Here is a 144,179-nt window from a genome sequence, read left to right as displayed (position 1 = left end):
CAAATTGCTTGGCCAACCAATTATTAGGCACTGATCTTAGTAGTCCTTTATGTTAATTCATCACTGTTAAGCATATAGCATGACTGTGACATGAAGAGCAAGATGGTTCTCGATATATCTCATGCAAGTTGCCTACGTAAATATGATTACAATTAGCTTAATTAGCTATAGATTGTATAAAATAATATTAATTCTTTCTAAATCTACCATATCTTGGTTAATTAAAGCTAGATATGTGTGACAAATACAAACAAAAAAGAGTCAAATATATTATCATTGGTCCAATTAAAGGGACAAATCTCACTATATCTGATATCATTGACTATCAATGCAAGGCCACACCTAATTCTAGGTTTGAAGTTAATAAGTTTCGATCTCTCTTTTCCTCTCACGATCATGATCAGTATCGATTAATTAGCATAAAATATGAAGCATTTATATTGCTCACGTTATGATTTGATCATTTTAAAAGAAGGGCGGTGCTACCCCTATAGTTGGAAGCTCCAGCCAGTTATTTATAGATTTTTTAAATATTTTTTTACATGTATTTTCTTAACACATTTAAATATTTTTTAAAAAATAAAAAAATTTAAAATATTATTAAAAACTATTTACTTAATCATTAATTAAAAAAAATCGTAATAAAAATATAAAAAATCCCAATAATAACTTTCAGCGGTAGCTACGAACAATAAGATTAGCATTTTCTTTAAAAGAAAGATATCCAGTATTCTTCAACTTAAGATTTGTTGTTTCCATTTACACATGCTTTAAGTAATTGTTATTTATGTAGTTGATATATGAAGTCACAAAAAGAAACGTGTTACTTCAATAAGTATGATTGAGATGACAAAATTTTTGTTCCCTCGAACACAAGATTGTTGTCAAGTTTCATCTTGAAAAATTATAAAAAATGTTTTTTTCATAATTGGTGAACAAAGAAATGTATGTTTTTTAATTCATCTTTTGTTGTATATATTTTTGTGGATTAGATTGCATGCACCCTTTTGCACTTTTGTTGCACATCATGATGTGGGTCAAGTGCATAAAAATTGGTTTATTAATGGATATTTAATCAAATTAGGGACCCCATTTCTGATTTGGGCAAGTAATGGATCTCCTTTTTCTTTAAGATGGAAAAAAAGGATAAAGATAATATTCGTCCACATCTTATTAATATATTTTTTATTGAAATCTTATTCCATGATATTCTTTAAAAGATTTAACCCTCGAATTATTTATTAATTCAATCTTGTATACATATCTAAACTCTCACACTCATAAATCTTGATATTGAAATTTTAAAAATCGAGAATTTAAAATTGAATTTAATTATATACAGTTATTTTTACGTATTTTTTTATATATTTTATTAATATGATTTATCAAAATAATTATTTTATATTAAAAAAATATGCAACCAATTATATTAATAAAATATATGAAAAATATATAAAATTGACTTTATATTAAATTTTTATTTAAAATTTATCTAATAATATCAATTTAAATGAAAAGAAGCTATAATAATTGAAAAATATTATAACCATGATTTGAATAAAAAAAAATATAGTGGAATTATTTATTGAATAAAATATCAATAATTTACAAGTAGGAAGATATTGAAATGTACGGGCATGTTTAATATTTAAAATGACGCGTGACACGTGTTCTATGACCACTTTGTTGAATTTTCAACCAGGAAATCTTGAAATAATTATTTAATTTAATTAAGAATAAAATTATTATTTATTTGAAGTAAGTAAAATTAAAATTACTCAAACTCAACCGACAGGGTTGTCATGATAAGAGCCTATACGGAGCAGACATCCAAGCATAGATATGATAGTAGATATATCAAACTGCTCCCTACTCTCCTAACACCACTCTCCAACTTGATCCATACACGTGTCCAGCAGATCTAAGTGCATGCCATGAATATATATATATATATATGTATATGTATATATATATATTAGACAGGTGTAATATTTGAAGTATTGTGCTTAATGTTGTCCTCAAGCCTCTATACCACTTATTATTCATGTGACGTAATGTGATTGATAGATTATGTTTAAATAGTAAAAATATTTTATTTTATTTTATTATTATAATTTTTTAAAAATTTTTATATAAAATATAATAAATAATTTAATTTTTAAAATTTTAAAATAATAATAATATTATTAAAAAATATTATTTTAATAATATTTTATTCAATTTTTAATTTTAATTTAAAACCATTTCATCTCACTATCTAAACTACACTTAAAAATATTATCACTTTTTGTTGTTGTTGTTATGACATTAATATTTGAAAATTATTTGTCATTTTTAACTAATTTACCGATACTCTAAACATTATTTCAAAATGATTTTAAAAATTAATAAATAATATTTATTTATTTATTTATGAAATTTGATATTATGTTTAAAAATAAAAATATAAATCTATGAAGAGATCTTATAAAATAAACTTATAATTTGATGTGATTTAATAAATTAATGTATAATGTCAAATTATAAAACTTTTTAAATTAATTTATAAACTAAATCTAGCATCTCACATTAATTAACAACTTCACTTTTACAAGATTTCCTGATTTCGGATAGAATTAACACTTATCTTAAAAAAAAAATACTAAAATGATAATAATTAACATTAATTTTTAGAATAATTCTATACACAATTTAAAAGCACTTTATTTAAAAAAATGAGATTTATTATAAAAATATTAATTATTTTTATTTGAATCCCAAAGTTTTTTTTTTTCTTAACTTTATATAAATAAAATATACGGATCTAAATCATTTTTCTTATTTATATTTATTAATGGATAATGCGCCAACCGCCAACGCACGAGCAGCTGAGAAAGCAATGTCCCGATAGCGAGCAGCTGAATGTAACTGTACCTTTCGCTCCCTATTTGGCACTCTCTGATAGGCTTGTTTTTTCATTATAATATAGTTTTTTTTTTTGACAGATAATATAGTATTTTATAAATCTTGGATTCCCTTTCACGCTCTTTCCTATTCTGTGCAACTTGTCGGCTCTAGTATTAACACGCTGTTTGGGAGGTAAGAAAAACCTCGAAAACTCTTGAAGCAGCATACGTACGGGAGACTTTTCATGAGAGTGAGGTATCTATAGGCAAGACAAAAATGAAAATATAATTGCTATTCGATGTAATAATAAATAATTTATTTTTTTTAGATTTTAAAATAAAATTAATATTAAAAATTATATTATAATAATATTTTATTTAATTTTTAATAAAATATTTTATCTCATCTTATTTGAACTGCATAAACAAAGACAATAATTATCATTTAAAAACTTATAAACGTTCCCATTCCAGACCACAATATTTGTGGTATGAAATATATTATATCATAGTTACAAATTTTCAAGATTCAAAAGTCTTAACATTTAAATTGATCGAGTAAACTTTAAGAATAAAAGTAAAATCGCACGTGAATATGAGGTGATGACCGTGATATGAGATCTTGTTCACTTGCAAAAGAATGAACCTTATCACAATCATGATTGTTGTTTATTCTACACATGTAGATTTCCTTTCATTATTATTTTTAAGAAAAAAAACTTGATACTTTGTTTTGATAATTTTTAAAAAATTGTAAATTTTTATTTGTTAAGTTATAAAATAAATAATAAAATATATATCTTTTCATCAGTTTAAGTTTTGTGACAAATAGTGAATCCACGTGATAATATCATAGTAGAAATTTTGAGTTCGAATCTTAACTCTACACTCTATCTCATTTAATTAAATATTTCACATGTTGGATCATCTATTGAGGGAGAGTCTAACCCACACATAAGTAAAATGTTAAGATATAAAATAAATAATAAAATTTAATTCTTTCCATCAACTTAAAATGTTGAGATAAGCGATAATTTCACATTATTAATCTTGTTACTACGATCGCAATAAAACGAAATTGACTCTACTAATATTAAAGAATGTAAGTTTGTTCATCTTTTGCCTTTTATGCTATGTTTTATTAACTTAATAAACATATTATTATTATTAAAATCCCTACCATATTTATGCAAAAACATGATTTTAACTAGAAATATAATTATATTTTAGAACGTTTTGAACTATAGCCAACAAGCTGGTTGCGAAATACAAAGTTTGAAAAAATAAGTTGATTTCGTAACAGAGAGTTGACAAAACAAAGTTCTACTCCCCTTTCAAATGTGCGAATCTATTTTCTTTTGTTCTTTTTTATTCAACGAAATCCCCCTTGTCGTTTAGCCAATAGCGACAATGTTTGCAAGCGTGGCCCACTCATCTAATAGTATTTACATTGGTTTATTTATATGTAAATATAAATATATATTTATATGATGAGTAATTATGTTATACATCACATTATTATCTTATTTATATTTTATTATATATGATGTGATATATTTATTATCACTTTTTTTTAAATGTGAATTTATTCATCATATCAAAATTACAAATATGACTTATCAATACAGAAAAAATCAGACTATAAGCTAACTTATGCATCTGCTCTGGAGCATATCTACACACTAAGTGACGGATATTGTTTAAATTTCTAAGACTTTCCGAAGAGAGAGCACTCTGTATAAAACAGAATGACCAACCACTCCGTCCTCCTAAGGAGGTGGAGTAAAGGACAATACTGCATTGGATATTGAATCTAAAAACTTGTTCCTAAAATATCACTAATAAAAATACACTACAAAAAAAAAACAAAAAAAAAAAAATCAAGCACTGGCAAGAGCTCAACAGCACACTTATTTCAAATGATAAATGTGTCACATTTTATTTAATATAATGCAAATAAAATAGTAATATGATGTATAAAATTTTCTTGATTGCATTGAATTATGTATATATAAAATTTTACATAAATATAAATAATATTTTGACAACGTGAAAGATGCGCCATTTACTCATTAAATACTATTTTATTAATTTTTTTTCTCCTCATACTCTTTTCTTTCACAACTCTTTTTTCTTCTCTCTTTCAATAACACAACAAATTTTTATCTTCATCTTTATTTTATTATTATAATATATTAGATATATTTTTATCATTTAAATATAATATATAAAAAATATTTATATTATTATTATATTTATATTATTAATGCCAAATGTATATAATAGATGCTAATTAAAAAAATATATAAAAGAGTTAATTTTAAGAAAAAAAATTTATAATAATAAAATATAATATTTTATTATTATTTTAACTTAAAAATGCATAATTTAATGTGATAATTTATCTTGAATGATAAAAATAATGTTCAAAATATGTTAATTTGTATTCGTCTACTGGAACCAAGGCTAATGCCCTAGCACGCTCCGTAAATGCGCGTGGACAACGTCCCGTCTAGGAAAATATCTACTCGCCGGGGCCGATGACCTGTCGCTTATAGATTATAAAAAGTGGAGCCACGTGGGTCCCATCCCGTGACCTAAGGAAAATATAAAAACCGTTCTGGATTGCCGCCACGTTATCTTGTGTTACTGTACGTGCGTCCTTTTTATATATTACGGTGCTGCCTCACCCATTTTTCACGGTTTCTCTAGGCAGAGACCATCCTCCTCCGTCCTCACACTCTTCAGTTCCATCTCAGAAATAGTATGCTTGCTCATGTTTATGGAATGGAGGCGAACAACGTCGTCGCGCCTTTCGTTATGAAGACTTATCAGATGATCAACGATCCGACGACGGATAGTTTGATCACTTGGGGAAGAGCCAACAATAGCTTCATCGTCATCGATCCCTTGGACTTCTCGCAGAGGATCTTACCTGCGTATTTCAAGCACAACAACTTCTCCAGTTTCGTCCGACAGCTCAACACCTATGTGAGTAAAAAAAACAAAAACAATACAAAACTGTAGTAAATCTTTGTCTCTTTTTGTTTTTGGTTTCTTACAAGACCGTGACGGAAAACTGTTCTCATGTGTTCTGTAAATGATCAGGGATTCAGAAAGGTGGATCCTGATAGATGGGAATTCGCGAATGAGTGGTTTCTCCGAGGCCAGAAGCACTTGTTGAGGAACATCGTGCGGAGGAGGCAGAGTCGCAATTCGAATACGCAAGGGTCGAAACACGAAGATGTAGATGATGAAGAGGAACTGGTTATGGAAATAGCGAGGTTGAAGGAGGAGCAGAAGGCGCTGGACGAAGAGCTTCGTGGCATGAACAGGCGTTTGGAGAAGACGGAGAGAAGGCCGGAGCAAATGATGGCGTTCTTGCACAAAGTCGTTGAAGACCCAGATATTGTCCCCCGCCTAATGCTTCAGAAAGAACGGACCAGGAGACTCATGAGCGATAAGAAGCGGCGGCTAATGATACCTTCGGCATCGTCGTCTTCTTCGATAAAGACTGAGGACGAAGAAGAGGGAACAACTCAAGGCGTAAATTCGTCGTCGCCGGAGACTGGTTTTGAAATTGATAATTTTCATGAACAAGCGTCGCCGGATAACCCGACGCCGGGATGGTTTAGCCAAAGGCAGGTGATGGGTCCTTATTCGATTGCCCAAGAACCTTTCGGTTGCGTCGCTATTGATAGCCCCTTTTTGTCGGCGTCAACGGCCACTACGACTGGAATTGGAAATATTGCGGCGGTGTCTCCGCCGGAAAGTATTATGTCGGGTTATGGAAATGGTAGCAGTGGCCAAGTAAGCCTTTTCACAGAAATGGCGGTTGGGGTGGAGGCGAGTCCGCCGCCGCCTTATCCTTTTTCTCTGTTCAGAGGTGGCTTTTAGATAGTTGCTTCACAATATTTCTCTTGGATTCTATCTAATCTATTAATTTCTATCCTTTTTTTTTTTTTTTTTTGGTTGTGGTTTTCCCAGACCAAAGAAAAGATTAAAATTATGTGCTTGATATATGTTAACTATTTCTCAAAAAATAAATAATAATAGAAGTCAATATCTAGTGATGTTTATAGACGCACGTTGAGATAAATTCAAAACACAAATAAATAACTCACTGTATAAAAACATTTTCACATATTTCTATCAAAGTTGAGAATCCATGAACAAGGCCACTTAAATAAAAACAAAGATGACAGCAATGGCATGTGTGTGGTTGCTCAAAATTATAGGAATTACAGGGATTTGGGGTCCATGCCAACGTGAATTGGTAGTCTCGATGCAGCTCCAGATATGTGTGTTTGGTAGGTTTTAGCGGAGTCTCGGATCGGTCCAAACAGTCCAAAAACCACAGTGCAAATACAGGTGTGGCTGCATCTAAAGATTACAGAGCCCACTTGAGCAATGACCCTTCGCCTCTGGGACGCCTCTCAAGATTTCAGGATGGGGAACTGCCCACGTAAAATAAAACAAACTGCCACTTCTTTTTATTTTTATTTTTTTCTTTATTACATATACGTTGGATATGTTTTTTTAATACACAATTCCATTATTTAAATAAAATAATGTAATAAATATTGAAGTGGAAATGGTGGGCCATCGTGTCCCCTCACCCCACTGGATTAACATGAATGATGGTCTAGTGGGGTCCACCAGAAAACTAATGCACTCTTTTTGGGGATTCACTAGACGCGTGTCGCGATGCGAGAGAAACCTAGCGAGGAAGTGGGGCCTGAGATGGCAATAATGGGAAAGTATAGAGGGCCCACCCCAATGTATGTGTGGGGTCAAAGGCATCTTTTTGGATGGTGACCAATCATGGGGGCTGCAGAGTGCACGTGGGATGGGACACGTGTTAATTTTCCAATGCATCGCTTTATATATATATATATATATATATTTTGACGTGGCCTTGTGTTTTGGCCTTTTTAAGCCGGATCACATGAGCATCAATATGGTGGTGCTTGGCACACATTATGATGGTGGGACGAGGAATCATATTATTAGGATTCACAATATATCATACGATTTGTTAATTCAATATGAATACGACATGATAATAGTAGGTTAAAATTTAATCTTAACGAGTTTGAATAAAAACAAGTTAATCTGTTAAGATACGATTGATTAATTGGTTGATAACAAGTCAATCCGTTTTAACCAATTATAACCCGCTATAACACATTAAGAAAGTTAAAATTATAATTATATCCTTATACCTAAAAGTAAAATTGTTAAAATTTTAATTTTGATATTTTTATTGTTTTGATTGTAATTTTAGACTTGTAGTTAATTTTATAATTATTATAGATATTGTGATTTTAACATTTATATAAAATTATATTAAATTTAATTAGGTTAAACAAGTTAATTTTTGATCCATTCAATCTATTTATATAAATATTTTGAAACGGGTCATATTGTGTTGTGTTAATTTATTTCATAATATTCACTAATGAGTTAAAACGAGTTGACACGACATAATTCATTATGTTAATAAATCGTGTTAAAATTTGTAATTTTGACACGATAAGTTTAACGGATCAAATTAAAATTCACCTATATAATATAATATGCATGCTTTAATACGATACGAACGCGATCCGTTAACATAATTTAACACCTCTACCATGACTCGAAGAGGCCCACCACGCCAGAAATCACACAGCTCAGGAATCATGCGATTTTTTTTTTTTTAATTTTTACTTGGGTGTATTTTAAGACTGTAGGACCTCCTCTACTCACCACTTCAGTGGATTATGTCATTGTTATGATGCTCTTCTCCATAATAATAATAATAAAAATAAAATATTATATAAAAATAAAGCAATATGCACTAATAATTATACTCCAATATTATAATTAGAGTGTCTGGTCCAGAGGGGGAAGGTCTTTGTCTAATGGGATTGGGGAAATCTGTCCCATGTATTTTAGGCTCCACTGTCGTTTTATTTTTATTTTTTAAAGTTTTTTTTTTTTTAGGTTTTTGATATGTTTCCTAGATGATTCACGATAGCATTTCGATCACGTTGATTAATAAAAAAAATATAATAAAACATCATGAGCTAGCACTCATCTTGCTCTCTCCCCAACTCTTCTTAACGTGATTTGAAGACTATATTGCTTAGATTTTTATAGATTTTGAGTTAGGATAGACTTAGATATATATAAACTTGATCTTGTAAATCATAATGTTTATTGGGTATCTTTATATATATTTGCTGAAAATACTATTTAAATAATTAATGTCGTGGATTAGGATCTGGTAATGTTTCTATCTGACTTTACACCTAAAATGAGGTAGAGATTAATACATGAATGACCCTACAATATTAAAGCAATTTTTTTAGACAATATTAAACACTATCATAAACCTGAAGGGATATTCAGGAATGTGTAATTTTTTTTTGTTTAGTTTATATACAGGCATTTGGTGAAAATTAATTTTACTCTCTATTTATCTTTCAAAGTATTTGTATGACATAATTTAATTTAAAAATTAATTTTTAAAATTTAAAATTTACGAATTAAATCTTATTATTTAAATGATGTAGATGTTGTACTCTATACACTGACTTAAGAATATAATAATTTAAAAAAAAAAAAAACTGAAAAACAAGAAGGAAGGAAAATGGTAATTTATAACGTGTATTTTTTCTTTCATATCCCAGTTAAATGCACAGTTCCATTTCTCTCCAGAGGGCTCTTATTTATGCTACATGGCTATTCGTGGATGGGATACCAACTCTTGATTCATGCATAAGGTTGCTACAACCTCTCCTTCCCAATCCCTGATGATAACACCAACTCCCATTTTCATATTAGTAGCATCTATGACTCCATCCCAATTAGTTTTAAAAATTCTATTATCTGACTTTTGCCATTTGATTGCTCTATCGATCGATCCTTTCAGTTGTCATAGTTTGATTTCTTAGCTGTCCTTGAGCCTGCTGATCAAATTCTCCCAAATCATCTTTTACACCATTTATGATTGATCTCAGACTATCAAACTTATGCTCAAAGATATATCTATTTCTTCTATTCCAGATTCTTCTCAATATAAAAGCAACTTCCTCCAATTCTTGTTTCTTTAATCTGTTCATCGGCCATTTCCTCCAAAATTCTTAAGAAGTCGTACTCTTTGCAGTTTCATTTTTTGACAGCAATAAGCTGAGATTCTACTCATGCATCAGTAGCAGTAACACAACTACATAAAGAATGACATAATGAATTATATATCAATAACTCTTCTCTTGAACAGATTCTTCTTGGCAGGAAGAACATCACTTACAGCTTTCTACATAAAAACTTCAACCCCATAATGTGACGCCTCCAACTCTCACGTACGGACACGTAGAAATTGAGACGTCGAGATGATGACAACATGGGTCACACATCCCATCTCTAAGTGCCAAGTACGTGTATATGCAATACGTATACAACAAAAATAATGCAGTGAATAATAAATGTCAGTCTACTAAGTATTAGAATTTTGTTTAAATACAAACTCGTTTAAAACAAACGTAACAAAATATTACAAGTTTCAATATCATCATAAAACCAAATACATAATTTAAAAACAGAGAAATAATTTTCCAATAAATAACCAAAAGCACCAAATCAATCATTCAGCGGAGCCGCCTTCTCAGACTTAGCCTCCTCATCATCTGCATCAAAATCTACAGTACCAAAAACGATACTGCAGGTAAGTAATAAACCAAACAAACCTTAAGATAAAAATACATTAAAGCAATAACAATATGTATGAACATGATGTCATATGTATGAGATCTGAAAATAACATTTTTAAAAAATAATCATTTTTCCAACGCACGCCAAAAATCCCATTTTTGGCTCACAATATTTCATTTAAAAATATTTTCTCGTCATTATCCCAGATAATGGCCCGAAAATTCAATCTCGCAATTTTTCCAGAAAATGGCCAAATAACCAACTATTAGAGCACTGTAGGTGAGAATCACAGACGAGACTCTACCACTATCCCTACGCATGCACTGTAGGCGGGAATCACAGGTGAGATTCTATCATCGTTCCTGCTTATCACCATCCCTACAGTGACTCTTTATCAAATAGTTTAATTAGTTCATTTCAAACACATCAAAAATCATTTCTCGTATAAAAATCTAGTTTTAAAAAATGCACATGAACATGCATGTAATTACACGAAAATCCATTTTTCCTTTTCCAACACATGTACATGCATGCACCATGCAATGCAAATGACAAGAAAAATTATCTAATAAATCCAACATCATCCAAAAATAACTCCATCCTCAAATCCATCCGACTTCTGACTCCTCGGATTTAGTCCGGCACAACCAACCAAATCACAATATATTGTTAAAATAAAAATATATTTAAATCTTAAAAGAAGTTTGAAAAATATTTACAGTGCTATAAAATGTTTTTCAATTTTTTGAAAGATCACGTAGATGCAAAAAGCGATGGCAAGGCAACATAACAATGCAAAATGCACTGTGGCTGTGGGTCACAAAATATCTACTTTTGAATGGGGACAAACTAAGACTTAGAATTGATAGAGAATGGTTTATAGGTGTTGGTGAAACTAATGGTAGTGGTGGTTGGCCGTGGGTGGCGGCGAAAACGGCGGTGGAAGTAAAAAATGATCAAAAAGGAGTTTAGCTCGTGGTGGTTGCTTCGACGATGGATCAGAGCTGGAAATGGGTGGGTTAAGTCGGCAAGAGGTCGATGATGAAGTGGTGAAAAAATAATGGTTGGAAGTGGAGCGACTACGATGAAACGGCTCAAAAGCAGTGTGGATTGGTGGGGCTCACAGCGGATAACAGTGGCACTAGGTGGTCTGAAAATGGAGGGGAGTGTTCACTGATTGGAGGGGAAGAGAATGAGAGGGGTGGTGAGAAGCATGGTGGCGAGTGGCGGTGGGTTGGAGGAGTGGAAAGAAACGACGGGAGAGGGGAGAGAGAGATAGTCGCACAGGGCTGGGGGAAAACAAGGGAGGAAAAGAAAAAGAAATAAAAGAAAGAAGAAAAAGAAAAAGGAGAAAAGAAAAAGACAAGAAAAGAAAAAAGGAAAAAAGAAAAAAAAAAGAAAAGAATTGAGGTCCAATCCTTACATCTTGGGTTAAGAAACTAATCTAACAAAAACTATTTTTAAAGTAACAAGTTATTTAAAATAATTCAAACGTAGTGATTAAATAAAATAAAATAATAAAATCTAAAAACACAATAATTTTTGCCCAAAAATAACTAATTTAAATTAAAAAGAAATTAAAATATAATATAATAATAAATAGCAAGAAAGCACGTTAAAATAATTTCACCACTTAAAACTCATAAAATAATATTGCAAAAATCACATGTAATTCAAAATAAGAAAATTACTAATTATAATAATTTAAATAAAATCACTCAATAAAAATACACATAATCTTAGGATATCAGACAAAATCCCCTCTGCTTCTTGATGACACTACAAAGAATATGCCCTGTTCCAGCTCTTGAATCCTTCGGAAATCACCCTATATTTCGCAGCTGATGGCCTGTACCAACAATTCTAGCTTCGTCGCATTTTGGATGCCTTAGTTTTGTTGCAACTGCTGGAACTCAGCTGATGTCGTGAATCGTTGGGAAAATAGATGTTTTCCATCGTTTTTACTGATGGGAAAAATAGAGGAAAGCCGGTGCAACTGCTATGGAGATTTCTGATTGTTATCGTTGCAGCTAAGTGTTTGGGTCGATTTACAATGTTGCAGTACAACAAAGATGCCGTTGCAATTTATCAGGTGCATCCTCGACTGAAATTTAAATCGCTATAACTTCTAACGTTACATCGGCAGTCCATCCACCACAAATACTCTGTTGTTCACTGATGCTGTCCTTTCTCAACGAGGTAGAAAACTAATGGGATATTGTTGTGTCTCGCTGGCAGAACCCAGCAATTTGCGGCTTTGGAAAATCGCTGCCATGCCTTCCTTCTCAAGGGAAAGAGCTCTGACGCATCAAGTGCCACTATTTTGCTATCATGTCTATTTCCCAGCTAGCATCCATATATTGCCGCTGCATTTAGCGGTAGTGCCAGTGACCTTACGTTTGAAGTTGCAGTATGTCCTACTTAAAGACCTTTTTTCGCCCTAGCTGTTGCATTAATTTATTTTACTGGATATTAGAGGCTTTTCCAGCAGATATTAGTTTTGTTGCATCGATTTATTTTACAAGATATGTGAATATGACAGTGGGCATTTTCTGCCATCGATCTAAACCATATCACCACTATTGGACGTTTGATTGCTATATTTTTGTGTACTACATTTCTCCCCACAGACTGTACAATATTGCATATTAACAGGCATTTACACGCTTTTGTAAGCTGCTACTTTAATTAATAAGTAGATCATAATATTACAACTCAACATATTCATTGTTAGTAGATCATTTTACAAGATAATATTAGTCATTAATTTGGTAACATACTAAGTAGATCATATATATACCAATATTATCATAAATATACATTTGGAATCTGAAATGTGTGTTCTTCATAAGGATTTAGAGAACTCACAGGTTAACTAATTTATCATTGCCAATATGTCAATAACTGTTTCTGGAAAAAGTACATGGACAAATGAAGATCACAACAATCTTATATATTTTATATATCCATATATATATATATATTTATTTATTCATCAGTTTTTTTCATTAATAAACAAGCAGATATATAGATTCCATGCTAATTGCACATATAGACCACCTAAACCCCCTGTTAAGTCATTCACTATGAAATTGCTATGTGGGTCTCATCCTCATGCAATTTATAGACTAAAAACTAGAATTTATAGAATGCAGTTGTCATATATGAAATCTGTAACCCCTTGCATAACAATTGAAGAAACTAATGAACCTTCTCAATTCAAAACATTTGCAACCCAAACAAAATATTGCCATCTAAAATCCACTGCTTCATTGATCATCAAGCTCTGAATAAAGTGCCATTGTACATACATAAATGGCCTGTGTTTCCAGAACATTTTTCTTACTTCCTTACAACTGCCCAGCCCCTACTAACTAGTCCAATCCCCACAATTGCCACATGTATTTAAACATTTTCACAAATCCATTTATATACACTGGTGCATTCGGTTAATTCACACATAGAAAGAGAGGAGAGACTGATTTCTTACAATAGATATATTGTAATTGAATGGTACTCAATTAACCTTCTGGTCCATGCCCTCTGAATTGTCATGGAGCACTGCAGCATAGCCCTACACATTTATGGCTGGAGTGGTAAGAACTTCTTAAGTTGGTCATATATAGCAGTACCGCAAAAATTCCCTAGCATGCCACCCATTAATACTGTATTAATGATTTCACATTAATTCCAACCACCTGCATTCCATAACCCATTTAACATCAATGGAGGTATACATGAATAGAAAGATATAGTTAATTTAATTTTTAATGGTATGCAAAAATCACTTTTCCGAAGTGCTTAACATGATTGCTTACATATTCATGTACCTGCCTAGTTGCAGTTGCTTCTGTCACTCACTTCCCATATATAACTACAGCAGTTATACGTCTCCCATTACGATTCCCTTATACTTGAAATAAATTCGGAATGTCAAAAGTGTGCTAGAAATCATATACTAGCAATGTCAATTAACCCAGTGTAAGTTCTCTCTAGATCAATTATTTGTATAATGATCAAAGCTGAGCATTATATATCAACAAAGTTAATTGTCCTATTTCTAGTTACTGAAGTTGCTCGTGGTTTCACAATAAACTTCTGGTCAAACCCTGAATATATTTCATGGATTTTGACTTCGTATCCAGCTAGTGTAAAAATAAACCCCAACCTAATTAGCAGTCATTCCAAGATCTCACTAAACCCAGCTATGATACAAATGTTCCTCTACTGGAATCTATGGTATATGTTGTGTTCCTTTTAAGTTAACACCTTTTGAATACACAAAACTCATCCAACTATTACTTACAGTCACAACTTGCTAGAAATCTTAGGTCTTTATGATCTTTAGTACCCTTATGATTCATCCAATTTTAAGGGTATCATATACTATAAACCACTCAGTTTCAACCTACAAGATAAGAAAATGAATGAACACCATAGTTTAGGACCATTTTGCTATCACTTTTTGAAGTAATACTCCCATTTCTACCTCCAACCTCTATCTCTAATCTGTGTAGCCCACTCCGTATATTCACATGTAGTTAAAATTTCTCGATGATATCAAGAGCTGCCCCATATCTGTAGAAGTCAACATGCATCAGTCTTCTACACTATTGGACTAAGCATATATGAATGCAATAAAGGATTGATAAACGGGAATGGCATGGTTATGACTAACTTTTGTAACTTAGTCATCTCTTTGGCATTTTCAACTTTTTCTTAAACTACAATGCATAACCAAAATGACAGCCAAAGTTTTTTCAATATAGACAAAAATTTTGTACACAGGCTAGTTTTGCACATCTAAGCATATCCCTTTATTTATCATAATCTATTGAAGCAGCCATTTCAAAAGCATGAATCAACAAACCAACTTATAAACATCACTACAACACAGTCATCTCAACAGAAACATTAACTTTTGTAATTTTCCTAACCTTGTCAAGGAAATGTAACATATTTCCAGACATCTGCAACCATTTTCATTACACTTGAACATTTCGTTTTGGGATTTGTTGGATATGTCGTCCCCCATATTGCTGTCTAGTTGTGACAGCCCAAAGGCAACCAATTCCATCACTGCCCTTTATGTTGTACCTGCATACCAACAATCCTGTCAATGTGAGTGTAATAATAGAGAGAGTGTGATTGGGTGAATTCACGAGTTCCTGTGAAAAATATATATACTTACATTTGGAATTTTTTACTAATTCTGCTTCAAATATGTAACCCATTGAACTTCTCCCCTAATATCCTAACTTACTAGCTTAAAACATCCATCTACTCTATTCATTAACCATGTCATATATGGCCAGCTAGAGAAATTGCTCCTCCCCCAACCATCCCACTGCATTTTGGCTTCCAAAAAAAAGGACCAGTTCGTACCGAAGGCATAGATAGACAGCATATTGCTACATATATATAGTTATATATTTATATGTTTTCCCCCAGCCACCCTCTCATCCTTTCCCAAAAAGCATGCAGTAGGCATGCACTATAATAACCCACAAAAAAGGCACCCAAAATCTGTCAAAAAATATCTAAAAGGTTTTTGCATGCAGCTTGGGGGTCATTGCCTCCCCCGAAGTGTATCTCCCTCGCGCGACTGAAATGAAGCCATGAAACTCCTCAACAGAGCGTCAGTTTCAATTTGAAGCTCCACAACCACTTGCATTTCTTCCCTCACAAGGTCTAGTTGACTCTTGTAGTCCTCCGCATCTTTCTTATGTTTTTCCACTAGCAGGGCATACTCTTTAGCTTGTAACATGTCCTTTTCTCTTGTAGACTCTGGTATTACCATTTCTCTGAGGCCTTGTGCATATCCTGGCCTATGCCCAAGTACCTCCCTAAAGACAGCCTTAGCTGCCTCATCAATGCGATTCTCAGGGGCTAAGTCATCCATCTTTCCAGCCATCTCCTTCTGCACATAGTGTAAAATCAGTTACAAATCACGTTTCTGTTATGAAACAATGGTACAGATTTTCACCATTTTTTTAACTATGACTTTTAGTCTATCTGGGCTGAAAGATTTGAGATGACTTATATAAATATCTTCACTGGCATCTGTGACAAATCTATCATTCTTCTTTGACCAACGGACTGCTTTGTAGAAGTCCACTAAGTTTGCTCCTTTGGATCGCTATTTGTTATTAAAATGACAATTTAGTTACATGGTTCAACAACCATAAATGAAAGGCAATACTATTTATAATCAACAACAAAATCTGCAGTGAATTCCCTAGTGTACAGCCACAGTTACAAAATCTAATTCCCCAGGTAGGATGTGCTTTGGATTTTTTTAAGTAACAAGACTTTGTGCTTTATCTATGATTCATCAGAGATGCAAAATATTAGGCAAGTTAATAATCTAGTGGCAAGTCTAACATCTTCATGTTTTTAACTATCACCTGCAACCATTTGTAGTTAAAAATTCTATCTTACCATAAGTGGTTGCACAGCTAATATAGACATCTATAAACTCTTCTGGAAAACAATGTTTTATTTTATCACCGTACATGCATCTTATAACAACACCTTTGATCTCTCCTCCCCACATTCCAACTTTCCGTGGCTTAACCCCTAACCTAACTTGTATATGGCCTGATATTTTTGCATGCAATCGTAATACACAAATATGCTAATCTCACTTATAATCATTTTTTGATAAATCTAATCTCATCATTATATGGCTGTCTATGAAAATTCTAAAAAGTATGGCAACAATGACTACATAATCCAGTTATATTTTAAAACAGAATTTTATAACATGCAAAAATATGGTGGTTTATAGTTAATGCAGCAACTTACAATTACTACCTCCAATCACTGATCGTAACAGAAGGCTGTATGTTTAAAAATTTTCTAGAAGAAATTGTGATTTGCAGCTTAAGATTACCATAATCAGCTTGAAATGATTTGAAGCAAACCAACCCAAGCCCTATACCTTTTCCTCTAGGATCCTCACAAACGATTTCCACCCTACAATGTGATTAATCTTCAGCTTCTTACGATTCTCCTTATTTATGTTTGAGATTTTCTGCCATCATGCAAGTAAACAATTTATTTTTCTGCCAACTATATGGACCTTTGTCAAGACTTGTCTATATTCTATATACAAAATGGTAGCCCAAAAAATCTCAGCTTTAACATACCTTGAAGTGATCACTTCCCCATAGGCCACATAGCTTAACCCATACCAAGGGCTCAACCAAGCTTGTCCCACCAGCCAATGCCTCCTCATGGCTCGCATATGCCAAATACTTCTTGTGAAGCTCATGGTGGAAGGTGTTAAATCTTTTACGCAGCTGCTTCCAAACTGCCAACTGATGGTTCTTAAGTTCCCAATCTAATTCAAAGTCACCCTACACAAAAAAAAAAAAAAAAAAAAAAAAAAACTATGGTCATCAAACCCATTGTTAAGTGGCCTTCCTTACAATTGTACCTACAGCTGTGTATATTGTCTTACCCTGACCCTGTCAATCAACTCATCCTTAATGGACTTGGGTACGTCTGTCCATCTTGCAAAGCTCATGTCCGCATGATGTTTTAAAATCCACGTTACTCGTGTTGTAAAGAATGAGGCATTCTTACAGCAAGGTGCTGTTTCCCCATCATTTATTCTCAAAAGTACTTTCCCGTGCCTCCTTAATTTATCAAACTCGGTACACTTAGCGGGCCCACGTCCATGTTTCTACTGTCCAACGTTTGTTATGGGAACTGTAGCTTCGTCCTCTGTCATTAAAATGTGAAAATAATGCAGCAATTATTTACTTCATTGTTAACGGTTCTAGCTAGCAACTAGCTAGCTAGTATGTACTACTCCATTTTGCATATGTGATTGGATGATCAATTCCTTTATTTATATTATTGGGTCCTTAATTAATTAATTAATTAGTTAATACGAATTCAACATAATTAGTACTTTATCAAATATTACATGTTGGCAATGGTACTACGTACTACATGAGCATATATTTAAAGTATTTTCCAGTGGCATAAAATTTGAGACAGGCTTGTGTGATAATGTAGAAGATTCGAATAATTATAAATCAAATATGAAAGCTGCAATTGCGGATAAATGCATGCCATGTACAGCAGCCGAGAGTTTAGCAAGCAACAATCGAGCTGATTTCACTCAGTCAAAAACAGAGTCATAGAACAGTTCATGCAAAGATGCATGCCATGTATAGCAGTCGAGAGTGTAGCAGACGTTAGAAATAGAGTCATGGGACAGCTCATGCAGCTAATTTCATTCGTGTAATTTGATAATTGTTTCCTTATAAAGCAGATGTATTTATTTATTTCCTTTGTAATACACAAACAACTGTATACATTCAATATAAATACAATTCACTCTCCCACGAATCATGTGTGGTGAGATTTCTCAACATTGGCTATTTCTCTCATTTTCTTCTTAGTATCAGCGACCCAGAGACACTGAGGGCTACCTTCTTCTACATCTTTTGCAATCATGTCTTCAGTATCTTTGAATGTGGTCAACTTTGTCACATGTCTTCAGCCAAGAACTTGTGGCTTATCTCACTAGTGAGGCAACAGCCCCTGAAGCTGTACTTCCACTTCAAGAGGGTTCAGATCGAGCAGTTGTTGCTAACCTAGAATTTCTCAAATGGCGAACGACCGATTGCTTATTGTGGGGATGGGTCATCGGTGCGCTCTCTGAGGAGGCACTTGACATTATAATTGGATTGGATACATCGGCACAAGTATGGGCTGGTCTCAAGGAAGCTTATGCACAATCATCTCAAGAATGCCAATTTCAGCTTACACAGCAGCTCAATCATATGAAAAAGGATCCATAAATGTCTGTCAATGACTATCTCCGTAAGTTCAAAGGGGTCTGTGACAGTCTCTCTGCTATTGGATTTCCTATTGATGATAAGACAAGGGTTTTTTCTCTATTAAATGGTCTGGGAGCACAATATGAGCCATTCACTACATCTATACTCAAGCCCCCAATGCCAAGCTATGCCAAAGTAGTGCCCCTCCTGCAGAGTTATGAAACTCATATTAGCCTCCATTCCCCTGACTTTGGAGCTTACCATGCTTTATATGGTCAGAAGAACAACTTCAAATCCAACAACAAAGAACCTCATCAATCAGGTAATTTTTCCTCAAAAGGTAAAGGCTTTTCTCCTGCTAACCAAGCTACTATTAAGCAGAATACTCAAGGACATTCATCTGCTCCTAACAACTTTACCCGAGAGAATAAGGGTGATCTTCTATGCCAAATATGCAACAAAAGAGGGCATACAACTATTCGTTGTTGGTACATGTTTGATCATTCAATTCAACTTGATAATGTTCCTAAAGCTTTTGCTGCACTAAATCTTGACTCAGCAAACAATAATGAGGAATGGGTGTCCGATATTGGAGCCTTCGCTCATATGACCTCTCATGAAGGTATTTTACAAAATTTAAAACCTTATGTTGGTTTAGATCATGTCTTGATTGGGAATAGAGATTTTTTAAAAATTACTCATACTGGGGATGCAATAATTGGGTCAGGATCTTCAAGAATTAAACTCACTAATGTTGTTTTAGTTCTTGACTTAGAGAAAAATTTGCTTTCAATTGGCCAATTAACTACTAATTATCTAGTAAATTGTGAGTTTTCTAATGACCATTTTATGATTAAGGACTGAGTGACACAAAGGGCCTCAAGTAGCATAATCTCTACACAATTAGAACCTCACCAGCTGCCATTTTCTCCTCAAGGTTTCCAACAGTTCCAAGGGACATTTGGCATCAAAGGCTCGGCCATCCTCATGCAGTTGTTGTTACTAAGCTACAAAGTCATGGTTTTATTCAAGTTGTGTCTAATAAAGTTGAAAAAAAATTGTGTGAAAGTTGTCAGGTAGGGAAAATGTCAAAACTCCATTTTCCAATTTCAGTATCTAGTACTCTTGCTTCATTTGAGAAACTTCATATTGATTTGTGGGGACCTGCTCCCGTTACGTCAATAAATAAATTTCTCTATTATGCTGCTATTGTGGATGATTTTACAAAGTTCATTTGGCTTATTCCCCTAAAAAATAAATTTGACTTCTTCAATCAGTTCATATTATTTGAGAAGTACGTTTTAAGGTAATTTGATAAGACTATTAAAGTGGTGCAAACCGATGGAAGAGGTGAATTCATGAATCTTTCCTTCATCAGTCACTTATGAAGATCTGGAATTTTGCATCAAGTTTCTTGTCCTTATACCCCCGAGTAGAATGGATTTGTAGAACGGAGACACAGAAATATCAAAGAGTTGGGTCTAACAATGATGTTGCATGCTAACGTTCCTAAATATTTTTGGGTTGAAGCCTTTATAACTGCTGTATTTTTGATTAATAGGCTTTATACAACTATTTTACATTGGGAGTCACCATTTCATATGTTGTATAATAAACAACCTGATTATGGATCACTTCGGGTTTTTGGTTATAGGTGTTACCCATATGTGCAGGATCAAAAAAACAATAAATTTGACCCTAAATCTCTCCCTTGTGTATTTTTGGGCTATAGTGATCGACACAAGGGCTACAGGTGCTACTATCAACCTACCAAATGGACATTTATATCACGGCGTGTAGCTTTTGATGAAGAGAATATGCACTTCAAAAATCAATACCCCAACAAGACCATTACAGATTGCATGGTGACCACTTTCACAAAATGGGATCCCTTAACAGTTTCTATACATACTCACTCAACACCATCACAAGAAAAATAAACTCCTGATGCACCTTTAAAAAAATCACTCACCCTCTTTGATTTAGTTTGTGATGTAGAATCCTAGACAAAAAACCATCTCTCAAGTCCTTTCGATGTTATAGCTCCCCCGACTCAACTGGAAGACTAGACAGCACCCAAAGTTCCTCCTCAATCCAATGATGCACAAGATCAATTTATACTCCTTGCACCTTCTCATAACATGCAGACAAGATCAAAATCAGGTGTCCATAAACCGAATCCCAAGTATGCTTTGCTTCATCAGTATGATGCTATACCAAAACCACCCAAAACAATTAAAGTTGCTATTCAACATCTGGGATGGAAACAAGCTATGGAAGAGCTACAAGCCTTAAATCAAAATGGTACTTGGTCACTTGTTCCTAGACAAGAAACAATGAATGTTGTTGGATCACGTTGGGTTTTAACACCCAAAATTAATCCTGATGGATCTCTTTAGCGCTTAAAAGTAAGGTTAGTAGCCAAATGCTACCATCAAGTTAATGGAATTGATTTTATTGAGACTTATTCTCCTGTGGTAAAGCCAGCCACAATCCGACTCATTTTGTTTGTATCTTGGATTAAAAGGTGGAACATACGCCAGCTAGATGTAAGGAATGTGTAACGCCCCCAAATTCCGTTTGGGATCGGATGAACATTTGAAGCGTCGAGATATGCAACACAAGATTACCTGCCCCCGTTCATGACATATAAGATGCAATATTCCTAACATGCATCTAACATTATGCGATATTCGTAGCGGATAAATTTTTTCTTTACCAATACTATGCACTAAACTGAAAATATCCCAAATACTTAAAACATACTTCATATATAAAGATCCATTGAATAACTAAGATCACAACACTAATCCAAAATAGTTATGATTCAAAAAGTACTTGAGATGTAACTCCATCGTATAAGTAGTAATTTAACTACTATATTAACATTAACGACGCACCGTTATTCAGTCGACTGTGTCTAGTTGGTTAGCTCCTAATCCTCCTTCTGGTTCTGTAACAAGATCTACCATTTGGGAGAATGGTAGTTGAGACTACCACAATGAGATTTGATTACAAATCTCAGTAAGTTAATAAAACAAACTTCCACACAGGCTAATGATGCATGGATGACAGTAAAAATATGAATGCATAATCAAATTCATAAGTAATTGAAGCATAACTTGACGTACAATATAGCATAATTGACATAACTTAAATTGAAAAGTGAACTGAACTTGATTTGACATGAACTTGATCTGAAACTTGACTTAACATGAAAAATACATACTCCACAGTTGTTGTGGCCCCATGTATTCTACGTGTCACAATTGTTGTGTCTCACGTAGTGTATAAGTCACAATTGTTGTGACCTCATACTTCGTGTATCACAGTTGTTGTGGACCCCATGAAACTGAATGTAACTCAAGATGAAACACGACTGGAATACGAAAGGACTAAAGCCCTGACGTAACATAATGTAACTTGAACATAACTTGAAAGACATGACCAACTTGAAATAGAAACATTTCGTAACATGACATATAATAGACAACATATTTAATATGACATACTTGCAATAGTGAATATTACATGACTTGACATACATGTAATAGATGGCATACTTAACATGACGTACTTGTAATGTATAGCAATACACAACAGAATATATTATGTAACAGTTTTCATATACATGACAGAATATATTATGTAACAGATAAAAATCGATGACAGAATAAATTCTATGTAACAGAAAATTATGTGATAACTTGGCATAGCATGACATATGTGATAACACACATATATATATACACTGTAGTTCCTTTACTTAGCACACATACACAGTAGACTGCTAGTAAGTTAAAAGCTAACTTACATCGATCTCCGCGTTTCTTATAAAACCTTAAGCGCGATCACGAGGAACTGTAATTAGTGATTCTAAAAATTAGCACTAAATCAATAATAAATTGAAATATGAAAAATAGTAACTTAAAGAGTAAAATTTCCATTTTATTCGCTGCATGTAGGAAAATGACCGTTTAATCCCATAACTTAAGGATTTTGTATACTAATTCTAAAAGTCACCAAAATTTACATGTTTCATGTAAATTTTATCTTCAACTCAAATATCAATTTAGAAACATTTAAAACTAATCACAACTATTAAAACTCCATAGGGCCGAAATTCTCATATGCTATTTCAATTGATTTTTGTTTCTAACTTATTTTGATTAACCTTTTGATCTATAACTTATAAAGATGTGATCTTCAAATCAAACCATCACATGATTTAAAAAAGATGTCCTAAAACATATATAAGCTTCTAATTCAAGATCACATGGTTAAAAATTAACCAAAACATAAATTTATCCAAGAACATCCACACTTTGGCTTATCTGAATATCTTTTTGCATAAAATTTCATATTTTTGAAACTAACATCAAATATTTTCAAAATAATAATATAACATGTATATAAGATGCTTAGGATCGTCCAATAAAATTATCAAAATCATTGGAATAGGTTTAGACCACCAAAGAGTTAAACTTTCTCAAAACAGAAATTGTTTTTCCTCTTCCAGTTTCTAAGTTTCTAAATCTAAGAAAATATTTCATCAAAACCTTTAATCATGCAAAAATACTCAACCAATAATCATATATACATGTTAACAATACTCCATAAAAATTTTAGATCAATATTTATCCATTAGCTTGGTCAAAAACTCCAAACTATAACATATTCTCCAGTTTATCTCCCAGAATGACATTTCTATAGTTTACATAATATTTTACTGACCAAATGATTTTCAAATGGGACAAATAAGATATCCACATAACCTAAACTAAAAAAGGAACAACTTATATGAAGGAGACTTTATGATAAAATACTTACAAAAACTTCGAAATGGGCGTGCAAAAGAACTCCTAAAAGCTGTCCGAGAGAGAGTGTTTGATATTCTTTTAATGGAAAGTGTGAATGAAGATAAGTTCGTGGGTGGTGGTTGGAGATACTTACGGAAGAGATATGGAAGAGGATAAGGCTGGAGTTGAGAGTTGAGTGTAGGTTTTTCCTACCCAAAATATCTATAAAAGATCATCTCAAGATATTTCTATCCATTAATATCTACAAAAATTAGCTTAAGATATTTTTATCTAATAATATCTATAAAAATCAACTCAAGATATTTTTACCCAATAATATTCACAAAAATTAGCTCAAGATATTTCTTTTTTTATCCAATAATATCCACAAAATCAGCTTAGGCTATTTTTCAAAAGTGGAGAGTAGACTTGGAAGAGTAAGGTGACTAAAATCTTTCCATGTGTCCAAATAAAAATTTCTAACAATCTCCAATAATCAAAAACATACTCCTGATACCACAGTGAGTAATAACATTAACTATACGATTAATAGATTTATGAAAACTTATAGGGTCTTCACGAGATTCCTAAAGTCAATAGAAATTTTACCGTTAAATTTCTAACGGGCTGTTACAAAATGCATTCCTTCATGTAATGTTATCTGAAAAAATTTTCATGGAGCAACCACCAGGCTTTGTCAGCAAAGAAAAGTCTGATCATGCCTTCCTTCTTCACAAAGCCATATATGGCTTAAAACAGGCCCCAAGGGCTTGGTTTGACAGATTTAGCTCTTTCCTTCTTGAAACAGGCTTTTTCTACAGCACAACTGATCCTAGTCTATTTATTAATCATTCGGCTCATGGTACTATCGTGCTACTTCTCTACGTGGACGATATCATCCTCATAGGCTCCTCAAAACAATTTTTGCTAAGTTGCACAAGGAATTCTCTATGAAGGATCTTGGCAAACTTAGTTATTTCTTGAGGATCGAAGTCAGTCATGTGGACAATGGACTGGTGCTACATCAATCTAAATATGCCATCGATCTCCTTGAAAGGTCATTCATGCAGAATTGTAAAACTATACATACTCCCATGATAGGAAAATTTAAAGTTGCCATCGACTCAACACCTTTTTGTGATCCTCACATGTATAGGTCACTTGTTGGTGCTTTGCAATATCTCAGAGTAACAAGACCTGATCTATCATTTAGTGTGAAGTATGTTTCTCAATTCATGCAAACTCCAACCCAAGATCATCTTACAATGGTAAAACGAATTCTGTGTTATGTGAAAGGAACGATGCATCAGGGGTTACATATCCAGCAATCAAGTTCCATGGAGCATGCATTTTTTGATGCTGACTGGGTTGGATGTCCAATTACAAGAAGGTCTACAACAGGCTATTATACGTACATTGGAAGTAACATCATCTCGTGGAGTGCAAAAAACAAATCAACTGTCTCTCGCTCAAGTTCAGAAGCGGAGTATTGTGCAATATCCTAAACGGCTGCAAGAATCGCTTGGATTACATTTATCCTTCGTGATCTACAAATTCCATTGAAGAATCCTCCACTATTATTCATGATAACATGAGCTTCTTATTTATAACTGTCAACCTTGTGTTTCATGCTTGAAGTAAACACATTAAGCTTGATTATCATTATATTCGAGAACGTGTCTCTCTTGGGTTGCTACAAACTCGTCACATTTCAACGTCATCCCAGATTGCAGATGTGTTTACCAAGCCGCAAACAAGACATGCCTTGACACAACTTAAACATAAACTATGCATGGTGACCCTGCCTAGTTGAGGGGGGATGATAATGTAGATGATTCGAATAATTATAAATCAACTGTGGAAGCTGCAATTGTGGATAGATGCATGCCATGTACAGCAGTCGAGAGTTTAGCAAGCAACGATCGAGCTGATTTCACTCAGTCAAAAACAGAGTCATGGGACAGCTCATGCAAAGATGCATGCCATGTATAGCAGTCGAGAGTTTAGCAAATGTTAGAAATAGAGTCATGGGACAGCTCATGCAACTAATTTCATTTGTGTAATTTGATAATTGTTTCCTTATAAAGCAAATGTATTTATTTATTTCCTTTGTAATACACAAACAGCTGTATACATTTAATATAAATACAATTCACTCTCCCACGAATGATGTGTGGTGAGATTTCTCAACATTGGGTATTTCTCTCATTTTCTTCTTCTTCATGTAGATCATCAGATCAAGTGGGAGAACGTATTAACGATTTCAAAGTAGAAATAGAATAATCTAGCTAGGTCCATCCATTGATCTGATCTTGTCTACATGTGTTGTTTAAATATACATATTTTTCAAATCTAGGTATCTTCAAATTGTATTGTTAGTTCTAATTTAAGAGTTTAGTTAAGTAACCAAGAGCTTGATAACCTGATAGCATGTAGCCCAGTTTTTCAAATAGAAAACTTGAATTCGAACCCCCTACCTCCTTATCAAAAATAAAAAAAGGGTCTAATTAAGTAGGAGAGAGATTTACACATAAGTGAGTCTTACATTATTTATTAAGCTTCACATTCTTATAGATTGTGTTACTAATTTACACGGATAACAGTAATAAATTATGTCTATCTCTTTTCAATTTGAGATGCTCAAATTCAGAGAAGTCTAAGAAATCGTATTTTACCGTACATGATTGGTAGCCCAGCTGCTCTGCCTAATACAGCTTCACAGCATAACTGTGTTTATTAATTTTGGTGAAGCCCGTAACAAAAAGAATTAAAAATGGGTCCGTACAGGCCCACTTTGTTGCTAACTAGCTATATAGGCTTTAACCCCAAAAGTAACTGAGATTCATGCTTGCAATCGGATATACATACACTCAAATCAAGGGACTCATTTTCCTTAACACTTTAATTACACTGCTTGCAACTTGCAAGGCACGCAATTTAAACAGGAAATTTGTGCAAAAGGATTACTGCCTTTCCATTAATAATTCATGTTTCATTTTGGGTTGTCATGCATGCACTCCGATATACATCAACTTAAGTTTTTCCTTTATTTATAAATTAATATAGTAGTGTTATTAATTTCAAGGCTCTCTAATTATGCTACGTATATGGTAGTATAAAGATTTTTAAATAGAATTATTTTTTATAAATTAAGCCAAAAGAGGCCGGTCCATGAGAGTGAGGGACGTGATCTTCTTTTCTCTTTGAGAAAAATCATAGAAGATCACTAGAGAGTGGAAAATAAATTTGTTCCTTTTTTTAATACAAAAAAAAAAAAAAAATGTTCATGAAAAGCTATTTCCCAAAACTCTCAACTGAATCAACTGATGATCGATCTTAAGCGCCTTATATATTTTCGAGCATGCATGTGGTATAATAAAATCTTGCATGCATGTGGCCAATTAATTAATGGTTAAAACGGAATTGGGTTCTTATAAGGATTAAAAACTTATATAGTTTCGATCGATCAGGGTGCTTTAACTTCTTAATTCATGTATTTTTTTCCCATTTGTTTTTGTTTTTGTTTTTTTTTTAAATGGTTTCCCCTGGCCTTTTCCGAAGTGAGGATGATCATCTATCTCCTTAATTCATTCACTATCTTTTTGAATGATTTTAAACCAGCTAGCCCACCTTCGATCCCTTTCTATCATAATTTCTTGGCCAGAGGCATCCGCACCTTGCCTTTTGCTTCTTAATTCCATCAAAACTTCTGCAATAGCACAGCATGCTAGCTAGATAGGACCCTCTATTAATCGGCCTACTCGATCGGTCCCTAATCTTCATGTATCGAGATACTATTCATGTCTTCCACCACCTCAACAATATTGTTTCTAATTCCATTATTGGTACCTACTATATTACATGTGGGGAATAAATTACTATATCTCATCATATATATATATATATATATCCACATGAGTAGTACGTATATATACATCATGATATATCCCGCAAGATTTCCAACGTGTAGTTTCACGATTATAATTAACAATAATATTGGCTTTCTGTGTCGACATTATCTTTGACGTTAAATATATACTTTTCAAGTACTAATAATACATATAAAACAAGTCAAATCACGAAGAAAAAGAAGAGCTTTAATATTTAAAATCACATAGGAAATTAAGGGACCTTCCCACAACCTTCTAGTGACATTCCCACAACTGTCTAATCAAGCTTTCATGTTTACAAGTGATAATTTAAAGATTATAATGTTCTTAATTATTAAGAATTCCCGACTAAAGACGTTGCTAGCTAGTGGCTGACATCGTGCACATAAATATATATATACATACATACATATATATATATATATAGATTCTCGCTTTTTTATAAGTTGTATGCATGAAGAGTTAGCAAACATTTAATTTAATAAGAATATCCCATTAAAGTTTAGAGCAATAATTTGTACAAGTATAAAATTAATGCGTAATTTTCGTGCAAGTCTTTTAAAAAAAAAATGTGAAACCTGCCACTTAAAAAGAAACTTACTCAAACATGACTATGGTAATTTTCGTTCTTATTTTATTATTGTCGATCGATCGTATAGTCGGATTTGATAGAGCTCAGTCAATCAGCTTGTTTGTAAGTATTGTCGTGCATTTGTTCTTGTAATGGATCAAATTAGCACTAGTACAAATTAAATATGTAATTCCTGGCTCAAACATTAGTTCTTAATTTTGGCTTTCAGAAGCAATGAATGGTCATTACCAACCGGACGTGATTTTAAGTTTGTAGGTAGGCACACCAAGACATTATTCAGTTTTAATAGAATTAGTCGGCTGATCCTCAGATTAAAATAATATCCCAATCTAGATTATCTGCAAATGATGAGTAAAAGGGAATTATTTGATTGGTTGCACACCCACTTTCCAAATTATTATAAAAATGAGTTGTGAAAAACATCATACCCACAAACAATTATCAAGATAGATAGTGAAATAAATACAAAACATAGAAATCAATAGCACACAATAACCCGACACAAGATTTATGCGGTTCGGCAACGTGTCTACATCCACATAACTACGAGGGATTTTATATAGAGGAGATTACAATGCACATATTGAGTTACAAGAGCTTCGTTCTACAATTCTATTCACAATCTCAATCCTCTCTCTCTAGAGCTTCTTTCTCTCTCAAGAATGCTCATAAAAAACCTCTCTGTTTCTCTCGTTTTACTTTGAGCAGAGTGTCGAGCATGCCTCTAGCAAACTCTCTGTCCTACGTTTGTTCGAGCCAACCATTGAGCGAGTCTAGAGGGAAATATCTACCTCAGCCTCACTATGCCAACTGTTGAGCACACTTCGAGCAAATTCTTTGCCTGAACTTCACTCGAGCGCCACGTTGAGTGAGAGTTAAGCTAACTCTCGGCTTCACATCTTCTCAACTCAAACTAGGTTCCATAACTCAATAATCTCCTACTTGGAGACTAGTTCTCCGTGTGCCATCGACGGTCTCCAGCACAAGCCCTATCACCTTTGCATCTCACAACTCCTGTCTTTAAGCCAAAAGACGAACTTGACTTCAGTCTCTCACATACAACACCCTTAGTCAACACATTTCCTAGGTGACTCAGAGAACCTTTTGTTTATGTTCCATTATTTGATTTGGGCGATTGATCCCATCTCCTGCTGCTAATCTGCTATGTCTTTAGTTGGCGTGCCCATCCTTTGTGCTACTTTCTCTCCAAAAGTCCAGTTAGCTGCATCTCAGGTAACTCCCACTTGTTCAATCCCTTGTCTTGTAAGATTTGTATCGTGGTTCACCCCTTTTTAGTTTGCAGGATATAGTTCAAGGTAGGTGACCACTGTAGTCTGTGGAGGTCTGTTTATCTTGGTAGCTCTACTAGCAGCAGCTGTAGGTGTAGACATCGCTGGAACACTAGACGCTTTGTCCCCATCTCTCACACCTCTGCTCCACACTGTGGTCTTAGAAGATCATTTCTCCAGGCTTACATGAGGAATTGCAAAACTGACTTCCTTTTGCCTTCCCATCTAATTTGAGCAACCAAATCTGCTCTGTTGCAACCCTGTATTTTCCTGCACATCACTAGCCCCTCATGTCAAATACAAACTATCATTTCTCTTACCAAGTGCCAAGACGAGTGCACCATTCGCGACCTTCCATACTCCTCTAGAAAATGCTATTGTATGACAACTGTCTTCAAGTTATCCCACAAATATAAGACTTTTCTTTAGATCTGGAATGTGTCTTATTTGTTACAAAGTCCACATGCTCTTGTTCAAGAGTGCGATGTGCACATCGCCCACTCCCATTACATCCAGTGCCTCTCCATTAGTTATGTACATCTTCCCAAAGTCACTAGCAACATTATTTTATATGATCTCTTGATGTGAGGTGCTATAGAATGAAGCCCTTGAATCCAACACGTAGACACTGTAAGAAATAGAGCGTCCTGTATTTGTTTAGCCGTTGCATTCAAAGCATTATCCTCAATATTTTTCTGATTCCGGCACTCTCTTTTGATGTGGCCTAACTTGCCACAATTCTAGCAAGTGATTTGTTGCCCAGATCTCGACTCACTCCTACCCCTATTCCTTGACTTGTCATGTGCCCTGTCCCAATTGTCAACACTTAGGGCCAAACCTGTATAAAAAAACTCCTCTGAGTCTTTCCTGCGTACCTACTCAGCAGGAATCATGTCATGAACATCACCATAATTCAATTTCATCTTGCTAGCAGAATTACTCACCGCAATTTTTATGACCTCCTAACTATTTGGCAACAATACCAATAGAATGATCACTTTAATTTCATCATCAAACTCAATCTTGATCGACGACAATTCATTTGTCTTCGTATTAAATCATTCAAATGTTGGACAATAGACGTACTTTCTTCCATTCTCATATTGAATAGTTTTTCATCAAATGCATATTGTTATTCGTAGACGGCTTTTCATACATGCCTGATAAAGCCACTATGAGATCTGTTGTGGTTATCTCCTTAATAACATCATATGCTATTGATCTAGATAGGGTGAGCCGAATAGCCCCCAGACCTGTTGATCCCACAGATTCTAGCCAACATTGTCTGTGCTTTCTAGCTTCTTTTTTAACAAAGGAAGGCGAAGCTTGTTCCCATAGAGAAAATCTTTGATCTGCATTCGTTGATAGCATAAAAATCTATGCTATCGACCTTCTCGATTCCTACTTTCACTTCTTTTCCATACATTTAGCCTTAGATCCGAACCGTGGCTTTTGGTACCAGGTGTTGTGAAAAACATCACATTTACAAATAACAATAACGAGACAGATAGTGAAATAAATGTAGAAACACATAAATGAATCACACACAATAACATGACACAAAATTTATGTAGTTTGGCAATGTGCCTAGGAGTTGGAGGGGATTTTCTTCAGAGGATTTTTTTAATTATTTAATTATTTTTTTACTTTTTTTAGAGAAGATTACAAAGCACACAATGAGTTACAAAAGCTTCTCTCTATTCACAATCTCAGTTCTCTCTTTAGGGTTTCTTTCTCTTTCAAGAATGCTCACAAGACACATCTGTCTGTTCAATCTTACATATTCTAAACATAAACATAATATATATATATATATATAAATATATATGTAGTGGATGGCATCATAAAGCTTAAGGCAATAAAATATGATTATTTGCTCGAGGGAAGTGTCGAGCACATCTCGAGCCAACCATGTAGTAAGCCTCGAACGAACTTTCTACCTGAGTTTCGCTTGAGCACTGTGTTGAACGAGAGTCGAGCGAACTTTCAACTTGATGTCTTCTTAGTTCAAACCAGCTTCCATAACCCAACAAAATGAATTTGATCTAATCATACTTTATACCACATTCACGTAATGGACATTCGACTAAATCACCAAACTACGCATTAACTCTTCATGATCTAATATTATTGCCATTCTTGACTGTTTTTTTATTAAAAATATGAACATCATACGATCAAATATACCAATTATTGGCAGAAATAGAAAACGTTTTCTATTTGTATACGTCGAAGTAGTGATCAGATGTGCTTTACTTCTTGTTTCTCTAATGCATGCCCCACTAACTCCTGACATTTTCTTTTATCAGTTTTTTATTAGTTTTATTCCTGCTAGCACTTGAGTAATTAAAATATTTACTATAATTGAAAAAGGAAGAAAAAAAAAGTAAAGTAAGCTGGGGAACATGGAATATGATCCTCCCATGCAAGAAGAAATTAATGACGCGTACATCTTTGTTCACATTCCGAAAGAAGTAAAAAAGAAAAAAAAAAAGAATATCGAAGTGCTAGTTATAATTGGGCAATTGCTAGCTTTATACTATGATGTACTACCGATTTGCTTCCAATTTGCTCAAAGTAAAAATCACTCGAAAAACTATTAATTAATTATAATGTTCTAATTATAGTACCATGAACCAAACCTTATCATGATAGCTTTCAATTTATAAGATTTTCCAGAAATTAGTAGGCTGAGAAATTGATCACAAATATGTACTACTGATACATATTATAATTTAAGATTAATGTTTTTAAAAACAGCTAGTTGATCTTAGTTATAATATCAACGTACGGACGTTTAATTCAGAATTATAAAATCTTGATGAATTATTCTCATGTTATATATGGAAGGCTAGGGGAACTATTAAGAGATTGTTCTAATTATCTATACGACCTTATTTATAATGCCATGTGATCATGTTGCCTAAGCCACACATGATGAATGCGTTAATTAGTTGGCCGGTATCATGATCAACATATATATATTGTATAAAAATATAAAATGAACAATTATAGGCATATTAATTAATGAGTTCAACAAATGAAGATGATGATGAATTAAAGCTTGATGCACTAGATCAGTTGAGGCTAGCTAGCTTGATGCTTTGACAAAGCTCCGCGCCGGCCTGATCTTGACCCTTTTTATCCAACCAAGCTTGAAACCGTCCATGCACCAAAATCCATCTGATCATCATGTCATGTGGATCGAGGAAGCTGGATTTTTGGAGGGTTGATATATATACATGATATAGCCAATTATATGTGTTTGATGAATTAAGACGTTCCAAATAGTGGAAAAACCTCGAATGCAAAACATGATGGAAATCTAGCTTCTTGGGTTAAAAATCATCTGTCAGGTTTTTCAAGCAAAAGTCATAATATTTTTGGCTTTTGTGTATATATATATATATATATATTTATATGTCTAAAGACAATGACACGGAGTAGAGGAGAGAAGAAGTTTGAGGAAAATAAACTGAGTTGCAAACTGATATTCTCATTTGATGATTTAACATTTACAAGTAAACTTTGTATTATTTATATACAGAGAAATAGAGAGGGAAATGTAACTGAATTAACTAACTTTGATATGAACCAATGAAAATATTACACGTATCTCATCTTATTTCTATATACTACTTTGTAGTGTATTAATTTGTAATGGTCCCTCTCCAGGCGATGTGTATATATTATGCACATTTATCTTGGATAACAAGGACTCAAATGTTTTAGAACCTATAGGCTTAGTCATCAAATTGTAAATTTGATGAACAGAAGCAACATGTAAAGTAGTTAGGGATCCCTCTTGAGTATTTTCACGCACCAAATGACAATCTAATTCAATGTGTTTAGTTCATTCATTATAAACTGGATTGGTTGCTATATAAAGTGCAGCTTAATTATCACAAAACAAAAGGGTTGGTTGAGGATGTAATTGGTGCAAATTAGTAAGCAAGGTGTGAATCCTAGTAATTTCATGGACTGTGAAGGCCATTGACCTACATTCAGCCTCTACAGAAGATCTAGAGACTGTGTGTTGTTTCTTGGATTTCCATGACACAAGTGAATCACTAATGAAAATGCCATACCCACTCACTGATCGATGGGTATCTGGGCAACTAGCCCTATCTGAATCTAAGAAGGTTTTAATGTGAACATTTGAGGATGTTGGAAAGAATAAGCCTTGACCAAGAGCTTGACCAAGAGCCAACTGAAGATATCCAAGAATTCTCAAGGCAGCTTGTAAATGTGGTACATGAGGATTGTCCCAAAATGACTAAAATGACGGAATGCATATGTGATATTTGGCCTGGTATGAGTAAGATAAAGTAATATGCCAATCAACCTTTTATAGGTAGATATATCATCAACTATGTCACTATCTTCTTTTGACAACTTGGTATGAGTATCCATAGGAAAAAGAACTGGTTTGGCAACAAGTAAACCAACATCTGAGAGTAACTCTAAAGTGTAGTTTCTTTGAGACAAAGAAATACATTTCCGTGCTCGTGCAATTTCCATTATAAGAAAAAATTTTGCTAGCCCCAAATCTTTCAACTTAAACAGAGCACTTAAAAGTGCTTTGACATATTTAATACCAGTTAAGTCATTTCTATCAAGGAGGATGTCATCGACATAAAGCAGTAAGATCACAAATGAATTACCTTCCTTTTTAGTAAATAAAGAATAATTTGCTTTGGATTATGAGAACCCAATATCAAATAATACAGATTTAAACTTTGAATTACATTGTCTAAAGGCTTGTTTCAAGCCATACAAAGACCTCTGTAGTTTGCTCACTCTTGTGTCCCCCTTACTAAGATAAGCAGGAGGTGCTTTCATGAAAACTTCTTCATCTAAGTGTCCATATAAGAAAGCATTATTGACATCTAAATGAAAAAGATGTCAATTATGGATAGTAGCAAGTGATAAAACAAATTTGACAGTAACCATCTTTGCAACAAGTGAGAAAGTTTCAAAAAAAATCGAGACCTTCCTTTTGAGTATACCCGTGGCAACAAGTCTTACCTTGTGTCTTTCAATCGAATCATCAGAATTGTATTTAATTTTATATACCCACTTACGACCTATAGGCATTTTATTGGGAGGTAGAGTTGTTATAAGGACCCAAGTGTTATTAGATTTTAATGCAGATAACATCGCAGACATATCAGCTTTCCAATGAGCATGCTTAACAGCTTGGTGATAAAAAGTGGATCCCAAATAAGAAGATATAGCAACATAAAAGGCTTTGTGTGATGGTGACAATTTAGAGTAAGATAAAACCTCGGAAATGTTGTATTGATTACTTGAATGAATAACAGGATCTTTAGAAAATGTTGAAGAGCTAAAATCAGCCAGATTGCAGTGATTTGGGTGATTCTAGCTCTGCAAGTAACCAGGTACTTTATGCTGTCGAGTTGACCTTCTAAGAGGTGGAAACTGAGTTTCACCATCTAAACTTGTGTTGGCTGTAGTGACTGGATCAACAGAAGGTATTTAAGATGGAGATGATTCAAAAGATATGAAATTTTCAGTATAATCAGGAACTGCTTTAGGAAGAACATTATGACTTTATGAAAAATGAGTAGACTGAGAATGAATTTCCAAACTAGAACTGACACTCGAAGGATTGGGCTGAGAAAGAAATGGAAAAATTGACTCATGAAAAATTACATCTCTTGAAACAAAAAATGTGGGATTTTCCATATCAAAAGGTTTATATCCTTTTATACCAAAAGGATATCCTACAAACATGTATTAATTTCTTGCTCTAGAAGAAAATTTGGTTCTATTTTGAGTAAGAGTGGATGCATAATATAAACAACTAAAAACCCTCAAATGATTATATGATGGAATTGAATTGTAAGAAATCTCATGTGGAGATTTATTAATTAAAACTAAAGATGGAATACGATTTATGAGATGACAAGTAGTGAGTATGCACTCTCCCCAAAAACCTAAAAGTATATTTGATTGAAATTTTAAAGCTCCTACTACCTTTAGTAAATGTTGGTATTTTCTTTCAACTATAGAATTTTGTTGAGATGTTTCTACACATGAGACTTGATGTATGATGCCTTTTGAAGCAAAAAAGTCTTATCATTTTAAACTTTAAACCTTTATCACTTCTCAGATATTGTATTTTTATTCCAAATTGTGTTAATCAGATTATAAAAAGTAATGAAAATATTCCTAACTTCAGATTTTGTTTTCATAAAAAACACCCAAGTATATCTAGAATGATCATTACCTAAAGTAAGAAAATATCTGGAACCATTATGAGTTGAAATAGAGAATAGACCCCATATATCACAATGACCAAGATGGAAAGGAAAACTTTCATTATATGAATGAATTTGAAAAGTAAGTCTTTTCTATTTTGCCAAAGGGCAAACTGTACAATGATCAACAAGTTTATCTGTGAAAGTAATATTTGGTACATTCTTGGAAAGATAAAACAATCGAGATATAGAGGGATGGCCTAAGCTACTATGCCAAACTTTAGAATTTGTGATAGAAGTCACAAGATTTGATTTGGGTTGAGTCTTAACAGCAGTAACACCTGATTGCTACAGTATGTATAGTCTAGCTGATCTTCTAGCTATCCCAATCATCTTTCATGGGGTAAACTCCTGAATAAAATAAGAATCAAGTAAGAAGATAAAAGAACAGTTCTGAGATGAAGTGAGCTTACTTACTGAGACTAAATTGTATGAAAAAGATGTTACATAAAGTACATCTTTTATAATTAAATTTTTGGATAGTTGAACTATGCCAAGATGAGTAACAGGCACAGTGTCACCATTTGAAAGTTTGACTGGAGTATTTACAAATTTTGTGATGGATGTGAAATTATCAATTGAATGAATAATATGTATGTAGCCCCCATGTCTACAATCCAATTAGTATGAGACATTAAAGGAGAAATTAAAGTGCTTGAAGAAAGGCTAGCATGAAGTGACATACCTTGAAAAGATTGAGAAACAGATTTGGACATGACATTTGCTACTTGATGATTGATATTATCAGTAGCTTGTGAGTGTATTAAATCTAACAATTTTGACAATCCTCTTGAGAAAAAGGCAATTGATTATAATTTATAGGACTCAAAAGGTGTATTGAAAGTTTGGCCTGTGACTTGATTAGTTGTTATAAACTTTCATTTCTATCTAAAATTTGTGGAATTCTGCTTGAACCCTAGGGGGTAGCCCTGTATCTTGTAACATTTATCCACTGTAGGATTGTTCATACCACTATTAGTTTAAAACAATTTCTCTTTTCTTGGCTGCTGTTTTCTAAGAAAAAATCTTCTCATTGCTAAACTTGAATCTTGTATCCTACTCATAAAAGCTACAATATCCACCATACCCTTTTTACTGATTTCTAGTTGTTTCTCTTCTTGAACCACTACAAAAGAGAAAACCTTGTTTATATCTGATAAAGGTTTCGTCATTAGAATCTATCCTCTCACATGGGAAAAATAGTCATTTAATCCCATCAAGAATTGTATAGCATGCTGCCTATCTTGGTAATTCAATAAAAGTCTTATTGCATAACAAGAACAAGAAGGAACTTGATTGTAATCAAGTAATTCATCCCACAAAGATTGGAATCTTGTGTAGTAGTCTCTCACCGATAGATCTTCTTGCACTAAGACTGATAAATCATTTTGCAATTGAAAGAATCTTGGCCCATTTCCTTGTGTAAATTGATTTTTCAAATCTTGCGACATATCTTTGGCCGTCTTTGCACAGATAATACTGCTAGGAATTTCTTTAGACATAGAACTGATAATCCAGGAAGAAACCATGTTGTTAAATCTTTCCCACAATTCATACGAAGACTTTGTCAAACTCGGTCAAGCTATCGATCTATTTACAAAATCAATTTTGTTCTTTGCTTTCAAAGCCATCATCATGGACCTATTCCATGTATGTTAATTTTTCCTAGTGAGGACATTTAACACCAGCATAGCACCCATTCACCACTTTGTAGGTGATAAGGACTTGCGGAACTCTCCATATTCAAAGAAGAAATGGAAGCGGTAGTGGCCATGGCAGTGGACCCTCTTAAGGTATCCTCTCTGATACCATGAAACAGAGTAGAGGAGAGAAGATGAGTGAAAAAGTTTGAAGGAAATAAATTGAGTTGCAAACTGATATTCTCATTCGATGATTTTACATTTACAAGTAAACTCTATATTTATATACAGAGAAATAGAGAGGAAAATGTAACTAAATTAACTAACTTTGATATGAACCAATGAAAATATTACACGTATCTCATCTTATTTTTATATACTACTTTGCAATGTACGTATTAATCTGTAATAGACAATATGATTCTTGATATATAGTCAAAAAACATAATCGATATTCCCCCCATGGAAATTTTTTATGGTGAGCGATTTGTTGGAAATAAATAAATGGTATAATAACCATTTTATTTAAAGTTTGTGCCAAAAAAAAAAAATTAGGTGTAAGACTAAGAGATTGATGAGAGATGGGGCGATTCATCTTTTGCTATTGATAAATTACATGGGATGGAAGGGATTGATCGTTATGATTGATTAGCCATCTAAAAGATGCATGGATATTATGTCGAGGAATATTGGGATTTGAAGATGAATTCATTTTTCCAACACATGATGAGATGATTGCCAATTAATGGGTCCATAAAGATCATCAAGTTTAAGGATGCATACAATAATTAGATCAGGGGCTCACAAAGGAGTAACAATAATTAAAGAACCACATGACAAACTAGCTAGCTGCTAGCGCGACCCACGCTCAAGCTTCCCTCGAGCTAGCGAACCTGTAGCGAAAAGTTTGCACAATGCAGTTGATCAATGGTTGTCGAGCTAGTACTACTGGTTGTTCCTGAGATCGAGCTCGACCGCATGCAACATATTCAATAGATCAGCATGCAAATTTTGCGACAATATATATGCATCTGACCATCACTTTAGTAGTGAACTTGCCATATTGACTTTTAAAATTCTAATTTTTGTTAGAGACTCTAAGGTTTGTTATTTTGGTAGAACAAGTTACTACTTTTTATTCTCTTGATTTGAGGTTAATAATTAATAGAATCCCGCCTTTTTGAAAAATTGTAAAATCGTCTTTACTTATTCCAAAAATTTAAACTAATACAAAGAGATAGATTTAATTATTTGTATTATATTTTTAACATATATATAATATAATAATTAATCATAATTCTATATTCTTTCTTTTGAGTCGTACGTGAAAAGATTATCTAGTAACTGTACGTGAGATATATTTCATGCAACTAGTAGATTCAGCTAATTTTCACTATGCCACAACGGTCTTGTATCATTTTTCCATTTAAAAAAAAAATAGTGATCTTTTAGTTTAATTTAAAAAGAAAAGAGAGAATATATTTGCAATCGTGAATTATACAACTACCGCATAATCACTTTAAACAAACTTGAATAAAATATAGGACTCACATGAAAAAAAATTAATTTTTTAATAGTTGATTCAACTTTTTTTTTTTAAAAAAATGATTACGCGGCGTTTGCACACATCACAGTTGTATATAGAATTACTCATAATTTAATTATATACGACACAGCTTAATTATCATTGTCATCATGTGCAAAGTGATGTGAACTTATATTTTTCCTATGTGTATAGTTAGTTTCAGCTTACTACTTCTAATAGCAATATTTATATACACATTCGAATTCCCTAAAATTAAGAATAATAAAAAAAATAAAAAATTAATATATTATTTTATTAAATGAATTTAACGATATGCGGGCTTATGATTAGTATTAAAAATAATTAGCATCCACAAGTAAATTAAGGTTTTTTTTTTGTTCTTCTCATTACAAAATTAAACTTGTAAAGGCTATATAATTTATATATATCTAGCTAGATGATGATCAGAGGCGGCTAATATCTGTACGTACGTATGTCTTAATGCGCCCTAGTGGCATTCTGTTTGCGAGGAATAATGTAAGCACATGATGATCATGAGATGTGCTAATTAAACAATCATTAATAAAGAATGTCTTATACACCAAATGGGGAAGTCTTCTACAAAAAGATATTGAATTGCTTCCTATCTTTCCTGAAAGGACTGCTGTATTTCACTCTTCATCATCATGCAATATTTAAGAATCTAGCCTTCTAATTATTTATGCGCATATATATATATATATTAGTATAGTATATGGGATAAAGCTGCAAGCTTCTCATGAAGTTGGCTGAATATATATATTTATTCTAGATAGTCCTAGTTATTATTCACTATAAGACACCACTTATGTTATTAATAATATTAATGTTGATGGGATAAGAAAAAGAACAATTCTATCACATCCAATCCAAGTTAGAAAACCTTTATATATAGTCTTATATTTGTCTCACTTTTGTCTAAAGTGATGGTAGACTTTTGAAAGCACCCTATTTGGTTATTAGCCATGCAATCACACCCCTTCATTCTTAAACATGAATTTCCAGCATTAATGTAATTAACTTAAGTCAACTTGGATTAGAAACTAGAATATATATAATTACACCAATTAATTAGTTGATTTTGAATAAATATATACATCTTCTACATATAATTGTATGACTGAGTTTGATGGTTCGATTATTCGAAGAGAGATAGATACGTACATCATGTGAATTTTGTTACCCTACATCATGAATATTTAAGCTGTTCATCTCTTTATATATTGCAACATCCAATTTGATCAGACGATTAGAGAGGATCTCAATCGATCGATGCCATCACCACCACCACCATGTATGTTGCTACATATATACCTTACCACACATAATATAGCACAACTAGTACTTGAATAATTCCACAGTAATGACTCTACCATAGATAATATGGGAAAAAGTAATCATGCATATATGAGTATGATTAACTATTAATCAACCTCAAGTACCCTTCTTTTCATGGAAATTAACTTAGCCCCACTAGCAAAAAGCTTCATGTCATTAAATAAATCAATGCTACTTTAATTTCTTTTTTAAAGAAAGTACTACTACTCTCGTGCATCATCTTTCAACTCTATATATGCTCATGTGAATATGACTTACGTATAGGATGACGGCATCAGACTCCGGACAATATGGATTCTTGCATTGGACTCCTAGCTAGCTAGCTAGCTAGCTTCTATATTCAATCTCTGTCCCTACTCAATTGTGATGATTATAAAGGCCATGCACGAACGATGGTCCAAGATTTTCCCCAGATTTAAAATGCTACTTGCTCATGTACTACCATTGGTAATATTTAACTATCGTGAGATCGACTTTTCTTTGTACTTTCTATGTATACTTTGTTTTATACATGCTTGACAGTCAGTGTCATGCATGCATGGATAGTTATTGAAAGATTCTGCTTTGTGATCGTTAAAAGTTGTAGATGTTAGAGTTTGTCACCAATCTGTCAAAAGGGAAAATTATACGTAGATACAAGAATTTGACTAGGACTAGGTGACAAAGTTGATAAATTTGGATAGGACTCGGTAACTAAGATGATAGACTTAATCTTATTTTTGGTTTTGTAAGTTGGATAAATATATAACACTTTGACTTTATCTATAACTATTTTGAGTTTATATAGAAGTTATTAGGAAGTGTTTTAGATAAGTTAAGAGTGTGAAAATTGAGTTCTAAGGTTTTTGTAATTATCCAGAGAAAGTTTGAATGGGAAACTGTTATTGTTGATAAGTTAAAGTGCCAAGTGTAAACATACCGTTAGCAAAGTTTGTTGTGACAGAGACACTCTGTCAGCAGAGTCTTATTGCAATTTAAACTGCTTTCAGATTGTTTATTTAAGAGATTCTATTAGTTAGAATTTGTAGAGATTCAGTTCTGGATATTTTTTATAACACTTTCTAATGCATATTTTGTTAAGAAAGTTCTTTGGAGAATTTTCATATTGTTTCTCACAAATAGTGTGATCGTTGATCCAAAATTGAGATAACATAATCATGGTTCAGCCACTGGTGTTCTAGTAGAGAAGTCAATGTTTGAAGATCGTCAGAGATTCTGACTGTTATTACTAAAAAGGCAAATATGTCATTTGTCTGGTCAAGTAAGAGTGTTAATTGACAAAGGTTTTGAAATTAAAACTTGCTTGTAATTAATTCTCAAATAATAAATTAACTTTTCGAGATTTGGCTGCCTCATTATCAAATTTGGTGTTATGCAATTTATTTACTTTATGTTGTTATTTATTAAATAATTGCATGGTTGAAGTCTAACAAATTTGTTAAAGTGAGTTGGTAGATCTTTGTGATAATATATAGGGGTATGTACGTACTTGGGTAATTTCAAAAGTTATCCAAAATTCATATTAATTTTCAATTAATTGGATATTATTTTGATCAGTTTCTTCAACGTGAAAGGAAAATCATGTCTTCTTTGCCGTATGAGTGACTAATTAATTGGATATTATTTGGCATCCTAGCTAGCTAGTCAAGGACTCAAGGGTGAACACCAAAGATCAGAGACACATGTAATTTGTTATTCTTAATTTGTCTTACAAGAAATGATTAGAATTGGAAACTTTTACATATTACTGTATAAATGTGTTAACTATATATAAATTAAGAAAGAGAGGGTAAAGAAAAGAAACAATATTAATTTTTTTACATGTATGAATAGTTTATTCCAATTGATATATAATATAGAGATGCAGTAATTTATATTAGCTCATATATATATATATATATATATTGCATTTACATACTTTGCATGATCTCTGCATGGAGACCTTATTTTAACATCATGCATTTTGTTAGCTATTTTGCATACAAATTAATATAAAATAATTAAGCCATTGTAAGACGTTGTCTTAATTAAGAATCATGTAGACAAGATTATCAATGGGAGTTTTGGTTTTTACTTGCCATCTTCTTGCATGCCTTCAAACCTAGACCTTGTTTGAGGACCCCTCCAACAAGACATAGCTTACGTACGTACGCACCAATACCTTAAGACCATGACGGAGAATTACCACTTCATCGAGGCACCTCAACATCGACAGGTTATGATCTTGATCATTGGGAATCTCCACAGCATTCGATCGGCAAGGTACCCGCGGCCAAGTGCATGCAGTAACGGGTCGTTGCATCATATATATTGACCAGGGACCATATATTTTGGTATGGCACTTGAAAAGGATAACCAAACAATTAAGCAGATAAAGCAACGAGTGGCATGATAAGATCGTTGCCCGTCCTTCGAGCTCTTCAGGAAGCAGATAATGCAACGAGCTTGTGACATAACTAAACAAGCCTTAATTATTATAGCCACCTACAAATTAACTCTACGGCCGATACTTGAAAATTTCAAAATGCTTGACTAAACAAAACAAGTCGCATGCATATAGGAATTGCGAGGCTTCTGTTAAACCCTTAAAGCTAGTGTCCCCTTTGGTCCAGCAAATAAAAAATATATATATATATATATATATATAGAATGTCCATTTAATAAATTAAGGCATGGCTTGTCGCCTAGCTACGTACTAACCTCATGATCATCATACTTTGAACTTAAATGATCGAATTTGACTGGCGCACCTGATCTCAAAAAGAAGAAAGAGACTAGCACAAACAAGGGAGAAAAACTTCTTAATAAAAAGAAATTGCAAATTAAGGTTGCATTTAGGTAGTGAGATGATTTCAGATATTCTATAAATAATAGTGAAAAAGTAATGATATAATATTGATCAGTAGTGAACATTAGTATATAATAATAAAAAGTATGTGAAAATTAAATAAAAAAAAGTTGTGAATAGTATCATAATAAAATAATGAATAATAGTGAAGTGTTCTCACTATCCAAATAGAGCCAAGAATATTTAAGCTGCAAGAGAGAGAGAGAGAGAGAGAGAGAGAGAGAGAGAGAGAGAGAGAGAGAGTATGTAAAATCTGGGAACTTCGCGAAACACCAACGTCTTAGAGATCGAGGATAACCAATGAGCCCCTCACGGTGTAATCTCTTCATTTTATAGTGAAGTTAATTATCGATATCGTTGGACCACTTGTGGACATAGGCCTAAGAGCCAAACCATGATAGGTATTGCCCCATTTATTTTCTATTGATTATGACGGTCAGCTCCTTTTCTCATTTCGACTCTATTCGATCCATTCAACAATAGTAGAACGCTCCGTGAAAACACTCATGACATCATGAACATGATATATAATTATATATATAAATACCACACACACACGTACAATATAATATATATATATATATATATATATCTAGTTCCATGCAAGAAATTAAGGGAGTTGAAATGTAAGACATATATTAATGTGAATTGCAACGTACATATTGATCACGAGTGTATTTTGGTGTATCCATCACTATGAAGGTTTGCAAAGTTTGGAGTCATGGGACTAAATCTTGTACGTTACTTAATTATTATGATTAATTAGCCCAGCTTATTTACAAGTGTGGTAACTGTATATTGATGATCTTGTAGTGCTATTTGAAGGTGCTAGTATCACATACCATCAACACGACATAATTTGATTTAAAATATTCAAATTTTAAAAATTTATCATTAAAATCAATTAAACCATGCATGTGGATAATGTGTGGTGTAAAAGTTTTTAAATAGAATTCTTCTTCTAGAAATTTTTTTTTCTCAAATCATGATTATTATAATTTGTTTACTTGTAGGAACAACATTCTAATATCTTGAGAAGATATTGATGACTTTGTAATATTGCGGCAGCTGCTAATACATTCTGACCCTCTTTGTAACGAGCCAGCCTAATAATTCAAAAATTGGAATATTGATAATTTGTATTGAGCCAAAATTATATTGTACGGGTCATATTAGATAAGATTATGAGTGATAAATTATTGAAGTTGATTAAGAGTTTTAATTAGGTTCAATAACTAAGTTAAATGTCATTTCTTAATTATTGAACGAGTTAGACTTTAAAAATCGGCCATTAGAAATTTATTTTAATTTAAAATAATCACTAATTGAAATCCCTTACGTAAGCTCAGTCACTGCCAATCCTATATTGAATGAACTAGTAGATCATGTTTTCAATTCAAACTCTCATCTTGAATAATCACAACCAAGTCCAACTCGAACTCGAACTTGTCGGCACCTTATCCCAAATATCTCTATAAATATCTCCATTTCGTGTACTATTTGAAAAAATCATAAAACTCTATAAGTGAAGTGCAAGAAGCCAAGATACCCAATCCAACACCGTGATTGATTATGTTGGAAATTTTAGGAAGTAACACTAAAATTTAAGTAGCTTGATCATAAATTAGGATTTGTATACGATAGCTAGCCAGTAATATATATTATTATTATTAAAGCCAGTGTTTATATACCACGTATGCCATAATATTTGAAAATACGCTATTTATCATATTTCATTCTGCATATTATAGTTACATATGTATTAGGCATCTCATTCATCTCACGCTGCATAAGACATATAAGCTATCTTAAGTTCAAATGCAAGATAATATCATATTGATATAATCGGATAACCATTCAGATGTATGGTAACAATGCAGTTTTAAGGTGGGTGTGTAAGTTACAGACTCAAGTGTGGTCCACCTTAGTATGCCAGAGTACTGCACAATCGGCTTCTTTTGTTGTAGCAAGGGAAGTTAGTGCACAATCTTGCACATAGAGTTAAGTATGTTGGTCAGTCACATTAATTAGATAAATCAAATAAGTTAGTTAATTTAGATAATTCAAGACAAATTATGATTGACATAAGCATATGTATGGAGGATCATGATTTTAAGTTCTCAGTATAAAAACTTCTATGAAAAACCTTATTTTAATTATGTTTACGCTATTATGGATTTCTTACTGAATCATTGACTCATTTTAGTTTATTTTTTTATAATTTTAAACCACCCCAAGTCAGAATATTTATAGAGTTAGAGCTAGTGAATGCGACTTAGTCTAGGGAGGCGTAACATTAGCTTAGATCATGTATAGAAATTTTAAATTATAATTTTTATAACATATATTTTTAAAAATTTTAATAAATGAGTCTACACACTCTCATTTATGATTTTAGTATTTTAATACAAAATAATTTTATTTATTATAGGGAATTTTTGTACTTGACACTTCCTCTAGTAAAATATATATATATATATTTAAGTTAGGTTGAGTAGTAGTACTAATTTAGCTTCCGCAAGAATTTCTAAAAGTGATTTTATTCTTAAATTTGGGGGGCGGGTTGTTACACTTGTTTGACCAATGAATTAATTTACACCAACTAGTTATAGGAGTTCCTTAGTAGGACACAAGTCCAACTCAAAGTTATCTCAAGGAATGACATAATCATGTTGAGGAACTCCATGGTGCTGCTTATGAAAAATATCATTGGAGCACTAGCGGCCGGACGAAGCCAGGATTATAATTTTGGAGGGGCCAAGTGTTTTAAGCTGGAATAACTTGTTCAAGTGGACATATTTTGGAACACCGCTAATAAAATGATAATTAAAAAAAAAAAAAGAGTGAGAAATAAAAAATAAATTCAAAACCTAAAGAAAATAGACAGTTCACAAAAATCATAACAAATTAGAAGTTTATATAATGTTTTAATTAAAAAGTGTATACATAAAGTTTAAGCAAACATATATAAAGGTTGAAATTTTGATTAAAACCATTTACAAAATTTTAGAGAATATTAATGATACGATGACTACAAATAAAAATACCTTATTTATCTTCTTTTATGACGTTTTAAATGTGTTTAAAAATAAATATGTTTTTTCTAATAAACCTCCTTAAGAATTGAAATTTTCTCTAGCAAAATATTATATGAAATAAAATTACAAGAAAAATAATATATATATATATGTAATATTAAATATTAGTTTGCTTGAAAATTTGAAGTTTTGTTCGTGAGGGATGCTACTCATCATCATCTTACATAACACACTTTATATATTTTAAAATTATTTTTTATTTGATGTTATTCTTGTTAAACTAATTGAATTGTTCTACTTATCATCCATACACCATATATTTGTTATAGAAAAAATGAAAAAAAAAACATTAAAATAAATATGGTGTGTGGACCGGATGATAAGTAGAATTATTCTTTGTTCATAGCCTTAGGGGCCAGGCCCCTTTCGCGTGGGAGCTCCTTGGCTTCGTCCATGCTAGCCGGTATATTTGTACACAAGATTTAAAAATAAAGAAGGAAAGGGCATTGAATTGCCTCAAAGTGCAATGTACAATGTTGTTCATATTTTGTTCATATAATATACTAAAGTTGTGCGCGCGCATCAGGTTACAACAGATTTGTCTTCTTGATTATATAAATCATGAAGCCAATATCTTATCTTATAAATACATACTTTTTAACTACATTTTGCACATGAAACGAAATTAGGCTTGAATACTCTAAAATAACTATTTTAATTTACCAATATATATTAGAGAAATCTCTAATTTCTAAGTTAGAAAAACAATCAATTCTTATAATGATTTTGAAGCAAATAGTTATTTGTAGCTTTTGATCATGTGTGACTCATTCAACCATGATCATGATTGTTATTAACAGGAGCCTTTTCCATGTGACCTCAACCTCGCTAAAGATAAAGTGGCCTGTACTACGACGTTGGTACTTTGTGTCTTGTGATAATGGGCATGAGTTTCATGTTGTCCTTAGCATCATGCATGTCAATATATAATAGCTTCTTATCTATCCAATTACATAGGATTAAGTCTCCAGGAAAATATGACAAAACTTAGGATTGCCGCTGTCCTCTCCCACTTTTCTCTAGAGTCTCGCCTCTAGCAAAATCCAGGCTAGAGGGGTGGTGGAGCTTCGGCTCCTCCCTCCCTCCCTCCCTCCCATCTGTTTAGACCAAATAGTGTGTACTAATTTTTTTCCAATTTTTTATATTGTTTTCCGTCCAAAGTGTGGTGCAACGCCGATCTAATGTTCTCTAGAGTTCAGTGACCACCACATGCTCCATTGCAGGCCTTACAAGAAAGATGAATTTTTACGATTAAAATTTTATAACTAAAATGACTATTTCTGCATTTTCGTCCGAAATAATCTTTTGGTTGCAAAATTCCGTTTATTTTGTAGTGTAACTTCGGTACGTCTTATTCAAACATTGGTGGCCTGAGCATATCAAGCATCAAACAAGCGAATCTGATCAAATTTCTGTAGTAGTATTGTCAAAAACGGCAGCATGCATGATGAGTAGTCATGGAAAGGCTTCAAAGGGGTTTGGAAAGGACAAATCAATAGTACTGTCTTTTCTTGCGACTTTGAGAGGGCCGGGCTCCTTGTCAAATTTGTTTGAGCATAGAAAATCTCACTGCAAATCACCCTAATTACATCCTAAAGATTTCCATGTTATCCGCATGACCACCAACTCATGCTCATGTTGATTGAGCAGTACTACTGCCATCAATAGGAGAGTACTACGCTAGCTAGATCAATCGATCGTAGCATGATTAGTCATTAATGTCCTGCTCACGATGCTTGCTCAGCTCCTCTCTTTACATATATAGATATTTTGATAATTTCACTCGTCAATATAACGTGAAATTATTAAAATACTTCACGCAGCTTTACACTAATTAATTAAAACTTTCTAAGTTTTGGCCATCACTGGCTATATATACCCAATACATAAAAATAATGTAACTATAATTGATCAAACAAGGCGGCATGCCTAAAAGGGCATGCGGACCCCCAAATATATCCGTCGACTTTGCCAAGCAAACTTTCTAGGTTTTTTTTAGGTCTTTAATTCCTGATAATATACTCAATAAATAAGAATGTAACTATAATCAATCCAAGTAAAGTTTTCTAACCAGCTTGGTCTTCTCTTCTAGTTTACATATGAACTAATTTAAGTTGCTCTTTTTTAAAAAAAACAAAAAACAAAAAAGAAAGAAAGAAAATTAAAACTTAACCACGAGCCACCGGTATATACATGGGAGCTCAGCAGCCTACTATACTGCATAGTGAATCATCATGACCTCTCTATTATTCTTCTTACATTCTAGCTCTAAGCAAAAGCGCTTCCTCATGTTCAGTACCCTCGCTTTCCGTTTTCTCCTCCACTGAATAAAACCAAAAGATCAAACCCACATTTCGTAAGAGAGGGACCCTGATCATGATCCCATATTTCCGGAATTCCAAGAAATCCCAACTCCAGCCCTCATCTTCCATGTGAAAAAAGAAAACTGGAATCTGTTTCAAAATTACATATCGATATCACCCTCCGTTTTCTTCTTATATTTTTTTGCATGAATCCTCCAAGCTCTGAAGCAGATTAAGTTTGATTATTTTTCCTACCTTTTTTTTTCCCTTTGGCTTTTCCCACCAGCTGTTTATGGACTACTTAAAAGAATTGGAAGGCAAGCGAGTCCATGATCATCTTGACGAGAAGACGGCCAAACCAATGTGTATATGGGTGCCAGGGCCAGTCATAGTTGGGGCTGGCCCTTCAGGTTTAGCTGCGGCTGCTTCTCTTAAGCAAAGAGGTGTTCCAAGCTTAATCCTAGAGAGAGCTGATTGCCTAGCTTCCTTATGGCAGCATAAGACATATGATCGTCTCCGTCTTCATCTTCCAAAGCAATTCTGTGAGCTTCCACTCATGCCATTTCCTAAGAATTTCCCCACCTATCCAACTAAACAACAGTTTGTGTCCTATTTGAAGGCCTACGCAGACCGTTTTAACATAAAACCTGTGTTCAACAAAACAGTGGTGAGCGCAGAGTTTGAACAACTTGGCGCATTTTGGAGGGTTAGGACCACAGGCTTGAAAAGCGAAGAAGCAGAGTACGCGTGCAAATGGCTGATAGTTGCAACAGGAGAGAATGCGGAGAATATTATGCCGAAAATTGAGGCTATGAATGAATTCGGTGGGCCTATTTTGCACACGAGCGAGTACAAGAGCGGGGATATGTTTTGTGGAAATAGTGTTTTGGTGGTTGGATGTGGGAACTCAGGCATGGAGGTCTGCTTGGATCTCTGCAACTTCAGTGCTCGACCTTCCCTTGTGGTTAGAGATTCGGTGAGCATATCTAAAGTTCTAAAATCGTCAAGTTATCTTCTTTACCTCTATATTTAGCAGTTACATAGGCAAAACGTACCCACTAGTTTTTCCTCCATCAAAATTAACTGACAAGAAAGCACTATAGAAGTTTTATTAAGTCTTCCATATGAAGAATCTTACGTCTCAAAGTTCTGATTAAACAGATGAACTTGGTATTGTTTCAACAAAAATTTCCCGCAGTGGTTCTTCTCATTACTTTTGATACTACAAGCCGAACCCTTTATGATGAATTATCTTATATTTTCATTAAGCAAGATACAGTTTGAAAATTGAGATAAAGTACTGAAAACAACGATTTATAGCTCGTGGTCATTATCTACTGTTGTGGTGTTGGCTTAATTTGGACTGGGTATTTTCCAAAGCAAACGAAAGTCCGTTGAACTTGGGAAAAAAACAGAAAAGAAACTAAAAAACGAAAGTCTGTCGAGATATTATAGCAGTTACAGAAAGAACTTTTCAGGAGAAGAGGTCATTCTTTTGTAACTTTCTTGGAACTTGTTGGCACGCGCGCGCAACGTACAATATGGTCAGCTGCCCAAATTCTCATGGCATTCAGCCTAGTGTACTTTCTTTTGCATAAAATCCTATCTATAAAAAGATGCCGCGGTGAATGTCGCCGTTGCAGAATTCTAGGTTTGGAAAAATGACATGGAAGTCATGTCCTAGAAGAGGTAAATTGAAATCGAACTTTTGGGATTCATAAGAGGCCTCATGCCAGCTTCATATTTTAGCTCTTTTTCTATGTTTTTAATAACCAGCTCAGATCTTTTTTCTAAATCTTGTTGCAGGTGCATGTTTTGCCCCAAGAGATGCTGGGAAGATCAACTTTCGGATTGTCCATGTGGTTGCTCAAGTGGCTCCCCATGCGCCTTGTGGATCAATTCTTACTTTTGATGTCATTCTTGATGCTAGGGGACACAGCTCAAGTTGGACTAAGTCGCCCAGAGCTTGGCCCTCTTGAGCTCAAGAGCAAGTCTGGCAAGACACCCGTCTTGGATGTTGGAACACTTGCTAAGATCAAAACTGGAGAAATCAAGGTTAATTGAGTTCCTAGTTCTTAAACAGACATTTTTCCTACTACATATGCTATGAAACATGGCTTGTTTTATAACATGATTCCAGCATATAGCGTAGATGAGAAGCGTAATTTTACCTCTCCGATGTGTAGGTATTCAAAGCAATAAAGCGATTCAGGCACCATGCTGTGGAGTTTGTTGATGGGAAAGTAGAAAATTTCGATGCTATCATTCTAGCCACGGGTTACAAAAGTAATGTACCATCTTGGTTAAAGGTAGAATATGCTTAATTTATTACCATTTGATCCCATGTTCATAAGAGTCAAATAAAATGCATGAAAAGAGCTTTGAAATGTTGTTATCAGGAGAGTGATATGTTTTCCGAGAAAGATGGGTTACCTCGGGAACCATTCCCTAATGGATGGAAAGGCGGATGTGGGCTGTACGCTGTGGGCTTTACCAAACGTGGCCTGCTAGGCACGTCTTTCGATGCCAGGAAAATTGCAGAAGATATAGAGCTCCGCTGGAAAGCTGAGGCCAGCCATCTTGCGGCTTTCCCTCGTGCACCACCACCACCACAATTATGAACTGATCGAGAAGGAGAGAGACAATCATGGTATGGACTTAATTCCATGGAACCCTGAACAAGATGGTTTCTTCCAAGAAAGGTCCCCCATTTGTTTAGAGGGAAAGCAAGCCAGAAAAGCAAAAGTAGGATATGATCAGTACTTCTCAGCTTCCATTTGCACTAGACCGACCTTGGGAAGAAGAGTGAGAAGTTGGGAGATCAGGTGTTGATCAGGGACAATTTCATCATTTCTATAAACTATGTTAGATTGTAAATGGGATGGAAAAAAATAGTTTGAGGAATTGTAAATCTGAAAATATTGTTAACAGATCGATCAGCTGCATGCATAGAGTTTTGGTCATGTATTAATTTTTACCCTTAAATGTTTTAGTGTTGGTAGTAGTAGTGGTGATCGTGGAATATAAATTATACTATTTCATTGGTATTTGTAATCAGTGTATAGTACAAACATGATGTTTCCATCAATTTGAACTTTGTGCTATTTATTGGTCCTCCAAAATCCATAATATTCATGTAACTGTCATGCTTTGGAGTTTCATGTGAACAACTTTCTAACTTGTTTTTAGTACTACCGAACTATCAAATGAAGAGATACTTATTCAACCTTGAAGTGAACGTACTTAGATCAGCTAGGGAGCTAGCTAGCTAGCTAGGGATCGAGCTGCAGGGACCATTAATGCATAGCTTATCGTGTGGAAAACAAAAGAAAATTCTATTCAAAAGTAACAAAAGAACGGAGAGAAATTCCTTTTTGCTTGTAAAGGTACCATATATGCATATATGAAGATGAAGGGGCCCTCAGGTTCTGACCTATATATTAATTAATTCCGTCGAATATTTTGGCTTTGAAATACTTTTAATGATACAGGGATTGCATCAATCCTTTTTCTCATCATTGCATGCCTTAATCCCATGGATCTTTTCTGTACTACATTATACATATATCTTCATCAGTAACTCGGACCACCATTGTTTATTGGAAATCCATACACTCTCCACCACGGCTTCTACCCTAGCTGTCAACGCTAAATGGGGTCTGATGTATTTATGAAAAATTGTGTCAATGTATAGGGTAACCGTCTATGTCAAATTAGCTAAGAACTTTGGAAAATCATGTGAATGGAATATGGTAAGCTTGTATTTTAGCCCAACCAGACAAACAACGTCTTATTCTAGACTAATGAAAAGAAATACTTACTTTATATATATATTATATTGACATTAAACAATATGATTGGTGTACAGTGCTTGCAAATGGACATTGAACATAGTTGCAATACATGGAAGTACTGTTACTTTGAGGCTAGAGATTTTCGGTGGGATTTATTCCGACCGGATGAGTTTATGAGCATTTGGTCAATGAAAATGGAATCTTTGGCCTCAGAATAGATAAAGACCGTATACTGGAGAGAGAGAGAGAGAGAGAGAGAGAGAGAGAGAGAGAGAGAGAGTATCAACATCAAGAAATTTCTACTTCTGAAATCCCACTTAGGAACAGCATTGGTGGCCTACTAATAATTGCCTGGTCCATCAGATATCCCATAATTAATGCAGCCTCTAATTCCTTGTCCTTAATTCCGACTAATTTTGATCTTCTTCTTCTGCTATATATATGTTCTTCGTTTATATCTTTTCTCACTCAAAAGAGAAGGTACGTACTTAATTAATGGATACATGAAAAAAAGAAGAAGCTAAAGTATAATGCTATGACTAATTGCTCGATCGATCTAATCCAGTACTAGTTAACAAGTATACATTTTATTTAGGGTTTTAATCGTCAAAAGTTTGATAATACCCAGAAACGCCAAGGAAGATGGTTAATTTATGCCATTTTCTCCTATCAACGTTTTGTTTGAAGTACTCTAGGTCTTTGGGGATACTACGTCGATCTGTAGTTGTTCCATGAGGTTTCAACGTCGCCTCAACGACGTTGTGCAGCCCTACGTACAAATACTGTGTAATATGGTCCAGACTGCTCGTGATAGCCACGCCAGCATTACATGTCGCCACCCCAGCGCAAGCTTCCTCCTCATTAATGCAGGTACATGACATGCTGCACATCATGCAAACGGATTTTGGACCATCGGATTGATATATTTACTGCATGCATTTATTAGTTCGTGGTCCAAAAACTTATTGTAGTTAACTGTCTGAACGATCATAGTTCACATTCTACATTTTCCTGCTGGACCATTTGCCATTAGTTCAGAATGAATGTTACTAACTATCTGTTGATATATATATATATATATCATAAAGTTTTTGCTTGTTGGGCCGATTGTTTGTGGAAGGAGTTGCAGGAAAAGGAGGTCGATGATCACATGTAGGAGTCCTCAAAAGAACTATGCAATTATCTCTGTATTTCATATGTACACTTTAAAAACATACAAAGTATGAGTGGAGTATCATTATCATATCTCGACCCAGAGAGCATTACTTCGCTGCCAAAGCTGAAAAGCATTTGATATGGTTAATCTACCAGTACTTCATTAATGTCAGATGCAGTAGTACTGTAAAAAACAATTAAGTTACTATGTTTGGCCAGATACTGATGCTGATAGTTTTGGTTGTTCTTGTGATGTGATCTCCTTTGAAATCAAATTAAAGGTAAGCAGCATTTGATCATCTTGATTTTTAAAAGATAACCATTATAAGTAATTGGAAAGTAGATCTTGTAAGATCTGGAACAGCATCTTGGTTATTTTTCTCTCTGTTCTTTTTGTGTAAGTATAACAACGATTGGTGAGCACTTTACTAGCTAGCTAGCTAGAGTTATTGCTAGCTGCATGCTCAACTTGTAAATATCTCCTTCAACAACTCCTTTTTACATGCTTTACGCAGTCCTATTGGCACTGGCTGCGGTCCAAAACAAAGAGATATTTGCTTATAGTAGAACGATTCCCAGCAAGCCGGAGGAGGAGGTGAGAACGTGGTAAAATGGATCCCAATCTCTGAGTCCACTTTATTACGTAGTTGAAAAGGGCAAGACATGCAGGCGCGCGAGGGGAGTGACAGGAACACGACGAGTCGTCAGAAGCATTAGGGAAGAGAGTGAGCAGAGAGAGAGGAAAGGAAAGGAATGTTGAGATGGACACAGCAATGGACCACCACTTGTGTATTGTCTTCTTCAATCATTAAACCGTCCCTAGCTAGCTAACTCCACATGTTACGGAATTCCAAAATTGAACAGGTCTTGGGTGTGAATTAAGTTGCAGTACTTTCTGATCATCTGCTCCATCAAATTTCTTTTTCTGTCTCGATCGACCGGGGATCAAGCTTATAGCATATATGCATAATTTACCAATCACTGTAGGATTGGACTAGCTAGCCGGCTACCTAGCTAACTAAGCACATTGGACGATCATGATCATCCCTTTTTGATCAGAGCCTAAAACCATTAATTATTTCAAGAGAAATTAAGGAAATAGATTATTTTAAGTTGTGATTTACAAGGCTATATACTACAGTACTTTCATCATCTATTTATGAAAAAATCTAATTGCAAGCACACTTATGCATTAATATGTGCACAAATTTATTGTGATTGGTCAAAAAGTAGATTTGATTGAAAATAGTGTTAATTTAACTTCTAAGTATGAAAGAATCAGTATTGATATTCAGATTAGTACGCGACTTTGCTTATATGTAGCAAAACTCTCTATTTATATATGCATCTTAATCCTTATTTCTTAGAACAAGAGATTGATCACTAGTTAACAATCAGTAGAACCAACTCCTTTCATATATAATTTATATTCTAATTGGTTGCAAATCCCACAAGAATGATGTGCTTATCCTTTCATTCTTAATGGTTAAGGAAGTATTTTTAATGAGTTTATGTTTTTTATTTTTTTTAATGTTTAGGGGGTTTAAAAAATGTTAAAAACCAAAAAAACAAAAAACAAAAATTACACATTCAGTACCCACTGACCTCAGTGGTTTTAGCATGATCCTTCATTCCCATGCATGCTTTCTATCATGATCTGTGTGTGTGTGTGTGTTTGTATATATATAGCTCAAACTTCCACCATGGTTGGTGAAGTAGAGTTGAAGATAAAGCGAAGATCCGCTAGAAAATATTCCCTCTCACTTCCCTTAGCTAGATGTCCCAAAGAGTAAATTGAGAAGGACAGCAACGTCTTCAAAGGTAGCTCCTTATCTCCACCTTTGGCTGCAAGAGAAGATCATGTCTAGAGATGTTTCTATAATTGCTAATTAAAGGAAGGCCAATATCAGAGTACTACAAAACTTACTAGGTCAACTTTCGAGTGCATGGCGCATTATTCCACATCATCTTCTTGGGATCTCTCAAATATACTGAGGGAATCTTTTATGGCTTCAAATCGGGCCAATTCCAAGAAAGAAGGTACAAGATCGATCCCGAACACATTTTGGATTCCGCGTTATTTGGGTATCCAGGTTGCCTGCGTCGATATATATGCAAAGACAATCATAAAAGATAAAGTTCTACCACCAAAGAATCAAGGCCAATTTCCAAACACGGCTAAACTCTTTTTAATATTATTTTTATTTTAAGAATTGGAAAAATAGTAATGCTACATATAATAGTCATAGAATGCGTAAGTGCCGTATAATCTTTTGAAAAAGAGTAAGATCTACGATTAAAAAATTAAATTTTTTTTTTTCATGTGAATTCTATATTTATTTACTTTTTCTATGGGGATTGCACAGCGCTTACAAATATAAACACTTTAATAAATATGCTCTACACACCGACTTGAAAATATAATTTTTCTTTACTAATAATTCCTCAATATTTGACACCATATATACACACATTAACTAGAAACGTTTTACAAAGGGCATAATGTGTGGGAATAATATAATTGATCGAGTTGGATTTTGAGTCTTTTGACCCCTTGAAATTTGAACCTAACCCTTAAAATTCAAGGTGAGAGATAAATAGTCACATGAAGTGAACCTTACAATAAAAAATTCACTCAGAGTAACATATTGAGTATACTGAAATCTCACATTTTTTTAAATATTTAAAAAATACATAAATTTGTTATTAGTGACTTTCTTAAATATTAAAAAAAATTAAAATGTACTGACGGTCAAAGCCAAGATGCAAACTAGCATTTTTCTATATTATATATACACACAACATTGCTTAACTTCAAAGAATTAGTTAAGTAGGTTAAGTTTTCATTAGTAACTCATAGTACTATAGATAAACGTAAAATCACGTTCAATGATAGGTATTGCTTTCGCCTCCAAAAGCAAAACCTCTGCGGCAACATTTGTCGGTCAACTTCACCTATTAAGATGGTGATTAGATGAAAGATATAGGCCATACAGTAACGGCCCAATAGAACCCCGTGGGCTTGTGAATCCAAACCTTTCGAACTTGCAAAATTGATCTCTATTTTTTATTTTTTATTTTTCCAAAAAATAAATCCTTCAGTCCCCTCAATAAATGAACTCATGAGCGTTATAAAATTTAGAGTAATATTATATATAGTTATAAAATATATAAATATCGTATAATTATTTTTTAAAAAAATAAAATTTATTATTAAAAAATTAATTTATTTTTATATAGGTCCCATAGTTACTTATTTTTTAAAAGTAATTTTACAATATTTACATAATCACGACAATAAGCATTATTTTCCTAAAATTTATATCCCGACACAATGAAATATATTAATTAATAAAATGTTGAACCTGTACGTGTGGATCAAGCACTCAACAAATCGACCGTGCAGAGGATTAATTAATTAATAAATCTAGATTTATTTGCTTGCATTAAAATTTTCTATATATATATTTTTAATGCATGGGCAAGTCTCCCAAAAATTTGTCCATATTCTAGAATACATTTGACCAACGGAAAGATGTTCTAAATTACTCGATCTTATTATATATATCTGGGTATTTTTTCCTGAGCGAATAACCTTATGATTAACATGCAAATAGTTCATGCATGCATGTAGAGCCCTCACTGGTCATGTTAATATTTTTATTTAAAAAAAAATTACGTCGAAGATTCTCAAACTAGTTTTGGGGAGATCTTTTCCATCAAGAGAGGACGCAGCGGCCCATTCGCTACATCATTCACACTAGAGTTCAAACATCTTGGAATACTCGAGGAGTTTCAACCAATTAAATTATAATTATGAAATAGGGAGCAAATTAATGCTTACCCAAACACGGGCAAGTGAGTTTGCATGTCTGAAAACTCGGTTCGAGCGAAGATGTTGCTTGACCTTGAGATGGATCAAAGAAGAATGGTATCCAAGTTGTTTTACTCCATTGATCAGCAACTACATGCGCAGCTCAATCGAGAGATGAGACCGGAGGATCTAACACAATTGTGAAATTCAGTACGTACTTTGTTAAAAGAATAACGTGATCAATTCTATATATAAGGACATTTCCAATTGATTAAGATTTTGAGACTCTTCTAGCTTGAAACCACTTGTAGTGTTGGAAATAAAGAAATACAAAAATTTCCGGCGCTCAATATCGCTACAAGAAGTAGCTTATTTTGCCATAAACTAGTATTTTCATCTCTTTTTTACTACCCTAAAGTGGCTGTGAAAGAAACGCCACAAAAGGTATCTTACGGCAATAGTTAGACATGGTCGCAAATATTCAACTCTATTGTGGCAATAAATGTTGTTGCTAATGAAAATAAAGTGACAGCAAAAACACCACAAAACCGACCAACATGGTGTTGTCGCACAAAAAAGGAGGGCCGCAAATGATGACCAATGCAATTTCGATGAAAAAATTTCATCGTAAATAGGCATTAGGGTCAACATAAGTGAACATTATTTTCAACGATATTGTACATTTGGCAAATAAATCTTTTTGCCAGCAATAATTAGATGTTCGGTACCAAATGAGAACATAATTACAGTGAATTGGTGGCATTTCAAATGGATTTTTTGGTGACGATTGTTAGGAGAAAAATTTTATTATCCACAGCTATATTGTTGTCACAAAAAAAGCCTGTAATGCAAAAGGTTTCCTAGACCACCCAATTTTTGCTGAAAACATGCAATATCAGTTTTTTTTTTTTTTTTCATCTACTTTAAAGAGCCTTTTTTATGCTACCTGCTTGAAAAAAAATTTGGATACAATTTATTTGGATAGAAGTTGCATGTCTAAATAAATTGCATCTGAAATCTTTTGAGCTTAAACAAAACTGGACACAAATAAATTTCTTAACTAACAAATAGTTGTCTATCTAGTGATGAATATATTTCAACAACCTAATGAATAAACCTATCCATTTAGTGATGAATCAATCTGCCCATCTGGAGGGCAATCCTTAATCATGCAATTGGGTAAAGATGTAATGAAAAACCAGAGTCATATGTCAGTAACTTCAATACTATCATTTATATTCCAAGCATTCTATCTATACACAACTTGTATATTAAAAGGGATTCATTCATATCAATATTCATATCACATTTCAATAGAGCAGACAACATTTAGAGTCTTAGAAGAATAATTACATGGTGCTATTAGCATTCTTTGTGTCTCTTCATTGAAACATGGTCGCTGGTTGTAAAAGGTGGCAAATCCCATCTCTGTTCATCTCCCAATAAGCTCTTAAACTCCATTTTCCTCATCCAACAATGTACTAATTTTCCACCAAATAAGCCCTAATTAGGTTTACCATATGATGTTCAACTAAAAGCTACAATATATATTCAAGTGACAAGCTGGATATGATATTATATGCATCTAACAATCAGTTTTACTCTCATTTTTTTTCAATTTTAAGTCTGGTGCATGCACATGGTCAGTGCTCAAGAGCCATGGCTAGACAAAAATCACTAAAGAAAAAAGCTACTCTCACTAAGAGTTGGGTCCCGTCAATTTTTTTTTTTTTACTGTGTGATTAAGGAAGTATTTTTTAATGATGTTGTAATTTTTTAAAAAAAATTATGGATATAAAAAATTAAAAAAAATCCCTTATCAGGACCCATCTCGCACTGCTCATTACAAAAAGGTGAACTATTTGACATCGCGTTAATGTGTTCTAGTACTAAAAGATGACCTATGACATCTTTATGCCAATCAATTTGTAATTATTTTTCATAAGGCTTTAAAATGAAAAACAAAATGACACTACTTGATTTGAACAAGGTATAAGTATTACACATCCGTGATGGGACTAAAGCTAACTATATTACATGTCTCAATTCAAATTAAGATTTAACTATTTAGTTTTAGTTCCTTTCTTTCATTTTTAATGCTTTCAATATCAAATGGAACAGAATTAAGTTCTACCACATGGGTTAGGGATTTTCATGTCCACACAATTTATAGCCAATTAGGTAATAATGAAATTCAAAGAGAATTTCAAATAAATAAAAGTTCCAACTAAGCTAGTTTTGTCTTTCAAAGTTCCAAAATTCCTTACTGGAATAACCTTCAAAATATGAGAGAGGTCTTGTATAGGTTTGTTTGAGAGGTGATTGTCAAAGGATACAGCTCATGTAGAATGATTTATTTCTTGTTCATTCTCATAAATGATAATCCTAGAAGGCAGAGTAAGAGAAATTAGAATATTAGGAGATATAAAGTTGATCTCCCTTGTAGAAATCAAAATTTGAAAAAAAAAAAAAAAAAATTGGTGTTTCTATCCTATTCTTGAAGCCATGCATGTGTTTCTCACCAGCTTTTTGCATTAGATTATTTAACAGAAATGAAATGTTTTAACCATAAAGGAATTTTATAAAAGTAAACTCATAAACTAACATAATTTGATGTGATATATTAGATTATAAAGTTATTTATATTATATAATAAATCAAATGTATCACAAGAAACTATGTTAATTTGTAGATTTATACTTTTATAAAATCTCTTTGTGGCTTTAACACTTCTCTTAATGAGAATTTGACATAAGATTAATCTTATAATATCTTTACGAGATACTCCCTAAAAATCCAATCCAAGATATTTTTCATTGACTAAGAAGATTTTTTTTCAAATCAAATATCATATCTTTATTGAATATCAATAAACTCAATCGTTACAATATTTTTTACTCAATATAGAATTAGTAATGTGTATAGGACCATCCTCTATCCGCACCTTCTCTTTAGAAAAAGTAAAAGCTAGCTTTGCAAGTTTATGTGCTATATTGTTAGCTTCTCTATAAATAAACTTAACACTCCAATGTGAACTTCCAAAAAGTAGCCTTTTGGTACCATCTATAATATTCCCATATTCTGTCCAGATCTTTTCCTTGGTATTTGTTGCTTTAACTACCATATGAGAATTCCCCCTCCAAAATCACATCCAAGAGTCCCAGCTCTAAGCATGACACCATTGCTCTCCTCAATGCAAGAGCCTCTAGTACAATCGATTTCATAAGATTACCAACATTTGAGCACAAACAAACTAACATATCTCTTTCTGAATTCTTGATAATAACTCCAACACCCACTCTCCTAGAATGAACATCCACAGCAGCATCCCAATTTGCTTTGATTACCATACCTGATAAATTTTCCCACTTGGTCAATTGTCTGTCATTGCCTCTTGAAATCTGGATTTATTGTTGGTTAGTCGATCTAGGCTGACATGAACTCATCCAAACCATATTTTGCACTTCTTAATACACCTCCCAGGGGTTCAAACTTATTTTCAAAGATTAGTAAGTTTCTTCATAACCAGATTCTCCTCATAGTATTTGCCACCTCTTCCACTTTCAGATACAAATTCTGTCTTGTCCACAAATCCAAAAAGTCAAACTCTGTGATACTCTACTTTGTACTGGAACATCATGCTTTGCTTAAACATTAGATGCTACAGGATAGCTCCAAAGTGCATGGACATTTCTTTTATGTTCCCTTTCACAAACTAGGCACAAGTTGGTTTTAGCGATGTTCTTCTTTAAGATATTTAGTCTTGTTGGAAGTAAATCATGACCAACTTTCCATACAAAGTGCTTCACTAATCCTTATACTTTCAGTCCCCATATCAAGTTCCAACCAAATTCTGATTCAGCCATATCTGAGGCATCTCCTTTCATCGTGTTCATCCTTGAATGCTCAAGGCAGTAAGCACCTTTAAGCACCCAGTCTACTTTGAGGTATGCTACATATAGCATCAACTTCACTTTCATCAAAAGTATCATAAATCAAACTTTCCATCAATGACAGCATCTATATCAATAAGCTGTTGCACTTTTGAATCACTGGGTAAGTTTTTAACAATAGATTGCACACGATGAGAGGTAGGGGTTGGCAGCCATTTTTCCTTCTAGATCTCGATATACTACCATCTCCCACCCTCCAAATCAGATCCTCATTCACTAAGTCAAGGGAAGACCACCAATATTTTTGGATAAAAGAAGAGCCACACCCCAGCTTAGCATCTAACAACTTCCTATATTTGAAGTATTTCTCTCTCATTATTTTTGCAACTAATGAGGAAGGATGATTCAATATTCTCCAACATAGGGATGCCAATTGGACCCTATGAGGTTGGGTAGCCCCCTCCCCGGCCCCCACCATCGTATGGGTAGGGGGTGGAGTTTTCCACCCCGTCATCTACCCCTGGTCTGCAGGGGCAAAAAACACTCAATCCGTCCACCCCTACCTTAAACATGCTAAATGGGCCTAGAAATTAACTAAAAAACATAAAAATAACAAAAATAATTTACAATAATAAAAATAATATACGACTAAGTTGCAACCAACTACAGAAGTACCAAGTAATAAATTAATAATCATAACTAAGCTATTACAATACTACAAATTAAGTGAAAACAATTACAAACATATAAAGGACATTGTAGCAACATTACAAATAAGTGAATCACTGAATACAACTATACAAATAAGTGAACTGTTTGACATTTGGGGTGGCCATGGGTGGAAAAGACATGTAATTAGTGCTGCCTGTTGTGAGACTGTGAGATCATAAAACCTTAAATATTAACAATGTAATAGAAAAATAAATTAAAATTGTAAACAAGAAACAAAAATTAAAATTACAAACAACCCAAACATATAGTGAACCCGTTAGTGTACTCCTTCAATGTTGAACCCCAGCTACTCCCATTAGCCATTTTGTTTTGTCCAATTTCTGGTCTAACTTGACTATTCTCTTATAAGGATTTTAATATTAGACTTTTCTTGTATTGTTCTTCTAAGTAGACCTTTAATTGTGATGTACCATATTTCCTATAATGATATTCATAAAGTTTACCATTGTACTTACACTTTGCTTGAGGGTTATTAATGTCATTCTTTAATTTGGTAAAGTGAGACCAAACTATGAAAACTAGTGCTTTGTGTGGGCTTGGGGGCAGGGCAAGGTTTTATCTTTATAAGGGTAGGACTAGGGTCCATAATGTTAGGTGTTAGGGTAGGGATAAGAGAGCTATCACTAAAATCTAACGGAGTAGACATTCCCCAAAACAGTCAAAAATCTGAAATGAAAACATGCCACTAACACAAACACCACAGCATCAGTCAAAATATTACAGATTCACACCTACAGTTTCATAGCAACACCACAGCAAAAACTGACAACAATCAAAACCATGCACAAGTACATGTTTAAAGGAAGTACACATGACATATTTTAACAAGGAGCTGCAAGAATAGTTGGCATGAAAGGAAATTGTGTATTGAAAAAGAAGACCAAGTCCATGTTGGTAAGATGCATGCAGATTGTTTCTCTTTTCTAAATACAAAAAAATTAGTAAACAAGAGATCCAAGCATGACTCAACTTCTTAGTTAATATATTCAAATAACCCATACATGTATGCATCCCATTTAATATATTTTAGGGTTTCCCTAAATTAATTTTCAAATCAATTATATGTATTTAGTGAATATATTCAGCAATTTTCAAATCAATTGTATATTTAGCAATTTTCAACAATTAATATATTCAGTAATTTTCAAATCAATTGTATGTATTCGAATCAATTTTTAATTTTTGAATCAGTTAATATATTCACCAAACAACCCAACCAATTTTCAAATCAATTGCAATTTAGGGTTTCCCAAGATTAATTTAAGGTTTCAGAGTGAAACCCTAAACTAATTAGGGTTCAAGTCCAAAACCCTAAAGTCAAAAAATACAACAAAATAAATAAATAAATAACACAAACATCAAAACATATGCAGCAATCAATTCTCCACAACACAAAAATTTACAATGACACAATAACATCTTCCAACTCCACTATTTAATCTCATCCTTCCTCCAATCTTCATAACTAAAAAAAGAAAGGTGAATCGATTTAAAACTTACCTTTGACGATGGAAGAGATGGCATACGACTATTGATTGCAGGCAATGGCGAATTCAATCCAGAGAGAGAGAGATTCAGGAGGCTAAACCAGGGGGCTGGATGCAGACAGGGCCACCCGCCCCTTGCATCTGGCAAAATGGGTATCCACCCTACCCATGTGGGGGTGAGGCTACATAGGTAAGGAAGTGGGGGGTGGGGTCCTGCTGCCCACCCCTACTCCAACATTGCTTGTTAAGCATTGCTTTATCGAAGTTTTCAAAGTCTCGAAAACCCAAACCACCTTTCTTTAATTCACCCATTTCGAACCAACTTCTCCATTGAACTTTCTTATCATTATGCTTGTGTCCAAACCAGAATCTTGTCATAATGGAAGAAATATCCTTATAAAGTCTTCTTGGTAATTTGAACACACTAATGGAGAAAGTTGGTTATGCTTGTACTATAGCTTTAAGTAGTATTTCCTTCCTTACCTACAATAAAAATGTATTCTTCCAACTATTAATTTTGGTCTAGACCCTCTCCTTCAAGTTTCTAAAAGTGTTCAAACATTGACCGATGCTTTCTCATACGTGCTCAAAAGGCCTTGAATCTTCAACCATTCAGCAAACTTAGCTTTTTCAAAAATTACACTGTCATTAGCAAAGAGTAAGTGATTTACTCTTGTGCCAGTACCCCTCGAGACTACTACCCCCCTTATATCATTCAATCTTTCAGCTGAGTCTATCAAGAACTTAGGCCTTGTGCACATAGAATGAATAAGTAGGGGGAAATGGGGTCCCCCTATCTTATTCCTCTAGTAGGCTTTATGACATCTCCAGGCTGTCCATTAACAAGTACTGAGTATGTTACTGAGGTAACACACTCCATAATCAAAACAATCCACCTGTCACAAAAACCAAGCCTCCTCATCATAGCCTCCAAATAACTCCACTCAATCCTGTCATAATTAAGTTTTTGACATGTCTAGCTTGAGAGTTATACTACAAGTTCTCCCTCTTTGCCTTATCTTCATTGTGTGCAGTGTTTCATAAGCTAGCTTAACATTGTTAGTTATGAGTCTTCTAGGTAAGAAAGCACTTTAGTTGCTAGAAATAATGGTAGGAAGTATCTTCTTCAACCTGTTAGCTAACACGTATGAAACAAGTTTATACAAGACATTACATAAACTAATAGATCTAAATTCACTAGATATATAGAGGTTTTTAACTTTTGAAATTAAAGCTATGTAGGTAAAATTGATACAGGCATCCAGTCCCCACCCTCTCCCCCCCCCCCCCCCCCCCCCCTCTGTCTCTTCTCCCCCAACATTTAAGAAACTTAATATAGCTTTAGATGTCTCCTCTCCAAAATACTCTAATAGTCTTGGTAGAAACAAACATCGTATCCATCAGGTCCAGTGGACTTTAAAGAAGTCGGCCATCTGCTTCAAAGCCTCCTCCATCTTAGCTCTTGTAAACTCTTTTTGTAGCTCTTCGTTCATTGCACTAGTGACTCTTGGCTCAACAATTCTTAGACATTCTTCTATTGCCTCCAAAGAAAGGTATGGAGATATGATTAGACAATGGAAATATTGGTGAACGACTCCCTAATCTATTTTTGCATCATTCTAGCCCAAGCCTCTTTTATCATGGTCCCTCCTTCCTCATCCATAACCCATTTAGCTTCAAACCTGAAAATCCTCTTTCTATTTTGCACCACTTGATTCTCCTCACTTGCCTCTCGTAGAAGAGGCCTACGATCAGATTGTCTAGCTACCAAGATTTCTACCTTTCTATTTCTAAATAAATATGTCAATTGGGTGTTAGCAACAACCCTATCCAACCTGTCTTTTGTAAAGATTTCATTTGTATGTCTATTGTTACATTTATACTTATTCCCCTTCCATTCCAAATCATATATGTTATTTACTTCTAAGGCTTGTATGAAATCTTCCATCTAGGCTTCAGGTCTAGGTCTTCCTCCCACTTTCTCGACTTGAGTTACAATTTTGTTGAAGACACCAATCACACACCAAAGTTGGTCTATAGATGGTTTTAACAATGACAAAAGGTTCCAAGCTACTCTTCTTTTACTCACATCAGGGTGGCTATAGAAGCCTGCTAATAACCATAGTACGTACATTCTTCCTCTTATGTAAAAATTTCGCAATAATATGGTACTAAGAAAAATTCCCAATCTCAACTCCCACTTCCCTACTCTATGACAAAACATCCCTCACAATCCATCTCTTTTTTTTTTTATGACTTCAAATTTGCAAACTTATAATTTTGTCTCCACGAAGTTGTCTTACTTTTCAAGTCCTTTCTTCCGGTGGGCATGATATGATCTGTAATACTTGTGAAAGCTCAGTGGATCTGGCCATGGCATTATTGTTGTCTTGTCCCTTTTGTTAAAAGCCTACAAAAAGAAAATGCCCACTTTCGTTGTCAGCCTGAACAAATTCTATTCTATCTATCTGATGTAACGCTTAGTACTGGCCACGGCCCGGCCTTGAGAAGCTTCAGCCCATTAAATTCAAGAAAATCAACGTACTAAACTTTTTCTCTACTGTTGATTAATTAAAACTAACACGCCAGCTACATGTTCAAACGATCAAAACAAAAACAAAAAACAAAAAACAAAAAAAAATAATGTATATATATGTATATATGCTTTTTACCTTCATTTAAAACTAAACCTAATTTAATTAAAGAGAACCTTTAAAAATAGAAGAAAATATTGGGAAACTATTATGATAATGTACATGCATGTGTGAAACGCGTTTGTTCTTGTTTGACCTACATGATCTTCAATTAATGATTGTGTATTTCTTTCTGTCGCAACGTTTAGGTAAAGTCCGAACATGCATGCAGATATTAATCTTACGGCCATCGAAATAAGTAAGCTGCGGCTTGTGCGATATTTGCAATATGTACGTGATTCAAATAATAGACTTAGTGAAGGCCAGCTATGTACATGAGGTAATTCACACCCATCTCACTTTTATTTTTCGATTATCAGTATATGCACGTCCTACTATACTTATGTGTCGTTCATGATAATATAATGTAATTGCATGGGGCTAGTTATTAAAGAATCAAATTATCAATATCTTTTATAATATAATTTTATGTGTCGTTCATGATAATTTAATGTACGAATCAAGATATCTGCCGAATTCATGAGTAACTTATATATAAGATGTTCCAAAAAAATGTAGAAATTAAAGTCCCTTATAAATTGTACGTCAGATGCATTAATAATCATGGAATTTATAAAGAAAATTAATTAAATAACCTTTAGAAACACCCAAATAATTTTCGACAACGTACGGGCACAAGACTATGAACAAAGCGATTAATAATCAATCAAAGATCAAGACATGAAGAGTGCTGTGAATTTAAAATGAAAGTAAAAATGGATTCACAAAGTGCAACGAAAAGAATTTCGGCCACCAGGTCGATCTTGATGATCGGTTATATTTCTCCAAGTTTTCTCTGATATTTTCCTTCAATATTAACGTCTCTCCAAATTAATTTCTCCAAGAAAGAGAAAGTACTCTAGGACCTCATCACTGATCGTCGTTGCCTCAGTCTTGAATTGATGCTGCGTGCTGGCGTTAAAGCTATCGTTGCAGCACCAAAGAATTCCTCGTAAATGTCCATGAAAAACTTGTCAACTATGTCGAGGTAGGCGGGGCAAGTGAGGCGAGAATAGTAATGAAGAACCTCTTCTATGTCCAACAAATGATCGATATTCCCCATATCCAACGACTCCATCTCCTTTAGCTTTTGTGCCACCAAGCGAGTCCTGATCCCACCCTCTCTCATCATCATACCTTTAGAACAAGAATTTTCTTGTCTCCTCCTTTGGTAGGGTATGCTTTTTATCTGAACATCTTCATGATGGTTATGATGATGATCATATTCTTCTGATCTCCTGATTTCTACATGATTCTTCTTCACTGGAGTTGCCTGCGAAAACTTCAAGAAGCTCCCACCATAAACCTCTTTTTCTTGTTGAGTTGATGATGCCATAGTACTTTTCTTCTGGATAATTCCATTCTTTGCCATGATCTTCATGTCTTTATCTGATGACTCCCATTGGTCGGTGTAGAACTTGCCCAAGTCTTTGTAACTAGGCTGGACATTCATGTCTGCGCTCGCCCTGAAAGAAAAGGGATTAAGAGGAGGGGTTTTGGGAAGCTTTTGGTAGCCCTCGGAAAACAAAGACTTGAAGCTTTGTAGGGTCTTCCGGAAGAACTTCTTGGTGTTGGAAATGGAGTTTCGTAGCAGCATTATTGGTGATAATAATAGCAGCTAGGTAAGATGTTTGTTGGTTGATTCTACCAATATTCTCTGCAAAGAAAAGTCGGACAAATATAGATTTCTGCTTGGCTTCTTGTTGATGATGATCTTCCGTGAAGGTTTCTTTATACAGGTAAAAGCAAATGGAGGAGCCAGTGAAAGGTTGCTTAACTTTCTCTAGGAAAACGGGCTTTTCCTTCAATTTCTTCCTCTCCTTTGCATCATCCCCACTTTGTTTTTCTCTTTGTCCTCACACGCTCCTTTCTTGTCACTATGTTTTCTTCTTGCTTCCCAAACGGGTCCCCACTCTTTTTTTTCTCTCTCTCTCTCTCTCTCTCTCTCTCTCTCTCTCTCTCTCTCTCTCTCTCATGAAGGTGTCAAGTATAGAAGAAAGGGTGTGAATTGAGCCCCATTTACAATTTATATACAATAATAAATAAATAAAGATAGTTTCGTTGCTTTTACTTTTGATGGTGGAGTTGGTGTGTAGCACCTTTAGGAGAATGAAAGGAGCGGGTGCGCCCCGTAGTGGTTGTTGAATTGAGCCTTTCTCTCTCGCTGGATCGCAGATCATCACCATGCCATCTGATCGATCTAGTGGCCGGCTTACTAAGCAATCAATCGTTTTGATTGATTGGATTTAATGCTTATATATATACATCTTTGTATGTCATGATCAAGAGGGTACGTATAATTTAACTCCTTATTACCATTGGCATTCACCTAGCTAGACAGAACCTACCACCGCCCTCCATGCAGGTAAAAGGGAGTTTTGGCCCTTTTCCCCTTCGACCTATTTGTCACTGTAATTTGAAGTTAGAAATCAAGGATGACCAAGAAGAGAATATAGAATCATCGATCAATAGTTGTTTGCAGAAAAAGTATTCATCCGACCAATCATATTTCTCGTGAGAGAAAGATAAATACATAAAATAGATCTTTAATTAAAATATTTATTATTATCTGTGTTAGTTTTTTTTTTTTTTTTTTTTTTTTTTTTTTTTTTTTTTTTTTTTTTTTTTTTTTTTTGCATCATTTATACGCCTAAAACATCTAATAAAATGCTTATATTATGATATAATTTTATTTGAAAGGTAAAGTTTAAAAATTGAATCTAAAAAATCAAATCTTACCATTTAAATTATTTGAATCTACGTATAGCTTAATAATAGAATATATATATATATAACTCATTGCTCAATAGATGATGTATAGTCTACTTATCTTGGGACAATATTAATTAATGAAGTCCTTTCAATATTCGGAATGCTCAAATTCATATACATCAGAAATTGAGTAATATTTGACGTTACACGTGGGATTATCAATATCCCGTTAATCACGGAATGGCTGGACTTGGTCTTCTTCTTCGATCTTTTTCAAACTAAAATATTCTGTACGTGCTGATTGAACAAAAGTGATGGAAATGCGCTAGCTGGTATATATAAAACAATACTTTCTGTAAAATACTAATTAATCACTGAATAATAATACTTTGCGTAAAACATTAATACTTTGTCATAATATTGGCCCTCTTGAATTGATAATTACATTCGTCATATATATATATATATATATATAATCCTATATATTGCTATAAGACATGAATTAGATTTATAATTTTCGTGAATTTAGTATCATTAATTACAAGATAACAATAAAAGTATATATATATATATATAGTCGCGCCTCTTGTTCTATAAGACACAATAATATGTCTGGCTAGCTCCGGCCAGCTTGCTTCTTTTTCAAACGTTGAACATATCTGATATTGACAGAGATTCAAACATTGTGGTCCACAGCCAATCCACGACATGATCGATTACTGTAATGTGGTCAGATAGAATTTAAAAAGTAAGACATGTTATAAGAGCCCGGTTTCCTTTTTTTTTTTTTTTTTTTAAATATTATAATTATCGAATTTTATATATATATATATATATATATATTGGATTCCAAAGATATATATAAATATATATATATAATATTTTTTTCCCCAATTCTTTTGAGGGATTGAGAAAGATTTCTAGATTATTAATTAGAAAAACCTCCTTTTTATCATTTTTAGGGTGAAAGGTGTTTTTTTATTTTTTATCTGAAAGCAGGGTGGCCGGGGGACTTTCCGGCCAACCTTTTTGGGAGGAATGACTTGTTGGAAAGAAATCTCCCATCTACCTTTATATTTGAAGCTGATGATCTCATGATCAACATTCCCCTTTACATTTTCCAAAATTCGAAGGTGTAATATTAAGTTAATGACAATCGATCCTCTCTTTTATATATAACAATATATATGATCAGTAAAACACTTTTGTGGGACATGATTAATGAAAAGTTTTTAGAAATGAATATAAAGTTCTACATGAGTTTAATTAGGACCAAAAAGATGTACCAAATACGATTTTAAGGATTATAATTCATGATGTATGTAACCTCCTGCCTAGCTAGCTAGTACTATTCCTTTATACGTATAATACCCAATATTGCATCCGTTTAAATAAAAACATTTAAGTTTGTTGTGTGTAACGTCTTTCATATATATGGTTAGCTAGAGAATGGCCATGACACAAAAAATGTCCTTTTTTGAAAATAAATAAATAAATATTAAATACAATCATACATATCAGCAAATTTTACACACTATATATCGCACTAAGGTGCGAGTTGGATAATGAGTATTTGAGCTGAAATAAGTTGAAATGAAAATTAAAAATTAAATAAAATATTGTTAGAATATTATTTTTTAATATTATTATTGTTTTGAAATTTGAAAAAGCTGAATTATTATTATATTTTATGTGAAAATTTAAAATAATTATAATGATGAAATGAGATGAAACATTTTCACTATCTAAACGGGACCTAAATGATATCAATATCTAAACTTATGCACCAATGCACACCATGCATGCAAGGCAATTTTTAAGCTAATCAATATAGTTGCACAATCAACTTCGTAAAAATTAACGAGATCAAAAGCAATCTGCAAACTTAGTACATATTGACACATCTAACACGCTACTGATCAATAGTCGCACACGGCAAATAATATATATGTTTACATGTTAACTTATAAACTCTTAAGGGTCATCCGTTTCTCTAAACTAGAAGCAGTGGAGGTGAAATTATGATAGAAGCGGCTTCGTACACTATAATAAAATTCGACTTTTAGGTACGAAGTCACTTATAGGAACAAAATTCAAATCTCGTCCTAAAAATAGCCCAAATTATAATTACCGTTTGAATGGTAATTTATCGTTCGAATAATAATATTTAGAGATGAAATCATTTGTCCCTATAATTGATTGTCCATTCGAACGTCTGTGTTAATTCTGCTCGAATGGTACCAAACCCTCTCAAACAATAATAATTTGTTCGAATAGTTATAGTTTGAATGGTTAAATTTTAGTGAAATTTGGCCAGGACCAAAAACGTGCTAATTTTTAAAAATTTTACCATTAGAATGTTTTTTAACTTGTTCAAACAGTTAACAATGTCCTAAAAAATATAAAGCGCGCGCCCCAAACTTTAAGAAGTATGAAACATTTTACAGCTCTCACACAGAGAGAGAGAGAGAGAGAGAGAGAGAGAGAGAGAGAGAGAGAGAGAGAGAGAGAGAGAGAGAGAGAGAGAGAGAGAGTAGCATACCAAAGATGGAAAATTTTTGAGGGGTATTCTTGTGAAGTAAGGAATGAGAAGAGTTATTTTTTCTTTCAAACGAATGAGATTTTTTGTTGTAATTTAAATATGCCTTTTTTCTATACTCTACTACCGTTTCTCTTTTTTGTTCTTATAATAGGGGATGCTTGGTGCCCAAAAATCACTTTTTTGGTTTATATATGAAGTATACTTACGTAGATTTTATTTTTGTTTTCAATTTTCTTGAAATATATAAAAGCTTATTGTTTGCTATAAATGTTGTTTTTGTTTTTTGGTACCTTACGTACGTTGTTGTTTATTGTTATAACATCTATTATTTATTACAAATTCTGGATGCTTGATGTTTATATTTCGTAGGACGTTTTGTTCTTGGAAATATTTTGTAGGCTAATTAATACTATTATGTAATTTGGAAATAGTATGTGATTCTAGCAAAATATGTAAGATGGTGTTTAGATATATATATATATATAATAAAGTTTGAACGTTATATTTTGGGAATTAATGAAACATATCATCGATCTCTAATTAAAAAAAGAACATTGCAACTAATTCGGTTGAAATATATGTGCCAAGAGATTAAAGTGTAATCATGAGTTGTAGACCCACAATAATAAATGTTGTTGGGTCTTATAGCTAGGAATTAGTATACCTTCAGTCAATTTTGCTATGGAATAACTTTTTACAATGATGTCCCAACTAGAATTAAGTGTTATCATGATTAGATATTGCTTGAATTGCGCAATTCAAGTTGGTATTGATTGAATTCTATTTTCATTAGCATATATCATGAATTTGCTATTTATAGATCGATGACTACTTTTCAGATAATATGCCTATAAGGCTATATATCCTATAGTTGTAAACACATTTGAGGTAATCATGATACCTTTGTATGAATTTGATCATGTTGGTTGGAATGATTGAAATGACTTGATGCAAAATTGGGAGTGGTTTCTTAGAGAAAAGTTGTTGTGTGGTCTTTGTGCTTTCAAGCAAAATGTTGATCTTTTTGAATTGTCTGGTCTAATATAAGATGTACCTTTAATTATTTACTAATTGCTCGGGTTTATGCAAATTTTTAGGAATTGTTTTTTACTATTAGTGAAGATAAAAAGTTCAAAACTTAAATATCCTTGAGTTGAACAGATCTAGAAAGAACAAAAGCACTAAAGTTTCAAACTTGGTCCATTTCATTATTTTGTATTTTCCATATGTTCAAATTAGAATTGGATAATCAAACAGACGTCGTGTAGTGCTTTGGTGCTGAGAATAATGTCATATATATATACACGCTGGTTATTGAACACTGCTCACTAAAACTCATTTTTCTTAAACCGGCCTCATGTTTTTCTTAATTATAGGCTGTCCGCTAAACTCATTTGCAACACTCTGCTTCACATTCTAAGAGTACCTTTTAGAATGTAAACCTGTCTTACAATAAAAACTAGATCGACAACCATAACAGACTATTTCTAAAAACTAGTACAAACACGTCATAAAATTACTGTAATATTTCCTTAAATTGTTCTCTTATTAGCTAGGAACCCATAGCTACACTGCTTCTACTCAAACACTTAACACTTACTGTTGTAACGTCCTCTAATGGATTATCTTGAGAGTATTCAGCTTGGTTGCTTTTGATTTGATAACCTAGCGAGTCTCAACTTTTTGCTTGGATATAATCTTTCCCATTGGTAGCTACGCTGCTTCTTCTTGTTACGGTTTTAGTTGTTATCGTCGTTGCACGTACAAATCATGTTTAGGAGAAAAAAAAAAAAAAAAAAAAACACTAGCAGATCAGATGGACATAAAAGTTGAAAATTTAGGAAAAATTACATTAATTACTATTACACAAAGGTTTACATTTTTGACCGATCATACTATTACGTACACAAAGGTTGAAGTTAAATTCATGGCTGGCCTTTGAATTTTAACAAGACATATTCTGTTAAAAATGAAAAATCTTCTTATAAGCACAATTCGTGCATCAATTCGCATATTAATATTGATATGAAAGATATATGTTTAATAAAATAATGTAAATTGAATGCAAAAATAATTTTTAAAAATTTTTTATATTTTTTTAAATAAAAAAATTATCGCGAACTAAAGCACCTAACAAAACTTTGTTAAAAATGTAACCGGAGGCAAGTCGAATCCGATTTTAATTTGTCCATACTTTCAATCCCTAAAGAGTACTAAAAGATTAATCAAGTTTTTATAGTTTTGAGTCCACTTTTTCTTTATTAAACATGTCGCATCTTTTTTGTTAATTGATGGGCAGAAGGAGGATATTAATCAGAGTGTTAATGTCAATATATCATGCTCGTAGCCGTTTAAAGCTGGCTAGGGGAGTAGTAAACCTAATACACGGTTTTGTTGGCGGCGGCTACAGTACTATGTACACAAAGTGATGATATCCAGCTGACGATAAAGACTAAAGAACGGCTATTGGCCTACACGACTGAGACAGTTGTGCTATACTATCAACTCCTAGCAATGGCATTAGGCCACGCATTCTAGAGTTGGAACCTGTCCACGTCACTTGGACAGTAGAGTGTGACCTAGCCGCTGCTCTCACGGCTCTCAACCCTTGCTGCTCAAGACTAAACAGTACATGCAAATCCAATCCCTTTTCATGCCCGGCCTGGCCTGTAATGAAGCCCAATGTATTGACTTGACCCAACTGGAGTTCCTTTTGATGGGTGCTATCTTTGGGCTAAACCAAGTGCCCAAACCTCCATATTCACCTTTTCTTTTGCTGTTTTCCTCAAGGCAGCTCCGGTAGCATGGATGCACCTTTGTCACAATTGATATTTAGATTTGGGATTTTTAGCAAATGACCATATTTATAAGCTGAAAACCCAAATCATGTCCCAGCAGAGGCCGAAAGGAGGAATGAACCGTGTTGGTTCTATGTTGGACAATGGAAACCTGATCACTTTGCGCTTGCACCTGCTTCATTCATTTATTTTGTTGTTCTGTAGTGTGTACGAGAGAGAGAGAGAGAGAGAGAGAGAGAGAGAGAGAGAGAGAGAGAGAGAAGAGGCCCGAGAACCCAAAATCGTGAACATTAACCAGAATGCTAACTGAATAGACGCGAAACTGAGCAAAATAATAGAACTGCCATATAAACAGACATTCTTTAATTTGGATCCTATATCTGGAATGCCAACAACCAAATTTGCTTCACAGTTTGTCATTTGCTCACAAATGACATCCCAGATTTGCTAAAGAAAGCTCACTGCACCCACCCAACACAGAGAAGCGAGACACCCAAAATCCATCTTCTCTCTGTTTTTTTATCTTTTCCATCCATCCCTTTTACACATGCAATGTAAAACAGCTATCAATCTCAGACATGGTCCCCTACAAAATAAGAGGTTTTCTTGCTGTTCATAATATTCTCTATCTCTGTAAATCCCTCAACATTAATTTTTACCTCCCTTATTTTCTCATTCCATTCTGTCTTTCTCATCAATTCTTCGAAAAGGACTTTTCATGCATCTACGACGTTTCAGTTTCAAAAGTTTTTTGTTTTGCTTCATGGGGATTGTGCATCATTCCTTATACCTCTTAGATACCAACCCCTCTTTTCTTTTTCTTCTTTCTAATATAAATGTTCAAACAAAACCTGATGCATGCCATTGCCAGCCCACCATTGATGCTTTTTTAGTGTATCAAAGCCAGTGCTGTCCAATGAGACCCGATCATAAAATGCGTCTTTTTTTATTATTATTACTATTACTGTCATTACCAGCTTTGAGCTCCCTTGTTGGTTGTGTTTTATTTGAAACACAAACGGCTCAAGGACAACAGGACATAATGCTTTAAGATTTGAACTCTGTTCGATGTTAGGGTACATGTGGCTATATATGTTTGGTTTGTGCTGTTTTTTACCCCATAATCCATATAATGGAGACAAATGGATTGTAAGATTAAATTGAAATGGTTTGACAACACAACAAATCTGCATGTACCTAACTCTTCATCATATAACTTGTGTCTTTTATCTACCAGCAATTTCAAAAACTTACTAAATTGTTGTTTTTTTGGTCGACGGGTGTTGTGCCTGCCAATCATGGCTAAATTGCCTTGCCAACAAGGAGATCTGACCATTTTTTAGTCTTTTATGAGCTAATTGAGCTAACAGATATAAAATCCCAATTTTCTTTGTCCACTTTTGGCGTCATATGTGGAGCTAGTGGAATACATTGTTAATCTAGGATGTTTAAATACATCCTTTGTCGTTCAACTAGCATTAGAAACTTTCCCTTTTATGTTAGCTTGTACAAGAATATTGTTTTTTTTTGGGGGGGGGGGGGGGGGGGGGGGGGGGAGAAGAGGAAGAAAATATTTAATCCTTGTATCATGATATTGATCTCCAATAATATATGAGTGTGATTTCAAATGTTCTAATCCTAGCTCATACCTGTTATTTTTTTTTTTTTGATAAGTAGCTCATACCTGTTATTTTCAAAGGGAAAAAAGGTAAAGCTGGTTTTCTTAAAGTCCAAGAAGTAAAAGAGGCCTTTTTGGCTTTCAAGCAGTAAAAAGGATAACGATCGAGCTTATCTTTTTCACAAGTGATTCAAGTCAACCACGCAGAAATTTGAGACAGCCTTTTTTATGTTTTTCGGAGCGCATTTGTTTTCAAATCAAGGCAAACAATCGTTCCCATCAACATCTTTTCAAGCTCCATGTTGAAAGGTCCAGGCCCTATCCATAAAGGTTAAGAAACATGAAACACCCGTGGCTTTGTCTTCTCATTTCCCTTTTAGCTGTGTTTTTTTTTTTTCCCCCTCTCTTTTCCCGGAAATAATCGAGAAAAGGCCATAAAGCATCAACAACTATTCACGTTCTTGCTTATGGGCGGGACATATCCTACTTCCTGATCTTCTAATGTTGGCCAGATTCTTCGTCTTTTCAAACACAGTTGTTTTGCTGTAGAATCAAAGACTAAAACAAAAAAATCCCCCTGATCTCTGTAAAATGTTGGCTACATTGAAACCATGAAAAAAATTGGCAGTAAAAAGTTGATCAAGAGAATTGGAGAAAATGGAGGTTTATCCATTAATGAAGTTAGTTTTCTGGCCAACATTTTTCCTAGAAAGACTAAGCATTCGCAGAAAACAAAGACGGTTTTCTTCAAGACCAATTACAAAACAGAGCCTCGCATATCTCGGTGAACACCTCCACAATGATCTTATGATGATGGTACGAATTCAGAGACAGGAAACACTGCAAGAGTTGCTCCAAATCTTTGGCCGCAAACATCTGCTTCTCAACGATCATTTCCACCATTGACGTCCTGAAATCTTTGTACGGATCGCTGGAACTCTTCACCACAGCAAAGCTATCCTGCACTTTCCCCTGCATTGGCATTAGACCCAGCCCAGCAGAACTCCGAGCAGTCCGCCGAGCCCCGTGCCGTTTCCGACGAGAACGACGTCGCTGAGACTCGGATGAATCGGAAGAGAGGCTCTTGGAAGAGAAAAGAGTGTCGGTCTCGTCCTCTCTTTCATCTTCGTCATCTTCGCTGCTATACCACCACCCACCAAAACTCATATCCTCCTGCGAGAAAGAACTAAAGGGAAAGGCTTCTGAATGCTTGTTCTTCATCTGGGTCGTCTTCTTTTTCTTCTTATTCTTGCTTCTATCTGAGCCTTTCTTATTCTGCTTAAACTTGAAATCTCCGAACTGGAAGAACGGATTCAAGGGAGACATTGGAGACGCAGGAGGGGAGGTTCGTCCGGCGGGGTTGGCCGATGCGAAAGGCGAAAACGGCTCAGAGACTTTCCTTCTCGACAGTAACTCTCTGGCAGGTATTATGCAGCTGTTGTGGATGATTTCTGGGGTTTGGGAAGGTTTGGGTCTGCAAATGGAGCGAAAGGCTCGATGCTTCGGGGACAAGGCGGGCTCGATCCTGTGGAAGTTTTGGTGGTTTTGTGGGACAAAGACGGCTTTTTCGACAACGTCGGAGAGGTTTCGAGACCGACAAGAGCTGATTGAGGCTCGGAACAAGCGAGAGATTCGCAGCTTGAATCGGTTTTCCATGAGAGAGGCTTTGCGTGGGCCGGGAGAGACTTCGGAAGAGAGACGACGGTATTATTATGAGGAGAGGATATAGAGAAAGATGATGAATGAGAAAATGGAAACCCGTAGATGTTCTTTAAATCATGAGAAAAGCGGTATTATTTTAAAAGGAAACGGTAGTTGAAGTTGTGAGTGGGTAAATATAGTGTTGGGTAATTATTTTGAAAAATAAATAAATAAATAAGAGATTTATATAAAAAAAATTAATTTTTTATGTATGGATCTCATTTTTTTTTTAAATAACTGTGCGGGACTATATATAAGTTTACTCATTCTTTAATTCTATTTGTCTTTAAATATTGAACTGCAGGCGGGCCAATATTTAAATTTGTTACATTATTATTTGCCTACTTTATTTATTGCAATACCAACATCTTATTCATTACAAGATTGTTCCTTCATGACAGGATGAATAATCTGTATAGGCCCCTCTTGCCAATTTTACTAGTAGATGAGCCACTTCATTTGCTTCTCTCAAGTTGAATATCTTCTTCCAGCCAAGCTATTTTTTTAGCATTGACCGAGTATGATACACCAAAGATCCATACTCTTGATAAAATCTTCATTGCTATTTATCACCTTTACAATAACTTGAGAGTCCCCTTCAAATACTGCTATAGCAAAGCCCAAATCTGCACGTATCTCCATTGCCTTTCTTAAAGCCATGCCTCCAGCTATAATAGGCACTACAAGAAATTTAGCTTTTCCTCACGAAAATTTTATCCCAAGCTTGACATTCGTGGCAAATACTTAGCTTATGACACCAAAAGGGTCCGTGTGAAAAAAAATTGCTATTTTCTACCAAATTACGTCCGACGAGCAAGAAGTTGTGGTAAAAGCGACTTTTTGCAGCGAAAAAAACGAATTTTTGCGGCGACTTCATGTTGCCGCAAATACTTTTAAGTATTACAACACTTTCCCCTTATTTCTTTTTTTCCCAGCCCGATACCCGCTCGTTTTTCCTTCTCCCCCTTTTTTCTTTCCCCCCCCCCCCCCTTGATACTCCTTCTCTGGTTGAAAGATGGGTTTGCTGCCGCCCTTCCTAAGCCGTGCTTGCTGGTGTGCTGTCGTCACCTCGCCGAGGAGGTGAGTCTCTAATCCTCCCATATTTCTTTCTCTATCTTCGTCTCTTTGGGTTTGCGTCTCTCTCTCTCTCTTTCTCTCTCCGTTTCTCTCACTCTCTATTTCGCCCTAATTATCTCTCTCTCTCTCTCGATTCCATCGTCGAATGTGGGGGATCTTGACTAGAGCGTGGACGAGGGGCTGCTGCTCAATGAATGGGTATGTGTTTTTCAAATTTTTCCCCTCCCGATTTAGGTATATGGATTGGAAGCATTTTATCAGAGCATAGTACTATTTTTTGAATTTTTGGAGCTCTTGCGTGTTTGGGAAAGTTCACTTATTTTTGGATATATTAAATTTTTGGAGCTCTCCATTAGTAAATGTTAGGAGCTCTCGTTATTGTGGGGTTTCCGATTTTTCCATGGATGAGAAGGGTATTAAAGCTCTCGTTCACATCCTTGACCTGGTATTCTTCTATGTTCCTTTCTCTGTTCTTCTCATGTTTTAGCTTTGATCATAAGCCCTTTACATCTATCTTTCTCTGTGGTTCTGTGTTGATTGCATACGTTTAGGCAAGTATGTATGTAGGGTTTCCGTTTTTGTTGTTTTGCTGATTTCCTAATTTATTTAGGTAGCCATGAATTACGGTGGCTTTGGAAATGTCTAGAATTTCTTTAGTTTGGATAACCAGGGAATTAAACATTTTTTTTTTCTGTTTTTAAATTAAAGTTTCGGATTCAGCAATTCTCGTTATTGATATGAGGAAGGTTGATTTGATGATGATATGGGAAAGGTTTGTTTGATGATGGCATTAAGCTCCCTAACTCTGTTTCAAGCCTATGCATTTTTCTTTGGATCCAGTGGTGTATGTAGGAGTATACTGCGAATTATAAATCCCCATTTGCTAATGTCCTAATATCTTCAAGAAAGGGAAAACATACCTGCTTTGGTAATTAATTTTCCTCTCACCTCAAGTTAGTAGAAGCTCTCGAGTATGAAAATGTTACTCCTGGACAGGATATTGATGAAATATTAGACTTCATGTCCAAAGACATGCATCTTCTTCATCTGTAAATGGTTTATGGATGGCCCAAGATCAACATAGAAAATACTCAAATCCAAACATCTCTTGGTCTGGTTCTGCAAAGGTTACCATTCTTGCTGGTGGGTCTGCTAAAGGTCTATTTAATATATTAATTTCTGTTTCTGCTTTATCCTACACAAATGGTCAATGAATTGATGTCATTGACTGACAAAATATTTCAAGATTCAAATTTGGCTCGGTGATGAGATAACAACCTTGATTTTTCTTTGCAGCTGCACATTTTGTGCATCATTAGCATTGAATTTGTCTTCTAGCTTCTGGAAGCAACATGGGAGAAATGGTAAAGATATAAAAATCTGTGAACTACATATTTATTGTTCATGAAAGAATTCCTTATATAAAATTATGAAAAGACCCAGACCAAGCCTACCCACTCAAATTGTAAAAGAAGATGTTGGATTCATTTAGAGCAACAATGTCAATCAGAGGGCATTTGGGTTTTGATTCTACACCATATTGATAATATCATTTATATTTTATTTCAGTTTTTTTTGTTTATTAAAGTTTCATTGTTGCATTACTCTCTATATTTTGTGCAATGACACCACTGACTCTCTATATTTTGTTCATCTTCATGGTTCCATGAGTTGTCTGCAATGACACCAATGACACCACTAACTCTCTATATTCTGTTTCAAGGATCGTCCAAATACCAAAGTATGATGATTTTCCAGGTATATCTCTTGTATATGCCATATTTATTTTATTGTGAGAATTAAATACCAATTTTTGAGTTGATCATTTGTGTAATAATGCAAAAGCAGCATGCATGCATGTGTACTACTATATATCTTGTATTTTAATATCCTCAATAATTATTATTGATCAATGCAGTCATCCGCCGATGGCAAGGTTTTTGTTCTCGATGGAGCACTACAATTTACAGAGAAGGATGAATGTTCTTACCAAGAAATGATGACCCACCTCCCACTTTGCTCTATTCCTAATCCAAACAAGGTACTTGATCAGATAATATTCCTTTTTACTATAAGAAATGCATTTCTTTATCTTAGGTATATTATTTCTAGTCATAAAGGTTTGTGCAATGATGCGGTACTATTTAAATATATATATATATATATAAATTTAAGCGATAAACATGTGAAACAGACTTAAATGTGTCGCACGATCAGTTGCCAGATTCATAGATTTTTGCCATTTGCGTAGTCGTCATGCACTTCTTTCATCTCTTTTTTTGCCTTTTGGTTGTCATTAAATTATCCCCTCCTTGAATAAATTTTGCCTTTAACTTTTTTGAGGACTTTCCACAGGTAGTTCAATTGATATGGTGATCCTCTATGATTTTGGTTCTTGGTGAGCTGAAAGCTGACAAAGCTCATTTAAGTCTTTGAATTTCAGTTAAGGCCAATGTCTTTATGTTGTATGTAATGAACACATTTCAAAAACTCAAGTGTTATTTGAATAAAATATCTACATTTGTGTTGGATTGGATTACATGGGCAGCAAGCATGTTGATATGTCTTGCAATACAAGATTTTGAGTTATATATATGGAAGTGTGAAGTGGAATGATGTGAATTGGTAGTAAATATTGAAGTGATATGTTGGTTGGGATTATTGTTGGTGTGTATGAAGCTTGAAAGAACATTTGTAGATTGATATTAACAACTGGATAGACTATGTTCAAAGTTAATTTATTGCATTTCATTGGTGTACATGCTAGTTCTTATGTATTGAATTTTAATGGATGGTGGTTTATTGCATTTTATGGTTACGTTGGTTTGTATATAATTTTTTAGCTTATATTAGACAATTTTTTATGATTATTTTTGGCTTAGTCTCGTTTGTTTTTGGTTTTACGGTTTGTATTTTTTTTTTCTAATATCTTTTAGCATTTTCCATGAAGACAACTAGTGGCAAATACTATTTTTTTTTTTGCCAGTAGAACTTTTTCCCCACAAATGTTGTAGTGGGTAATACTAATACCCACCAGTACCTCTCGTGGTATTTGCTCTTATTCTCACATAAACGAAAATGGATGTGCTTTTGCGACAAGCTTCATCGGCTCTTGCCACGAAATGTGTCGTGGGAAAATATAGGTATTGCCCATGACTTAAACCTTTCGTGGGCAATAATACTTTTTGCGGCGAGTTTTACGCCACGAGCTCCCCACGGGCCGAATTGGTGGAAAAAATATTTTTCCCACAAAAACATGACTTTTTGCCACGAATCTCCTCCTTGGAGAAAACCAATATTTCTTGTAGTGAGGTTTTATGTTATAGCTAAAATTTGTGCAAACACTGGCCATGATATCACCTTACTCATCCCTGATAATGATTCCCAATCCTGTCTTTTTTTGTTGATCATCCACAAATGCATCCCAATTAGCTTTCACATACCAACAATTTGGTTTTTGCCATTTAGCTGTACTTCTAGCTAAGGAGGAGTCAATCCATCAAACTGCTTGAGAATGAAAAGATTGTTATAAAAAAAACCACGGTCTCCCTTCCAAGACTCTTTCCTTATCAGCTGTAATCACAAATGTAATCATATAGAGGTTGGGGCTAATATCTTGGAATTGAAAGAGCTTGTTCAACCTCCAGATTTTTGCCTAGTTGATTATATCACTTCCTTGCTTGTCAGACGATCTGTGTAGACCTTGCCCACTATGTTCCTTTCACCTTTCATATAAGTGATATCAATCAAATTGGCAACATCTACTTCAATTTGCTTATCTTCTTTCTCTGTTAATTAGCCTTAACTGTTTCTACTTCTCCTCCAAACTATCCATGACTAACACCCTAAATCCATAACACTGACCAGGAAGCACCATCCTTACGATTGTAAACCGTATGCCGTGATTTAAAACACTCCACCTCTTCCACTCATAGTCGAGAGAGATCGAGAGATAAAGACTTTCCCAAAACTCCAGGATTATTATTTGTCTTAAACATATAAGATGTTCACCAAGTAAAATAATGATTTAAACTTACGAGAAGAGATAAATTAAATTATTTATTATATCCTTAATGTATAAAAATGAATAATACAAAAAAAATTAAATTATGTATCCTAATTAACAGGTTCTAATTATAAAATAAATTACGCTTAACATTCTTAATTATCCAATTCAAATAGCTAGCTTAGGACGACAATGTCTTAACGGTCGAGCTAGCTAGTTGGAGCTGGGTTTTCGAAACTCCAATGGATTTATTATGGCAACAATTAATATATAGCTAGCTCATAATTTATATATATGGAAGTACTGCCTGTCTTCATGACGTTGTACGTTTTAGACATTTTAGCTGCATGCATGGAGCTCGTTGCTTGCTATATATATTCGTAGAACGTCATTAATTATAAGAAAATTATTTATTTGTAATCAATTATTTTTAATAAATTGATTATTTTTAATTAAAATAATTTTATTTTCGTTTTAAATAATTTTTTTTATTATAAAAAATTAATTACAAATATTTATTTTTCTTGTAATGCATTAACGTTGTTGATGAGTATAATTAAAATCATTCGGGGCGGCGAAACAATCATTCATAAGCTCCATGAAAGTTTATCTGTTTAACGATCGATGCATAAATATTGCATTTGCAGATTCGAAGGATATATATATATATATATATATATATATCAAAGTACAATCATGCATTATGGCGCCAACTTGTCTTCTAATTAATTTCTTCTGTCCACTGCAATGCAGTTAGTACGTACGATGCACATGTATACATAAAGTCATAGCTATCTATATATGTATATATATATATATATGATCAGTACGCCTGGGACCGATCGATCGAGTAATAAACAAAAGTACTAGTACTAGTGTATATGAAGGGTTATAATTCTTGATCAGTATTTCAAATTCAAGTTGTGGAAAAGCTGGTTGTGGGTTCTAAGAAAAAGTCATAAAGATTATTTGAATAATTGAATTTATATATAATAGAAGAGTAATATTAGATACAGTCTTATAGTATGCAAGTTTTACATATTTATTTTGAAAAAAAAAATAAGAGGTACATTATTAAAAATATAATTTTTCTGTGTGAATTATGAATTTACCAACTTTTTTTTAAAGAAATGTGTGAAAATTTATTTTTTTAATAATCTATCTCACTTTTTTTCTAAAAAAAATAAACAATATTTACGTATTTTCAAACTACAAATAGAATTTATCTTAATATAATAATACAATGGAACATGCATGTAAATTAATTAAGATGGAGTATACGCGGTAATATGAACTTAATTTGCAGTAGCTTGTTTTCTGCATTTTGGGCAAGTAATGTTATATGCGGTCCTGTAGTGTATAAATATAATTTTTTTTAAATAGTGGACTCTATTATTAAAAAAATAATTTTTTTATATAGATCACATATTTATTTATTATTTTTAAAAAAATTACATGACGCGTGCACATTTTACAACTGTAAATGTTATTTATACTTTAATAAATTGCACATGCATACCAAAAAAGTATATTTTCTTTGGAGTTAATTGTTATAATTTATAAGCACGTGGTAGAATTACTTGACTTGTGTTGAAAATTAAAGTATATTTAAAGGTCTATTCCTTAATGTTGAAAATTTAAAGTATATTTAAGGGCGAAAATACTCCTTAATGTTGTTGCATTTGGTTATAATGGAAACCTAAAATTTCCGACGACATATATATAGCTCTCGTAAATATAATGCGTGAGAATATAAATATTTAAAAATGTGATTAAGCTCATGTACGTTACAAATTTATAACTTGTGAAGAGTACTTCACACTTGAATTGACTAGTGTTCGTTGATCTAGCACTGCTGCTTCGGAAGGACTAGTTCCTGATCAGATGCTGCTTCTTTGGTCAACATGCATGTACGTTTGCATGTAGTACTATACCAGAAATCATATATTACAAACACGAGAGAGAGAGAGAGAGAGAGAGAGAGAGAGAGCTTTGAAATGCGAGCTGAGACTCATGGTCGAGGGCAAATTAGGTAAACAGTAGTAATAGTGTTGCCTTTTCCATGTTCGATATGGGCAAATTTTATATTGTCAATTGTCATATCTATTTAGATCGATGATCTGTATTGAATTTACATACACATTTTGTCGATATGCTCCTGTCTGCTTCAACTAGTCCACGGGTTTGAAGACAAAGTGTAGAGGATCTAAGCATTTGGATGCATCATAAGGTTGAATCTTTCAGCTGTAGGGAGTCTTCCATTTCACTTCCCAAAAGAAAACGCAAAACTTCATCAGCATTAGAAATTAAGATGATGTCAAGTTCTCTCTCTCTCTCTCTCTCTCTCTCTCTCTCTCTCTCATTAGGGATCGAGCATCTCATAGTCATAGAAGCTTCCAACAACAACAAAACAAACCAAAGGATGCACTTTTGCCCTTTTCTACAAAATGACCCACCGTGAGCTAACAGACAGTTTAATTCAGCTTTTGAAGTTGAAGTTAGCTTAATGACAAGAAGACCTATATATATATATATATATATATATATTCGAAGGCTCTGCAAAACTTCAGCCATTTCCAATTAACTGGCTTTTCAAAGAAAGGAATAGAGAGAGCAACCGCAGTTAGTATTTTGACATTTGAATTATGACTTTTGGTTAAGGTCGGTTTGTTTATATAATCACACTTTTCATGTGGGGTTATCGTTTATTTTGTCTGTATGAAACATTACAACCTTAATCAAATATTATAAGATCAGCAAATCATGAATTCAACCTGCATGCATTTTCTTCATGAATACTGCAGATAGTTTGAACGGTAAAACTTAGTAATTAATTTGGCTCTATACATGGAGTTTCAAAAATTAGGTCGGGCAAACGGCACATGGTTCAGGTTGTGGTATGGTACATTTTGATGCTTTTTACATGAAGAATTGCCTGGATTTTGTTGCTAGATAGGTGCGGCTATGTATACGATGCTAAAAGTCATTGAATAGGCAGTCACGAAAAGTGGGTTGTACCATTACAATGTCATGCATGCATGTAGCTGATAGGTTATTGGATTTTTCTAGATCAGTGTCTATGCAAGCAACAGCATATATACGTTCAAGACCCGTGACAGACCATATCTGTCCTCCACTCTCATCCTTGTTCTTTTTCTGTCTTTTATGGGTTTTTCTCAAGATAAATATTAGAAGAGTAATGCTAAACACGACACCATCATTTTATTTGTATCTTATTATATATGATGTGATATATTTATTACTATTTTATAATAAAGAAGCATGTAATAAATAATTATTTAATAATAATAAATATAACACATCTTATTTAGTTATATGCAAGTAAGATGATAATATAGTATATAAAATTTTTTATGTTAGATATATACATAGATCCTACAAAAATAAAATTAGACAATGATATAATTAATTTGATGCAATATATTAGATCTGTTTTATATTAAAATGTATTTTACATGACAATATGTCGTAAGACACGTTAATTTGTAAGTTACTTTGTGAGATTGCTTGGACCAAACGTTTCTCTTTTTACAAATTTACAACCTCTCCACTCATATCACAGTTTTTTTAAGTGAAGATCTAGATTTTCAGCTTGCATATATATAAGAATGATATATTCAGCTTTTTTTGTGCTTTCTATCCGTTAGATCACCTTAAAGTTCGAATCCTTTCAAGCAAAAAAGGAACCAAAGGCGTTTAGTGTTCAAACACGTACTTCGATCAGTTTAATAATACTCACGAGCTTGGTACTGCTGGGCTCTGTGTGGGTGACAGGTTGTTAGCATGATTTAGATATTCTCTACTATTTTTCATCGATCCATTCTATAATATAATATTAAATTATTAGAAACTAATTATTATCTAATATTTTTGAGCTAATAGTTTTGATTAATAAACAAGTAGATGAAAAAACTTTTTATTTCTAAAATCTTTGAGACAAAATAATTAGGTGTTTTGCATTAATATCTATCCCAATTTCCTTTGCTTATTATGTCTTCAATGACAGACCAAAATGTGACAGGCTCCCGATCGGCAAATTAATGATATTGGGAATGAGCCTCGTGTAATTTGGTTACAATTAAAGATTGAGATAAAGTTAAATAAATTTAGTTACAAATATTGTTAAAATATAATTTTTTAATATAATTTTTATTCTGGAATTTAAAAAGGTTGAATTATTTTTTATATTTTATTTAAAAGTTTGAAAAAAATTATAATAATTAGATGAGATGAAATGATTTATGAAAACAAACCATGCCTTAGTACTATCATTGTTTGGCAAACTTCACCTATTGATAATGCGTTAGTATGAAAATGAATTTGTCTTGTACTAAAGAGTAATGTAATATATAGTTTTAGGGTGTGTAAATTTTACCATCTTTTTTTTTTTAGGGTGCTGCTAGGTACAGTCCCAGATAAGGGCTTGTCTGTGCACGAATGGAGTTTATGGTAATTTTATTCTTTAAATTATGGTGAAATGTCAAAAAAGTCCCTAGAGCTCAAATTTTATGATTCAGCTTCATTCCCTCCCTCCACAGCGATTCTAGCCAAGACCTGTTTCGAATCCTCCTAGGTGTTCAAACATCAAGTGAGCATTTCTCCTATTCTCCTTGTGGATTTATAAATGATTTTACATTGAGATCTTCTTCTTTTTTTCTTTTGGCATTTTTTTCCCTAAAGAAATGGTATAAACTAACGACTGATTGAAATCATTTTCTGAAACATAGCTCTGTTTGGTTTTGGAGAAATCAGAGAGATAGAAAAAAGAGGACTTTAAACAAAGATAGGCTTAATGAGTAGTTTCGTATGCTTAAGATTTTAATCTCTCTCCTTTCCCACATTTTTATCGGCAACCAATGACACCCAAATCACAAAATCCCGCCTTGCACTTCCTATGTCCTTATCAACTCTGTAAAGGTTCAGACTTTGCCTCTTTGGTCTAAAGGGAATGAATGGGTCAAAGTTTTAGGCTATTCTTAACGTCTTGTATTGGTCCTCCTTACAAAAAAAAAAAACTTGAATTTAGGATTTTCTAAAATATAATTGATATTTTTTTTTTAGGTGATTCAAGTTACAGTTGCTTTCCAAAAAAAAAAAAAAAAAGTTACAGTTGCTTCCAGAACTTGCTTTAGGTGATTAAAGTTACAGTTGACGCATGATATCATGCGTTGGTCCCCACATAAAAGTATGCAGAGCCATTTTAAGTTTCGATGGCATACTATGGTAAACATGATTTAAGCAAGAAAAATAGTATATGCATTATTCTTGTTGGAGCTGGATGTATCAGATAATGATGTAAATGTTTTGAGTTTTGTATGTGTGTGCATTTTAAGCTAAAGAGGTCAAGTGCTACTATGGGGTTCTGATTCTACTAGAATTGCATTGAATTATTATGTGGTAGTTTTGATAATTTTAAACACCTGGTAAGTTCTAGTGTTATATGAAACTTATTTGCTTTTCTAGCTTATTGCCATATCATGAGGAAGAACTATAACCCAAGGTTTTTTTTTTTTTTCTTTTTTAGTTATGAATAGGATGGAAGAAAGTAGCAAAAGTAATCAAGCTGAACCCACCTCATATAGTCGGCGATCGTTGTTTTCTGAAGATGAGTTTTTGGAACCCACAATGGGCTCTAATTCTGAAAATGAAGTGTTAGAGCCAATGTTGAGATGTAATGCTAATGAGAATGTTTTAGAGCCAACGTTGGGCTCTAATGTTGATGAGGGAGTATTAGAGCCAACGCTGAGTTGTAATGATGATGAGGAGGTTTCTGAGCCAACGACTGGGATGGTTTTTAAAACTAAGGTGGAACTCATTGAGTACTACAAGAAATATGGGAAACAGGCTAGGTTTGGAATAATGACCCAACGAAGTAAAAGGGATCAAAATGGGAATGTTAGATATGTAACACTTGGCTGTGAGCGTGGTGGGAAAGCAAGGAATCGTAGTAATAATCTCGCTAACCCACATCCAACAGTTAAGACTAATTGTAAGGCGAGAATTAATGCAATATTAGTTGGTGAGTTGTTACGCATAAATACTGTTGAAAATGAACACAACCATGGCTTAACTCCAAGAAAGGCAAGATTTTTAAATGTAATCGAGCTATTGATAAATCTGTCAAGAGGCAGCTAGACATTAACGATAAGGCAGGCATAGGTATGGCTAAAAGTTTCAACGCATTAGTTGTTGAGGCTGGTGGATTCGATAAACTACCATTTATTAAGAAAGATGCACGAAATTATATTGACAAAGCCCGTCACCTAGACTTGGCAAATGAGGTGCTGTAGCGTTGAGGGATTATTTCGTGAGAATGCAGTATAAGAATGAGGGCTTTTACTCATTGATGAATTTAGATGACGACGAAAGATTAAAAAATATTTTTTGGGCTGATGCACGTAGCAGAGCAGCATATGGATATTTTAGAGACGTTGTGACATTTGATACAACATACCTAACAAATCGATATGGTATACCATTTGCCCCTTTTGTCGGTGTTAATCATCATGGACAATCCATATTGTTGGGTGCAGGTTTGATGTCAAGTGAAAATACTAAAACGTTTGTCTGGTTGTTTGAAACTTGGTTGAAATGCATGGATGGGAAGGCGCCAAAAGCTATCATTACTGATCAAGACAGAGCCATGAAAAATGCTATTGAAATAGTTTTTCCAAACACTCGGCACAGATATTGTTTGTGGCATATTATGCGAAAACTACCTGAGAAGTTGGGTTCACATTTCCAATACAACTGTGGTTTGAAGACTGCCTTGCACAAATGTGTTTATGACTGTCAAACTCCTGAGGAGTTTGAGACTTCCTGGGAGGTGTTTCTTGATACTAACAACTTGCACAAGCATGTATGACTTCAAAGTCTATATAGTGAACGAATGTATTGGATTTCTGTATATTTAAAAGATACATTTTGGGCTGGGATGAGCACAACTCAGAGGAGTGAAAGTATGAATGTATTTTTTGATGGATTTGTGCATTCGGGGACAACGTTGAAAGAGTTTGTTGATCGATTTGATAATGCACTGAGGAAGAAAGTAGAGAATGAGAAGTTAGCAGACTTTCATTCATTTAACTACACAATCCCGTGTATAACTCATTTACCTGTGGAGAAGCAAATTCAAGAATTGTATACTAACTCTAAGTTTAAGGAAGTATAGTCCCATATCCTAGGGATTATCTATTCACACTGTATTCTCATCAAGATAGAAGGGGCAATTTCTACATATCAAGTTAATGATCAGTTGCAAATCGAGGACAACATCAAGCGGGTTACATATCAGGTATACTTTAATGAGGATGAATGTAAGGCAAAGTGCATGTGTGGCCTATTTGAGATGAGAGGCATTTTATGTAGGCACATTCTTGCAATTTTCTCAGTGCGGGATGTTCAAGTGTTGCCTTCAAAATACATTATGGATTAGGGGTGAAAACCGACCCCTTCGGCGCGGTTTTTGGGCAGAACCGCCGCCGACCGATGAGAGGGAAAACGGTGGACGGACCGACCGTAACCGGTCGACGGGGAGGAGAACAACCGGCCGTATCGACTACGGCGGTTCTCTGGCGGTTTACGGTCGGTTCTCGGTTTCCCTCCCGCGGCGTCGTTCGTCTGAGAGAGTAGAGAGAGAGAGAGCTGCAGAGGAGAGAGAGAGGGTTATAAACGCAGAAACGGAAAGGAGAAAGGAAGAAGACGATGGGACCGATGGGTTATATCTAAACGGCGCCGTTTGGTTTAATACCAGACGGCGCCGTTCTAATTTTTTTTACTCACCTTATAAACAAAACGACGCCGTTTGGTTTAATAACAAACGGCGTCGTTTAATCTGTGTGTAAAACACAGACCTAAAAGTAAAACGACGCCGTTCTACTTAAACTTAAGTGGAACGGCGTCGTTTTATATTGATAAAATTAAAAAAAAAAAAAAAGAGGAATGTTACATCGGCCGGTTCAGCGGTTTGAGCCGGCCTCAAACCGCGACCGAACCGACGATAGACGGTTTTGCTAAAACGCTGCCGACCGCCGACCGGTTCCTTGACGGTTTCGGCCGGTTCCGGCCTCCGGCGGCCGGTCTGAGTCGGTCACGGCCGGTGTTCCGGTTTCTTGTACACCCCTATTATGGATAGATGGAGAAAAGACATTAAACGTAGATATGCTCTCATTCGAAATAGTTACGATAATTTGAGTGGTAAACCAGCTGCTAGCAGGTACTCTATGTTGATTAAGCTATGCTACAAAGTTGCTACAAATGCAGCAAAATGTGATGATAAAGCAACGGATATGGCACAAAAGTTACGAGCAATGAATTTGCAGTACACAAAAATAAAGACCCAACCGGCACCTACGCAAGCTAGTACTAAGGGACATGATGTTGAAGTTGGAAGTTCAAAAAATGTTTTGAGTCCTCAAGTTGTTAGAGGTAAAAGGAGACCCCCATCGAAGAGAAGAGCACATCCAATTGAAAAGATTATGGGAAAGCAACGTACTAAAAATAACCAATCTGATATCCGTGACAATAGAAAGAGAAGAAATGTATTCCATTCTGATCTCTTTTTTTTTTTTTTTATTTGAATGGTATTTCATTTGTATTTAATATGTTAAGTTTTATTTAATTTGATTTCTAAGAAAATGTATATATTCAAATGTAGGCAAAGAAACAAACAAAAGATGACAAAATTACGAGTGGCCATACAGTTTTTACAGAGGCAATGTTAGTGTCTGTCTCACAACAAAGTGCCATTTCACAGGTATGCAATTTGTAAGTGAGTACATGTTTTTTTAAAAGTATTTCGAGTGTTATATTTGTGGTTGTGATTTTAAATTGTGATTTTTACAGGTAGATGAGGTGTTACAGATGGATCCTCAACATCATCTAAACCTTGGCAATTTATGAAGAAGTTAGCAGACTTTGTTGATGATTTGGACTTTTTTTTTTGTTGGTATTTTTGGATATGGAGTTTGATCGTATTGATGTATTCAATCTTGTATGGAAGACAAAAGTCGATGTTATAGTTTTGGATTATGAGATTTCAATGGCTATAAAATTATTCTCCATTTTTATAGATGCAAAGAATATATAGTTTTTTAATTTTAGAATGTACAGGTTTTATTTTATTTTACATTGGCATAAATAAAACCACAAAGCAGAGACTTTGTGGGAAAATGAAGTTATATTGCAATATCATAAATAAGCTTGGACCTTGGACAGTACACTGTCATTTTTATTTATGGACAATAAATTACTATGTAAATAAAACCACAAAAGCATAGAATTTTGAGAAAACTCCAGTTATTTATTGAAAGACCATAAGTCTGGTACAACGTAGCACATAAAGTGATATTAGACACTTACAACAACTTTACAAGTGAATAGTGTAACTACAACACTAACAAGATTGACAAAGAAGCTAAGTCCCCAATGCAACATTAACAACATTAGTCTCATTTGAATGTCCTCCTCTCTTTTCTAGATCTCTTCCTTTGCATGCTAGACGTTTTTCCCTCTCTTTTGAAGTTTTTCCTCTAAAATTCTCCTTCTCTTTAATAACATACAGCTTTTAAGTCTTAATCAAGAACCAAAATGCTTTGGTATGCATTTCTTGAACAGAGCACTTGAGAATTTGACAAGAACAGAGCACTTGGTAGAAGTCATTTGGCGGTACAATATGGTCCTCCTCAAACTCATTATCATCTGGAAGCAACCAGAGACAAAAGGTCCACTCAGTAGACTCATATGCCAAAATTAAAAAATACACAAAAGGCCAGTTAGCACACAAGTGATGCATAAAAATGAGATAAAACAAAGTAAGAGGGAGCGGTTTAGACAACTACCTTTATCAAGGTCAGTGCCACAACATCAGTTTCAACCTAAAAAGGATACAATGCATCCATTGAAAATGCTATAGCATATTTGAAGCCCACACATAGGTCAAATAAAATGAAACATGTATACATTCAAAGCTTTCACTTATGAATTCATTATCTTGATGACAAAGCTAATATGACATTATCACTTAAATATAAAATAGATTTATGATAATTATTTTTTCTTTTTTGAAAGAAAAATAGATTTATGATAATTATTTTTTCTTTTTTGAAAAAGGCAACTTGCATCCATCTAGGAAAGAAACAACTTCAGCTTGCAATAACGCATCCTTGTATCTTCCAGGCTGCAAAGCCTCCAATTCACAATTTTATTTCTTCAACCAAGTGACTGCACATACTACAATTCACTTCACATACATTTATTGCATTCACCACCACTACTAATGCATCACCCTTTTTTAATTTCTTGAATAATGGAGTTCAGTGAATCAATGTAACATGCCTAATCAATAAAATGCTTTTTTTAGTGATAAAAAAAATGAATTAATGTAACATAAAAGTAACAGTCCTAGAAAAAAAATGATTAATGAAAAAAAAATGAAAAAAATGCTAATAGTTGGCCCATCTAGCAAATACCAGGATATATGCTTTATAATGGAACAAACAGAGTTGCTGATAGGCTCTTCTAGGATATATGTTTTATATGCTTTCTTGGAACCAGTCCATACCGATCATTCGGTAAGGAACCTGGCTGGTGATGGCAACAAGTAGGACGCAAGGCATCAGCAAGGCCGTTGACAAAGAATACCCCAGGGTCCAGTCTTCATAGCAAACAATATGGAGAGAGAGAGAGAGAGAGAGAGAGAGAGTGGAGAGCTCAATAAATTACACAGAAGTGTTAGGGTTTTCGAAGGGAGGGGGAGGGGGGAAGGGGTTACCGGGAGGGTGAAGGAAATTAAATGATTTGGAAATGAAACGATTCGTTTCATCTAGGTGATGAAACAATTCGTTTCATTTTTTCGTGCATGAGCAGTCCCAATCCGGGACTGCACCAAGAATTATTCTTTTTTTAAGGAAAAAAAATTGATATGGGTTGATTGATCGATATAGGTGTGCCCACTTTTTATCAGATCAAGGATAAGTTGGAGTTGCACAAACTAAATCTATACAAGTTTTTTATCAACATTAAATGATCCATTAAGGTCAAGCATAGGCCGGCCATAGATATGAGAGTTCAGACCTCTTATATATCTCGATTTTTACCCTTAAAAAACATTTGAACAAAGTACAACTCGCATGCATGTTTGAAAACTTTCCCTGCCTGCTACGTTAACATGTCTAGTGTGGAACCCTTCTACATTAATATCAGCTACCATTAAAATATTAATATTCATGACGCTAGCTTATATTTTTTCTATAATTATAATTGGTCCCATATATAACAAAATGTGTTTAATTTTAGATATTTAAAATCACAAAAACTAAGATAAAATAAGCAGATTTTTAAATTCATCATGTCTTTAGAAGAATTTGGATTTAGTTGGGAGTTTTATCCTGCAACCAAATTGCCAATACTAGCCAACGTGCATGCTAACATCCAATAGTTTGCTAATTGAGAAAAAGACACTCTGATCAACTTCTTCCCTGAAGGGATAGACAAATAAAAGGAACCCTATTTCCAGGTGGTGACATGGTGTTGCCAATTACCAAACACGTACGTCAGTACGCCACAACAGACTTCACTTTGTCCACTAATATCACACTTTCAATTGGCAAGAAAACACGGGTTTAATTTGACATGAATGGAAAATTGTTGTACCAAGAAACAAGGTCGACATTAATTAGAAGATTCATTACCTTCAAGTCTTTTCTAAGCATTTGTCTTTGCTTTCTGGCAGGTAAGAAGTAAAAGAAAACCGTACCCACCACCATTAATATTCCCCCAACAGCAAGAAGTACTCCTCCAAATGTTTCGATCTCCGCTCTGGAAATGCTTAGAAATGTCATGGCTGGCCTCCAATCTGTTCTTCTACATGGCGAGGCCCCAACTATGGGCAAATACAATTGAACATAAACCGTTTGACACAATATCTCACAAAGCGTGAGAGCATATTAGAGATCCATTTAATATATATATATATATATATATATATAGTCAATGTACAAATATGTGTAAGGAAAATTAAAAGTTGTAGTCTAATAGTATAATTGAAGAATAGGCGGGAAGGAGATAGAAATTAGTTCTCTATTTCCATATTGATATTGTAGCCGCTGAGTGTTGTTTCCATGTATAGCTTTGTAGCCGTCGGTGTGATCTGCTATCTTGGGTCTTTGTAAGGCTGAGGCTGAGTTGGCTTAGTTTTCATGTATGGCTTTGTAGCCGTTGGTATGATTTACTGATTATCTTCAATAGTCTCCAGGAAACTGGGTTGAGGTATAAGGCCAAGTTTGGTCCGTAAAGAGTTAAGTGCAAGATGTCCAAGAGGCTTAGTGAAAATATCAGCAAGTTGAGAAGATGCTGGAATGCGTCAGGTATGGAGGAGACCTAAAGCAACATGTTCGCGTACAAAATGATAATCGATTTCAATATGTTTGCAGCATGCATGGAAAACAGGATAGGCAGTCATATGTAATGCGCTGAGGTTGTCACAAAAAAGAATTGGCACTGAAGGGAGAGTAACACCAAGATCTCGTAGTAGAAATGAAATCCAAGTAAGTTCTGCAGTAGTGCTGGCCATTGCACGATATTCTGCTTTAGAGCTAGACCAGGATACTGTATTTGTTTCTTGTCAGACCAGGAAATGCAATTACTTCCTAAAAAAATGCAATAGCCTGTGGTGGAGCAACAAGTAAGAGGACAACCTGCTCAATCCGCATCAGAGAATGCATAAAGGTTTAGTGTAGAATGGGAACTAAAATGAAGACTTGTATCAAGAGTACCATGCAAAAAACGAAGGATACGCTTTACCATTTTGTAATGAGCCATACTAGGAGTGCAAAAATTGAGATACAAAATTAACACTAAATGCCAAATCAGGACGAGTAAAGCTGAGATATTGAAGTGCTCCAACAATGCTGCGATAGTGAGCCGGATCAGGAAAAGGGACATCATTTGTGAGTCCTTTAGTTTTCAACATCATAGGTGCACCCATTGGTTTACAATCTTTCATTTGAGCATGATCTAAAATCTCAAGCGCATACTTAGCCTAAGATAGTGAAAGATCATATGAATTGCGAGTCACTTGAACTCCCAAAAAATAATGCAAAGGACCAAGATCTTTCATTGCAAATTATTGCCCAAGAGCATGAATAAAAGTATTAAGGTGTGTGGGGTCGGAACCAATTATATCATCGATATAAATTAGTAAGTAAATTGTGCTTAGAGATTAAATATAAATAAAAAGAGATGGGTCAGGGAAACTACAAGTAAAACCATAAGCAATTAAAAAATTACTAAATTTATCAAACCAAGCACGAGGTGCTTGTTTTAACCCATATAATACTTTATTTAATTTGCACACATGAGAGGAAAGAGTTGGATGGATAAAACTTGGAGGTTATTCCATAAACACGTCATCTTGAAGATTACCATGGAGAAAGGCATTCTAGACATCGAGTTGACGAATATCCCAATTATGAACAAGAGCAAGGCTGAGTACAATCCGTATGGTGCATGGTTTTATGACAGGAGAGAATGTCTCAGTGTAATTAATGCCATCAATTTGATGGAATCCCTTGGCTACAAGTCGAGTTTTAAGTTGATCTAAGGAACCATCCGCCTTGATTTTTGTTTTGAAGACCCAATTGCATCCAATAACATCCATGTGTGGTTGGTGAGGGACAAGAGTCTAAGTGTTGTTCTCATGAAGAGCCTAAATTTCCTCTTGCATTGCGTTGTTCCAACTGGCATGGTTAAGAGCAAAACGGATTGTTTTGGGTTCCTTGGAAAGTTCAATTAGAGAGAGATAGTGGGCATACTTAGGATTAGGTTTGTGGATCCCAACTCGAGATCGGGTTACCATGGGGTGAGGAGAAAAGGGTGAGTTGGGCAGATGAGTAGGTGAGGGAGTAGGATTTGGTGTAGGAATGGGAGGCGCCTCTGGCATAAGGGGCAAGGGCAGAATAGGTATAGGGTCAATCTCTTGTAATGTGGGGATAGGTGGTGATAGTGGTACCTACATAGGGGAAGAAGCACTAGAACCATTCATAGGATTAGAATTAAAATTGTTAGTGGAACCCCAATCAATAAATGTAGATAAAATTTGATCTTCAGGGGAAGGGAGATGAAGATTTCCAGGTTGTTTGTAAGGAAAAGATGACTCGTCAAAAACAACATGTCGTGAAATAAATGTATGACGAGAGGTAGAATGATAACATTTATAACCTTGATGTTTGTCACTATAGCCCATGAAAATACAATGGAGGGTTTTGAGTTCAAATTTGTTTTGTTTAGTATCCCAAGTATAGAGATAGCATTTTGAGCCAAAAATCTGAAGTGAGGTATAGTCAGGGTGGTGGCCATAGAGGAGAAAAAATGGAGATTGAAGTTCCAAAGTATTAGAGGGAAGATTTTATTAAAAAGACAGCAGTTGAAAAAGCTTCGACCCAAAAATGTTTAGAAACTCCACTTTGAAAAAGTACGGTCATACCAAGTTCACGAATGGTACGATGTTGTCGTTCAACTAAACTATTTTGTTCAGGAGTATGAGGGCATGAATATTGATGGATAATGCTTTGGTTTTGAAAATGCATATTTAGTTGATGGTTAGTGAATTCACCACCGCCATCGGTTTGAAAAGAGTTTTGCTATGTACAAGCAAAATCGTATACTAATATGCGTATCAATAGTGATTCATTCATATTCAAAATTTAAATTAGCATTGTTTTCAATAAAATCTATTTTTTTACCAATCACATTAAAGTAGTGCACAATTATGCTTACAACTAAATTTTTCTGTTTAGAAAACTTTAATTTTTTTATTAAATTTTCTTTCAATTAATTTTTCAAATAAGAGAAATGCATTAAAAAAAATCAGATTTCTTTCGTAGAGGAATAAACCACATATACTTAGTGAAGACATCGACAAAACATGCATAATATTGAAATTTACTAACAGAGAAAATTGGAGCGGATCCCTATAAATCACAGTAAATTTTATCAAATACATGAAAATCATTATGAGAAGATTTTAAAAAGTCAAGTTTGCTCATTTTTCCTAATTGACAACTCTCATAAATAGAGTTGGTTTTATTTTTTTCAATAACCAAAATAAAACCTTTAGAATGTAAAACTTGAAGAGTTGAAGGTTGAGGATGTCCCAACCATTGATGTCACACTTCCTCAGAAACAGTGCGAAAGCGGTTTGAGAAATGTGCCCCAAAGGGTGGGGGGACAACACATATAAATTACCCTTCCGTCGGTCGTTCAGTAATGTGCAGTTGGTCGCCCTTTCCTTAATAGAAAAATCAACACCAGAAAAGTCACAATTATAAGGATAATCAAAGGTTAATTGACTAACAGATAATAAATTTTTTGCTAAGTCGAGAACAAGTAAGACATCTTTCAATTTAATAAATGAATTACCAGATTGAATAAAGGTGTCACCAATATGAGTTATTGTGTGAAGACTAGCATCACCAATTAGGACAACATCATGACCAAGATATTGACGTAAATTCGAAAGCATACCTGAATTACCTATCATGTGGGCAGAAGCACCTGAATTATCAGCTATCCACTCGGCATCATGAACACAATTTTCAAATGTCAAGGTAGCCAATGCTTGTGGTATATCATCAGGTTGGAGAGCATGATCAAACCGGTGCCTACATTTAATTGCAATATGTCCTTACTTCCCGCATATTTACAGGTTGGGATACGAGTGTTGTCCCTATTATGGTCATGGTCAGGCTGTGTATTTTGAGCAGGCAACGATTTTGGCCCACTGGGCTCATTGGGCTGAGAATTCAGACATGCCACCTATGTGGCTTGAGAGAAACAACGTTCACGAGAGGACCATGATTTGCCTTTGCTTCTGCCTTGACCCGTTGATTGACCATAAAACGTAGTAGCCTACGCATGAAACGTAGTCTGTTGAGCCATGTACATCTTGTGTAGCTGGCTCTTTATTTCAAAACCTTGCAGCAGCGGCACCACCTCAAAGTAGGAAGGCATCGGAGGCTTGAGCATGGTGGTAGTGAAGGGCTTATACTTGAGGCCGAGACCGTTGATGAGGGCAAAAACCTTGAGTTTATGACTCACGGGTCATCCTATTGCTGCAAGATTATCACACACATATTTAAAATTTTTGAGATGTACCTGAAGGGAAACCGATTCCTCCTTCCGCATGTATGTTAATTGTTGGGTAAGTTGAAACTCTCTTTCTTGGGAATCCTGAACATAAGCTTCTTGAAGAGCATGCCATACTTGATAGGCAGTGTCGAGACCAACAACCAATCCAAGGGACTCTTTGGATAGAGTACCGATAATCCATCCACAAAGCAACTTGTCTTCCTTCCGCCATTGGAGGTAAGTAGAACTAATTTGTGGCTGTGTGGTGGTTGTTGGGTCATCAATGGGCGCATATTGAGGTGGAGGGACAGAGTTGGTGAGGTGGTTCATGAGGTCTTGGCTCTCGGCCAAGGCCACCACCTGTTCTCGCCATAAGGGATAATTTCCCTGATTCAAACGAAGAATGACAAAGTTATTCACAGAAAGTGAAATAGCTGCCATGGGAGTAAGACTCTCTTGCTCTCACAAGGTTCTGATTATCATAAACATAATTGAACATAAATCGTTTGACACAATGTCTCACAAAGTGTAAGAGCATATTAGAGAGTCGTTTAATATATATAGTCAATGTACAAATGTGTGTAAGGAAAATTAAAGCTTGTAGTCTAATGTTACAATTGAAGAATAATCAGGAAGGAGATAGAAATTAGTTCTTTATTTCCATATTGGTATTGTAGCCGTTGAGTATTGTTTCCATATATGACTTTGTAGCTATTGGTGTGATATGCTGTCTTGAGTCTTTGTAAGACTGAGACTGAGTTGGCTTAATTTCCATGTATGGCTTTGTAGCTGTTGGTATGATTTACTGATTATCTTCAATACCCTTAACCCATGTAATAGAGCCAGGCCCGATTGAAAAGAAGGAAACAGAAGTTCAATGATCATATCGGGCTTTGGAGGCTTGTATTGATCCGCAGCCGCATGGCATTGTATCACTTGTTTAACCGCCAACCGACATAAGACGTGCCAAGACCCTTTTCGTTCTGTATATATATGTGTGTATATATATATATATATATATTCGTGTGAATGAGCTAACGTGAAGATGAGCTTGGCTTTAATGCTAGTATGTCTTTGGCTCAGGAACTCAGGCAACCACGTGAAAGAAGGGAGCTTTGGCCTCGAAGTAGTTATAGGTTAGCAAAGGATGTGAATTTTGGGTACTTATCTTATAGGGTTAGTTTATGCAACTATTAATCGGGCTCAAAAAGTTGTACCGAATTTTTGGATATGGTTATCATGTTTACTTAAGCTTTTGTTTGGAATGACTGATATTATTTATTTGAGACGTTTTATAGTTGTAAAAAGATTTCATAAAAATAAATTTATAAATTAATATAGTTTCATATAATATACTAGATCTATTTTATAATAAAAATAATTTTATAATCTGACGTACTGAAACTCTTTTGTGGTTAAAGACTTAAAAGCATTTTCCTATTTATAAATGGTCACATTATCCTGGTGAAAAGTTGGATGTGTCTTCATATGCCTCTGTGACTCTATTTATATGCATGTGGAAGAATTGAATTTCTGTTGGATGCTAACATTGAAAAGTTTTTCCAACTTGAGCTTAATATCTGAAGATTAATTACTTAAATATTTAGTTCCTTAGGACATGATTTTATTCAATTATTTTCTCTTTGGGAAGCGGCGGTTCTGATTCAATTCTGGAAATGGTAATTCGAATCTTTACTTCTCTGCTGTTTCACTCAAAAAGGTCTGAAGCAGAGACAGGTCAACTTGGCATTTATTTTATTTTATTTTATTTTCTGGGTTACTTATTTTAAATGGATTTAAGATTAACCCAGCAAATGAGTAAAGTACCATTTCTGGGTTTTACACTATATAAATACCATTCATTTCAAGTTAAATGGAGAAGATCATTTTCCAACAACTGGCAAGGCTAGAATGGTGGTATTCGAGTTATCAAATGAAAGTACAAGACAAATGAATAAGCTCATGCAACCTTGCGGTTTCTTATTATTCATATGAACGAAGAAAAGAACAATGAAAATTCAAACTTGGAGAATTAACTATCCATCAAATGATAGAAAGAAAATCTCATAAGAGAAAGTTATTGATCAATGGTAATCAATAAATCGATACAATGTATGTAATGTAATAGAACCCCAGCCAGAAGATCTGTGTGTGAAGGTTCCAATTAAAAGATTGCAAGGGTAGTAAACAACTACTTTGAATATAGGCCAGCCAGCTCTCCATACCATGGACTCATGCCAGCTTCCGAGTCCTTGGCTGTAATTGGAACTCATCTTCAAAGTGGTAAAGGAGTATATATATAAATCTTCAAAATTCAAAGTGAAATGATCCGACCATGCTGGCAAAAAGAATGGTAACCGAGTTTTCGAGTCTAAATTTTTCCCTTCCCCTCATTGTGATAACTGCCGCAGACCAGCTTCTAAATCCTTTATGGTAAGGGTGCAAAGTTCATCTGTGTCTATACAGTCAAAACTTAACCTGAGGTCCAAATGCTCTCGAGCATTGACTAGCATTGGATCCACCAAACCACCATTCATCTCCTTCCGCTGCTTTTCTGTTGTTTCTCTCTGTATCAATGCTGCCACAGCTTCTTCAGTGCAAGATGGGTTTAACTTAAATCCATACAACAAGCTATCGTCTGCTTGATTGTTCATCTTGATATGGAGAATCTTGGCTAGTTCTTCTGAACTGAAGTCATTAAAAACGAAGAACTTGGTCACCCGTCTGCAGAAGCCTTCATTAGAAGCAATCACACGCTTCATTGGTTCACTATATCCAGCAAATATGACAACAACTTTTCCACTGTCCATGACAGACATAATCTCTTCTAAAGCTTCCAATCCATAGTCCTTATCATCTGCCTTCTGCATGGGTATCAGTCGATATGCCTCATCAACAAAAAGAATTCCTCCTTCTGCTTCTTTAATCTGTGTACAGTTTTCTATCCTTAGTTTGTAACAGTAAAGCGCTCAAACTTGTCGAGAGAGAGAGAGAGAGAGAGAGAGAGAGAGAGAGAGAGAGAGAGAGAGAGAGAGAGAGAGAGAGATTCTAAAAGCATAATTCAGAGAGCCAAGTGGTGTACCTTTCTCCTAGTTTTTGGCCCAGTGTGACCAACGAATTCTCCAACCAAATCAGTCCGCTGTACTTCTGTTACCCTGTCGGTTGGCAGAATCCCCACCATATGCAGTAATCTTCCTAGGATTCGAGCTACCATAGTCTTACCTGTTGAAGATAATACTAATCATCTTGCTTTGCAAATTTATAAAACAAGTGACAAGCAGGTGATGTGTTCGGATTTAGTAGTAGTATGGAGGAGGCAAGGGGGTGGTGGAGAACTGAGTTGACAAGTGTTTGAAATTTGGATAAGCCTTTTAACAAGCCAACTCAAGAAGTCTACCTTGTTTTCTTACACGGTTTGAATTTCCTTTAATAAAAATAAGAAGCCTAAAGTAACACAGTCTTTTTCTTACAATGTTAATGATTTAAAATAAGATTTTTTTCCAAACTCGGAGAGCAAGTACCATCGCAATATAAACAGGAATTTCAGTGTTGAAGGAAAATAAAGAAACATCATTATGAAACACAAACAATCTTGCCAGCAACTACCTGTTCCAGGATTGCCAAGGAATGCCATATGTGGGGTTCTTCTGGTGCCAACTTTCAGACCAAGGGCTTTACGCCTCTCATCCAAAAGCATCCCCCTTGCCCATTTCCGTAGCTGTACCTTAAGCTCATGCAAACCTACTACATTTGATATTTCATTTTCAAGCTCATCCATCTTAGCTTTAGTTTCACTGCATGCTTCGATCGCTCTTCTCTTCCGCTGCTCTTCAAGATGCCAGTTCAATAGTTCCCGTAACTTTTCACTTCCTGGGCCTGGTGAGAGATGATTTAGAGGAGTCATGCCCTCCTGCAATTCAAATGTTACACCAACTACGATTATTTGCAACGGGAGAATATTTACTAAGCCAAAATCATGGCAAGCAATTACAATCCACCGTACATCATCCTTAGCGCTACAATCAGCATTGTACTCAAGCAATGTATTGACAGTCGAACAATCTTCAGCTCGAAGTGAGTACCAAACAGCAAGATGTAACGGTGTCATTCCATTCTGCATTAATATGACAGCATAATATAGAGTGTACCATCAGAAATCCAAATCCCACTTTTAATTTGAACTCTTCAAAAAATGGATCATAAGGTAATAAGAAAAAGCACATTTGCTTTGGCTTCAATAATAGCACCATGACCAAGAAGCAACTGTGCAGCATCATTGCACCCATTCTTTGCTGCCATGTGCAAAGGAGTTTCTCCGTACTGCAAAGCACAGCAATTTGACACACAGGAATCAATAACAAAATCAATAAGTCGTGAGCATAGGCTTAATAAATCCCAAGCATCAATTTAATGTATGCACTTTTCCAAAAAAAACCAATTACATTAATACTTACCATGTTCTTGGCTTCTAACTCAACCTTATCTGTCCCTTGCCATTCAAGAAGAAATTTGACTATCTCAGCCCTGTTATAACCAGCAGAAACGTGAAGTGGAGTCTGTGCCATCTGAAATCAAGCGAACAAAAGGGATGCATTAAATAGAAGAATAAACAACTTCATATAAGATGCAGGTTCCAGAGTGCATCGATGAACACAATAAAAAGCAGGCCTGATTTCTTCAACTCTTTAAAATAGATGCAGATATACATAAGCAAAAGAAAAACCAAATAACAAAAATAAACGCTATGCATTTTAATCTTTTTTACTAACAGCATCACTGCCTACAATACATTGTTTCCACTCCGACGTTTGCTGAAGTTACCACTCATCTGTTCCACGTTCATCCTAATTATTCTAAAACGGGCTCATTTTTATGCCTCGAGACCCTATTCAGCATTGACAGATTCTCTAGTCTATGCAATCATCGCATTACACACATAATGAAACTCTAGTAAGTTTACCTAATGAAACCCTCGATATCCAATGCACGGTTAAAAAAATGACAAGATTGAATTATATAACAAAAATAAAGGCTCAATGCAACCCTTAATGCACACTATCATGAAGTTCATTCGTCCCAATAGATCCATTCGCATTCCTATTCTCGATATCAATAAAAACATCAATTTTGTGCCTGTTTCCTCTCCAAACTGAACCACAAATCTGCACCGACCTGCCAAACACTCTCGATGTACACTAACAGGTTTAAGAAAGAAAAACTGAAAAACAAAATTCTGCCCTAGGCAATTACAGTATAGATTCCCTTGAGAAACTAATACAACATCCCTTACCCGCCAAAACTCATTCCCCTCGGATCAAAAGTATATGGAAGTCGAGCAGAGGGCTCAAATGCGTTCAATTCGTTCGATTTTAACGACACAATTCGCACTCTTTTCGAAAACAAGAAAGGCATCAAAATGAAAGTACAGAAAAGAGTTGCGATTTTGGGCCAAACGAAAAAGCTCGTATAAAGACAGAGAATGGGATCTTACGACGGGGTTTCTGTCATTGATAAGAGACGGGTTGTCTCGGAGTAGCCTTTGAAATCCAAGAAGGTCACCGGACTGAGCGTAGCCATGAATAGTGGTTGGTTTGGTAGATCTTGATCGTTGGTTCAGTGGCCTCTGCATGCCTATGAATCGGGAGTCTCTCTCTCTCTCTCCAGAAGAACAAAAAAACAGGGATAATGGCAATGAGAGAGAGACAGAGAGATTGAAATTACAGAAGCTGTTATGTGGCCGAGGACTTCGGTTGGGTGTTGGGAGTCTCTGTCGGTCAGCAAGGAGATAAAGCTGGTGCTCAAACTCGAACCCGCGTCCGAACTGACACAACAGGGAATCTGTAAATTCTGGTTTAGTCTCCTTTATGCTGATTCAAATGACGGCTGTATGTCGTTCAACTCTGGCTGTTGCCAGCTGCCTTTGATTATCATTTGGGGATTTAGATGTCTAAACATAAACTAATCCCTACTGATTAAATAAAAAAAACTAATAAATTAAAGTCTTATCACAATTATTGAATATTTAGTACTTTTAAAAAAATTCATGTTAATTATAAATACTGTAGGTAAACTTTGGATAATCCAAACCTAATCTTGGCATGCATCATCATGCATTTTGGGTACTAAATTAGCCTTCCAGCCATCCATGTGGGTCATGAGATGATACACAAAATGTTACCTGTTGGATTAATTCTAATAAATCACTTAGATCGATAATTATTGGATTACAAAATATTATACATAGCTCATTTAACCATCATCCGATATTTTGATCATCGCGATTGGATAAGTAAAAGAAAATCTGGTTTGTTTAGTTAAATCATCTTATTTGATCATTATAATTTTTTAAACTGTTAAACAAAATATAATAAATTATTCAATTTTTTTAAATCTTAAAATGAAAATTTTATTAAAAATTTTTATTATAATAATATTTTATTTAACTTTCATCTTATTTCAAGCATTATTCATACAAGGACTAATGAGTAATATGTGAATGAGGTTGTTAATTATATAGCAACACATTACTGTGAGAAAATGATTTTATGTTCAATCTGATGGAAACCAAACAGAAACAGGAAGCTGAGAGTAATTGGATCACTTCTAGAAAATAAAAATAAAAACTTTGTTGCAACCTTTGCCATTAATAGAGTCCAACAAAAATAAAAAATAAAAAATAATAATAACGAAATAGCCTAAGACTCAGGCAGTTTGTGGGGGCAGGAAGCCTTTAGCTTTGAGGCTCTCCACCGCGTCCCGAACAGCATCTTCAACAGGAGTGAAGACCAAACCCATATCAATTAATCTCCTCGCTGCATCTTGGCATGCCGTCAGTCCTGGCTGAGTTTCCCCGGTAAACCTGTAGCCAATTCAAGTTATGAACTTCCGCCACATGGAATTATATATTTTTCTATTAAGGAAAATACAAAAAGTGATACTTTCTAGTCCGAGTGGAAGACTGAAAGGTCAAATGGCTGATAAAACCGGATGGCAAGTTTGATAATTTGTGTTCTGCTCTTGAGAGCAAGGGGTGATGCAACAACAATAAGAGGCATCAATTGATGCTAGTTGAATAAATGACAAGATAACTTCATTCTTGATTATCAATACACTCATTCAGGTTAATCACTTTGCCGATTCTTGCAATATGGATCACCATGGAATACGGAGTGCTCTTTCTACAAGATGTTGTTGTGCTTGAAAGAAGAGGCCTTATTTTATTAATGGTTAGAAGTTTGTATGGTACATGGGTTCTTGATTCAGCCTTCGAATGGACAGATTCATATTCTTTTCCACTCCTTCAGTCTTTTAATGTAAAAATTATTAGGTTGACTTATTCAATGTTAAAACTTGGTCCAAATGAGTTGTACTAAACTTGGTACAGTAAGTTTTCTACACACCAATGACATCCACACTTGAAGCATGATTCATAGCGTTTGTGAGTTAACTGTCAGACCTTTAAATCAAGTGGAAATTGTGATATCCTTGCAATATGCATGTGAGTTAGACATGAAATACGTGCATAATCATTCTTAGGACCATTATATATGTCAATTATCAATGAACAGATAGGATTGACCAACCTGTATCTACTTCTACAAAAAACAAGCAAGCATAATTCAGCATAGAACATTAAATATATTCACATGCAAAGAAATGTCATATAATCCGAAATAACTTGAATCTAAAGACAGTCTTCAACCCAATCATAAACTTTATTGATACAGGTAAAAAAACTCAATGAACTCCCCTTATAAGAACCATACAAAAGATTTTCATCTCATACAGCACAAACAAAGCATCCAAATTATAGATCATATAGAAGCACCCAAATACTGGCAATAATGGAATATAATTGCAAGAAGGGATCAAATCAAGTTCATGAGACCATAATTGCAAGATTCCTTGTTATTGAAGAGTGGAAAAAACCTTGGGCTTTCTTGTGCTTTAAAAACTGGGCTTTTTCTTAATTGTTGTTGCTCTTAAACACAATTCATCGGCAAATGTGCTATTGATCCTCCCTGAGATTAGATATTATCGGTGAGTTCATCGGAGCTATAAGAGATTCCGTGGGGTGGATGGCTTCATTTGTGGGTGAAGAGATTGAGTTGGTCACTTTTATTGTTGCAAGCCAGATCTAGTTTCTACAAAGCTTTATCTAAATTGTTTGTAACAAAATACTTCTATTAGTAGATTTCAAGTGGTGGCTGAGCATCCATGGTATTTTTTCTTTTGACAAATTTGTCGATTTATCAACAAAATCTTTTTGTGATTTAATTATTGCTTTATATTTTTTTACTTTGTAGATTGTGAATGCTTGTTCAAGTCCGTGTCTATAGAATGTTTTTAGTTCACCTCACTTTAGTTGTATTGTTGGATCTATCTGCAATTTTCAAATCTCATTTCCAATACCAAAGTTTTTTATTTACTCCTAGGCATGGATTTTGCGTATGATTAGCCTGCACATATTAATTATGCAAAGTCATAAACTTGAATTGAGGGACTTTTGGTTTAAGCTACTAACCTGTGGATGGGATACTCAGGGAAAATTTTAGACACTCTCTCAGCAAAATCACCAAACTGATAGATACCGCTGGTACACAGATATCTACCGGAAGCAGAAGGAGTCTCAAAGAGCAAAACTTGCGCCTTGGCTACATCTCCAACATGCACAGCTCCCAGCCAGTGATATTCTTGAGTATCCTGCGATCCCTGTAGCAAGTTCAGCAATACTGCACAGCTCGCATTCAAACCAGATTGCAAGAGTGGGCCAAGACATGTAGCCGGATGGATGGCTACAACATCTATTCCGTGCTTCTCAGCAAATTCCCAAGCTGCTTTCTCCGCCAATGTCTTCGACACTGGATACCATTTCTGCCAAACCCAAGACACAAGGAATGCATCACAAAATTAGAAACACCGTTTAACTAATGCATATCGAAAAGTGTGATTATTGAGCAGACCTGGCGAGATTTGCAGTAATCGAGGTCGGTCCAGGAGGACTCGTCGAAGGTTTTGTGCGGGGGCCAGTTAGGGTTGGGAACCAGCGCAGAAATGGAAGAAGTGAGGACCACGCGCCTCACCTTGGACCTCAGAGCAGCTTGCAACACATTGAGGGTGCCCTGCACAGCAGGCAGAACCAGTTCCTTCTCGGGATCCTTTGGGTCCTCCAGCGTGCAAGGCGAGGCAACGTGAAAGACACCCTTACACCCATCGACGGCCTTGCATACTGCATCCAGATCCAAGATGTCGGCCTCGTACACCACCAGGCAGTCTTTAGCGCCGGGAAGATCGAAGAGGTGGGAAGGATCGGAGCCGGGGAAAATGGAGGCGTGGATGGAGGAGTAGCCAGAGTTGAGGAGGGTTTTGACCAGCCATGATCCAATGAACCCGTTGGCTCCGGTCACGCAGACTGCCTCCTGCCGCTTATCGTCAGCCATATTTTTTCTTGTTTCTTAGCTTTAATTCTGAATCTGTAATTTTTCAACCTGCAAATGCTCGGTTTGTGTTCGAAAATAAATAAAGCATGATTTCCGTTTTTCACCCAAAATCAAATTCTTTACACTTCACAACAGAATTCATAACAATCGGATGAGATATTTTATTTAAAAATTATTATCTGAATTCAAACTTCATGCAAATCTGCAAGTCCGTGATTTGTGCGAAACATCTTATCTAAAACTTGAATCTAATATAGGTGTTATTATGATCACGACCACCTCCCCAATTGCACTCTACCATCCTCTTCATTTACCCAAAAAGATGTACAAACGTTGAATAATCTGAATTTAACTGCAGAGGGGTTAAAACAGATATAGATCTGCACGCGATTAACTACTCAGGAACATAAGGATGCAATGATACGTAGGTCAGACTGTGCATGTGTTTGTGTTCACAAAAGCAAGCCAATATTCCTATCCACAGCCGTAAATGAAGCAGCCTCTTCGACAGCCTTTTGGCACTCATCTTTTTAAATTCAAACCAAACTTGATTCGTCAAAAAAAAAAAAAAAATGTTCATCCATAAAAGTAGATATCTAATCAATTAATAAATTATATATATCCAATAAAACTCGATTCGATTCAACTAAAATTTATTAAGACTCACTCGTTTATGCCCGAATCAATTCATTAGCTTGACTCGATTAAAGTTTATTTATATATTAATAAATATATACATACACCTATATATATATAGAAAAATGTTAGTATGCCGCTTGAATTTATCTCTCTTATTTTGATCGCTTATGTATTTTAATTTTTTTTACTCAATGATTAAGAAAGTATTTTTAGTGTATTGATATTTTTTTAAAATATTTAAATATACTAAAAAATACAAAAAATAAAAGAAAACAAAAATAAAAAGACAAATTTGTTCTAACAGGCATGCCCAACGGGCAAAGCTACGCAGCACGCTAGTATTACTTTTATATATATATGTATTAGTTAATAATATAAGCATAGCACTTTTATAATTAATTAATATATAATATGTAACCTAATTATTTTTGTCTATATATTAAATATACTTTATAGTTATATTTTATAATTTATACAATAATTAGTCAATAAAATTTAATAATTTCATATACTAGTATGTGAAAACCATAAATTGAATCGATATAAACTATCATATTATATGTATGTATTAATAATTTTTGTAGGCATATAAAATATTGTTATTATGGATAACTATCAACTAGTTAGATATTAATTAATTATTTATAAATTTTTAAAATCTTATAATTAAATAAAAAATTCTATTTGTTAATTGTATAAATTCAATATTAAATTTTTTAATTTTTTATCTATCTAATTTATTAATTATTAAATATTATTCAAAAATAAATAAACAATTTGAGCTGAGCTTGAGCTCAAGTTAAAAATTTAACTTACCAAGTCAAACTCAAATAAAAAATAAATAAAAATCTCAAATTTGAATTTGAGTAATTTGAATGAGTCGAGCTCTACAAGCCAAAACACAGCCCTAACCACATTTGCCCACACGCTCCAAGAAAATTAAGAAAAGATTATGCTAACACACATCAATACACTCCCAAGCATTCATCAGTCACCATAGAACATTAAACATAAGACAGCCTAAAATAAGAACATTAAACATAAATAATTCATTTCAAGCAAAAATTGAAGGAAGTGTGATAGAATGTGTAAAGGTCTGGTTTGCTGGAAGAAAAATGCAGCAGAGTAGTGAAAGAGATGAAAAAAGTTACTCTGTTATTTCCTTTACCGAAAAGTAATTCGAGCAAATGTACAGTAGCCTATATATACAAGAGGAAAAAGGAAAAAAAAAGGAATATACAATATTAGAGATGGAATATACAAAAGTGCCCTCAAGCATATGTGCAGCACAAACGTAATGATCAAAACTGTTGGGAATCTGTTAGGCATGTAGTGGTGTTGCTCTCTCTCGGTTTTGCTCTTGTTTGTGTGACAGCTGACTCATCATTTTTTAATATCCCCCCGCAAGATGGAGAATAGATATTTTCTATTCCCATCTTGGACAAAAGAAAGCTAAGTTGAGTAGAAGGAAGTGCCTTGGTGAAGACATCCGCAAGCTGAAGTGAAGAACTAACATGAGATGTGCGTAAAAAACCTGCTTGAATTTTTTCCCGAATGAGATGACAATCGATCTCAATGTGTTTTGTGCGCTCGTGAAACACCGGATTGGCTGCAATATGTAATGCAGCCTGATTGTCACAATATAAGTCAGCTGGAAGAGAAACCGAGATGTGCAAATCCTGTAAAATGTAGGACAGCCATTGTAGCTCACAAGAAGTGGTGGCCATGGCTCGATACTCAGCTTCAGCGGAGGAGCGAGAAACCACAGTTTGCTTCTTTGAACGCCATGAAATCAAGGAGGATCCAAGGAAGATGCAAAAGTCCGTAATGGAGCGGCGAGAATTGGGACAGGAGGCCAATCCGAATCAGTATAACCTCTGAGGTGAAAAGAGCTGCTGGGGGGGAAAAGAAGACCCTGACCAGGGGCATTCTTGATGTAGCGGAGAACTTGGTGAGCTGCATGCTGATGAGAGGAAGTAGGAGAAGTCATAAATTGACTTAAGACATGGACAGCGTAGCTGATATCCGGGCGAGTAATGGTGAGGTATATTAATCGCCCAACCAACCGTCTATAAGGGAGAGGATCCAAGAGAGGCTGTCCATCATCAATGCGAAGCTTCAAGTTTTGTTCCATGGGCAACTTGAGTGGTCGAGTACCAAGAACACCAGCATCAGATAGTATATCAAGGGCATACTTTCGTTGACAAATTGATATACCCTTGGAAGAACGAGCTACTTCAATCCCAATAAAGTAACGAAGATTACCAAGACATTTAATCCGGAAATGTTCACTGAGAAAGGACTGAAGGGCAGCAATGGAGTCCATGCTTGAGCTGGCCACAATGATGTCGTCAACATAGACGAGAAGTGCTGTGAAGGAACCATTGTGCAGTCGAGTAAACAAGCTGTGGTCAGCCTTAGATTGATGGAAACCGTAGGTGAGTAAGGCTTGAGAAAACTTTGAGTACCACTGGCGTGGGGCTTGTTTTAAGCCATAGAGACTCTTGTGTAGGCGGCAAACCTGATTTGGTGAGCCTTTGAAGTAACCAGGAGGCTTCCGCATAAAAACTTCTTCTTCCAAGTCACCGTGTAGGAAAGCATTTTGAACATCAAATTGCTTAAGAAACCAGCCTTTGATAGAGGCAGCTGCTAACAATGTCCGAACAGTAACAAGTTTTGCTACCGGGGCAAAGGTTTCGTTGTAATCAAGTCCCTCTTGTTGCGTAAATCCTTTGGCGACAAGACGAGCTTTGTAGCGCTCAATGCTGCCATCGGAATTATGCTTGACTTTAAAAATCCATTTGGAGCCAATGGTGTGCTTACCAGGTGGTAAATCAACAAGTGACCAAGTGTTATTGAGTTCAAGAGCAGATATTTCAGAATTCATAGCCTCGCACCAATGAGGATACTTGACAGCTTCTCCAAAAGACTGAGGTTCAGGTGTGACAGATAAAGTAGAAATAAAAGCATGATAGGATGAGGAAAGTTTATGGAGAGAAATAGAAGAAGAGAGAGGAAAAGGTTCACCTGAGTTGCGGGGCCTCGCCGTGGACAAGGATGAGGAGGCAGCATTGTTACACGTCTCATTCAAAGGATGAGGCTGCATGGTTTGACGAGGTGGAGGGACCATTGGTGGAGAGCATATAAAGTCACTTAAATGAGGGGGAGGACGACGGGAGCGAGTAGACCGACAAAGTAAAGGAGGAGGAGGAGGTGGAGAAGGAGGAGGTGGTGTGATGGATGCATTTATGGGAGGTGATGCAGGTGTAGACGTGGCTGTGTTGTGCTGGATTGGTGAAGGTTCGGCTGCTGTGGAGTCTGGATCAGGTAACTGGAGGTTGGGAGAAAATGTAGAAGGAGAGAATGTGGATGACTTAGGAAGAATGGATGGAGTTTGGAAAGGAAATAGTGTTTCATGAAAGATGACATCCCTTGAGAGGAAAATTTTATGAGTGGTGAGATCAAGTAGCCGATACCCTTTTACACCAAAGGGATATCCAATGAAGGCACAATGACGACTCCGGGCATCAAATTTATGACGATGGTGAGAGGTGGTGGAGGCAAAAGCTAGACATCCGAAGACACGAAGATGAGAGTAGGAGGGAGGTTTATTGAATAAGATTTCATACGGAGTCTTGTTGTGAAGAAGGGGGGTGGGAATGCGATTGATTAGGTAGGTGGCTGTAAGGACACAAGCAGACCAGAATTTTAATGGTAAGCCAGACTGAAAACGTAAGGCACGGGCTACTTGAAGAAGATGGCGATGCTTTCGCTCGACTAACCCATTTTGTTGGGGAGTCTCGACACAAGATGTTTGGTGAATTATGCCATGTTCAGAGTAGAATGCAGGCATGGAAAATTCTAATCCATTGTCACTACGCAGGAATTTAATTTTTGTATTAAATTGAGTGACAGCTAGATTACAAAAGGATTGCAAGCAGGGACGCGCATCAGATTTATTTTTCAGAATATACACCCAAGTGCAACGAGAGAAGTCATCAACAATAGTGAGGAAAAAACGGGAACCATTGTGGTCTGAAATGTTGTGAGGTCCCCATAAATCACAGTGAACAAGATCAAAGCAATGAGAAGTCAAGTTAGTGGAAGAAGGAAAAGGGAGCCGTGTTTGTTTGGCAAGAGGACAAGTAAGACAAGGAAAATTTTCATTAATATTCATATGAGTAGTTACATTAGTATCTTGTATGTGTAACATGCGAGAATGGGAAGGGTGACCCAGTCGACAGTGCCATAAATAATGAGCACTGTCGAGAGGTTGTACAGAGGCTGAAATAGAATTTTGATTTGTAAAATGCTGAGAAAAACTATGAGCTAAAGTTTGAGGTGAAACATCTTTAGTGTGGAGGTGATAGAGACCATGTAGCAAGCTACCCTTCCCAATCGTTGTCCAGGGAGAAAGGCCCTGTATAAAGCAAACATCAGAGAAAAACAAGAGACAACAATTCAGTTGCTTAGCAAGCTTAGCAGCAGATAACAAATTGAATTGAAAATTTGGAACACATAACACGTCATGAAGGAGAAGAGTTGCTGTCACTTGCACGGTACCAATGTGAGTGACAGTGGCTACTTCTCCATTTGGAAGTTTAACAAAATTAGAGGTGGTGGATGTTATTGTGGTGAAGAGAGAGGGGCTGCAGATCATATGATCTGTAGCCCCTGTGTCAATGATCCAAGTTTGAGAAGTAGAAGAAAAGGAAGACAAACATAAAGAGATACCAGCAGCGGATGAAATGGGGGCTTGAGTTGGAGGAATAAGTTGAAGTTGGTTTGCAGATGGAGAAGTAGTCAAGTTTGTCTTGTGCAGCAAGGCTATAATCTCTTGATATTGCTCTTTAGTCAACATCTTGCTTGGATCAGTGATTGTTGCTGGAGAATGATTGTCCATGGAGACAACATTGAGGCGTGACTTGTAATACTTGTGTCCAGGGGGATAGCCGTGAAGCTTGTAGCAACGCTCAACCGTGTGTCCAGTCATCTCACAGTGAGTACAAACAGGGGCTGTAGCATTTCCAGACTTGAAGCATTGGGCCAAAGTATGGCCTGTGATTTTACAATGGGTGCAGTATGGCTTGTCACGCTTGGGAAAGGGTTGAGATGGTCGACGTGCAGCCAATGCAATGGTCTCAACTGGAGGAGCAGCGGAGGTGATGAGATGATGACGTTCTTGTTGTTGAATGTAGGAGAATACCTTGTTGACAGGTGGTAGAGGATCAATTAACATAATCTGGTCACGAACATTTGTAAACGAGTCATGGAGACCCATCAGAAATTGGATCACACAATCTCGCTGGTATCGGTCAGAGATGACTTTCGTTGAGGCACAAGAGCAAACAGGTAATGGGTCATAGATGGAGAGTTCATCCCATATTGATTTAAGTTTGCCATAGTAGTTACTTACCGTATCAGATTCTTGTGATAGATTGGCAAGAGTTTTCTTCAATTCATAGATGCGGGGGCCATTTTGAGGAGAAAACCGGTCCTGTAATTCAAGCCACAATGCACGAGCATCATCAACAAAGGCAACCGATGGACGAAGAGGTAGGCTGATAGCATTTTGAAGCCAGGACACAAGCATGTCATTGCATCGTTCCCACAAAGAGAGAAGGAGTGCAGAGGTAGTGGGGGGTTTTTGGATAGTGCCATCCAGAAATCCAAGTTTATTCTTGGCCCTCAGTGCTCGCTGAATGGATCGGGACCAAGTGGAGAAGTTCTCGGTTGTGAGATGTTCGGTGACCAGAATGGTGCCAGGATTATCAGAGGTTTCTAGACGGTATGGGTTATTTGGATTGCTGAGATCAGTGAGGTTGAGAGTTGGAGTTTCAACCTGGCTCTCCGATGCCATGATAGAATGTGTAAAGGTCTGGTTTGCTGGAAGAAAAATGCAGCAGAGTAGTGAAAGAGATGAAAAAAGTTACTCTGTTATTTCCTTTACCGAAAAGTAATTTGAGCAAATGTACAGTAGCCTATATATACAAGAGGAAAAAGGAAAAAAAAAGGAATATACAATATTAGAGATGGAATATACAAAAGTGCCCTCAAGCATATGTGCAGCACAAACGTAATGATCAAAACTGTTGGGAATCTGTTAGGCATGTAGTGGTGTTGCTCTCTCTCGGTTTTGCTCTTGTTTGTGTGACAGCTGACTCATCATTCTTTAATAAAGTGGGAACTGACGTGGGCAATCTGGAGCCTTTGCAAATGTAGACACAAGAAGATATACACACGGATAGAGAGAGAGAGAGAGAGAGAGAGAGAGAGAGAGAGAGAGAGAGAGAGAGACGGTGGATGTGCATTAGATAATTTGAATGACGGGATATATAACGACCGAGTATATACAGAGAGCGGGGCAGCCGGTTTTAGATTGGCAGGTTTTGTTTGTGCTGACAGAAAATTGCCCATGGTTTTGCTTCTTCTTGCTTTGGACGAAACCACATCATTCATCCGAAACTTCTAATACTCCGTGCTATTATCTTATTTTTATTTTATTAAATAAGATGTAATATATTTTTATTATTAAATAATAATTTATTAAATATTTTTTTATTATTTAATAGTGATAAATATATCCCATCTTATTTAATATGATAAAATTAAAATAAAAATATGATGTATAATCTTACTCAAATGAAAAACAACGTACTAATTACTAAACCTACTCTTTAGATTTTAATCAAACATATTGGCAGGTAAAGTAGTTGATTTTAGTATACCTTGACCAACGTGGTAATCCTTGACCAAAGAGACAAGTGAGTAATGTTAAATATAGTTTTAGATTGTGTAAATGTTAGGTACTTTTTTCAAAAAAAAATGAGATTTATTATTAAAAAATTAATTTTTTTAATATGTATTTTATATTTATTCACATTTTTCAAAATAAGTGCACCGCACTTACACACCATATACTTGTAAATATCATTTCTCTTTTTAAAACTAAATTATGTTATATACAATCACTTTTATATATTTCTTGTGCACTCTACTGATGTAATTGGTCAAAATAATTATTTTATATTAAAAAAATAATGTAACCAATCACATCAATAAAATACGTAAGGAGTACATAAAAATAATTTCATATAGATTTTTTATTTTAAAATAAAATAGTTTTAACTCTAAACCCAACCAAGGTATTCAACTCTAAACCCAACCAATGTTTATGGTTGTAAGTTTTTTAATCATCTTTGTAAAAATATTTAAAAAAGAAAAAGGATGAAAGAAGAAACGGTATTGTAGGAATTTGTAAGGCCTTTTTAGTTTTCCTAGATTTTTGGTATAGATTTTTTGTTTACAAAACGCTATCTCAAATTGTTGTTTCCTCCTCTACTAATTCGGTCCTATCGTTTTTTTTTTTTTTTTTTTTTTTTTTTTTTTTTTTTTTTTTTTTAAGTTTGGAATGTTCTTTTTTCTTTTTAAATTGAGATTGTGGTATTTTTAAGGATAATGATTTACATATAAATCGTTTACAATTATTTTATAATTTATTTCAAATCAACTAATGTAATTATGCTACTTCTTTAAAAGATTTTTTTAATTTTACATAATTACTCTTCATTTTAAATAGAATTATAAAATATTTGGAATAATGCTAGTCCCACAGTTTGAGGCTCACGCTGAAATTTTATTTTATTTTTTATTTCGTAATTAAGGAAGTATTTTGTAAATTTTTAATAAAAAAATATTTAAAAAGGTTAAAAAATACATGTAAAAAAAGTTTTAAAAAAAACATACAAAAACAACTAGCGGTATAGCTACCAACGATGGCTGTAGTGCCACCCAAATATTTGTAATCTAGTTATGAGTTTATCATTTTCTATTTTTTTAAGAAACAACCTTATATTTATTAAGAACGGTACAATTCAACTTCAAAAATCCGTTGATTTCAACTGTGATAACCCTTAATCAAAATACTAATAGACAATAACTAATGAGCAAATTTTGCTAATAAAATAATTATATTTATAAGCTAGTGTGGAGTACATACATTGCATACTGTTGATATAGCAAGATTTAACTTATAAGAGAAACTTACATATTTGAATCTTACAAATCCAATTGTGTATATCATCTATATTAATAATGTAAATGGTGTGTTCTCGCCTGTGACTAGAATGGCTCCTTGCTCAACAATTTAGCATGGTTAAATGACCTCATCATATGCTTTGCATCTTCAATAACTTAGCCAAATCTGATAAAGTTCTCGTAAGGATGATTTAAGGCATTCACTACCTACAACCAATCTCCCTCAATCACCCTGAGATCCTAGTTCAGAGAAAAACATGTTAGCTTCCAGAGCACTCATAATTTCAGCTTCAATTAGTTCTAAACATCAAGTTAGTTGCTTTTCTATGGTTGTCTAGGTTTTACCTTTCAAATTTCTTATAATAATACAAACGCCTATCTTATTGTTCTCCTTATCACTTATCGTATCCTAACTCACTTTAAAATCTCCAATAGTGGAGTTGTACATCTACATTGAGCATGCCTTACCAAAGGTTTTTGTACCTTATGTTTTTGCACCTCTTTAAAATAGAAAAATGATATTTATAGCCATGGGTTACGCAAACACCATGTACTAGTTTTGTAAAAAGTGAGTAAATATGAAATTTACGTGAAAAAATTAATTTTTAAATAGTGAACTCTACCTTTTTTTAAAAAGAAAATCTCCATTTGGCAAGTGATACGGATTGGAATCTTCTGCATATAGTAAAATAGAGGCTAATGTAGCCATTCTTGTAGTGAACAAACACGAATCTTGCAGCGGATATGAATCTTGTAGCAATCAGAAGTGAAAGGTATCAGTTCTGATACCATGAAGCAAATCCAGATAATCTCAAGAATATGTAAGCCTAATAACGATTCTATAATGCGGAATAAACACTTAAAAGGAATCGAAAAACTGTAGTGCTCAAGAAACAGTACCTTCAGCCATTGGTGCTACTCACATTAGGATGTTATTTTCTCTCTTGTTTGGCACTTTCAAACTCTACTCACTCTAATTAGATTGTGTAAGACTGAAGGGGATTGAGTGATTGAGTTTGGAGACCAAATCGTAGTATTTATAGCCAAGCTTCTATCAAGCTTTGGGTGGCTACGTTTCATGTATTCCACTACTTTAGATTATCATGGGAAACATTCTAACTGCTCCATGAACATGATGAAGACCCTGAGGGAAATTGTAGACCATTTCAAAAGCTCCTAAAATGAAGGGAAGTTTGAGACTTATTCCTACAAACGGTCTCCATGAGAAACGGTCAACATTCTCCCACTTGATCCACACTTCTAATCTAATGTCTCATCTTAAACTCATCGATAATCTGTATTTAAATAATAAATACATGAATCATGACAATAGATCCTTTAATGACGAGCATTACCTTCCATGTATTACTATATATTTATTTCTTAAATATTATAATTTATGTGGCAACAATTTCTTAATGAATAAACCATATGTTTATTCTTAGTCCAACATAGATGAATTTTTTCAAAATTAAGGTGCAGATAAATATGAGAAAAACATCGCAATAATTAAGAATTTCATTAAAATAACATTGTTCATACAATGAAAAATTACATAATAAAACAAAGTCTCATATTCACTACATGATTCTTGAATTTTATCGGTGGTATGCCCTTAGTTAAAGGATCAGCTATTATTAACTTAGTGTTGACGTGCTCAATGACCACTCTCTTTTCTTTAATACATTATCTTATTGCTAAATACTTAATGTTAATGTGTTTATTTCGACTCCCACTTTTATTGTTCTTGACTATAAAAACAGCAGTTGAATTGTCATAATACATTCTCAATGGCCTAGAGATAGAATCCATAATTCTAAACCCAAAAATGAAACTCTAAAGCCATACACCATGTGAAGTAGCCTCAAAACAAGAGACGAACTTGGCTTCCATAGTAGAAGTGGCAGTCAAAGTCTGCTTGGCACTCCTCCATGATACAGCTCCACCAACCATCAAAACAATGTATCCTGGTGTTGATTTGCTTGAATTAATAGAACCAGCAAAGTTAGAATCTAAGTAGCCAATTACTTCCAGATTGTCCATTCGTCTATACATAAGCATGTAGTCTTTGGTTTCTTGAATGTACCTTATTACTTTCTTTGCAGCTCTCCAGTGGTATTTGATATCGTCCCAACATTCCTACAGCAAATGCAATGTCAGGTCTTATGAAGACCTGAGCATACATTAGGCTTCTGATAGTAGAAGCATATGGAATGTTCTTTATTTGTTTCATTTCAACGTCGTTCTTCAGGCATTGGTTTAAATTGAATTTATCACCCTTCACAATGGGGGCTACACTTGGTGAACTAACATTCATCTGAAATCTTTCTAAAACTTTATTAATACAGGTTTCCTGAGACAGGCCTAAAATACCTCAAAATCTGTCTCTATAGATCTTAATGGCAATGACATAAGATGCCTCACCTGTATCCTTTATATCGAAATTTTTAGAGATGAATTGTTTCACCTCATGTAGCAAGCCCTTATCATTTGTCACTAGCAAAATGTCATCCACATATAAAATAAGAAAACAGTTTTACTCCTACTGACCTTCTAGTATATACATTGATCCATAATGTGTTCTACCAAACTGAATGAAGAAATTACATTATGGAATTTCAAATACCATTAGCGGAATGTTTGTTTTAAACCGTATATGGATTTCTTGAGTTTGCAGACTAATTGCTCGCCATCACTAGAGGGGATTCCTTTAGATTGTTTCATGCAAACCTTCTCCTCTAGATCTCCATTGAGAAATGCTGTTTTCACATTCATTTGTTGCAACTCTAAGTCAAAATGGGCTACTAATGCCAAAATAATGTGCAAAAATTTTTCTTAGATACATGAGAGAAAGTCTTTGTATAATCGATTCTTTCTTTCTAAGTGAATCCCTTAACAATGAGTCTTGCCTTGTATCTCTCAATGTTGCCTAATGAGTCTTTCTTTATCTTAAAGATCCATTTACATCCAATAACTTTGACACCTTTAGGCAACTCAACAAGAACCCAAACTCTGTTACTTTTCATAGAATTCATCTCTTCCTTTATGGCATTATACCATAATTCTGATTCTTTGCAACTCATGACTTGTGAAAAGAACTCGGGATCATTTTTGGCTCCAATGTTGTAGTCAGATTCTTGAAGATCTACAACATAGTCATAAGGAATTGCCGATCTCTTTGGTCTAATAGATCTTTTTAATGTTATACCATCACATTCCTAAGAAATGTGAAAAGAACTCGGGATCATTTTTGGCTCCAATGGCTCAACTCGTTGTTCAAAAGTTCTTGGAAACTCTTGAACTACCTGATCTACTGGAATGTCGTCAACAGCTTGTGGAATTTCAACGATTAGTTGTTCAACACCAGTTTGTACTTGAGGGGTGCTATAAATAATAATCAATCTGTCACTTGAGATGAAAGGTTGAGATTCTGAATGATCCTTCTTAGAAACTATGTTCCTGGTTTGATTGCTCCCACAGATCAAGTCATTTTTAAGAAATTTTGCGTTTCTTGATTCCACAATCCTAATGCTGTGAGATGGACGATAAAATTTGTAACCTTTAGACCTTTTAGCATATCCAATTAAATACCTACTAATGATCATTGGGTCCAACTTCTTTTCTTGTGGATTATAAATTCTCACTTTAGACGAACATCCCAAAACGTGCATATGTCGCAAACTTGGTTTCCAACCTTTCTATAATTCAAATGACGTTTTAGGAGTAGCCTTGATTGGAACTCAGTTTAATATATACACTGTCATCTTAAATGCTTCAACCCACAAGGATTTAGGAAGATTGGAGCTGCTAAACATACTCCGCACCATGTCCTATAATGTTTAGTTTCTTCTTTCTGCTACACCATGCCTGGTTCAACACCATTCTGGTCTGGTGAACCAGGTATGGTGTATTGGGCAACAATCTCATGCTCTTGAAGAAGCTTTGCAAATGGCCCAGGTAGTTGTACATCATCTGTGTATCTACCATACTATTCTCTACCTCTATATGATCTCACGATCTTAATTTGCTTACCGCATTATTTCTCCACTTCAGTCTCAAAGATCTTAAAGGCATCTAATGCTTATTTTTTGTTATAAAGCATGTAAAGATACATATATTGTGAGTAATCATCTATAAAAGATATGAAGTATTTCTGACCATGTGACTCCATATCTAAACTACATATATCAGTATATATGATCTCTAATATGTTCGAACTTCTATTGGCACCTGTTTTTGACTTTTTGGTCTACTTTCCCTTTATGCAGTCTACACAAATCTCAAAATCAGTAAAATCCAGAGATTAAGTACTCATTCATTTACTAATCTTTTAATTCTTTTTATAGAAATATGACCTAATCTCCGGTGCCATAATTTAGAGAAATTCTCATTAATAACACATATTTTAGTGCCAGTGTGAACATGTATTGAATCATAAGTGACATTGTTTTGTAAATTAATACAGTAAAGACCATCAAACAAAGTACAATTCCCAACACAATCAGATTTATAAAATAAACTGAAAGATAAATCTGAAAAATTAAAAGAATATCCAAAAAGTACAAGCCTTGAAACTGAAATCAAGTTTCTAGAAAAACTTAGAACATAAAAGGTCTTTTCTAACTTTAAAACAAAACTACTTAAAATTAAGAGTTAATCTTTAAAACAGTCATTCTGTTTATCTTCAATAAACAGTCCCCCAATCGCTAACTTACACGTAGCCTCCTCACCATTCATAACCTATGCCCCCACCGCACGCGCACTGGATCCATCTCATCTCATTCTCTCCTTCTCCCATAATCCAGATTTGCGAAATCAGCCCACTCCCCGTCTCTGCTACCCAAATCTCCTCCTCTCTCCATCGTCGTACGAGCCAGGCAACCCACTTCGCCACAATGGTATTACGCACAATTTCCCTCTCTCTATTCTCTCCCCACAGACTCAGCCCAAAATCGCCTCCTGTCTCCATCGTCGCACGAGGAATGTACCCCCTCTCTCTGTCGTCGCACGAGGAACGTACCCCTCCCTCTGTCGTCGCACGAGGAACACCCCCTCCCTCCGTCATCGCACGAGGAAGGCCTCCTCTCTCCATTCTCTCCCATGGAACCCGGACAACGACCCTCTCCATTTTAGGGTTTTTTTGTGTACATTTCTTCAAGTTTTAACGACCATTGATTTTGGATCATTTTCTTTTCTAACCCGTGACTTGTATTTTGGAAACAGAGGTTGATGTTGTTTTTTTCCTACTAGAGTTTGAATCGATTTGTGTTGGCTTCAGTTTTGTTTGGTTGCTGAGAAAATGTTGGAAGCAATGAGGGCACCACTAAAATGTGCGTGATTTGCTCAATTTCTTGTTCTGATTTTTCTGTTCTTTTATTCCTGAATTTTCTTGGCAACCAAGCAAAGATGGGTTTCTTCCTATTTTGATTGTTGGTTGATTTTGGAGAGGAGATGGAGATCAGCGACGGAGATGGGGGAGACTAGCTACAAAGATGGGCGACAGCGGAGATGCTAGGCAACGGCAGCAAGACTGAGAACATGAAACGTGAGGGGTTTGGGGTCATGCAGATGAATCATCTGGTGTGACGCACTCCATAGGCTTAATGTGAAATAAGTGATGTGTCAAAATTTAATTGGGGGCTGTTTATCGGTCAATAACAGACCGACCGCTCCAAAGCGTTTCCCTAAAATTAAATAGCAAGATCCTATACTTTCCACATGCGAACCCATCTTGTTTCCTAATAAGATGCTTTGCTCACTTCCCACTGGCTTCCTTAGGTTTTGCAAACCCTATAAGGAATTCAAAATGTGGATTATTGATCCAGAATATTAATATTAACCATATTAGATCCATAACAAACAAATGAGATTAGATTACCTTTGTCCACAAGCCATTTATGAAATTTAGAGCATTCCTTCTTTATGTGTCCCTTCTTTTTACAAAAGAAACACTTTGAATCTTTTTTGATACCAGCTTGGGAAGGTATCTTACCTTTCCCTTTCTGATTGGCTTAAGATTTTCCATTTCAACACGTTGCCAACATTGCACTTTCTCCCTGTTCCATCACCAGTCTCCCTTCCTCTTGAACACACATGGTCATGAGTTCATTAATTGAACATTTATCCTTATGTGTGTTGTATGAGATTTTGAATGGTCCATATTGGTGCGAAAGTGTGTTCAGGATGTAGCACACCAATTTGGACTCCGATATTTCAACCTCGAGCTTCTTCAATTTAGCCACATTGTCCCTCATTTGCATGATGTGCTCGCGCACACCTTTTACACTAGTGAGCCTTAAGCATGAGAATTTCATGATTAGGGTTCTTACTAGTGCATTATCTAAAGTAACAAATTGATCATTAATGGGCTTCAGCAAGTCTCAAACATTTTCATGTTGATCAACAGAACCACGAATACCAGCAAAAATTCTAGTCTTAATGAACATTATGCTGAGGCGATTAGATCACTCCCATCGTTCATAATGTGTGATGTTCGCTGCAGTGCTGGTATTAGTGAGTGATGGTGGTTCATCTTTCCTAATAGCATAGTCTATGTCCATCCATCCTAAATGAAGAAGAACTCTCTCCTTCCAAACATTATAGTTCTCTCCCTTAAATTTAGGGATATCATAATGAATATCAAAGAAATTTGCAGGTTGTATAACTGCATAAAATTATAGATTACATGCTTATGTTAAAACTAAGGCCTAAATAAAATATCATGCTTTACTAATGTAAATCATGCTTAAAAATTAAATCTAATGACATAAAAATATATGTAGGCTAAATTTCTAATTCAAGTAGATGCAATTATTCTTTATGAAAGAATTTTATCAAATTATTTACTTAATACATAATTCTAAAGGGTATATTATGATTATAATTTGATAAATATTTTATCTTTGATTCAACTTTATGATAAAACTATCAAATTATTTAATTAATTCATAATTCCTATGGGTAAGTTATGAATAACTTGATATTTTATCCTAATTAAAAATATAAATATAATAAAACTTCCCGTGGGATAAAATTTATTATATTAAGTATAATTAATTACAATTAATGTTTAATATTCTTTATGTGATCCTAATCAGTCATAATATATAATTTTATTTAATTAAAAATGTTGTGGCTATTCTCTAATTAATTAAAATTATATGGATCACTAGACATGAAATCACATAAAGACTAAATTAATATGAGAATAGTTACGAATTACATAATTTTAACTAATACTAACATGTTATTATTATGCACAAAATATTCTCATAATATAAGCATCAATATTGCATAATTAAAACTATAATATTATGCATAACATTAATTTCATGCCTTTAACACTATATATACTCATCAAAAAATTGTATGTATTAATATAGAACAGAAATAATCAATTCATGCAAACTCCAGCCATTAGTGCTACTTATGTTAGGATGTTGTTTTTAAACTACTTCACAAGGTGTATGGCTTAAGAGACAGGTATCAGAGACATGTTTTATTCTCTGCCTTGGTGTTTTAGTGATACTCTGATACCAAATATAAGTCTAATAACAATTCTATAATGCGGAATAAACACTTAAAAGGAATTGAAAAATTGTAGTGCTCAAGAAATTGTACCTCCAGCCATTGGTGTTGCTCACGTTAGGACGTTGTTTTCTCTCTTGTTTGGCACTTTCAAACTCTGCTCACTCTAATTAGATAGTGTAAGACTGAAGGGGATTGAGTGATTGAGTTTTGAAACCAAATTGTAGTATTTATAGCCAAGCTTTCATCAAGCTTTCAATGGCTAACGTGTCAAGTATTCCACTGCTTCAGATTATCATGGGGAACGTTCTAAGTGCTCCATGAACGTGATGAAGACTTTGAGAAAAGTTGTGGACCATTTCAAAAGCTCCTAAAATGAAGAGAAGCTTGAGACTCGTTCCTATGAACAGTCTCCGTGAGAAACGCTCAACAGAATATTCTCAAAGCACCAAAGATGTAACAGCCCGCTAGAAATTTAATTGTGAAATTTCTATTAGCTTTAGGAACCTCGTGAAGACCCCATAAGTTTTCACGAATCCATTAATCGTATAGGTTTTAGTCTAACTACATAGTTAGTGTTATTATTTACTATGGTATCCGAAGTGTGTTTTTGATTATTGGAAATAATTAGAAGTGTCAAAATGTATTATGATTTGTGCCATTAGACTCGAAGGGTTATTTAAATTCTTATGGCGCAATAACACTTTTCATATTTTCGGACGAAACATCTGTTCAAAACTGTAGATATTATTGGATAAAAATATCTTGAGCTAATTTTTGTAGATATTATTGGATAAAAATATTTTAAACTAATTTTGTGGATATTATTGGATAAAAATATTTTAAGCTAATTTCGTGGATATTATTGGGTAAGAGAGTCCTACACTTAACTCTCACTTCGGGTAAGAGAGTCACACACTTAACTCTCACTTCGGGTAAGAGAGTTCTACACTTAACTCTCACTCCAGACTCATCTCTTCCATATCTCATCCATAAGTATCTCCAGCCACCCCTCCCCACGAAATGATCTTCATTTACACTTTCCATTAAAAGAATATCAAACACTCTCTCTCGGACAACTTTTAGGAGTTCTTTTGCACGCCCATTTCGAAACTTTTGTAAGTGTTTTATCATAAAATCTCCTTCATATAAGTTGTTCCTTTATTAGTCTAGTTTACATAGATATCTTATTTGTCCCATTTAAAGATCATTTGGTCATCAAATATTCTGTAAACTATAGAAAGGTCATTCTGGGAGATAAACTGGAGAATATGTTATAGTTTGGAGTTTTTGACCAAACTAATGGATAGATATGGGTCTAAAATTTTTATGGAGTATTGTTAACATGTATATATGACTATTGGTTGAGGATTTTTTCATGATTAAAGATTTTGATGAAAGATTTTTTTAGATTTAGAAACTTAGACACTGGAAGAGGAAAAACAGTTTCTGTTTTGAGAAAGTTTAACTCTTTGGTAGTCTAAACCTATTCCAATGACTTTGATAATTTTATTGGAGAATCCTAAGCATCTTATATACATGTTATATTATTATTTTGAAAATATTTTATGTTAGTTTCAAAGATATGAAATTTTATGCAAAGAGATATTCAGATAAGCCAAAGTGTGGATGTTCTTTGCTAAATTTATGTTTTGGTTAATTTTTAACCATGTGATCTTGAATTAGAAGCTTATATATGTTTTATGATATCTTTTTAAACCATGTGATGGTTTGGTTTGAAGATCACACATTTATAAGTCATAGATCAAAAGGTTGATCAAAACAAGTTGGAAACAAAAATCAATAGAAATAGCATATGGGAATTTTGGCCCTATGGAGTTTTAATAGTTGTGATTAGTTTTAAATTTTTTTAAATTGATATTTGAATTGAGGATAAAATTTACATGAGGCATGTAAATTTTGGTGACTTTTGGAATTAGTATGCAAAATCCTTAAGTTATGGATAAAACGGTCATTTTCCTACATGCAGAGAGTAAAATGGAAATTTTACTCTTTAAGTTAGTATTTTCCATATTTCAATTTATTAGTGATTTAGTTCTAACTTTTAGAATCACTAATTACAGTTCCTCATGATCGCGTTTAAGGTTTTATAAAAAATGCAAAGATCGAGGTAAGTTAGCTTTTAACTTACTAGCAGTCTACTGTGTATATATGCTAAGTAAAGGAACTATAGTGTATGTATGTGTGTTATCATATATGTCATGTCATGCCAAGTTATCACATAATTGTCTATTATACAGAATTTATTCTGTCATCAATTTTTATCTGTTACATAATATATTCTGTCATGTATTACTATACCTTACAAGTACATCATGCTAAGTATGTCATTTATTACATGTATGTCAAGTCATGTAATATTCATTGTTGCAAGTATGTCATGTTAAATATGTTGTCTATTATATGTTATGCCATGTTACGAAATATTTCTATCTCAAGTTGGTCATGTATTTCAAGTTATGTTCAAATCACGTTATGTTACGTCAGGGTTTCAGTCCTATCGTATTCCAGTCACGTTTCATCTTGAGTACATTCAGTTTCGTGGGGTCCACAACATCTATGGCACACGAAGTATGGGGTCACAGCAATTGTGACGCATACACTACGTGAGACACAACAATTGTGACGTGTAGAATACATGGGGCCACAACAACTGTGGAGTATGTATTTAACTGCATTGTGATGTGTAGAATACATGGGGCCACAACAACTATGGAGTATGTATTTACACGTAGAATACATAGGGCCACAACAATTGTAAAGTATGTATTTTTCATGTTAAGTCAAGTTTGTATAGAATACATGGGGCCACAATAACTGTGGAGTATGTATTTACACGTAGAATACATGGGGCCACAACAACTGTGGAGTATGTATTTTTCATGTTAAGTCAACTTTCAGAACAAGTTTATGATAAGTCAAGTTTCATATCACGTTCATGTTAAGTCAAGTTTCATAACAAGTTCATGATAAGTTAAATTTCATATCATGTTCATGTTAATTCAAGTTTCAAAGCAAATTCATGCTAAGTCAAGTTTCAGATCAAGTTCATGTCAAGTTAAGTTCAGTTCATGTTTCAATTTAAGTTATGTCAATTATGCTATGTTGTACGCTAAGTTATGCTTTAATTACTTATAAATTTGATTATGCATTTATACTTTTACTGTCATCTATGCATCATTAGCTTGTGTGGAAGTTTTTTGTTAATTTACTGAGATTTGTAATCAAATCTCACTTTGGTAGTCCCAACTACCATTCCCCCCGAATGGTAGATCTTGTTACAGGACCTGAAAGAGAATCAGGAGCTAATCAACTAGACACAGTTGACTAAGCGACGGTGCGACGACAATGTTAATATAGTAGTTAACGTAAATTACTACTTGTACGATGGAGTTGCATCTCTAGTACTTTTTGGATCATAACCATTTTGGACTAGTATTGTGATCTTAGTTGTTCAATAGGTCTTTATGTATGAAGTATGTTTTACGTATTTGTGATATTTTCAATTTGGTGCATAGTATTGCTAAAGAAAAAAATTATCTGCTGCGAATATTGCATAATGTTAGATGCATGTTAGGAACATTGTATCTTATATGTCATAAACGGGGGCAGGTAACCTTGTGTTGCATGTCTCAACGCTTCAAATGTCCTTCCGATCCCAAACGGAATTTGGGGGCGTCACAGGGTGGTATCAGAGCAATACGTCTTTGGGTAGTAAATCTACATGTCCTTAGGAAATGTACCAAACATTAGGCTTAAAATTTTAGTCGTCAATAGGCTTGAATTTCTTAAGGTATGAAAGGTAGTATGTGGTTTTAATACATATACTCGTGTGTTTCAAGAAGGGACACATGACTCGTGATAGAATACCTCGAAATCCTAAAGGAGATAACAATCAAGAGGATCAGAATTTCTCGATGGATGAAGGATTAGTTGAGGTGATAAGTTTGCTGACCAACGTGTTTAGACATCCACAACTACGGCAAGTGCACATACCCATTAGAGTATATGTTGTCACTCAGAGAGACGTAGATGCTGGCGCCCCAGGAACTGTAGGAGCTGGTATCGTCACTGGTATTTTACTATGACCTATACGTGGTTAAACATAGTTAACGTTGATCTGATTGCAATTGATGGTAGTATTGCATTATTGTTATTTTGGAGTAGGTCAAGTCATTGGGATTGGTAAATTGTACATTGTTTGATTCAAACGAGTCATTGTTTCTATTAATTGTGGTAGTGCTTGAGAATTCAACTTGGAAGCTGAATTGTTACCCTAGTGGTAAGAGTAACAATTTTCATTAGAAGTATTATTGTTCATACCAATGTAGATATAGAATACCTTTTAGTAATATGAGAAATGATATTTAGAATTGATGAATGGTATTCCACATATTTGGAGAATTGTTTTGATTCTGAGAATACGATAGAAATTGTGTTTGGAAGAGTAATTTGATTAGGAGAAGCTTTAGCCTTAGTAGGATTCATTTATGATAATAGTATTACCACGCCGCCAGTAAATGATTTCTGGCAAAGCACTATCTTTATGGATACATAGATCGATCTTCTTTTGAAGACTATTATATGGAGAGTAAAATCTTGGTCTTGAGGATTTATGTGAATATTAGGAACAAATCATTTAGAGTTAGAATAATTGATAACTCATGATGGATAGAAGAGTTATGACAATCATAAGAGAGAAAGTCTCAAGTTTAAGTTATTAACTGGTCAGTTATCGAAGTACTACCTAGGAAGAGGACTGATTGTTGCGATTATAAAGAAGTAAGTTAGTCCTAGACCAGTAGAACTCCTTGAGGTTTTTATTAACTTGAAGATTACTGAGAGTTTAGATATGCATGATTAAATGCATATTTATATGAGTCATTGGATCATGTCATATATATGAAAATCCCTAAAAGAAATAAAATGGAGCACATAAAACATCTACCAAAAGATAGAAACACAAATATGAATATTTGTGAAGTATTATTTTATTATCATAAAGCAAAATTACAGAAATTTGAGACTCTTTGCCTCAATCTTTAAACGCTCTTACTCTTCAAAAATTTGCATGCCTTTCCTATCTAAAGGAGTAGCCACTCGAAAAGAAGAGTTAAGCAAAGATTTTAAATCTTTGTTCTCTCGCTTTAGTGCTTCTATCTTCATGTTGGATTCCATAAAAAGACTCTGAATGATAGAAATATTCTTGTGGAGTTTGTCAACCCCACCAGTCCTGGATTGCAGTCGCTGAGAATATGCGACAATGGCTGATGAGTATCGGATACCGAAACTCACAAGCTCGTAGATAAGTTCATTATCTGACTTATTAGTCAGATCATTATTGGATTGCATTATAGCACCTACGGAAGAAGTAGAAACAACTGGTGAACGAGGTGCAGAATACCTCATGTATTGGTAATGAGAAGATTGCTGAGCCATTGCAAAGTGAGTAAGCAGAAAGAGATTGTAGACTAATTTCAGAAAAGTGAAGAAGATGAGATGCGAAAGAAGATGAACTGAATAATTCTTTTATAGAAAAAATTATGACGAATCATCTCTCATGAAGCATTTCTCTATAAGAAACAAAAGCAATGTAGTATCATAACTGCGGTGCCTGACAACTACAAAAGAACAAAGTAGTGTCATAACTATGCGGCGCCTGACAACTATAGAAGAGCAATTTAGTATCATAGATGCGGCGCCTGACAACTACAAAAGAGCAAAGTAGTGTCATAGCTATGCGGCGCCTGACAGTTACAGAAGACCTATAAAAATCATGCAAATCAGAGTTGTCTGGTCTAAAACAGAGGGCCACCGATTTTTAAAAAGAGAGAGAGAGAGAGAGAGAGAGAGAGAGAGAGAGGATAACGGCTTACTTTTGATGAATTCTCTACTAACTTTGGTATTTACAAGAACACTTAAAGTATATCACCTATGTTTTTCTAAAGAAGAGTTTCGGAAGATTACTTACTTGAAGTTTTAGGTTTGGAGAGTGTGTCGATACAACTTGGCTAACATTGTGGAAAGAAGTATAATATAATTGTTGATTAAAGTAAGAGAGTTAAGGAATGACATAATCTCAAAGGCAAATATATACGGGATAGACACCAGGTTGGTAAGCAACACATATTCCTTAACTTGTTATTTCTTACTAACTTCGATTTCGAGGACGAAATCTTTTTTTTAGGAGGGAAGATTGTAACAGCCCGTTAGAAATTTAATTCTGAAATTTCTATTAACTTTAAGAATCTCGTGAAGACCCCATAAGTTTTCACTAATCCATTAATCGTATAGGTTTTAGTCTAACTACATAGTTAGTATTATTATTTACTATGATATCCGAAATGTGTTTTTGATTATTGGAGATAGTTAGAAGTGTCAAAATGTATTATGGTTTGTGCCATTAGACTCGAAGGGTTATTTAAGTTCTTATGGCGCAATAACACTTTTCATATTTTCGGACGAAACATCTGTTCAAAACTGTAGATATTATTGGATAAAAATATCTTGAGCTAATTTTTGTAGATATTATTGGATAAAAATATTTTAAACTAATTTTGTGGATATTATTGGATAAAAATATTTTAAGCTAATTTCGTGGATATTATTGAGTAAGAGAGTCCTACACTTAACTCTCACTTCGGGTAAGAGAGTCTCACACTTAACTCTCACTTCGGGTAAGAGAGTTAGAAGCTTATATATGTTTTAAGATATCTTTTAAACCATGTGATGGTTTGGTTAAAAGATCACATATTTATAAGTCATAGATCAAAAGATTGATTAAAACAAGTTGGAAACAAAAATCAATAGAAATAGCATATGGGAATTTCGGCCCTATGGAGTTTTAATAGTTGTGATTAGTTTTAAATTTTTCTAAATTGATATTTTAATTGAGGATAAAATTTACATGAGGCATGTAAATTTTGGTGACTTTTGGAGTTAGTATGCAAAATCCTTAAGTTATGGGTAAAACGGTCATTTTCCCACATGCAGAGAGTAACATGGAAATTTTATTCTTTAAGTTAGTATTTTCCATATTTCAATTTATTAGTGATTTAGTGCTAACGTTTAGAATCACTAATTACAGTTCCTCGTGATCGCGCTTAAGGTTTTATAAGAAACGCGGAGATCGAGGTAAGTTAGCTTTTAACTTACTAGCAGTCTACTGTGTATGTGTGCTAAGTAAAGGAACTACAGTGTATGTATGTGTGTTAGCATATATGTCATGCCATGCCAAGTTATCACGTAATTGTCTATTATACAGAATTTATTCTGTCATCAATTTTTATCTGTTACATAATATATTCTATCATGTATTATTGTACCTTACAAGTACGTCATGCTAAGTATGTCATCTATTACATGTATGTCAAGTCATGTAATATTCACTGTTGCAAGTATGTCATGTTCAATATGTTGTCTATTATATGTTATGTCATGTTACGAAATGTTTCTATCTCAAGTTGGTCATGTATTTCAAGTTATGTTCAAGTCATGTTATGTTACGTCAGGGTTTCAGTCCTATCGTATTCCAGTCACGTTTCATCTTAGGTACATTCAGTTTCGTGGGGTCCACAACATCTGTGGCACACGAAGTATGGGGTCACAGCAATTGTGACGCATACACTACGTGAGACACAACAATTGTGACGTGTAGAATACATGGGGCCACAACAATTTTGGAGTATGTATTTACACGTAGAATACATGGGGCCACAACAACTGTAGAGTATGTATTTTTCATGTTAAGTCAAGTTTGTGTAGAATATATGGGGCCACAACAACTGTGGAGTATGTATTTACACGTAGAATACATGGGGCCACAACAACTGTGGAGTATGTATTTTTCATGTTAAGTCAACTTTCAGAACAAGTTCATGATAAGTCAAGTTTCATATCACGTTCATGTTAAGTCAAGTTTCAGAACAAGTTCATGATAAGTTAAGTTTCATATCATGTTCATGTTAATTCAAGTTTCAGAGCAAGTTCATGCTAAGTCAAGTTTCAGATCAAGTTCATGTCAAGTTAAGTTCAGTTCATGTTTCAATTTAAGTTATATCAATTATGTTATGTTGTACGCTAAGTTATGCTTTAATTACTTATGAATTTGATTATGCATTTATGCTTTTACTGTTATCCATGCATCATTAGCTTGTGTGGAAGTTTTTTGTTAACTTACTGAGATTTGTAATCAAATCTCACTTTGGTAATCTCAACTACCATTCCCCCCGAATGGTAGATCTTATTACAGGACCTGAAAGAGAATCAGGAGCTGATCAACTAGACACAGTTGACTAAACGACGGTGCGACGTCAATGTTAATATAGTAGTTAATGTAAATTACTACTTGTACGATGGAGTTGCATCTCTAGTACTTTTTGGATCATAACCATTTTGGACTAGTGTTGTGATCTTAGTTATTCAATGGGTCTTTATGTATGAAGTATGTTTTAAGCATTTGAGATATTTTCAATTTAGTGCATAGTATTGCTAAAGAAAAAAATTATCTGCTGCGAATATTGCATAATGTTATATGCATGTTAGGAACATTGCATCTTATATGTCATGAACGGGGGCAGATAACCTTGTGTTGCATGTCTAGACGTTTCAAATGTCCGTCCGATCCCAAACGGAATTTGGAGACGTCACAAAAGATGAAGAACTCTGTTACTGTATTCAACTTGATGTTACTGTATTCAACTTGAAGATTTAAACGTGAGAGTTGGTATTTATACCATAAGTGTAAAAGTACAAAAGTGGAGTGAGGTAACAAACTTGAAAACTTAAGTACCTAGTTACAATAACAACTATCTACCATTTACAATAAAAATAGTAACTATTTAATTACAATATGTGATCATGCTTCGTTCACTTTCATAAAATTTTTTATCTCATCTCATCTCATTTTATCAATACAACTTTTTAAAATTTTCATACAAAATAAAATAAATAATTTAACTTTTTGAAATTTTAAAATAAAAATAATATTAAAAAATATATTCTAATAATATTTTATTTAACTTTTAATTTTTATTTCAATTCATCTTATATCATTTTTGAGAACAAACGAGACCATATTGAGTTCAATCCAATATTAAAGTAAAATTGACTTTTATCAGACGAGTTTGTCTTGGCCATAAGGGTGGATCGGTCCAACCAATTTTTTGCATAGGCCTAGATTGTCTATGCAAAAGCTTCACCCCTAGTATAGCATGCATGATATAGTTTTTTTTTCCCCCTCCGCAAATAAGATGTTCATAGATTAACTAATGGATACAAAATACAAGTTTGATAGAGTGGGAGTCCCTTACAATCTTCTCAAAATCAATACACATTACAATACAAAAAAGAAAGAATAAAGGGGGTGATCGGGGTCAAAAAATTAGCTCCCACCCAATTCTCACAAGGAAAGACCACTTGGTGACGGTTTTAAAATAGTCTGATGAATAGATTATAAAACTGTAGTTAGAAGCCATAGTACTAAAGGGTGTGAAGGGTGTGCTACAATGTGTTGGTCTGGACTGGCTGAAAGGAACTATCACATCTACTTTTACTTGATCATTGGTTAGGGAAAGCGGGAACATAGCGTAGCAACCGAAAACTATGACGAATCACTGACGAGGGAACAGAATTAGCGGTGGCGGCGTGTGCAGGCCACGTGCCACAACTGGAGAGAAGAGAGTAGTCGGAGTTGGAAGGTCTGAAGTTGCTGATCCCGAAATTGCCACAATTGGCGATAGAAAGCTCTCTGAGGCGTGGCGGTGCGTGAAGACCACGCATAACAGAAGTCGCATGTGAGGCATTCGCGCCGCTTGAATGGGCGGATTTCTTCCGCCAGCTTGACAATCGGCACCTGGAGAAGTGATGAATGGGCACGTGTTTGTCCTAGGTCGCTGAAAAGTAGAAAAGCGGCAAAGTTGAACATTGCTAACAAAATAAAACTAAAAAAGTCAGAAAAAACATAAAATAACTGGAAATAAAGGCCTTGGCCAATAAGGAGGGGAGGTGCGTGGAGCCAAAACACCAACCTCCCTTCCCCGCGATGAAAGAAAAAACTTTATGAGTGGAACGATTTGAGCGCTAGAGAGAAACTATGCTAGAGATAGAAGAAAGCTTTAGGACGGGTCTGAGTTGAGTCATGAGAAAAGTTATGAATAGTAATAAAAAAATATGTGAAAATATTAATAAAGTAATAGATAGTAATAAAAAATAAATAAAAATTAATTAATAATAATACAAATAAGTAAAAAATAATAATAAAATAATAAATAATAATAATAAGTATTGAGATTACCGTATCTAAACGCAGCCTTTAGCCTTGTCAATTTTCAGTTTGCATTATGTGTGTTAAGTATGTTTGATGACATTTTTTATTTCGGAAGGTATCTTCCAAAGAATAATGGAGCTGCCTATCAATCAACCGATGAGATGGATAAATCTGTACGACTACACAAAGCAACCGTCCAATCTCCCCACCTTAAGCAAACAAAAAGCGATACAGACCCAGAACACCACGTGTCGGTACACATGTGGATGAGGTTGCTTCAACGTGTGGTCGTCACATTCCTCTCTTCCATGGATTCCTCCCCCGTCTTCACTCTCTCAGATATTTTGGTACAATTTTTCATTTTTACCCACTTTTTATTTTGTTTTATTTATTTTGAGATGCTTGTAAATTGTAAGGAATATCTAAACTCCAACGTATGTAAATATCAAAGCCACACCCATAAATATTGGAACGGTGAATTATCAGGATTCAGGATCCTCTTTTCAGTTTAGAGTAGCCATGGCTACAGCAACTAGGCTTCGCATTTTCCCACGAAGCTTCGAGCACTGCTTCAAGAACGACCACGGGACCGGCCAGCCAGTCGTTCCCGGACCAAGTTTATGCCTGTTCCGGTTGGGACGACCCGGTCGGGGTAATAGTTTGTGTTTGAAACAGTGTCGGTCGTTTATGAGTGAGGAGGAAGAAGTTGCAGAGAAAAAGGGTGTTGTGCAAAGAGCGAGAAAGTCTCGGAATTTAAAGGGAAGTGAGGCTAAGCTCGAAAGCGGTAGTCGGTTTTGGAAATCTTTGATGACTACAATTTTGGGTGGTTTTCGATTGGCTCATGGGGACGAGTATGACAGGGCTGTGGCCAAGGTGGAGAAGGTGTTCTCTTCGGTGAGTTACATACACGTTACGTTATTATGTTTAATATTCTTCCCTTATTTGGTGAGGTGGAATGGTAAATTACGACTTTTTTGAACATAAAAATCACTAGACTGGAAACGATGTTTCTGTTTTACTAATTATAATTCACGAATTTTCCCAAATCTTTACTTAGCTCAGTCGAGAATAGCTGGAGGCTCGACTTCTGGAGTTAAACTTTCCATTATTGGGAACAAACGAAAAAAATCATAAGAATCAGGATGCCATTATGTCTTTGTTCTCCCGTTCCAAATTAAATTTCCTAAATTTGTTAAGAATTACCAATTCAGGAAATCGAATGGTGTGCAAAGTATTGTTGCCTCGTTCGAAAGATTTTGCCCATAGTCCATAGTTGTCTGAGCCAAATGGTTTTAAGTAGCAATCACGACGTAGATGTGAAGTTTGAAATCATATCGGCTGCTAAAAAATTAAGGGTATGCAAAATTTTCTGAGGGCGGCTGGTTTGGTTGCCTTTATTTGTTTAGTGTTTAGTCAATTAGTGATTTTGTTTTCTGGTTAACTTGTATGTGATTTCCCGATTGGGGATTATATGTTCAACTTTAACATGACTCTCTCTCTCTCTCTCTCTCTCTCTCTCTCTCTCTCTCTCTCTCAGATTGCCATCCAAATTGGAAGATATATTGTAACCATGATGAGCACGGGAGTGATACTTGAAATTGGATTTCTGTTGTCAGGTTAGCGAACTTGCATTCTAAACAAAGAATGCACACGTCTATAGCATATTTAAGTTTCGAAACAAGTGTTTTACCCTTACTTATCAAAAAACAAGTGTTTTACCCTTGTTGAGCCACGTCATCTATTTTATTTTATTTTATTTTTTATTTTTATTTTTTTTAATGTTAAATGTTGATAAATTTGGTAATTCAAGTTTAAATTAATACAGATCATGTTAATAAATATTATGCAATTTTGGATTTTAAAGATTTAAGACACTTCCACTTCTTTCCTGTATAATTTTGTCTTCTTTTCTCTATATTTGATCTTTCGCAATTAGTAGTTGAAAAAGTATGTGAAATCAGCCGCTTATAGCGCAGGTGCATGACTAGTTAATATAAGTTAAAGAGTGTGAAATTAACGGTGGCAATATGTGACACGACCTGTGAACCCAAGACAACATGAAATTAGCAGATTTGGATTTGATGTTAACAGGTTCGGGTCAAAACGGGTTGATCCATTAAGATACGATTTATAAATGGATCAATAACGGTTCAACTTGTTTAACCTAAAATCAACCCGTTTTGATTTGTTTAGATTTTATCTCAAAATTAAAATTTTATTATTATTATTATTATTATTATTAAGTTGTAATATTGATATTTCTCAATATGCTTATGTTTTTATTATTGGGATTGTAATTCTAGACCTATGCTTATATTTGTTATTGTATAATTTGTAATATTAGTTTTATTATATGTTAACATTTTTTTAAAAAAATTGATATATATATATATATATATATTAAGATATTGTGGCTACTAGTAAATATAGATTTAACTTTTATGTAAAATTATGTTAATCAGGTCAAATGAGTTTGTGCAATCTATTTACATGAAACGGGTTTAAATTAATCGTGTCGTGTTAATCTATTTCTTATTAATTATTAAACAGGTAACACGACACGACCCGTTATTTAATTAGGTTCGGTTAGGATTTGAAAATTTGACAAATTTAGCTTAATAGGCCAGGTTCAGGTTGACCTATATAGTCGAATGTTCATAACTTGACACAACACGAAAATGACCCAAAAACATGAATTGCCACCCCTTTGTGAAATTATCACTTGTCCCAAAATCTTAAGCTGATAGGAGGAGTTAAATTTTATTATTTATATTTTTCTTAACACTCCCAAAACCTTAATAAATGGGCCCAACACATGGAATATTGAATTAATGGGACGAAGTGTAAAGTCATGGTTTGAACTCAAGTTCTTTGCTTTGATACCATATGAAATTACCACTTGTCGCAAAAGTTTAAGCTAATGGGAATAGGTAAATTTAATAATTTATATTTGTCTTAACAAAGAGCACAAGTAGATACTCCATATACAAGAACTCAATGGTATGTGATTTTGTGAAGGTGGAGACAGTCAAATGGACACTTTGGTTTGGTATAGCTGGCTTGGAGGAATTATTATTGGAACCATGATAGGAGCAAATATGGTTTTAGAGGAACATTATCGAGCTGGTCCACGTAATGTTGTCATAACTGGAAGGTGATATCTCCCTCTCTTTGTCTCTCTTCTTGGGATGTCAAAAGTAGTTGGTTTTACTTCAATATGTAGTTTTACATTCCACAAATTTTGCATTTTGTTATAATGAAGTTTTAAATTCCACATGTACTTATGTATTTTTTTTTTTCGGGGGGCGGGGGGTCTCTGTAATGCCATATTATCATGAAGGTCTGTCAATGTACACAATTCTTGATTAGTTAAGAGGATTGAAAGTTGTATTATATGTCATCTAATGTTGAAGCTTAATAATAACATGTGTGGGTGTTTCTTTCTTCCAATTCATGCTGTCCTGTCTGTGACTTGGGACCATTTACTAGGGTGTAATCACAATTTGGCTAGTGTACTGCTAGTTGCTTATCACTATGAAAATGTAACAATTCTATGTTATGCATGTTTTAAATATATGGTACAGCACAAGGGGACTTGGAAAAGCTCTTGCTCGTGAATTTCTTCTTTCTGGAGATCGCGTGGTTGTTGCATCTCGCAGGTGGTATTCAGAATTAGGATATTGGTTTCATTCTCTAATGTCGCCTATAATTTTAACACAGTTATCACTCACAAAGGCCCCTTCCATTAATGGATCTTTTGAAGGCAGCCCTGAGTCTGTAGATATGACTGTCAAAGAACTCAAGGATAACCTAGAGGAATTTATGACCAAGGCAGGTGACTCGTCCAGGAGAAAGCTGCAACAAGCAAAAGTGGTGGGCATTCCATGTAATGTTTGTGCACCTGATGATGTACAGAAACTGGCAAACTTTGCTGTCCATGAACTTGGCTCTATCAACATCTGGGTGAGTGTCTCACTTTTTCAATTGATGCTTGTTGCTGCTAGCCAGCCTCTAGTTGCTGTTATTACTGAAAACGGTATGTGAGTCGCATTTTTTTGGGATTATGCATTTTCATTCGTGTTTTCAATAATTCTTTTATTTAATTGTTCCTTTTGCAAAAGCTTATATGTTCATACCTTAAAAGAATTGAAACTTATTAATCCCTAGGGGTTGGCTCAAGTGGTAAGGGCCCTGTTCTTGGGGGTATGCTCCCCTCTGGTCTAAGGTTTGAACCTTTGGGTGCAAACAAATTCTAGGGGCAGTGTCCCATTGGTGAAAAGCAGATGTTTATAACTGATCTGTGTGATGTGTGCGCGATACATTGGTTTGTGTTTTAACCGGGTAAAAGATATGTTGCATTTGCAGAGTCTTTGGGGTTCCTCACGTAAAAAAATGCCATATTATATTCATGACTCTCGACAGTTAGATGACCATTTCTGATTCAAAAATTAAAAAGCTAAATATTGTCTCCTCTATGATCATGTTGGTTGGACTTAAATGAGATAAAGAGCTGGATGAAATAATGCTTTGGGTTTTCATTTAACTACAAACTGCAGTAATGAGAAGCCAGTAAATTGGATAGCAATATCTTATTTGGACAAGGTACAATCATTTTGTGGGATTGGCAATGATGATTTGAAAATATTGCCCAAATTTTGTCCTTTCCTCTTTGATACCGGTAATCTTTTATCCTTGTCTTTAGTAGTCATAGTCCTGTGTATTCCTGGTTAAGATACCGTAAGAAGTGAGATCCTTGTATGTGATGTGGCATGATTATAAATGTTACATCAATTACTAAGATATTCGAATTTGTACTTGCATTGTTTGACAGATAAACAATGCTGGCATGAATAAAGGTTTTAGACCATTGCTGCAGTTTTCTGATGAAGATATTAGACAGGTATTCATTGACATATCAAACAGTTATCAACTCTTTTTGATAGATCTGGTATTTGAGAAGTTTCTCCTCTGTGTGCACTTATAAGCTCTTTGTTTTGGAAGTTATGGAGTCTGTTTTATCAAATTACCAACTGTTTCACATATGACTGATTCTAGGCATGGCTATTTGAATGCTGCATTTTATTAAATGAGAGGTTCGAATTTCTGTACAATAACTTAATATCGTGAAGTATCTTGTTTTGGGGGAAGCACGGATGCATATTTGTGTGACTGGAAGAAGGCATGGATGATGTGTTCTCATGCCTTTGAATGCTATGGTTCAAACTTTGTATTCAAAATGTAGTAGTTTTGCCTAATAATCCTGCCAACTCTTCATGATTGTTTACTACCCTTGTAAGGATGGTCTTACCTTAGAGCTTGAATTGATTTGCCTCTCATGTTTCCACTTCACGCTAGATTGTCTCAACGAACCTGGTTGGCTCTCTTCTTTGCACACGGGAGGCCATGCAAGTGATGAAGAACCAGTATAAGGGGGGCCACATATTTAACATGGATGGTGCAGGTTCTGGGGGATCTAGTACCCCTCTCACAGCTGTGTAAGTTCTTTCATTTTTAGTTACCGTGATGGAAAACTTTTTAAACTGGTTTTGGAAAATTATTTTTTCATAAGGTTTGGCAAATTATTATTCAATGACTAATGGAAGTTGAACTATTTCGTGGTTGATGGTATTGATTAATGTATATCCTTTGACTTGCAGCTATGGCTCAACAAAGTGTGGACTTCGGCAACTTCAAGCATCTCTCTTAAAAGAGTGTAAGCGATCGAAAGTTGGGGTGCACACTGCATCTCCAGGCATGGTCCTTACAGATCTGCTCCTGAGGTGCACAGGAAGCATCCCTGTCTTTTGCAATGCCTATAATTCCTTTCGGTTTCCTATCTAATGCCATCTTGATGGGCCTCAACCGTTTGTTTTACCCATCTGTTTTCTTACTAAACCTGTATTTTTATGTTTAATTTTGAAGGTTTCATCTGTTTTTCTTTTTGATATATCAGTCAGTTTCATCCGTTTTTCTATCTATAGCTGTTGGGCTAACTTCATTTATGTTGTCTATGGCTTCTTCTATGGTTTGCAGCGGCTCGAGTGTAAAAAATAAGCAAATGTTTAACATTATCTGTGAGCATCCCGAAACAGTTGCTAGAACTTTAGTTCCAAGGATGCGGGTTGTAAAGGGTACAGGGAAGGCAATCAATTACTTGACCCCTCCTAGGATCTTGCTTGCTTTAGTCACTGCATGGCTTCGACGAGATCGCTGGTTTGATGCACAGGTAATCTTCATTATTTTGCTGGAATTGTTTCACACCCTTGAGCAGCCTAACTATGAGTTTTCTGTGACATTCAGAGGATTTTCTTAGAAAGTTCCATCATCCATGCAGTGAAAACACATAAATCTTTCTATTCCTAATGATTAAATCTCAGTGTGTTAGATAACTATAAACTTACCACATTGATTCCCCTAAATCCAAATAGATCATGGTGGACCAGTGCAATTCATATTTTCTATTTTTGCCTAATTCGCTGCTTAGATATGGCATTCATTGCCAGCAAAACTGGTGATGCCAAGTTCAGGCTAGTAAAGAATTATAATGACATACTGTGTAACCCGAGTCTATTATCTTATTTCTAACTTCTAGTTTTCTGATTTTGCTACTTTAGTGTATTCTCTCCTGATAAATGCAATCTAGTTCAGAACTCAGGGCCTTGATTTCCTGTTTGGATACTGTCAGGCATTGGGATACTTACAATTAAGTAGATCTATAAAGGTACTGAAGACAAAAAAAATGTTGAAGTTCTAAAACAAGTATGGCATGGCATGGCACGGGCATATTACATGGATATATAGACGGTTTTATATATATATATATATGTATATATTTCGATACTTCGAAATCAAATGGTGAAATAATTTGATCATGAAGGCATCAGAATTCATGCTTAGTCATACCTCGCCTCATAATTGGGTTTAAGTTGGAATTTTATTCTCATTTTAAGCAGGGGAATATCCTATCGAACTTATTGGACTTTTGGCTGAATATTGTTAAATGGCCTATTAATTTGAAAATAATGGCCAAGCTGTAGTGGGGAACATCAACTTGTTACATGTTGTTTCTGTAAGCTGATTTTGGCATATATTGCAGGGAAGGGCATTATATGCAGCAGAAGCAGATCGCCTCCGAAACTGGGCTGAAAACCGCACTCGATTTTCTTTTACAGATGCAATGGAGATGTACACAGAGAACACTTGGGTGTCAGTTTTCTCACTTTCTGTAGTTTGTGCCTTCATAATCCTTTCTACCAGTGGCAGCACATTTAATGGTACGTGAGTTCTTGGTAGAATTACAACCTGAAAGAATCAGGAATACATGTAGATCAGGCAAATGCTCTTTGGGAAGGATGTCTACTGCTGTAACTGCATAGATCACAAGGTAAGTGAACAACACTTGCAGCCAATTAGTGGTCTTTATACCCTGCATCCTCTACAAACTTCCTTAACGATTAGGAGTCCAGTTATAAGTAATGTTACATACAGTCGTAAAATGTGCAAGCGCTGTATAGTCGTTTTGAAAAAGAGTATGGTCTATTATTAAAAAATTAATTTTTTTTCATGTAGATTCGTATTTATTCACTTTTTTCAAAATGATTGTATGATGGCGCTTGCACACTCACGATTGCAAGTATCATTTCTCTTCAGTTATACATTGATTCCAAAAATTTGACCACCCATGCACAAAGAGTTCAGTAAATGTTGGGTTGTGTGGACAGAAACAGACAATAATTCATTGATGAAGCATTCCAATGTAATGTTTCTATGGGTTCATAATGAAATTCCCTTTCAACATCTTTGCACATGCTTTGACAGTCAGAACAATTTCTTTCTTTTTTGTCTTTAGCCAGCATATCTCTGACAATAATCTTCAGGCAAGCAAAATGGAACCCATCAAGATGAATAGCAAAAATCGAAACTCACAACAAAAATCAACTCAAAACAATTGAAATCCAAATGCATAATAATTTATAGAATTTTCCCCCTGCCCGGTTGCCCGGGATAATGGGGAAAATTCACCCATTAGCCTCTGCAGGCTAGGTGGATTTGCAGGGAGGACTGGTATGCGGGAATGATGATGCATAAACAAGTGATGAATGATAGTTTGTTACCAAGGCTCATATATTTTTTTAATTTTTTTTTTTTAAAAAAAAAAAATTGCTTACCAACTAAGAAAGTGACTATTATGGTAAAGTATTTTTTTTTTAATTTTTAAACATATTTAAAAAATATTTAAAATAAAAAGTAAAAAAAGTTGCAATTTATACTAGGGGACGTTACGCTTTATATAAATCCAAAATCAGTTAGTTGAAGTTTGTAGAGAAATTCATAAATTTTCTCATAAAAAGTCATTTTCTAAAATGTTTAAACATGCTTAAAAAATATTTAAAATTAAATAAAAAATAGTAAAATTTTTACTATGGACACTACGCTTTATATAAATCCAAAATCAGTTGGTTGAAGTTTTTAGAGAAATTCATAAATTTTGTCATAAAAAGTCATATATGGCTCCGTTTTTAGAGTGACCTTATAACCATGGTCGCATACGCAGCGATCAATTATGACTTAAAATATACATAAATTTATTTATATTCTTATATATATATATATATATATCATTTACTTGTATATAATGAAGATTTTTATTATTGAATAATGATTTTTTTTTCTTATAATATCATTTCTCTTTTAGTTTTATAACAAAATCTTTTTCGTCATTTGAAAATACATTTTTAAATAAATTTTAGAATACCCAAAAATTCCAAACTTGATCACCAATCGAGGTCCGCATTCACCGGATGAGATGGGAATTCGAATTCTATATAGATTCTTTTCTTTTCTCTTTTATAAATTTGTCGGTTCACAAGTAATTGAAGTGATTGGTTGTACCATCGATCACTATCGGGTTTTCTCAACTTTTCCCCATTTTTAGATCAAAGCTGGTTGCTTATTAATCTTTTGACATTGAAAATGCATTTAGACTTATGGCCAATTATTGTCATCTGTTCATTTTTCTATGTTGATAAAAAATTAATACAGTATTTCAAAGTT

At 34.6% G+C, this 144,179-nt stretch overlaps 6 protein-coding genes and 1 long non-coding RNA gene across 10 annotated transcripts; 4 read left to right on the top strand and 3 right to left on the bottom strand.

The window, feature by feature from the left end:
• Positions 1-5,568: 5,568 nt before the first annotated feature.
• On the top strand, positions 5,569-6,836 carry LOC122305023 (heat stress transcription factor C-1-like). Its single transcript, XM_043117287.1, has 2 exons — positions 5,569-5,876; positions 5,994-6,836. The coding sequence occupies exons 1-2, from the start codon at positions 5,652-5,654 to the stop codon at positions 6,780-6,782; spliced, it is 1,014 nt and encodes a 337-aa protein (XP_042973221.1). The 5' UTR covers positions 5,569-5,651; the 3' UTR covers positions 6,783-6,836.
• Positions 6,837-48,953: 42,117 nt separating this feature from the next.
• LOC122305022 (indole-3-pyruvate monooxygenase YUCCA2-like) lies at positions 48,954-52,166 on the top strand. Its single transcript, XM_043117286.1, has 4 exons — positions 48,954-50,002; positions 50,833-51,081; positions 51,213-51,335; positions 51,426-52,166. Exons 1-4 carry the CDS (start codon positions 49,319-49,321, stop codon positions 51,645-51,647), a joined length of 1,278 nt encoding a protein of 425 aa, XP_042973220.1. The 5' UTR covers positions 48,954-49,318; the 3' UTR covers positions 51,648-52,166.
• A 24,746-nt stretch (positions 52,167-76,912) lies between these two features.
• Positions 76,913-78,062, bottom strand: LOC122305021 (transcription repressor OFP8). Its single transcript, XM_043117285.1, has one exon. It carries the CDS (start codon positions 77,918-77,920, stop codon positions 77,012-77,014), a length of 909 nt encoding a protein of 302 aa, XP_042973219.1. The 5' UTR covers positions 77,921-78,062; the 3' UTR covers positions 76,913-77,011.
• Positions 78,063-79,204: 1,142 nt separating this feature from the next.
• On the top strand, positions 79,205-81,093 carry LOC122305728. The gene is made up of 3 exons (XR_006241215.1): positions 79,205-80,153; positions 80,612-80,800; positions 80,961-81,093. It is a non-coding gene; the product is annotated as an uncharacterized LOC122305728 (long non-coding RNA).
• Positions 81,094-101,145: 20,052 nt separating this feature from the next.
• LOC122305020 (poly [ADP-ribose] polymerase tankyrase-1-like) lies at positions 101,146-105,066 on the bottom strand. 2 transcript variants are annotated; one of them, XM_043117284.1, is made up of 7 exons: positions 104,686-105,062; positions 103,649-103,759; positions 103,416-103,514; positions 103,198-103,308; positions 102,801-103,104; positions 102,277-102,416; positions 101,146-102,121 (listed from the first exon to the last, which is right to left on the bottom strand). In XM_043117284.1, exons 1-7 carry the CDS (start codon positions 104,821-104,823, stop codon positions 101,585-101,587), a joined length of 1,440 nt encoding a protein of 479 aa, XP_042973218.1. In that variant the 5' UTR covers positions 104,824-105,062; the 3' UTR covers positions 101,146-101,584. The 2 variants fall into 2 exon arrangements, with proteins under 2 accessions (XP_042973218.1, XP_042973216.1); XM_043117282.1 differs by having other exon boundaries at positions 102,801-103,308; positions 104,686-105,066.
• Positions 105,067-105,777: 711 nt separating this feature from the next.
• LOC122305017 (cinnamoyl-CoA reductase 1) lies at positions 105,778-118,231 on the bottom strand. 3 transcript variants are annotated; one of them, XM_043117281.1, is made up of 4 exons: positions 118,211-118,231; positions 108,158-108,682; positions 107,719-108,068; positions 105,778-106,053 (listed from the first exon to the last, which is right to left on the bottom strand). In XM_043117281.1, the coding sequence occupies exons 2-4, from the start codon at positions 108,632-108,634 to the stop codon at positions 105,897-105,899; spliced, it is 984 nt and encodes a 327-aa protein (XP_042973215.1). In that variant the 5' UTR covers positions 108,635-108,682; positions 118,211-118,231; the 3' UTR covers positions 105,778-105,896. The 3 variants fall into 3 exon arrangements, with proteins under 3 accessions (XP_042973215.1, XP_042973214.1, XP_042973213.1); XM_043117280.1 differs by lacking the exon at positions 118,211-118,231 and adding an exon at positions 115,466-115,575; XM_043117279.1 differs by lacking the exon at positions 118,211-118,231 and having other exon boundaries at positions 108,158-109,142.
• A 17,040-nt stretch (positions 118,232-135,271) lies between these two features.
• On the top strand, positions 135,272-142,924 carry LOC122305012 (probable chlorophyll(ide) b reductase NYC1, chloroplastic). The gene is made up of 11 exons (XM_043117274.1): positions 135,272-135,472; positions 135,612-136,019; positions 136,663-136,741; positions 138,144-138,279; positions 138,710-138,784; positions 138,893-139,088; positions 139,957-140,025; positions 140,481-140,620; positions 140,783-140,905; positions 141,159-141,351; positions 142,222-142,924. The coding sequence occupies exons 1-11, from the start codon at positions 135,287-135,289 to the stop codon at positions 142,405-142,407; spliced, it is 1,791 nt and encodes a 596-aa protein (XP_042973208.1). The 5' UTR covers positions 135,272-135,286; the 3' UTR covers positions 142,408-142,924.
• Positions 142,925-144,179: the final 1,255 nt, after the last annotated feature.

Source organism: Carya illinoinensis, chromosome 3 (assembly GCF_018687715.1).
Source record: "Carya illinoinensis cultivar Pawnee chromosome 3, C.illinoinensisPawnee_v1, whole genome shotgun sequence".
Taxonomy (NCBI): domain Eukaryota; kingdom Viridiplantae; phylum Streptophyta; class Magnoliopsida; order Fagales; family Juglandaceae; genus Carya; species Carya illinoinensis.
The sequence above is the reverse complement of the archived record's forward strand: the minus strand, read 5'-3'. Positions and strand labels throughout refer to the sequence as shown.

What these genes read in the sequence shown, in the direction of transcription:
- LOC122305023 (XM_043117287.1), top strand. Translation starts at nt 5,652, where the DNA reads ATGCTTGCTCATGTTTATGGAATGGAGGCGAACAACGTCGTCGCGCCT. An exon ending in TCCGACAGCTCAACACCTAT is followed by an intron (nt 5,877 to 5,993) that starts GTGAGTAAAAAA and finishes GTAAATGATCAG; the next exon opens with GGATTCAGAAAGGTGGATCC.
- LOC122305022 (XM_043117286.1), top strand. Translation starts at nt 49,319, where the DNA reads ATGGACTACTTAAAAGAATTGGAAGGCAAGCGAGTCCATGATCATCTT. An exon ending in CCCTTGTGGTTAGAGATTCG is followed by an intron (nt 50,003 to 50,832) that starts GTGAGCATATCT and finishes ATCTTGTTGCAG; the next exon opens with GTGCATGTTTTGCCCCAAGA. An exon ending in ATGTACCATCTTGGTTAAAG is followed by an intron (nt 51,336 to 51,425) that starts GTAGAATATGCT and finishes TGTTGTTATCAG; the next exon opens with GAGAGTGATATGTTTTCCGA.
- LOC122305021 (XM_043117285.1), bottom strand. Translation starts at nt 77,920, where the DNA reads ATGGAAAACCGATTCAAGCTGCGAATCTCTCGCTTGTTCCGAGCCTCA.
- LOC122305012 (XM_043117274.1), top strand. Translation starts at nt 135,287, where the DNA reads ATGGATAAATCTGTACGACTACACAAAGCAACCGTCCAATCTCCCCAC. An exon ending in AATGTTGTCATAACTGGAAG is followed by an intron (nt 138,280 to 138,709) that starts GTGATATCTCCC and finishes TATATGGTACAG; the next exon opens with CACAAGGGGACTTGGAAAAG. An exon ending in GTGGTTGTTGCATCTCGCAG is followed by an intron (nt 138,785 to 138,892) that starts GTGGTATTCAGA and finishes TTTTGAAGGCAG; the next exon opens with CCCTGAGTCTGTAGATATGA.
- LOC122305020 (XM_043117282.1), bottom strand. Translation starts at nt 104,823, where the DNA reads ATGCAGAGGCCACTGAACCAACGATCAAGATCTACCAAACCAACCACT. An exon ending in AGTTAGAAGCCAAGAACATG is followed by an intron (nt 103,515 to 103,648) that starts GTAAGTATTAAT and finishes TGTGCTTTGCAG; the next exon opens with TACGGAGAAACTCCTTTGCA. An exon ending in GGCCAAAAACTAGGAGAAAG is followed by an intron (nt 102,122 to 102,276) that starts GTACACCACTTG and finishes AACTGTACACAG; the next exon opens with ATTAAAGAAGCAGAAGGAGG.
- LOC122305017 (XM_043117281.1), bottom strand. Translation starts at nt 108,634, where the DNA reads ATGGCTGACGATAAGCGGCAGGAGGCAGTCTGCGTGACCGGAGCCAAC. An exon ending in ATTACTGCAAATCTCGCCAG is followed by an intron (nt 108,069 to 108,157) that starts GTCTGCTCAATA and finishes TGGGTTTGGCAG; the next exon opens with AAATGGTATCCAGTGTCGAA. An exon ending in CCTGAGTATCCCATCCACAG is followed by an intron (nt 106,054 to 107,718) that starts GTTAGTAGCTTA and finishes AATTGGCTACAG; the next exon opens with GTTTACCGGGGAAACTCAGC.